The sequence below is a fragment of the Sinohyriopsis cumingii genome, chromosome 12 (assembly GCF_028554795.1).
Source record: "Sinohyriopsis cumingii isolate HCF-2022 chromosome 12, ASM2855479v2, whole genome shotgun sequence".
In the NCBI taxonomy this organism is placed as follows: domain Eukaryota; kingdom Metazoa; phylum Mollusca; class Bivalvia; order Unionida; family Unionidae; genus Sinohyriopsis; species Sinohyriopsis cumingii.
The window spans coordinates 60,238,165-60,367,931 of NC_142972.1; the positions used below are offsets into that span (position 1 = coordinate 60,238,165).

A 129,767-nucleotide genomic window follows, 5' to 3' on the forward strand; every position below is an offset into this window, starting at 1 on the left:
AATGGCTACAATAAATAAAATAGATCCAATAGTTTCAGAAAGTTCGATTAAATTTCGAAATCCATATATTGAAAACAAACCTTTAAATCTGGGATAGCGTGGGCCCTATAATTAAACTCATTGATCAGTGAATGTTCTACTACAAACAAAATACGACCGTCTCCTTCTGGTATGTGACTCTTTGTTTTATCCCTTTTAGGTAATTCGCAAATAAAACGTTTGTACACATCAGTAAAAACGATGTTCATTCTTATGTTCTCAAAAAGAAAAGAAAAAGGATAAAACAAAAGCAAAGAAAATTTGAAAAATGATATCGTGTTTAAAAATGTCAAAATGTTCGGAAATTTCTACCGGGTACCCGTCAGTGTTAACGGTCAGTTACCCAATCAGAGGGAAATTGTATTAAATGTGAACCTGAACTGCTTTGTTGTAGGTTCAAACATGCCAACCCCCAAGAAAGGTATAAGCGTATGTGATTACTTATAGAAGTGGCAAAAAGCATAATCTGATCATAAAATAGCAGTCGATATATTACATGTCATAATTACGAAAACTTTGAAAAACATACATATTTTATTTAACGTATTTATATTTGCTATTACCTATCTGCAGTTAAATTTTTTGTCACAAATCAGCTAAATCCATGTGGATTAGTAGCTAATATACCTCTATGCTACTTTCAAGTACTTTGGCTAAATTTCTTTGGATACTGTACTTGTGGAAACTGTACATGATCTAAGCCCATAGCAAAATAAAATGACTGCTCCTTGATCTAGCAAAAACTCAGCCACAAATAGTCCTCTATATTTAGCAGTTATTCAGATATGGCAAAATAATTTTGTCCGACTAGACAATACCAGCTTCTGAAGTGCAATGAATGAATTACCAGATATATAAAATGTAAAAATGTTATGTGGTCTTTTTTTTTACAATTTATATTAAGTCCAGGAAGTGAAAATGACCAAGCGGAACTAGCAGTTTTTAAAAAAAACATATGCACATCTGAAAGAAGGCCAAACTATATATTCCAGAACTCATATTACACACATCAGTCATACAATAAAAAAGGGAATTAAACATTCTTTGAATGGTACCTAAGATGTACAAGGTCTTTTTTCAAATAACCAGTATAACCAGTAATGAAAACCGGGGAAATTATTTTTCTTTGTCCTGTCCATCACTCCACTTTGTCTATACTATAATATTAACTACATGGTATGTCTCTCCACTCTACTGAGTTCTTTCATATCTCCATTTATTCTCTCTCATGCCATCTACATTGCTGGATTAAGGCATTCCAGGGCCCTAAGCACTCAAAATAGTATGGTGCCCGCCCCCCCCCCCCAAAATGTGAAACTCAAACCAATATTGAAAGCTAAAAAGGCGTGAAAATATAAGTGCTGACATCGTTTCAGATCAAAATATAATATTTGCAGACTAAATAATCATTTATAATTACTTTTAATTATATCATCAACAATTAATTTGACTTTGTTCTGGTGACCCTGTTGGACTGGTGTCCTAAGCACGTGCTTAGTGTGCTTTATGGGCAATCCGGCATTGATCACATACCAACACCCATTTCCCTTGGATACAGAATATGGTTGGTTAACCATTACTAAATGAAGGACGGACCCCACATACTGTACTACTATACACTAAATGATGATGTTCAGCATTTATTAAGAATATGACCCAGTTACAAAGATTTGTCGCTGATTTGCTCCCTGATGTTATGTTTTCCAAATGTCTTCTCCTCACTTGTTGCTAATTTGAAACATGGTAATGGTTACTACTGATTCTATTATTTCCTACCTGTTCAACCTTACATGACTTTCACCTTTTTCTCGCACACAATCCCTTTGGTCATATGTGCCCCTCCTTCATCTTTGCAAACTTCCTATTAATGCCACTATAGTACAGACATACATTCTACTGTTATATGCGTTAGAAGTTCTTAAATGTAAGATTAACTTTTTGGGAATTAAAATGTAAGCCTTCTTATATGGAAGTAATATTGTCCTATATAATTACTACATACATGCATGTTAGAGTAACTAGTTAACATTACTGCATTTTGCCACTCCATTATCCAACTTCAGTTTTAACACAATATATAATCTCTGTTTCCAACCACCATGAAAATAACAAGGTAATGGGGAACATGATAATTCAATTTTGCATCAATATAGCAATATCACACTAATTGTGTCCATCTTTAATTTTTGCCATCACAAGATGTGTCTATATTTCCCTTCAGATCAATTTAGTTGAGTACCACCATATACACATACTTGACTAGATTTCTTTGTGCACTAGAAAGCAAGCCAGGTATTCCCTACATGACAGAGACAATATGGTCATTTCTAAAATTGTGACAATTGGAAACAACAAGGACCTTTTTAAACAATTTTGTCTTGTCTGGTCACATGAATACTTCATGTGTCACATCTACTTCCATACACCAGACCTTTATTTTTGTAAACGGGGCCCAGAGTGGCCGAGTGGTCTAAAGCGCTGTCCGTTACGGATCACTGCCATCTCACCTCTGTCTGATTGGGTTCGAGTCTAGGATTTGGCCAATGTGGGTATGTGAGAAAGCTTGCCAGTAGCTTCTCATGGGTTGGTGGTTCTTCCCGGGTTCTTCCTCCACCATTAATACTGGCTGCCATGCATAGCCTATCGTGTGCTGAAAAATGGCGTTAAACCCCACAAACAACAATTTTTTTAAACCTTCTGAATTTTCAGATCATCACCATATAACAATCCATTCTCTTCTATTTGGCCATTCTACCATGAACTTAGTGAAGATGAACACCCTTCCACAGAAAGTGTGTACACACTTAGTACTTGTGTCATTGTCTGCAATTTCTGTTCCCTGGGTTAGAAATTATTTAAAATTTAGTTAATCCAACTAGTGACAAGCACTGCATGTTCAAAGATACAAAGGGCCATCCATTTAGTATGTACATGAAAATCTGGCAGAGCTTAACCCCTCACCCTCTCTGTACACATCATACTTTTTTACACCCCCCACCTGCATATGTATGTTTGATGCACCCACCCCAATTCTATATAGAACAAACTATATTTAATCCATGCAGAAACGATCAAGGATTAATAATATTAATGTGTTTAATAACACAGATAGTCCACCGATGTTGAATGTCTGGCTGCATAAAAGAAATGTTGCATAACTTTAAAAAGTTTGTCTAGTGTCCGCTAAAACTCAAATACCGACTGAACAGAGTCAAACAGTTACTTATTAGACAAATTATTATCAAGGTTTCACCCCTACCCACCTCGTTTCCAATGCATACGTACATTATCAGTAGACCCCACACACACACAAGCATATGAATTTGGGTTAAGCCCCCACCCTATGTGTACGTTCTCAGTGGACAGACCCTAACTGTAAATTATTCCATAGGAGTGAAAACCAAGCAGTACAAACCCAAACCAATCTTATAAATGAAATAAAAGCTTAAAAACCCCAAAGGTCCTAATGAATGGGCCCAATTTTCACAATTTTGACAACAAGAATTGTGCTTTTGGTTTGAACTAAGTTGGCCTTACAAATGCAAGAACGTGGACTTAGAAAGCCAAATGGAGAACAGTGTGGGTCCCTTGTGGACTTAGAAAGCCAAATGGAGAACAGTGCAGGTCCCTTGTGGACTTAGAAAGCCAAATGGAGAACAGTGTGGGTCCCTTGTGGACTTAGAAAGCCAAATGGAGAACAGTGTGGGTCTCATTGTCATTAATATTTGTTTTATGTCGTTTGTTTTCTCATCTCATTAATGTAATTAGGTGGCATTTCACTTTGTTAAACTTATTATGTAATTTGAATTTGCGTTATCTTTTTCCTCCGAAGAGGTTTTTGTACATGAAACCCCTAATTAAATAAGGGCATAAATCCATCTCCTGTACCCAAGTAGTTTTTTGTTTTCCTTCGCATTTACAACAGTACCACATTATACCTCTACTAGGTTTGGGGCACAAAATCTTGTCCAGTTTGCCAGGTTGTACGAATGTGACCCACTTGGAAACTCAGTCTGTTGCCCCAACTTTGGATATGTAGTGGAGTCAGAATTTTGATTACCTGGTTGCATAGCAGAGTCTGTTTCAGTATCTGTATGAGCCACTGATTAACTAGAGAATGAACTCTCTTTCTCCTTTTATCGACCGGCCTGGTGGATTGATGGGTCTTAGATCAGGAAAAAATATATTCCTTAAACCTGTTGGCATAGATTAAAGATTTTACAAGCTTATTTCTTGCAATCCCTGAAATTAAAATCTATGATTATCTTGAACCTGGGTGAGATAGCATGGAAAAAAAACATTTATGACACAATTTGGAAGACATGGCTACCGGAACTTAAGAACAGTGTGACCAACATCTGTGCCACAAATGAAATTGAGCCAATTGGACTTGTATCATGTTGCTGCTTGTTCATGTACTTAGTTCCAGAACCTGCTGGATGTTTTTTCCCTAACCATTTCTCGAAACAACTCATGACTTTCAAGGATTTTAGCCAAATATGATTCAGCTGATTTGCCCATTGTTGAAAAAGGTATTAATACTGTGTCAATGGGAATGCGACATTCTTGCCCAAATTGAAGAAGATAAGGTGAAAACTGTGTTGACTGAGTTGAAGGAGTGGACATAGAGCTAAGAATACACTTTGCAATAGACTTGGCCAGATTGAATGTGTTTCACTGCATAAAGCTTATGATACGCTGTCATTCATGTGCTCACAAGCTGCATTTCCCTCTGGGCACAGGTAGCTTCTTGTTTGAATTTTTTATATCTGGAAAATGTTGCAGAACTTGTTCATTAGGCAGGATACTAAATTTTGACCTCGGCTGGTAATAATGGACTCCAGTGCCCCATACCAATAAATTGTAAAGAATTCTGGCTATTCTCCTGTCAGTTGTGGCCTCTGGCCATTTGTTGGATGCACCCAAAATACATGAACAAATCTTTCACCATTGTCACTTTTTGGAAGGGTACCAAGATGTCCATATGAATTTGGATAAATAAATCTTCTACCAGCAGTAGCTTTATAGATGCATATCTGATGCTTATCTCATTTTACTCTCTGAGAAATCTTGCATGATTTAATATAATACTGAATATCCCTATACATGTGTGGCAAACAATATTTTAACTGGATTGCATGGCGTGTTTGTTTGATATGCTGGTGACCTGCAGTGAGAGCATCCTGATATGATAACAAGATTTCATTACAGAGTGATTGAAGTACTGCAAATAGTTTCCCTTTTCTATCATCTTTTTGTCCATTTCCCCTTGGAAAATACAAATACTGGCATGCAAAATATTCTGAATGTTTCCATGATAAATTGCTTCAGAATAAATTTCTGCTGCTAGGAGATGAAAATTAGTTTCTGTCCATTCTTTATAGTTAGGCCCCTGAATAAGCAAGCTATAAAGAGGTCACTGTAACTTTGTAGGACTACAGAATTCAGAATTTTGATTACTCTGTGTGTGTGTGTGTGTGTGTGTGTGTGTGTGTATACAGATAGATGGATAGTGAGATAGAAAGAAAGGATATTATCCCTGTAAACAGCAGGAGCAGATTGATCAGATGGAGAGAAAGAAAATACAATGTTTGTAATAGAAAATACAGATTGCTACAAATAAATATAATCTATTAAAAAATATATAAATAAATATTCAGGTGGTCTCTAAAATGATATATAAGCGAGACGGTCATACACATGCAAAAGCACTTGCAGATAAAAATTCCTGCCGATAAGGATAAAAGTACAATGTTTAAATATTATCAACCTCATCCATTTATATTGTGTAAGCTGACCATTTCTTAAATCTCCTCATTTAAGCTTAATCTGACATTATATGAGATTAATGTAATGATGTACAGACTACGTGTCTTATTGATGTACAGACTACATGTCTTATTGATGTAGAGACTACATGTCTTATTGATGTACAGACTACATGTCTTATTGATGTACAGACTACATGTCTTATTGATGTACAAACTATATCTCTTATTGATGTACAGACTACATGTCTTATTGATGTACAAACTACATCTCTTATTGATGTAGACTACATGTCTTATTGATGTACAGACTACGTCTTATTGATGTACAGACTACATGTATTATTGATGTACAGACTACATGTCTTATTGATGTACAGACTACATGTCTTATTGATGTACAGACTACATCTCTTATTGATGTAGACTACGTGTCTTATTGATGTACAGACTACATCTCTTATTGATGTAGACTACATGTCTTATTGATGTACAGACTACATGTCTTATTGATGTACAGACTACATGTCTTATTGATGTACAGACTACATCTCTTATTGATGTAGACTACGTGTCTTATTGATGTACAAACTATATCTCTTATTGATGTACAGACTACATCTCTTATTGATGTACAGACTATGTGTCTTATTGATGTACAGACTACGTGTCTTATTGATGTACAGACCACATCTCTTATTGATGTACAGACTACATGTCTTATTGATTTACAGACTACATCTCTTATTGATGTACAGACTATGTGTCTTATTGATGTACAGACTACGTGTCTTATTGATGTACAGACCACATCTCTTATTGATGTACAGACTACATGTCTTATTGATTTACAGACTACATGTCTTATTGATGTACAGACTACGTGTCTTATTGATGTACAGACCACATCTCTTATTGATGTACAGACTACGTGTCTTATTGATGTACAGACCACATCTCTTATCGATGTACAGACTACGTGTCTTATTGATGTACAGACTACGTGTCTTATTGATGTACAGACTACATTTCTTATTGATGTACAGACTACGTGTATTATTGATGTACAGACTACATCTCTTATTGATGTACAGACCACATCTCTTACTGATGTACAGACTACATGTCTTATTGATTTACAGACTACATGTCTTATTGATGTACAGACTACGTGTATTATTGATGTACAGACTACATCTCTTATTGATGTACAGACTGTGTGTCTTATTGATGTACAGACTATGTGTCTTATTGATGTACAGACCACATCTCTTATTGATGTACAGACTACATGTCTTATTGATGTACAGACTTCGTGTCTTATTGATGTACAGACTACGTGTCTTAATGATGTACAGACTACATGTCTTATTGATGTACAGACTACATCTCTTATTGATGTACAGACTATGTGTCTTATTGATGTACAGACTACGTGTCTTATTGATGTACAGACTACATCTCTTATTGATGTACAGACTACATCTCTTATTGATGTACAGACTACATGTCTTACACATGACATCATACACAATCTGTCAAAGCTCTTGCATAATGCAAACTAAAAAGAAAAAGAAAAATAAGTTAAGAAAAATTGGTCACAGATACCTATTTATGGTGTAAAGGTAAGGCATTCATATTCGAATCAGGCCTAGGCCTCTGACATAAAACTAGTTCCATTTATATATATATAAAAAAACACCAATTCACCACACATTTATAAAAACCAGAGGCTTATATTTGGTAAGGTCAGCTGACTCAAAAAAAGTCGTGTGTTTGAGTCCTATCAAGGCCATTGCTCTCGTAATTGTGAGAAGAGCACTAATTTACCTGGCATGCTTCAGTTAACCTAGCTCTGAAATGAGTCACAAAATACCAGCAGCAGCACCATATTGTGTTAGATATTTGAACAGTTGAGGTCAAATTCCACCCAAACATAGCTGTCTAAACATCTAACGTGAGGTAGGAAAGATCAGCGGTAACTCAGACCTGGGATCATCCAATGCTGAAAGTAATCCCCAATTCCAGTGGGTAAAAAAATAATAACTAAAATGGATTTCTTTTTGAAAGCAAAGTCATATGTCCTTCTCCTTCCATCATCCCAATTAATGTTGTTCTGTGACACTGGTACTTGGCAGTGGGAGATGAAAAATCTAGCAAGCTGAATGAAATTAAACCATGTTTTTACTGTCATTTCCAATGTCTGCTTATATTTTGTGCAAAGAGCTGGATATTCATGCAAAGTGTACAACATCACGGAAACCATTTTTAAAAATATATTTCAGTGACATAGTAAACAAAGTTCTGGCCCTTGATGGACTCAACTCATAAACCTAATATTAATATTTTTTTCATATTTTCAACCATATTAGCTTTGAAGCAAGACCCTGGATGGCCACATATAACTGACTCAGTAATACACCCACTTTCCAGAACATCCAGTTTTTTTATTACGAGGCAGTGGGGAACAATGGCCATGATATTGTGATCCTCTTACCAACACTGTTGATGAAAAGGTCAGTTACTCTTTTTCTCCATGATGGTACAATTCCTGAGAAGCAACTAACTTCAGTACACAAGTCACACTCTTTTGAATAATCTCTTATGTGCTGGGTGAAAGAATGTCCAGGTATTCATGATAAGACCAAGTCCAGGTATTCATGATAAGACTATGTCCAGGTATTCATGATAAGACCAAGTCCAGGTATTCATGATAAGACTATGTCCAGGTATTCATGATAAGACTATGTCCAGGTATTCATGATAAGACCATGTCCAGATATTCATGATAAGACCATGTCCAGGTATTCATGATAAGACTATGTCCAGGTATTCATGATAAGACTATGTCCAGGTATTCATGATAAGACTATGTCCAGGTATTCATGATAAGACCAAGTCCAGGTATTCATGATAAGACTATGTCAGGTATTCATGATAAGACCAAGTCCAGGTATTCATGATAAGACTATGTCCAGGTATTCATGATAAGACTATGTCCAGGTATTCATGATAAGACTATGTCAGGTATTCATGATAAGACTATGTCCAGGTATTCATGATAAGACTATGTCCAGGTATTCATGATAAGACTATGTCCAGGTATTCATGATAAGACCATGTCCAGGTATTCATGATAAGACCATGTCCAGGTATTCATGATAAGACTATGTCCCGGTATTCATGATAAGACCATTTCTGCCTTTAAAATGTGAAGTGTGGAAACCAGCTATGATATCCTTCAGTGATAACAAGGTTGTCAGGTTGTCATATGAGCGGTTGTGGTGTAAACATTGGATTTAAACAAAGCAGACATCATTAGAAGCCATCTGGTGAAAAACCCATACCATAATGATCATCAATTTAGGGGGAGTAATGACAACAAAAGTTTTAAGATGGTATTTGATGTACAACTGACACCATTTTCATTTAGGACTCGGTGAAAACCCCATGTCATAATCATTAAAGTTCATCTGTTGAAGGGAAATGGTGATAACAATATTTTTAAGACAGTCTCATAGCATCCACATTGGCTGTACAACTGGCACCATTTTCATTTAGAACCAACTATGTATAGAGGTCTATTGGTGAAAACCCCATGCTGATATAGAAATCCATTCAGAAAGGAGAAGAGATAACCTTCAGAAGTAGCAATGACAAGCTCTTCAAAATGGTTGCCATGGTATATCTATTTCAGTTAAGACCAACTAGACATCATAAGTATTAATCTAGTGAAAACCCCTTGTCAATGTGACTTTTTGTTCCAGTAGATATCCCATAGCAAAGATTTTTAAGATGAATGCCTTGGTAACCATATTAGTTGTCCGATTGGCACTATTTTTATTTAGGACCAGTTAGATATCATATAAAATCTATTAGTGAAAACCCCATGCTGACCATTCAAGTAGAGTTGCAGCAATAACAAGATTCTGAATCTGGTCACTGTGGCAACCATACAGGAAGTCAGACTGGTACCATTTAAGACTAACTACACATGATAAAAGGTCTTTTTTGAAAACCCCATTCTAAAATGACCATGCATTCAGGGGGAGTAGCAAAAACAAGATTTTCAAGATGGCTGTCATGATGGCCATGTTGGACATCAAATCAGTGCCATTTTTATTTAGGACCAACTAGACATCATAAAAAGTCTTTTAACAAAATTCCCATTTTGATATGACCATCCATTCAGGACAAGTAATAATAACAAGATTTTCAAGCTGGATGCCACAATGGCCATAGTGGAACTCAGCCTGGCACCATTTTTATTAATATCAACTAGAAATAACAAGTCTTTTAGTGAAAACCCCATGTTGATATGACCATCCATGCAGATGTAATAGTAATAAAAGAATTTCAAGATGGCTACCGTGGTAACCATACTGGACCTCACATCTGCACCATTTTCACTTACACCAACCAGACACCACAAGATGTCTTTTAGTGGAAACCCCATGTTGATATGACCATCGTTTCAGAAGGATTAGTGATGATATGATTTTCAAGATGGCCACTGTGGTGGAAGTCCAAGCAGCTTTGTCATTTAGAACCAACTATACCATGGGATGAATGTGTGTGTAAAGTTTCATGGCAATCCTCCAAGTAGTTTAGATGAAGTGGCAAACTTGTGTTAGCGGACAGATGGATTACTGACAACAGATAATTCCATAAGGTCTTCTGGTCTATTTAGAAATAGTTTCATTCCTTTACTGAAAGAAGTAACATTTGAGCAGACCTTTTTGTAAAGCAAATATTTTCTTTTCACCACCATGGTGGAGAAAAAATCAGAACCTTTCATATATGTCATTATAATGCAAAGTACTGAAAAAATTTAACGTGTCAAATGATAATTATTATCTCTATATTCAACACTGTATATTTTTAAGCTCGTCAACTGATCATCCAAATACCATAATACCATGGCAGCCATGATGGATAAAGAGTGATAACAAGATTTTCAAGCTAGCCATGGTAGGAGCCATATTAGACCCCACATCAGCACCATTTTAATTTAGAACTAAGTATGCATCATAAGAAATCTTTTGGTGAAAATCCCATGTCATTATGACTTTCCAGTCCCATCAAGATTTTTAGTAATACTGACCACATTTAATGGCAGATCAGCATCGTTTGTAAGGCTGGTTTCCTGATGGCTGTAACTACTTTAGTAATGGTGGCCACATTTGATGGTGGATTGGCACAATTTTGAACAAGTCTGAAAGCACTTTGTGCCACATTTTGATCACAACTGATCTGGTGGTTCCTAAGGATAAATTTAAACTACAATCGTTAATGGACATACCACACACAATGCAAGATGGATGCATGGCCATACCATAAGGACAGTTGGGACAGGTGAGCTAAAACCCTCTTGAAAGAATTTTACCAACTGATAGAAAGCATCCTAGCTTCAAGATTTTTTTCAAATCTGTTATCAAACATGCCTGTTATTGACTATAACAAACTAAAAGAAAAACGATAGACTGCTTTACCTTTAAATAATGCACTCAACAGAACTCATCAACACTGACAGATAGCATCAAAAATCAAATGTTTTCTTAACTTCTGCAATCAACAGAACTGAAAGTACGGTAATCTCTATATCCAGTGTATCTGGCTAACTGTTCATGCCTTTTGGGTGGGGTATTTAGGTCATTTTTCAGTGCATGTAAATCATGGGAGTGATTTCATACCCACCTGGGCCTATTGTTAATTACAGAAAATAATTTTTTGTCAAACAGTTTTCTTCTTGGAAGAAACAAGTATAAATATTCACTTAAACTGGTGATAAGTACATCACTTGTCATTGACATTCACTTTATATATTATTTGTGTGATTTCATCACAAAAAAGGCAGAAGGGCACGCAATTTGCTCACATGAATATAGTCCAAATCTTCAGAATGCCACCATTCCCCCATGATCAAGATGAGTCTACACTTTATTTGGCTGCAGGCCATAAAGGGATGTGACTCTAACAAACATTGTGACAGCAATCTGTTGGTATGTACATCTTCAAATGATGACGAGAACATTTACTAAGTTTCAAAAAGATCAATTTTAAACTAAAACTAGTTGTGTTTAAAAATAATTTGCCACATTTTACACGAAGACTGAAGTCAAAATGACAATAACTTGATATGTGCATCTTTAGAAGATGATTACAACACTTTACACGAAGACTGAAGTCAAAATGACAATAACTTGATATGTGCATCTTTAGAAGATGATTACAACATTTTCCAAGTTTAATGGTGATGCACTAAAATTTGCAGACCAGCTGAAGATTTTGTTGTGCAATGCATTCAGCTGCAACTAAACAAGGGCAATAACTCTTTTTGCCACATTTTACAGTAATCCATCAAAAACTACAAGACTAGTTGTACATACTAATGAAATTATATCAGACACTGCATTAAGATAAATGACAAAATGTGCAATAACTTTATAAAAAGAATTATTGGTGTAAAGTTATTTGTCAACACACCCATCATCAGGTACCTACCGTAGTATTTACCATGTTCCATGGCAATCCATCAAACACTTTCAGAGTAGTTGTGCTATTGACATTGTCAGACAGATACACATAAACTGGGCAATAAAGATGTATTCCTGGTGATCCATTAAAATATGTGAGTTGCTTTCACAAAATTCACTAAATCCTACTGCAAATTAAAAATGGCAATAACTGACAAAAATCCTTAGAGCAGTGATTTGTCTGTATGTACATCTTCAGGTGATGAATTCAGTCTACAGCACTTGCTGTTACTGATCACTGACATCTCGCCTCTGTCCACATGAATTCTAGTCTCAGGTTCAGCCAAAATGGGTACGTGGGAAAGCTCAGCTAATACCTTTCTGCAGGTCAGTGATGCTTCTCAGGTATAGCCTATCATTTGCTGAAAAATGGTGTTAAACCCACAACAGCAACATCACGTGATGAACATAATATTTACCAAGTCTTAGGGTAATGCAACAAAACTTTGGGACCATGTGTGCTAATGAGATTGTGTACCAGATGGAAGGAGGGATGGAGTGATGGATATAAGGATTATTATATAGAAGCTCGGGTAGAAAAATTTAATTTGCATACAATTTTAGCAAAGATTAGCTTCCTTGTTATATTTTCTAAAATTATATGGTCTCCAAGGTTGTTTGATTTGTAGAAGTATCCATGTATATCTTCAGTATTACCATGAGTCACTTTAACATAGACAACATTGACAACAACATCTTTTACCAGACTTAAACCCAACTTCATTACTTTTGTCAAACTGCTCTAACATGTACTGCCGATCATCATTTTCCCTACTCCAGAAATATCCTGGCCTTTCCTTATTCTTAGCATAAATGTCCTCTGCAAGGGAATGGAACACTTCATGAATGTTTGTTCCATCTTTTGCAGATGTTTCAAAATACTTTGACTGATGTTTTTCAGCCCAGTCTTTCCCTTCAAATTCAGATATGCGTGGGACATTTTTGTCAATCATGTTTCCTACAATGTAGATAATACTTTTTTTAGGCATGTAAATGTTTGCATCTCCTAACCATTTTGATATACTATCAAAGCTCTTTCTATCTGTTACATTGTAGACAATTAGTGCGCCGTCTTTATCTCTGCAGGTGGACCTAGTTAAATTCCTGAAAAATAAAATTGTTTTGTATAAAATATCAAAATTTGTTAGGTATTACTGAATTTACAATAGAATATAGGATTCAGATTATCTCAATCAAAACCTAGACAAGTTGTCAATGAAATTAAAATATGTCATAACTGAATTCACACTTTAGAAATGCATATAATAGTTTAAAAACCTTACTATGCAAAAAAAAAATTTTTGTAAAATCTGCTTTAGAAAATAACAGCTGTTCATTTCTTTGCTGTTTGATAACAAATATACAAAGTCAAAGCTAGTAGAAGTGTGTTTTCCCAACAACTAAAATGTGAACCCATAAAATCAATACTATTAAATAAAAGCATAGACAATCAAAAGACAGCCATTAAAATTCCATTGTCCTTCTACAGAGAAATTTGGAAAAGAATGGACAATTTAGACACAAGTATGGTAGATAATTTACAGATTTAAAAAATAAATGAATGGATTTATTCAGTTAAAAAAAATAATTGCTGCAATGATTGAAATTTACATGCAAGAGAATCTTGTAAAAACCAAAATATCCTGATTAATGTCGAAAAGGACACTGTATTACTTTTGTTAACCACATGAAAGATCACAGGAATTACAAACTAACACTGTAGACCATTGTCAGGCATGTCAACTTTTGCTTCTTGTGACCATTACATTCTTCAGTTCTTTTGCATATTGCCATTTGCTAATGACTTGTTTACATAGTAGAGTATGACCCAGATCTGTATATTTGTATTAATGTTTATTTATCTTCATACCTACAGGTAGGGGTGAAACGATACATCTGTGCAATGTATCAATATGATTCATGATATGCAGTCTGTGATGTGATACCTTATCAAGACACATATCAACTTAATGATCTTTTCATCTTTAGATGGTCTGTCAGTGGTAGGGTGGTGATATTTTATTTTTGTATTAGTTGAAAAAACATCTTGGGGTAAGAGTAAAAATACGGTCTTGGTAAACACTGCTATGAAGCACTAAGAACTACTAAGAAGCACTAAGAACTACTAACAGCATTAAGAACTACTAAGGAGCACTAAGAACTAGTAAGAAGCACTAAGAACTACTAAGGAGCACTAAGAACTAGTAAGGAGCACTAAGAACTACTAAGAAGCACTAAGAACTAATAAGAAGCACTAAGAACTAGTAAGGAGCACTAAGAACTACTAAGGAGCACTAAGAACTACTAAGGAGCTCTAAGAACTACTAAGAAGCACTAAGAACTAGTAAGGAGCACTAAGAACTACTAAGAAGCACTAAGAACTAGTAAGGAACACTAAGAACTAGTAAGAAGCACTAAGAAGCACCAAGAATTACTATGAAGCACTAAGAACTAGTAAGGAGCACTAAGAACTACTACGAAGTACTTAGAGACTGTAAGTGCTTAAAACTAGGCAATAAGAACACTGTGTGGTTCTGTCCTCAGTTTACTGTTTTGCAGTATATGTTCTGCCTAGTTTCACCTGTGTCTTCTGGTTTGGCTTTTTGGCAAATCCTTGCATTCTTCTAACAGTGTATGTGTCATCGGAGGAGACAACAATCTTTGGTTTCTGTTCTGTTCTCTTGTTTTAGAAGTCAGGAATTTCTTAGAGTAAACCCTCAGACTCATTGTACCATTCAGCTGGTGCAATTTTATGTTTACTAAATCTTAGAACCAAACTTTTTTCAGTACCGTAGAGAGCCTGTCACATATTTGTCTTACAACTTTGTGCAGCTGTAGAATAAGATCATTCGTTTTCCTTGGGGTCCATTCTACAACAAGCTTCAGTTTGTGGTTCATGAATTCTTTATTTTTATTTGTCCACAGTCCGTCTTTTTTGCTGATGAAGTGGTCTGCAATTTTTATTTCTATAGGGCGTTTATACATCAAATGTATAGTAAAACCTCTTAATGCCCAAAATTTGTTAAAATAAAGATGTCCCCATGTTCGAGGTTTTACAAGAATCTGTGTGCGTGTGTGTGTGTGTGTGTAAGGGTGCAAATTTCTGTCGATCTATAAAGAGCACATTAATTTGGGCCAGAGAACAACTAATTAGATTTATGGGGACTGATGCTTGTTAAATCGCTATACTGCAATGATTTATAATGTATGTGTCGGGAGAGGAAGGGATTCTTAATTAAACCTTCATTTATTTAACCATCAGACACACTGGAAGGAAGAGGTTTACTTCGATCTTTGTATCGAAAATGTCAGATTTGAAATTGACAAGAATCAGTTGTTTGGAAATCTAGAAGTCAGACTGACCGCAATTTTGGTGTCTAATTATGTGATGTGATGTGATTAGGATTTTTAATGTAGCTTTAACAATTTTTCAGTCATATCGCTACGATGTCTGCAGTGTGGCAGTTTATAGTGATCTCTAGCACTGGGGCATCATGCCGCAGACATGTAGCATGACATCCCACCCAGTCACATTATCCTCACACCAGGCCGACCAGTCCTAACACTAACCTCTTAAAGCTGAATACCCAGCGAGGCAGGTGTTAGTACCATTTTTGTAAGTCTTTGGTATGACTCAGCCAGGGATTGAACCCATGACCACCAGCATCCTAGTTATAAAAGGTGGTAGATATATTTAGTCCAGATTGGTTACGCTAAATAAGAGGCATGGTTCTCACACGAAATTTCTTGGGTTTAAATTGCCCCCATCGAAAATCTAGTCAGTTGACGTTTTCCTGCAAGAGTGAAAATATAAGGGACTCTGAGATTGAATTTGGGAGACATTCTCTTGTAAAACATTTGTCAAACGGACCGAATGTCTGGAAAGCCAACGGACACAATTATGGCGGTAGAAGCAAACAAAGCTTGAAAGCAAAAGGTATCTGTGTCAATCTCATGTAATTCATTGATGCCAATATAATGATTTGCTTGAATTTATTTGCTTATATTTGCATGAATTGATTTGTTTAAATCCATAGATCAATTCTCTTGATATGAGTATAACTGTGGTTGAGTTCATCTATCTGAATTTGTACAATGCTCTTCTTTATATAACTTTGCCGAATTGTTTGAATTTGTCATCTTGATTGTGATAGGAATCAAAGAATTTCATACATTACTTTAGTTGATATGAGTTATGAGAATCCATTTGAATTCACCGATCTTAGATGATTTCATGTATGCTAAAGACTCGAACGTGTGTATTCGCTAAAAATAATGTAGTTAAGCCATGTAATGAATTTCATGCATTCATTTGTGTAATTGAGACAAGAACGGAACTGTTATGTCTCATGTGATGTTAATGGGAGTCAGGATGGAATAGCTTGTTTATGGTCTGCCATGTTTAGCTTGACCAGATAGCCTTTGTTATCTGTTTGAATTCAAATAGAACGATATCTGACATAACAAGAAGGGAGCAATGACCTATTCCCAGTAGGACAACTGACAAAAGATTTAGTTTGCTTCTCTGTTTATTTTGAAAGGGGAAATAGTTCCACTGCCATATCCACATACCTACTGATCCAATTATCTATGTATCTATGTACTTGCGTATCCACCTACCCACACAAAGTTTGAGGATCAAAGGAGGCAAGACAGTAAGGAGGTTGGGGAAGGGAAAAAGTGAAAGGACCTAGAGGAACAACCACACTGCACAGTGATGTTGGAGTAGATTGGAAATCAGCAGGTTATAAAGTTGTACAAGGCAATGACTTTGACTGTTCACTCAATTCTATGATGAACTAATGCTATCATTTAAAACAGACTGGCTATTTATATAAATATATTTGTGTTTGAAATTAGGTGAACGATTTATTTAAAAAAGAAGTGTATCTTCCTAATGTAATGCTTTATCACAGTTGTTTGTGTAACTGATTGAACTGTTGTGGGTTTTTTTCATTGTCATTCTGTTCTATAATATCTCCTCAGATCTCTATTTCTTCCACCTATAAGTTTCACACTTTATATAAATATTTACTCGATCCGGGCAATAACACCAAGGGCGATCATCTCCTAGATAACAAGAACCGAATAAAGTGGACACCCTGTTTGAAGGTACAATCCACCAATCAACCTCACCGACACCCAGCAACACCACTACAGTGTGTGTGAATTGGATGTTTAACGTAGCTTTAACAATTATTTAGTCAAATCACTGCAATGTCTGCAAAGATGCAGTTTAATGTAATGTCTAGTACTGGGGTATCATACCACAGACTAAGCATCATGTCCTACCCAGTCACATTATCCTGACACCAGGCTGACCAGTTCTAATACTAGCCTCTTAATCCTGAGTGCCAAGTGAGGCAGCTGTTAGTACTGTTCAAACCTGCAACCTCCTGCGTGCGAGATGGATACACTAACCACTTAGCTTTCTGTAGCAAATTTGGAAACCAATCTTCTTATTAAGCATTCTCAAATAAAGGAAATAAAGCCAACTTAAAGACAAATTCTAGATGTTATGAGTAAACTAGTTTAATTTTTCAAACCAATTTAGGCATGAGAAGATGACAAATTTTGTCAATGTCAGCAATAACAAAAAATCCATTACTGAGTTATTTCAATCTGGAACATATTTCTCTTTTCTTTTCGCTTATAGTAATAGAATTGCATTTTACGTCTTTTATTTTGAGAACATGGATGCTATTAATAATAAGATCTGTCAATAGATAACCAATATGGGCCATTTCTCTTTTCCTCGAAAGACAGTGCAATATATTGGATCACATAATGAATGGGTTTTTAATGACCATCCTTTCAAGCAGTAAACAACTCTCACCTCAGGAGCGAAACGACCATTACAAATACAGTTACATGATGAAACGTGATTCACGGTTTTGCAGCTGCTGAAATTAATATCATGGTTAATCATGAAACAGTATATTGTTACATTCCATAATCTGACAACAATAGTTAATCATTGATTGCAATTACTATGCATGGTTTTAAGTTCTCTAAAGTGTGTTAAGATCATAGTACCAAATTATACTATTTTTTAGAGCTTCTTATTGACTCTTGAAAATATATATTAAAGAAAACGTAGGCTTCATTTTCTCCTTGTGTGTGTTGTTAAATAGTAGAGTTAATGATGGTGGATAACTTTTTACTCGGAAAATGATGTGGGGTAACAGATTTACAGTAGGCTCTTATGAGAGTTATTTACAACATTTTAACACAATTCATGTTCTGTTCTACTTCTGCTGCTCCTGAATGTGGTGATGATGTTGTTGATGATAATGATGATGATTATGGTGATTTATTGTCTTATTTCACAGAATAGTAAGCATACATTTACTCCTAGAGCATAGACATGATTGAGTTGTCTTTCCTGATACTCAAAATATAAAGTATCTGTTACTACCCTTGTTAACAATATTTAATGATTTTTTTGTAGTACCATTTATGTTTTGGGGTAATTTAATGCTTTACTATGTTCTTAGTGTCCAGTTTCTTGTACTTAGAGTCTCTAAGCACTTCTTAGTAGTTCTTTGTGTTTCTTAATCTTAGTAGTTGTGTTTACAAGAAAAAATATCCTGGCTGGGAAGGAAAGAAATCCATGACACACACCCCTCCCCCTTGCCCTTCCCTACATGAAATGGTCGGTCCCTATGGGTCTATCATAGTTATTCATGCTTGCTTCACAAGATGAATTACATGATATACAACTGGGAATTAATTAGGGATTTTATTTGAAACTGAAAATTCGATATTAAAATATGACGAAACCCTAGTCCTACAATGTAAGACATAGTACATGTTTTGGGGGTTCTTTTTGCTGACGCCCAAAATATAAATATCAGTGTCGAGGTCCTACATGTAGGACTAGACGACACCCATCTATTACCCATAATCTTTTTCTTGTCCAGCTGCATCGAAGATTTGGAGTTGGACCTTGCCTTTATTCTTCAATTCAACATCTTTACGGGCAAGATCAGGCTGCAGTGTGGTCGGAATATCTTTAATGAATTTTCCTTCAGTGAAATATTTCACTATTGAAGACTTTCCTACACCTGAATCTCCTATGACAATGATGGTAAATGTGTCTGACATGTTTAGCTAACGATTACAAAAAAGAAAAACTTTGTTATTTTCAGCGTCTTTTCTCTTCCATCGTATTAGTTTTCTCCTCTGTGAGACTAATTATTAGGATTGTACTCAAGTGGATGCAGTTGATCCTTCCGGGTAAAAATACAACACTAACTAGAAAGACGTCAAAAGATTGTGCGGCTTGTAAGTCCATTGTGATTAACGATGCGTCTTGCTATATAAAGTGTGTACCAGTATTTTCTAGTCAGTTTTTCCAACATCTTGGATCAATCTGCCTTGTTTACAAAATAGTAAAGATATGTTTATGCTGTTACATCTGTTGATCACCGTGCGTGTATCTTTCTTGAACAGTGCCTAGTTTCGTTTTATACTTTTGGTTCACGCGGAATATTTCATGGTTGGTTCTAAACCATGAATGCGGACTCGATATACGGTCTCGGACTAAGGCTGGAAAATGCGGGTTGATTAGGACTGTGGCTGTTTTGAACCAGATTACGGGTTAATTCAGACCAAATGCCAGGTTGATTCGGACCATATGAAATAGCGTAAGAAAAATAACTGAAAACATTACTGTTTTTGCAAACATAGAGAATATCCAGGGTTGATATAGTTCCTCATACTTTTCTAGTCGAAGTAAGAACAAAATAGATGTCAGTTATCACATTTAGATTCTTGTAACAAAATAACTTTTCAATATTTAAAATAAAGAAACTTTAAAGTTATTCTTTGAATAAATATCTTTTTTAAAATATTTTGAAACTTTTCATAAATAAGGCCATTATGGCCGACTTTGAACACTCCCAAATAGTAATTATGTATATTAATTTGGTTAGTTAATGGCTTTTATTGATTCTTTTGTGCAACTCGTATTTTATTTTATTATATTTAACAAACAAGTATTGATTAGCGAGTTACTGACGAGCAACACAATATTAAAACTTTTACTGCACTGTAGCAGCAGAGGGGGCGAATCGGACATTTTGTCCAATCGTTATTTTGCTTAATTATTACTTTCTGCACTCAACGATCTAGTGTCGTCAGCGCCTGGTAAAAAAAAAACGACGACGACGCTGGGGGATCGTCCAATCGTCATTTGGTTTAATTAACACCTTCTGCGCGCCGACCCCCAGCGTCGTCAGCGTCCGGTAAGCACATCGACGACCGCGTCGATGTCATCGCCCCCTCTGCTGCTAAGTGGTTATTTACAATGATCTTACAAACAGAGTGATCACTAACTCCTCCTCCTGCAGATCAATTAGGTTATTTGACTGATCGGTGAGTTTAAAATTAATTCTCGTTAAAAACCGATCATGGCATCGCATATAGACCGGATTAATCGGATTCTCAACGATTAAAAATCCCGGAGGGGCTGTTGGTGAAAATGAATAAAGGATATATCCCTGTTGAGCTTGATTTGATTGATTGGTATCTACCTGGTAACTCCCTTCGATAACATCACACACTAGATTGATTGCTATCACCGATGCGATATTTACGTTGTATGGAGCAATATGCCTACCATCATCCCCGTTATCGTGTCTGAGGATATAAGTTGATGGACTGATAAAATCATTAAGAGACTTTCTTAGTTCTGGCGCGTTGTATCTTGGAAAATTAAAATCGGGTAAATCGGCTTCTGCGATATTATACTCGGTTAGGAATTTTTGTTTATCATTAGTTCTGCTAGCGGATATTATTACCCCGACGATTCGTTCATTGATATATTCCATGTCTGATATAAGTTGATTTAACACCTCAACGTGTTTTTGTGCTTTTGTTTCCCGTAGCTGTTCTAGTTGTGATTGGTAAATATGATTAATCTCGATAAAAAACCTATCGATATCATTTAAATTAATTTCGGCCGTCGAGACCGATCCAGGAGTTTTCTCGTCCCTAAAATACCAATACATGGTATTCCTGTCTTGAAATGTAAACCAGTCGGGGGGTGACGCGTTTTTCATAATAAACAAAACATCTCGATAACTGGGATTAATCTCATGATACGATTGCTTGTCCGCGGGGTTTTCATGAGGTGGATTCTTAGGCCAACCTAGTATGGTTCTTATTGAACTGTTATAGATATCAACCATATACCCCGGTGTGCTTATTTCAATCGTCGACGATAACGTCGGTTCATGAACCGTAATAGCGATTTTTGATTCTTTTCCTGTGATCGATTTTATCCTGCGTTGAAATTCTTTATTGATTTGTTCTATTTGGTATGACCCAGTTGGTATTGTAACCTCCTTCCAGTCTGGGGTTTCATCGGGTTTATTTGTCCGTGCAAAAACCAGCGAGTTATTAGGTTGTTGTCCGTTAAATGCGTCCGCTCGAATATTAGGCCAACTGTGATATATTTGCAATTTTGCCAGCGCTATTTCCTTCACTGGAACCGGCGATGGGAAGTTCACACTAAATTCGGGTTTCGTTGATGTTATCGATATCATATTTGTTTGTACCGGAGTGGTGTTCTCCACGATCCGCTGAAGTAATTGAAACCCTTCGGGGTTCAGCGACATTATTATTATTTGTTGTCTTTAGTGTTTAATATTAATAACCAGAGCCCATTGAGGTGGTTCCGGCTTCCAGTTGAAAATCCTCGATTTTTGACATCGCGGAGCTATACAACTGGACCATCGTGGAGAATTCAACATCGGATACGAACAAATTATCAATCGATAACGAGATCAACCCGGATAATTTCGAGTACGCGTCGGATACTATTTGATGTTTTACTGTGTACTCGTCGAGTTTTTTCTGAAAACACGATGATATCTTCCTAGTGATTGCGTTGGCGACTCCAGCAATTGTTGTCATTGCGGAGACAGCGATTGGAACAGCGATCGGGGCTATCGTGGTTACCGTGGATAAAATAACACCGGCGCCGGCTACTATGCCCGACACTGAGTACACGACCGCGTCGATGGCGGTTATTTTACGACGGTATTTTTTTATTTTTGCACGGTATTGTTCGGAAAGCGTTTTTAAGTTCGCGGAGAATTCTTTTGCGGTATCGAATCGATATTGATGTGACGTCGGTGATACCTCTGATTCAATTTCCTTGGTGGTCATTTTTATTTTAAAAGAGCTAGTGTTTTTAATTACTTAGATTCGCTGCAAATTCCACATACCATGTAATGTTTGCCCCGGCTAGATTTCTATCAACGGCATAAATTGTAAACAGTTCAGTTGCGTTCTTGTCTATAATTGTTGATATTGTATTGTTAAACCCGGATGAACTCGACGATAATATATTAAACTGCATCATTGAAACCAGTGTCAATCGATAAATACCCTTAACAGTTGCGGTAATATTTACTGTATTCTGTGTAGGAGTCCAATCGAATGATCCATGCCGAATTGTGTATACTGTGTTGATGATGTTCTCATGAGGGGTTTTTATTTTTTCGAATTGCTCTGCTACTCTCGGTAGTCCGTCTTTAATCGTTTCAACATCAGTTCTGATTATTCCTACTTCCCGCCAATGCGCGTCTATATTATTCTTGTTCGCTGCAACATTAGTTTTGATTGTTTCTATTTCCCGTGTATTCTCGGTCATACTTTTTTTGTTTGCTGCAACATCAAGTTTGATTGTTCCTATTTCATATGTATGCACGTCTATACCTTTTTTGTTCGCTGCAACATCAGTTTTGATTAATCCTATTCCCCGCCAATACGCGTCTATATTTTTTTTGTTCGCTTCAATATCAGTTTTGATTGTTCCTATTTCCTGTGTATGCGTGTCCATATTATTTATGATCGTTGTAACATCAGTTTTGATTGTTTCTATTTTCCGTCCATGCGAGTCTACATTATTTATGATCGTTGCAACATTAGCGCCGATTATTTCTATTTCCCGTTCATGCGCGTCTACACTCCTTTTGTTCGTTGCAACATCAGTTTTGATTGTTTCTATTTCCTGTCCATACGCAGTGATATCATTTATAGTTATTGTGATTTCATCCGGTTTGGCATTTTTTTTACCAAGGAATTTATCAAAGTTGTCATCGATCCTGTTAACATTTTTTCGTAACGAGGTAAATTGGCCCGACAGCGTCGTAAACTCCAAAATAGTATTTTTTATTGTTGCAAGATTCGGTTCGGTTACCGTCGGGGTTCCAAAAAAACTAGCGGTAGTGAGTTGTATATCGGTGACAGATTTTTTCACCTCGGCGACAGATTTTTTCACCTCGGTGGCAGATTTTTTCACCTGCGCGTCAAGTTCGGTCACCGATCTATCTAACCTTGTAAAACCGTCCTGGACTAATGTTATCCTATCCGTCACCGCTGATATATGTCCACCCGGTTTGAGTCGTCCGTCGACGGTATACAACGCGATATCGCCCTCGTCGGTATCACGCTGTCGTGTTAAAACATCATTCAGTGACACATTACCGGATTTCAATTTACCCTGGCGGTCTTGAAATACAACTATTTCGCCCGGGTCAACACTTGTTAGATTCAATATATCAGTGATTTCATCCTCAATTAGTTTTTTTTATGTCATCGGTGGCGGGCGTTTCCGTGGGCTTTTTCAGCGCCGAAACCGGTCGCCCCCAGATATCAATCATTATTATTGTAAATGTTATTCTCTAAAATCCGTTGAGCTTCTACGACCCCACTAGTGTATTCGTTTACAACCATATGAGGTGGTTTTCGCGATGATGAAATCTCCACAAGCACGTTCAATACCTCGCGGCCACATATCGGTGGGTCACTTAATTGCTGTGTTGGCAGCGTGGAATAAAAAACCCGGGCTGAACACGCCCGGATTGAACACGCCCGGATATACCGCATGAACTCTTTCGGCGGGGCTAACCCGTATGAATCAAAATAGACGATCGCACGCGGATCAATCGCGTATGCAACCCAATGAGTTCCCGCTCCGGAGGACCCATCGAGGTTAATTATGCCGGTTTCAGTATTCCTTGGGGCCGCCGGTAATTGATCCCTCATAAAAACACCTCTGAAGTTTTTTATCGCTAACGCGTTTGCGGCGTCTATTAAATCAAAATTAGACATTGGAGTCATTAACTCCCGAGTCAATAAACGGTTCCCGGTAGTCTTAGACCCTTTCCCGAGTACCATGAATACGGGGTTCCCGGTAGTCTTAGACCCTTTCCGGCCACGGGTCGTTTTTTTTTTGTAGCCTTTCCCGGTTGCCTTCTTCAATGCCATCCCCGCCGCGGTACCAACGGCTCCTAACGCCGCCGCCTTAGCCACTGCTGGTGCGGCCGCGGCAATCAACGCTGGAATCGCAGCTAACAGCGGAAATATTCCACCGGTCTTTTCCATGTTTTTAATTGCTGCGGCTGAAAAATCTATTTGAACACCCTTTTTATTCTTCATCGCATTATTGAAATGTTTTATTTGACGCGCCGTCAACGATATCTTATGATTACCACCCGCCATCTGCGACGGCTTCAGCGTTATTGTGGTCCCGCATTGTTTAGCCGACTTTGATCGTAATTTCTTGACTTGACCATCAGTCAACTCTACACTGACGACACTATACGACATTTTATTGTAAACGCGTTTTGTGCTTTCAATTACATGTTTTCCACTGGCGCATCAACGATTCTCATTCGTCCACCAACACCTTCTAGCAGCATTGATTTATCGCTGAGAATGACAGCAACCGCTCTATAATTAACATTACCCGGGGCTATATGAGCTCGGAAGTGTATATCAACGACGGATTGTCTCGTTAAATCAAGATGTTCCAGCGAAAAATAATAAATCGGATACAGGTTTTTAAAATCAAGTTGTGATATTTGCAAACCAGTGTCGACGTTTTGATCACGACCCATATACGACAGCAATCGATGATACACACGTGCGATATGGTTGTCGCCGTAATTAAGCTGTATGTCCTCGGATGGTTCCTGTTGTCCGTTTATTCTCAGCGAAACATCCCTGACTCCTAATTGATCAAATATCATATGGCTGCGTTCTTGACTGCCCAATCGTCCCCTATTCTGCAGCGCTATGAATATATGACGCGGGGCTGAAACACCCTGTTTTGATGCCAAGTGCCATGTAAACGTATCAGCGACGTTATCCTCTTTAGCATCAGTTGTTACCGCTAGCCAACTCAACAACGATTTCCCTCCCTGTTCCATAAATGCTAACAATCGTGCTTCCGTGGTAACTGATGGAGTCAGCACCGGCATCCACAATGCCATTTTAGTTAAAACGACTTTACCGGCAGCGACGCCAGTAGCACGCCATATTGCATTGTTATCATCGCCCCTTCGCGTCAGCGCGATTGTATGCTTAGCCCCATAGATAACCTTCCTGACATTTCTGCAGAATCCAAATATGTGATGGAGTGGAATCGCGCATGAAAACTTTCGGCGTGGTCCTTGCAACATCCCTACTCGTGTTGCGAATCCTAGATTAAAATTATCGTTAGTACTTTTTATAATATTGAAATTAGCGCCTGGTCTTGCTCTGCGGTCTGGGTTAGCTGCTTCAGCCTGTGGGTCAGTTGCGGTATCTCTTTCCGCCAGCACGTTGATGTACTGAATATGGTCAGCGTTATCGTCGGTGTCCTTCGCAAACATCATAGATGGGCCCGCCGATCTTGTATAATCATCCGAGTATCTCGCCAACCCAATTATCGTTGTTGCAACATCAACCTCGCGTTCTATTGATTCAATTTCTCGCCCGTCAATAAGATATCTGGCGCTCTCAAATAACGCCATGATACCGTTGTTGACGAAACCAACTCGAACACGAGGGTCATCTGCGTATGGTGCATTATCGGCGGCATTTGTCACGAGTTCTCCCTCGATTTCGATAAACGCTTCACACGGCAGAAAGTATTTACTGGTATCTTGGACCTGAAGTTCAATTCGCGATCGTAGGTCGGGTTGCGCTGCATAATAAGAATAATATTGATAATCACGGACAGAATCATCCCTGTGCACTGGGGCATCCATATCAAACGCGGGATCAGCGGTACGCGCAAACATTCTATTATTTATCATGTTGATGTTTTCAATTGCGATTTTTTCGTCGTAAATTCTTTGAATTTAAACCACTCCCCGCTATCGCGTTCATGAGCGCGTTGGTTGCCGCATCGGCGGATGGCGAAGTCGCCAACGACTCTAATTTTTCTTCCACGGCGTTATTTATTACTTTACTGACATTTGCAGGCATCACTGTCGTTGATGGCATTACCGGTGGTTTCTGTTTTTTTCTCCTGGATTTCACCAACGACATTAGTTTGTTCCGCGCGGCTGAAAGCGCCTTTCCGGCAACATCTCCAATAGCGCTGATTCCCTTATCACGAATAACATCAATAGCCTTCATTCCTAATTGTTTGGCTAACGGCGCCACTTTTGGAGCCATTCTTGTAAATAACCCCGCAATGGTGCTACCGAGACCATCTCCATAGTACGCGCGGTAAACAGGCAATCGCGAGTTTACCACGTAGACGAGTACTGGTTTATCATGGTTGTAATGTATGATCATCTTTATTATAAAAACACCAGTTTTCCAATTAATCATCCACGAGTTCGTCTATGAGCGTTCGATATGCATTAATGTCCATGATACCGCCTGCAAATAACCGCTTGCAAATATCAGCGGCCTCATTGATTATTTCCGGAGAGTTATTTCCGGCTCGTTTTCCTCCGATTAGTACTTCCAGCCGTGATATATCACTGAGAACACTATTAGGGCAGGTAACGCCGTAGGATTCTTTACCAACAGAGTATCCTTTTCCTTTTTTTGGTGTTATACTCTTAACTTCCTTGTGGAATGCGTCGTAATCGGATTTACTACGATGTGGTAATGCATCTTTATGTTTACTTGCTAAATACACTATTCTTGCCCAGTCTTTTAACGACTTTATATTTTTCTCGTAACCGCTATTGATATGCTTCTTATCTCGTATGCTCTTAGCAAAATTGTTGGCAGCAAAATTAATTAATTCTTCCCTGTTGCTGAAGCCTCTAATTTGATCTATTGTGCTCTTCTTGAGTACAATACGGGGTATATTCCCTTCTTTTTCTTCCGGTATTTCTTCTTCTGGTATTTCTTCTTCTGGTTCTTTCGCAGTAGCGCCTAGTTCTTCCTCGTCGGCCATTGTAACATAGGGTTCTTGTGGTTCGGTTATAGCGAGTGGTGGTGACCTCCGTGTTGTAGCAGCCGCTATTTTTGCAGGGAGTGTTTCTAAAGACCTTTTTGTTTGTTTTGTCTCTGCCGCTATCTTTTCAAGCGCACCAAGAACGGGTACAGTTACCGCCGTAACATCCTTAGTCGCTTTAGTTACCGGGGCAAATAACTGTTCACTTCCAACGGCAAAATCAGTTTGCATTTGTTGTCGCGTTTGAAGTTTCTCTCTCACTCTGTCTCGTAACGGTATAAACTTTCTAAGCGCTGCTAGTCGCTCTCTGGCTAGCCGAGTAGTAAGTGATTCACCTACCATTATTGCAAATTGCTCCGCAAATTTCTAATTTTCCGCCGAGTGTACCATCGGGGGTTCCACGGAGTTTTCGTCTATAATCCTTCTAATGTTTTTGATCTTACTAGAAATCTCCCGGCGTCGTTCATAAACACGTCCGAGTTTTTTTCGTATTATTTCAACGGCAGTGAATAGTCCAATGAATGCATTTGCGTCATTGTGGTACAAGTTTTCATTGATCGTATGTTGTAATCGTTTTATAAAAAAGTACTCGCGGGCCAGGGTAAAACGTCCCCGTTTCGACTGTTCGTTAATAATCTCATAATCGGATAATATTTTTTCACTGTCGAGACCATCAGATAATTCAATTCCTTGATTTTTTAATTTTGAAATCTCGGTTAATATATTATTGATGTCTTCGATATTCATTATTCTTATAAAACATCTTGTTTCTAATATCAAAAATGTTAATAAAATTTAAGTTAAAATTTAATAAAATTTAAGTTTAATAAAATTATTGGGGGTCATTTTTGACCCCGTTTTTTGTATGGACAGTACAATGCCGTAAATCTCCACTCGAGTGTTGTGGCAGATTGCAGGCATACATGGACAGTACAATGCCGTAAATCTCCACTCGAGTGTTGTGGCAGATTGCAGGCATACATGGACAGTACAATGCCGTAAATCTCCACTCGAGTGTTGTGGCAGATTGCAGGCATATACATATACTTAATTAAGGACATTCACATCTTGGAACCCCAAAGCATACATCTCCGGGAGGGAGGCCTAGGGTGACAAACGTCATCGTAGACCGCCCAGAAGATATGCTTGGGGACATCACTACATGTACTTAATTAAGGATAAATATATTTACAATGAAATGATTGATGGATGATGGGACGACACAAGACAGCACAAACATAAAACGGCGGGGCGGAACTCTACGGCCAATTCAACCAATCAAAAGCAACCCAATTAAATTAACCCGGTTGCATGATTGTGAACAAAAGACAACCACACGCCCGGGTCAAGAGCGTGGGTTAGTTTTGATTAGTTGAATTGGCTTTCGAAAGCCCCAGGCTTATAACGAGTCATCTTATATATAAAGTGACTAATACAGCGGCGTCAGTCACAAGGTGTGTGTTAATTTGAATTCCCTTGAATCGTTAAACCCTTAAATACTTATTAATGGTGTTTCACGGCATTTAAATGAAACCAAATACTCAAATAAAACATTAAAAAAAAGAATACAGCTGTTAGATAACAGCGTGTATTTCATTAGTTTTCATCGTAAAATGATTAATTAATCGCAACATTAATTGGACTTCAAGGGACATAACTCTTGTCATGCGACGCTATCACAAAACTAGTTATCTCCCTTTGATGTTATATATGAAAATCGAATTCTGTGTCCGGTCCTTTTTGAGATCGCTGTTTGATATACTCGTTCTGCTACTCTTCGTATTGAGGCGATACAAATGTCAAAATATTTTCCTGCCTCATTCATCGACTGAAATATTTTTTCCTCGTGAGTTGTTGTATCAAATGACTTTACGGGTTTTGCTTTCTTTGAGTATTTACCAGTTTCCCCTTTTTTGGTATTTTGACTTTGCGAGATAGCTTGCAAGTTTGTAAGAGAATTATCAGTCTTATTATTATTAATATGATCAATAACAAGCCCATTCTCGATTAATCCGTTAAATGCTTCAAATACCGCCCTATGAACAAAATACTTCTTTTTTCCGGCACCAAACATCAAATACCCCTGATTATTTTTCCATCCAACCGGCTTCTTCAGTCTACGATTCCTAACAATGCCGTCGCGAGATGCCTCGTAATTAACAAACACAGGGTGAGGTCTGAACTCTTGGTCCATTTGTATAATAATACTACTTGTCTAATTCATTATTTGGTTTAATTATAAACCTTTCAATGTAGTCTTGAGGAGTTTTGATGATTTTGTCTTTGACGGAGTCGGCGGTGGGGTCGATGACGGCGTTTTTTATTCGTTTATCGTAATAGCGTTTTAGTTCCCTGTATCGCTTTCCGCCACAATTGATACACAACTGCGATTTTCCTCTTACACCGACGTGACAAACCAAGCACGGGAGGGGGCCAAGAGAACCATTACGAACGCTTTGTAAATGATACCCGCATGATTTATTGCACGGGGTTGTCGACCCAATCATCAACCATTTGCATTTATTCATTATACTATATTCTTTCATTTAAATACTTGTTTTAATTATATGGATGAGTTTGAGAGATTAGCAGTAATTAAGCCCTGGAAAAATATTAAGTTCAATCTCGATAGAGTCCTGAAGGACACACCAAAAGCGTTAATAAACGATAAAACCCTGTTGAATAAAATACGCGATTGTATCAATGAATTCAAACGTGATGGTGCATCTCATAGTTGGTCAACATTTCGAATTGATGGTGTTGTTGATGCTACCATGAACGACAACCGCGCAGCAACGATAATATCACAACTTGACGGTAAAATGTATTTCTTCAGAGTAAAATTCATTGTCCGGGTGGAATCAGGCGATTGGATCATACGTGATAAATTTGCACCAGTTTTCAGCGACAAGAAAACAGTCACTGTCAGCCGCGACTCCAAGCCGGGGTTGTTAACCGGAATTGACAGACCATACTATGAACGAGCGTATCCTGAAACAGCAGTTGTTTATGGAATATACCCGTTAAATAAGAAACCTGATATCGGAAAACTGAAACCGATGAAACAGTCAACGGGGATAAATTGTGTAGCAGAACGAATAATAGAGCATTTTACAAATGCATGTCGAGGAAACAAATTGACTGATTTACGACGTAGCAAAATCAACCAGTGGGAACTAACCGTAAAAGAGCGTGGAGCAACCATCAGCGACATAGCGAGATTAGAAACATCGCTGAGATTTCCAATAACCGTTACAACGATAACCGGTGAAGTATTATACGAATCGAAGTATAAATCGAAGGGAGCCCCAATCAAAATTATTGATCATAACGAACACGCATGGACGCCCGTGATCACAATATTTCCACGGGATAGAACAGTAAAGTATATACCCGAAGAATTTTTAGGAGAAGAATTCTCCAAGGACAGTTTTCTCGCGGAGAGGAAACTATTTGATGCTATTGCCTACTTGTGTAAAAACGACCCTGTATCAATGTGGTTACTTCGCAGCGCTGAAAACGATGCGGATACCTTTGATCAGTTTGTAAGACCAAACGGCGAATTATATCGCACTGAAGCATTTCACAACAGGATGAAAAAAACCGCCATAGAATTTGAGGAGCATGATGAACAACTGCTAACAAATTGTTTTACGATTCCATCGGTTGTAGCTCATGTTGCAGCAAGGAAAAATGCGTGGAGACCAACGCGCAGGGAATTTCTACCGGATGTACAATCCAGTTGTTTGGAATACTATCACGGTGGACTATGGAACACTGAATACAACCGCGACGCTATGATCGCGGTTGATATGGTTGCCTGTTATCCAGCGAGTTTTCTCGGGTATGGATCCGCCGCCGAGTACTTTAGACGATTTGGACACCCCAGTCATGAAATGACTCGTGTTGCTATTAATGGACCACTGCCTGATTTTGATTTAACCGGATTCGCTCGCATAGTATCATTTGAATTCGCGGCAGGGCTCCATCGCTGTTGCTATATTTGGATCGGTAGACACATGGCTGAAAAGAAGTGGCTGCCAATAGCGCTGCTACGGTATATGATTGATTGTAGCATGCTAGTTTCGTTGATTGTCAGTGACGCGATTATATCATACCGGGCACAGACTGAAGTCTGGTTACCAGAACCGGAGCGTCTAGATAGCATAATTGACGAGTCCAGAAAAAACATTGATGCCGACGAGGAATATATCATCGAATGGTCCAGGAGGATATTTAACCAACGAAACCGCGAGGCAAAAGATCTCGGTAGAAGAATAATCGGTAAGTTCACACAAGGTGGAAAAAACTGCGACTACAAACGATATTGCTCACGGCTGATTATAGATGACGCAGAATATGATTTCGTAATCAAGGACGCAGTGGCAAAAAATAGATACGTGAACTGCAAAACAGCTTTCTTGTCCAATGGAACGAGGTTGGGTACAGTTGTTACCTACAGCGATGGAGACAGCCCGGCGTATCCACATTTGAGGGCGTCTATGCTGGGTTATGCCGCTATCAATTTATTCTCGATGATAAATAGATTTCCCGATACCGCGGTTAGAGTAGCCGTTGATTCGTTTTATATTGACGTAGCGTACAAGGAAAACGTGGCCGAGTTTACTAGTCCGGACGAGAGTTGGGGTACATGGAGAATTAAAAATGAAATACGACGCGGTTATTCCCCGTCAGCAGATGTCACCGTTGAGAACAACTACTTACGCGGTGATAAATTGTCAGAATGGTCTAATGCACCATCGTGTTCTGATCCAATTTGTAGACACAAGACGGTTTATTTAAGCGGCTGTGGCGGGTCAGGAAAGACGACTCGGGCAATTGAATTATTTCGAACGCGGGCAAGTATAATCGTGCTTACACCGACCCATAGACTAGCGCGAGAGATAAAACAACGAAATGTTGACGCCGTTACTTATCACAGCTTTTTTCGATACAGCGGCGGTGAGTGGACTCCTGATCGAATGGGTGAAAAATTTATTCCCGACATTATCATCTGGGATGAGATATGTACTGTTTCGTTAGATACTTTACAAATGTTTCTTGAGTGGTTGCTGCGCGCGAATACAGCGGTAATCATGTGTGGCGACCATGGCCAACCACCACCATTTGTCGGCGAGGGTCCACATGATTGGTTAAGGGGTTTTGTGGACTATTATGAAGAAACCGATACTGATTACCGAGCACTTGATGAACAACTGCGCGAGGTTAAGAAATTAATCAGATTACAGCCGGATAGAATTCAATGTGAAATAATCCGCGAGGTGATTCCGGAAACGCCGTTGAATGAATTCTGGGAAACATGGAGACCAAACGATTTGATTGTAGCGAGTAGAAAGATAGTCAGAGACACACTTCAGCGGAAGTTGTTTACGTTGCATAAGGAAAAGTTTCCAACGCGCCCAGTGCCGTTATGTTATAGACCCGCGGACACACGGCGGCAGAACATTGAAGTTGAAATTCCAGGCCGGACAGAAAAACAAATTCTCGTGCTGAATGATATCGTGCTCGTTGATATCGGTGTCGTCGAGGACGCGCTACGTACTGATAAATCCCCGTGGACGCTAGGATACGCAACAACAATACATTCCTCGCAGGGACTAACTATCATGGACACAATTGTTTGGATAGTTGATAATCGCATCGAATGGTCGAATCTAGTCTATCTTGCAGTGTCCAGAGTACGAAGGATAAATCAGCTTCGAAGAATTGTTATTGACGAAGCCACCGACGAAGCCGGCGACAAAGTCACCATCGATGCAAGCGTCATTGATAGAAAACTCTCGGGTTACCGCCAACAGGATAAAAAAAAACAGCGGCGTTTTGATATTGATGCCGAATTAATAATCTCGCTACGACAACAACAGAATAATCACTGCGCGAGTTGCAATTGTATAATGAGTTGGCGTTATTCGGATAAAGACACTCGCCAATTTACCGTGGATAGGATCGATAACAGTCTCGGTCATGTCAAAAACAATGTGAGGTTGACCTGTCTTGAATGCAATAGACGCAACGGCGCTAGTTAAGACCACGTGGGGGTAATTGAGTATCGTTAGGTATCACTTGTAGTTGCTCGCGTGTAAATCCGCGCTGAGGAGCAGTTGAATCCAGTCTGTAGATCGGTGGTCTACCAGTTGATCGTGTTATCGTTGATATGTTATGTGTGGTAACACTCCAAATAGGATCGGTAGCCCTTTTTTTACCGCCTTCAAGCTCTCCTGGTTCATATAGATATCTAACAGTGACATCGCCAAGAATCGGCTTGGAAACGCTATTTATTTTTGATTTTCCGGGTATATACTCGTATTTAATCGCGTCGCTGGGCTTTATGTTGATTGCTCGGGTAATCTCGTTATTTAACGCTGCAATTACACCTGGCAACCTTTTAACCCATTCACGAGATCGTTTTTCTTGGATGAATTCCTTCGCGTATTGATATCCAAATAACCGTTCAGCGAGAGTCCGATTGAATCGTTCAACAATTGCCTGATCACGATGTAGCGCAGTATGACCTCGTCGTATCGCGACGCTATGATGTTTCAGCGTTGATAAAACAGCGCCGCGAAATTCACTACCAGGATCAACTTGTAATAGATTTGGCCAGCGCAGAGGGCCTCTTCGATAAATTCTTTCAAACGCAGCGGCTACTTCAGTTGCCGACTTTGTTTTTAACGGCTCCGCTTGTTTGTATCGACTCGCAACATCAACTACGGTTAGCGCGTATTTGTAACCGTTGTCATGCGGCAAAAATAGTATATCAGCCTGATGAACTTCATTAGGTACGCTGACATCAAAGCGCGAAAAGTTGATTTGTTTAGGCGGTGGTAGATAAATTTGCCATATAGCCTGTTTGGATAACCAATTAGCCGCAGTGGTCTTTGTTACCTTTGCAGCGCTTGCAAGCTTACCAATTGCGGCCTTCCCCTTCCAGTATCCTCTCGGAGAATAATAGATGGATTCCATGTTGTTATTATAAACGCTATCGTTTTCAATTACCAGCGCGAGAAGCTCCGCTTCCAATCATTAATTTACCTTTCATAGCCGATTTTACCAACCATGAGGCCAATTTTTCTTTGACGGATTTATCAGGAATAGCATTTAATGCGTGAATTAATTTTACATCCGCGATATGACGCTGTTGCAGATCGCTACTTTTGTAAGCAACATCATGAGCATGACACGCCTTATCGATAGAGTTTATTGGATACTCACCGGGTTTGGGCTGATTTTGATCATCGAGTCTAATATCTAATCGTGTTCCGGGGCCACAGTAGTTATATCCTGGGAGGTGTTTTTCTCCTGGATACTTTGCCCACGGTGTTCCGGGGAGTTTTGCCAATTTGGCTGCGATGTCACCTCCTCGCTTTTTTTTAAAACATCTCCGGGTCTAATAGAAATAAATCTAAATTTCTTTGTACCGCATTGTACACACTTGCCAGTAAGGGCCGATCTGTTATTTCTTGTTGTAGCGGTTGTCATATCATTTGTGCCAGTACGTACTCTACACTTCACACAATATAGATCCATAATTTATGTATAGAGATATGAATATAATTGATTTTTCGGCGACTAAAACAAGAGAACCAGTTAAGCATGTTGCAGCGTTACCAAACTCGATCCGGATGATTATCATCGGACCATCTGGATCCGGCAAGACGCAATTGTTACTCAATTTAATAATGAGATGGATGAAGTGGGATAAGTTGTATTTGGTTGCTCCTAGCGTAGATGATCAACGATGCTACGAGGTGTTGAAAGATTTCAACGAGAATGCATCAGCGATCGCTAAAAAAAATGTTATTGAGTTTATTACGGATATCAATGATGCACCGGGTATTGATGATATTGATGGCGACGTTAACAATCTAGTCGTGTACGATGATGTTATGTTAGACAATCAAAAAAACCCAGCTAGGATATTTTCCAGAGGCAGGCATAAAAACACTGACGTGATATATGTCACTCAACGATACACTCAGATTCCAAAAGTAATTAGAGACAACTGTAATATTCTTGCTGTGTTCAACGGCGTTGATACACACACGCTACGAAATATTTGGCAGACATGGTGCGGCGGTGACATGGACTTTAATGTTTTTCGAAACTTTTTTAGTCATGCTCAGTCGACCCCACATGGATTCGTAACGATAAATTTACATGATCCTCGGACACGATATCGTATCGGACTTGACCAAATATTCGGTTAGTTGTAAATAATTTTCATTGTAAATAACCACTTAGCAGCAGAGGGGGCGATGACATCGACGCGGTCGTCGATGTGCTTACCGGACGCTGACGACGCTGGGGGTCGGCGCGCAGAAGGTGTTAATTAAACCAAATGACGATTGGACGATCCCCCAGCGTCGTCGTCGTTTTTTTTTTACCAGGCGCTGACGACACTAGATCGTTGAGTGCAGAAAGTAATAATTAAGCAAAATAACGATTGGACAAAATGTCCGATTCGCCCCCTCTGCTGCTACTGTTATTGTTTCATATTTATTTTGCAAGTTAAATCTCGAACCAGAAAACCAACTTATTGTATTTTTCTTATTGTCTTGATAATTTAGTAAAGGTTAATAAACATACAATATTTCATTTAAATCTGTTAAAAAACTGAATTCCTGAACAATTATTTTATCTTTACATATTTATAATATAGTATCACATTTCAATGAGGCGAAAGATCGAACTGCTATTTAAAGTGAGCATTATATGTTGTGTTTTAGAACTACTTCCGCCATTGGTTGGTCAATGAGACATAATCTAAGAACCATTCATACCTTGATGCAAATGAACTCTACAAAATATGTAAACTCTATCTTCTATATTTCGAATAATCTCCCCAATTCAATAATTGAAGAATCAAACTGAACAATATTTAAAAGTAAAATTCAGGTGAAGACCATACACGTGCCGTCCAATTGTGGAGATTGGGATAGAAACTTGAATATCATACATGTCCTAATTAGCAATAAATGACCTATATATGAACCATGTAAGAGATAACCCTCGATGTGCATGTGGTGAAAATATTTAAGACGCCTCTCATTATGTATATATTTGTACGAATTTTGGGTGAACAACTTCTTAAACTGACGTTTTCACTAACGCTGACCATATATACTCTGTTAAATTGGTCATTGGATTTTTCTGTAAATGAAAAATCGTGTTCATTACGTATAATTCAAACTTATGTAAAAAAGAACCAAACTGTTCAGGTACAGAACAACATATTTTGTTGTTTTTACCTTTCCCCTTTTTAATCCTTTAAGGCCCCTCTAGCCCTATAGAACTGAGACACAATACTGTTACTGTATATTACTTGTTCCTGACAATCTCTCTCTCTCTCTCTCTCTCTCTCTCTCTCTCTCCTTTTGTTTCTTCCAGTAATATCATATTGAAATATTCGTTTGAAGATATCCATTTATAATGAACAACTTTCTGTAGGAAACGGCTTTTTATAAGTGGTGAGAACTTGTAGCCCAATCCCATTGTAACACTTAGTGAAAAAATATATTTTTGAACTGAAATGGCATTAAATTCAGTAAATTGGATAATGACAACAAATGTGCGTAAATTATAATGGAATTGATCAACAGGTTTTGTTAATGAGCAGTTAGACAACCTCACTGTTGTAGTTTTCAGAATTAAGGGAGCACCGATCAAAGTATTAAACAAACGGTGGGTGATTGTATGATGTTTAATTATAGCGACATTAATCAAACATTTTTTTTTTTTTTTGCAAATTGATGGTCAGATGATCTCATTAGTATTTTTTTTGCAATTTAATTGAGGGAGTAACAATTTTCGTTACGCTGTCATTTTCTTTAATATAATACGAGGTCCAATACAATCGCAGAATATAGACGTCTTATGACGAGTTTTTTTATCATAACCTTCTTCTCATATCTTCCTATGAGAAGAAAATACTCATAACTTAATAAATGTCTTTGTCCATGGAGAGAGAGAGAGAGTGTGTGTGTGTGTGTGTGTGTGTGTGTGTGTGTGTGTGTGTGTGATGGAAGGAAAATAGTACAGGCTCTGTTAAAATAGGTGTCACTCATAACGGTGTAGATGCGTCTACATCTTGGAGAAAATGGCGATAAGGAAAGACAGAGTTTTCTGATTTTCGGTGAACGAACTGATTTTGCGCAAGCTTTCTCTCAATTTATACGCAGTTTTGAACGTAAACTCGCCACCAAATATGAACATTCGTCTAGATACTTGTGTTGGTCCATTTCGAATCAGAACGAGGCTTTCGTCTTTTCCCACGGGAAATTCTGCTGCATCGGCTTATTCGTTTTAAAAATAATATTAAAAAAAGCAGTGTAAAACATCTTTAAAAAAAAATTCTTTCCTAGTAATACCCTCCGGGTCATTTGAGCCGAGTCCTCGAGGCTCGATAGAGAAAAAAAAATTACATTTATAAAAAGGTAAAAGGTGAAAGATAAAAAATACAATGATAATAACAATGTTAAGACAGTCGATACAATTCAAAAATACAATGAAAAGAACATTGTCAGACATTCAGTATATTTTTAAAAAAATACAATGAAAAGAATATTGCAAGACATCCAGTCAAATTTAAAATATACAATGATCAAAAGGTTTTAAGATTACAATAAAATTCTACGTAATCTACTTCTACGACTAGTCTTGTCAAATAATTATAACAACTATTATTAGCATGCAGTTCTTGTTTTGTTTTTGTTTTTAGTTTTCTTTCTGTATGTTAGTTTACTCTTTTTTTTAAAAAAAAAATTGTGTAACATCAGCAGAACATATTTATGGGTGGCTACGGTTATTATTTTGCTTCAGCCAAGTGTGATGAAATGAATGCTCATTCCTATAGATAGTACTAGTAAGCCGATATTGAGTTTATCTTCCTATTGCATACATAATATCAACAAATAAATACCAGCGACATTGAAGTAAAAATGTTTACGAAGAGAATGGCGTCAGAATTTGGTATTAATTAAGAGTAAGGAAAGTGAAAATATTAGTGTTGTGTTAGTCCTACCCTAATAACCATGACGTATGTTCACTTGCAATCAAACTTTGACATACGCATTTATGACATAGACAACGCATTTAAACTAACCTAGGAGCAATAAGTGAAAATATCATTATAATCGTAGAACTGGTTCGGTGGGGTCTAGTGCAACCGTGAAATCGGCGTGTATTACTGACGTTACATGTGACGTTAGTCCTACATGTAAGACCTGACGCTGATATTTATGTTTTGGGCGTCAACAAAAACAAAACAAAATCAACATGTGCTATGTCTTACATGTAGGACTACGTGTGACGTATGAAAGAGAATGCATCGCCGTTATCGTTTCAAACAAATTTGGCTCAAAAGTTGGCCGTATGAAGGCCAATAGCTGCTCATGTCTTATGAGAGCCATGCAACACCCAGAAACTCGATGTCGAGCAATTGCTTCGACACTATGACTATTTTATCATTTCAACACACACACACACACACACACACACACACACACATATATATATATATATATGTATATATAATGAACAACACGAAAACATCGATTGATGTTGCCAAACCAGGGATGGAAGCACCTCTTCTGACTGGTTTGAAGGCATTAGATCCGTTTTTATGGCGTTACCGCCGAGAGACAATACCGTAAGGAACACATTCATATGATTCGTATGAGAAAAACCTCACCTTAGCATTATTTTATTAAAAACATTCTATCCTAATAGACATATGATACTGTATTGAATAATGATCATACATTTGACAATACCCAAGTTGCATTTTTAATTGCATATATTTTAAAGCTATATTTACTCCGATTAATCTATATTTAAAGCCAATTTATATGCTTAAAATATATAAACACATTCAATATTTAGCTGTTACTGTCGACTATTTAAACCCATAATTAACGTAAATATACATGCAGTTCATGTAACAGTATATATCGTAACACAGATGTAGGATACGCCACTGGAAATGATTGAATTCAGTACGGATCGAAGGGTCGCACTCGTGAGGAATTTGAAATCCGTATGGCTATTTATATAGGTCGCTATCTTTGCACGTCGCAATAAATAAACTACTTTGATAATTGTTAAAAGCATCTAGAGAATGGCACGGATATTCCTTCGATACAATTGTTCAGTTTCACTTTTATGACCAGCGACATGTAATAAAAGGTTGTCGTTTCTGTATCATGAACATCTCTTGCCACTACGAAGGTACTACATCCATGACATATCATGGACGCGACACAACTTGTTCCCACAATATAACAGAAGTTGCACAACTTCGGCCGATTAACATGGCACTTTTACAGCAATTGTTAAATTATGTGACAGAATCGGTATGACAGATAACATCCCTGCTGTTGGGTATTGCATGAAAGCATCGCGATAAAAATATTGCGCGTCAAGCATGACGGTCAAAATATCGACGGTAAATAATATCGCACAATTATAACAGCAGGCCTATAATATAAATATAATACGATGTTCTATAGAAGCCCTGGTCTCCCTTTTATACCTGTAAACATTTTGATAATTAAGCCTAACAATTTCTGTCAAATCAGACATCTTGTCTTTTTAAATCGTCAGCATGGAACGAAGTAAAGCCAAATATAGAAGCCTGCGATAATCGACATTCCAAAGAACTGTCGATCAATTGTTTTTTTTTTTTATAGCTAAACTACTTAGTGTCAATGCATTATTGCTCGATATAAACTAGATTCTATAGAAGATGTGTTTGGTCAGGAATCCTACTAACACGAACGGCAAGAGATGAAATGCTATTCAGTTGCGCTGTTGAATTGCGAGCTAAACCCATTGAAATATGCATCGAACTATTTATTATTGTGTTGTCTTGCAAAGAAAGTGTTTGTGTTAGGTCTAAGGTTGTTTTGTACCTATTCGAATTATCATAGATTGATGCAAGGCCGGTACTTAATAGAATGAATAGGACAAGCTAACACATCCTGTGGCGTTCTGACGTATTGGGGTGGGGTTCTTCCAATATATAATTTAATTAAATTATGATGAAAGTTCCACCCTGGCTCGTTAGGTTAGAAAGTTAAATTAGTGACGATGTAGATTTACAGCTCTGAGCCCCCAGTCAGCAATGCCGACGGTTAAATTATAGAGAACACGAAGATGAAATTCAATCAATAACAATTTAATAAATGTGATAATTTAAAACGATAACTTCCAATCACTCGTCTTTCCCTCGACCAAGTGACAGCCTAATTCATCCCGTGATTTACAGTGTGAGTTCGATTTTCCCCCTGTCCTTGCATCTACTCATCTATTTCTTCCCGCTGAGTCTTCCTTCTTTCCGTTCCTCTAACTCCTTCTTTGTCTCTGTTTCCCTCTCTACTATCTCCTCCTCCAACTTCGCTCCCAGACTTCAACTTCTCCTTTCTTCTCCTTTCCCTCTCTATTATCTCCTCCTCCAATTTCGCTCCCAGACTTCAACTTCACCTTCTTCTCCTTTCCTCCGTCTCTCTATCTCCTCCAATTCGCTCCTAGACTTCAATTTGTCCTGAGTTCTCTTTCCCTCCTTTCCTCCGTCTCTCTATCTGAGACTACGGGACCAAACTTTAACTGGTCTGTCCCTCAAAGCTTCCTGTGAAAAACCACAAGGCGTTAACATATGTTTTATCGAATCTCACCTCACACTATATCGACAATTAATCATCAGATAGCTGTCACTGTTTCGGCCACGCATGCATACACATCGAAATTCCCACACACTTCTTGCAGGGTAAACAATGGCGTAATAACACGGTATCAGCGAATTGTTATACAGACATCAATACATTGCGTCACGTCAGTATATACATATATATATTTAATCTCATCGTACTACAATCTGACAACAATCAGACGCATGTCTGTATATTACAAATATTCAACAATGGCAAAATCTATAATCATATGAACATATGTGTTAGTCTACTATAAAATACCCACATAGCAAAGTACAATATTAACTCTTACGACGGCTAGCAAGCTATATAATTCTTTACAAATATCAACTCATTTCTTCAAAATATGCAAACATATTAACAAAACAAAGTAATTCTTCGTACTACGATTCTAGTAATAATAAAGTATACATACGACCTACAATTAAAATGCAGTCGTATTCCACAAAGACCGAACAAATATCTACTGACCTTTTGAAGCTTTCTGTACTTAGAATTTCCCGCTCTAAGATTTTCCCGCCAATAACGAATGGCTATTCGGAGTTACGCTAACCTCTACTCTGGGTAATTTCTCTCAGCGAACTAACTTTTGCCGGAAAACGCGGGGATATCATTCTACCCAAATCAAGGTCTCCCCCCATCTCGATTCTGATTGGGTGGCGCTGTGCCCCTGTCCAATCGTCTTAGCGGCCAGTTCAACCTGTCTGTCTGTTTGCAGGGGAAAGAAGTTAGGACACTCCCACTTCTTCAGGCAATTTCTTTTGATCTTGGAAACATTTCGACACCTAGGTGATAATTGGCTGTCTGTGACTTTGCAACTCCGATGTCCGGTTCTTCCCGTCTAGCTACAACAATCTTACGTAAGGGATTAGTGCTAGCCTTCGGCAATGTTTAACATCAAACAATGGCCCGTCAGAATTACCTTGATTATACATGTTTCAAACTGGGCTACTCTGGGTTGGGCTAAACATGACACATCCTATACGGAAAAAAAAGTTCAGCAAGATCTCAAATATTGCGATGTTCACTCCAGCATCCATAATTTTGGGGATATTTGATAGCGCCAAATGATCAAAGTAAAGCCTTGCTGTGTTGCAAGATTTAGAAATCGAAAATTGTATCGTGCTTACGACTGAATTTTAAGGCTGCCATCAAATTAGACCAGTCATTCTTAAAGATGTCCTAAGTGTATCATACCATTTTTTTTACCATGCCCTTGGAAAAGCATTACAAACTTTGCATCAGATAATTCACAGAATTTAGTTCATTGTACAAAATGATCTAACCAAGTATTTTTATATAATTTTTATAGCAGAAGATAACGTTTTTTGCAAGAATCAACCGTTTGGTAAAGAATTTGCACTGTGTAATAAATTCGGTGTGAGATTAATAGTCGCACTGGCTGAATTAGGCGGTTGAACCCATCAAGTTCTTTCTTGGCACCGCCACTGTGATTTTCTTATCTCGGTGCAAACCCCAACGTAGAATGTTTTTCTCAGCCAATAATTTCCTTTAAAGTGAAAAGAATTCTTCACTTTTACAGTATCATATACGCGCAAATGTTTACATGCGGCGCATTCATACAAATACGTTAATGAGGGTTGTGGTTTGACAGTTCCATCCGATGTACACAATTTTTACATAAAACGTTTGATAGTATTGAGGTATCCCATTTAATACATGGATGCTATATGGAATTAACAATAAATAATTCATATTTATTACAAGAAAATGTTTCATTTTCATCAGTTCCAATTTAAAAAGGTAATATTGTAAATAATGAAACGATACTGTGTTCACAGCTCTATATACCAGTTACATGTAGCACGAGTGACCGTGATTTTGATTCTTCATGGGTAATTAGAGGTCTGTGTCACTATTGTATATAACTCCAAAACTGTTTGTTACGTACTGGTGTTGTAATTAATGTTGATTGTAATATTACCCACGTGTATGAAACACCCTTCAAATTCAGACCCTAGCGGATAACCATGGCAAGTGTTGCTATTAGTAGTGGAAGTAGATACTACAGGGAAATCTGCTTGTGGAATAACGTGTGGACGGATACATGTTCATTGTGACTGGTAAGTGCATTATTTGTCATTAATGGTTGTAGGTACATGTTTGGTTTAACTGGAGCACAATGGATTAAACATTTACGATTTTTTTTCTCTCCAACCTTTAAGAGTCAACATGTTCCCAAGTCTGTAGCCCATTTTCATTTTGTTTTATTTTTATCGTTTTTTTTTTTTTAAATCATATTTTTGTTAGTTTTTTTTTTGTTTTTCTCCTCCAAAAACTGTTTTGGTAAATTTCCCCAAGTGTCGGCGTTTGTTTGATCGAAAAACAACTCCATCAAGTCAACCAGAAAACAACAATGCTTGCGTCCCTTGATAAAGTAGTCTCTATAGCGTAGACACCATGACTGAGATGACTCCCCGAGTAGCCGAGTGGTCTAAAGCGCTATCCGTTACGGATCACTGCCATCTCACCTCTGTCTGCGTGGGTTCGAGTCTAGGATTCGGCTAATGTGGGTATGTGAGAATGCTTGCCAGTAGCTTTTCGTGGGTCGGTGGTTCTTCCCGGGGTTTTCCTGGGTTCTTCCTCCACCGTTAATACTGGCCGCCATGCATAGCCTATCGTGTGCTGAAAAATGGCGTTAAACCCCACAACAACAACAACAACTGAGACGACTGATCTCGGATAACCAGACTGAGAGGAAAATTAAGGTTGGCAACAGAGGTAAATTTCTCTGGGCATGGGCGAGAATAATAAATCAAAAGCTCTGGAGTCTACTAGATGAGCGTACAGTTTGTTTACAACCAAAATTAGTTCCTAATGTAGACACACGTGTCGTGTAGTATGAAGCAGTGCAGTAAGGAGAAATACTGCATAATTCTGACAATGCAAGTTAATGGAGAGAAAAAAAATGAGCATACAATAAAAGACATTTCCTACTATGGACGAGTGGGTGCGAATTACATTGAACGCTATAACTTTATATGATAATAACCACCTCAAGCACATATGCTGTAATAACCATCTTGATCATCATCACGAGTCCCGTAGTCTGGTAGACCATTGGGGCACCACACAAGACCGAACAGCCAGCTTCCTCCATTCCTCTCGATCTTCCGCCTTTCTCAGTGAGTCGCTCAATGTTAAGCCTGTCCACTTTCTAAAGTTATCTTCCCACCTCTTTCTCTGCCTGCCTCTCTTTATTCTTCCTTGTACAGTGCCTTGCAGGATTGTCTTGGCAAGTCCTGATGATCGTGAGACATGCCCATACCACTGCATTTACGTTTTGTCACTGTGATCAGGAGATCATCGTGAGGCCCAATGGCTTGTATGATCCTTTGCCGTATTTCTTCATTGGTGACACGGTTTTTGTATGTGATGCCGAGGATCTTTCGGAAACATCCCATCTCTGTGGCCTGTATCATTTTCTCTAAGTCAGCTTCTCATGGTCCATGATTCACAGGCGTAGAGAAATAAGGAGATCACCAGTGAGTGCATCAATCTGACCTTTGAACTGAGTGCGATGTTCTTGCCGTTCCAGACGGGCTTCAGTATTGTCAGCGCTGGTGTTGTCTGTGCAATCTTGGAGAGTACTTCAGGTTTTGATCCTTCATCTGTTTCCATTGACCTCAAATATTTGAAGCTGTGGACTTTTTCTAGCTTCGTACCTTGGACCCTGATGCCAGTGCTGATGCCCTTGGTGTTGTTGTCATCATTTTGGACTTCTCTGCACTGATTTCCATGCCGTAGGCTGCAGACGTTTTGTAGAGGCTCTCTACTAAGCTAGCTAGTTCTTGCGCATTTCCTGCTAATCCATCAATGACGTCGGCAAAACGTAACTTAGTGACTGTTTTGCCTCCAATACTGACTGTCCCTTCATGCTTTTCAAGCGTGTCAGCAATGATTCTCTCCAGAAAGAGGTTGACTAGTGTTGGAGAGAGCAGACAGCATTGTATGACTGTCGTTATGAACCAGTCCCCTGTAATAATACTTCCTCTCAAATTCTCAAAAAGGTACATCATTATATTAAACTCCATTTTGTGGCAAATACCACCATCAAAAGGAGAGCTTAAACTGGTAAAATGTTTAGCCAGGTTTCTGGTTACTCCATGCAGTATCATACTTAATAAATAACACCATTGCAATATTCCTTACACTTATGCTATTGCATATATACTGATGTTATGTTTAAAAACAAAAAGTATGAGGGGTCAGTTTTGGTCTTTTATTATCAATAACATTTATATTCTTGTTAAGCTTATCGTCATATCTGATGAAGAATTTGTTCTGCATTTTCGTGGAAGGGATTTCCCTCACGCATATGGATTAAAATGACCCCGATTGAAGTCGGTTTTCATCATTTTCTTCCATAACTATACTCGAACCTTGCAACTAATTTCAAGAGGAATCAGAAGTTTTCTTTTTTAAAGTGTTCCGTAATTTCACTTTTTCCCCACTCTTTTGTTAAATCTTAGAAAAAGCGAACTAAAAAGAATGACGGATGAATGAATAAATTCAACACTAGTCCATTTAATTTATGACACCAGGCCAACCAGTCCTAACAACTAACCTCTTAATACTGAGCGCCAAGCGAGGAAGCTGTTAGTAATATTTTTGTAAGTCTTTGGTATGACTCGGCCGGGGATCGAACCATGACTTACCACACCCAAGGCGGACGCTCTAACCACTAGACCACCGGAGTGGTCTAATTTATACACAGATATGATGTCTTGGTATTATGTCATTAAATAACTATTCCATACTTCTAGTGTAATATTTAGCTAATTTATCTACAATGGAAGTTGTATCTTATATTTGATGAGACAAATAAATGAATGAACGAGTCCTCTATAGATGATGCTATCATGATTTGGATAATATTTATGGTTAAAAATGAAATAAAATTTTTAAATTTGAAGGTTTTTGTGACTTTTTCAACGTTTTAATTTTTTTTTTGGAGGTTCAAGACACAAAGCAATTATAAAATTATCTCCACGGTGAGTATACCATTTATTATTATTAAAATTGTGATATTCTATGATGTTTAAATATGGGTGGGACATCATGCTACATGTCTGCGACATGATGCCTCAGTACTAGACATCACTCTTAACTGCCACACTGCAGACACTGCTAAAGCTACGCTAAAAATCCAAGTCACACGTACACGTCACACCCATTCACATTATCCCGACACCAGACCGACCAGTCCTAACACTAACTTCTTAGTTCTGAGTGCCAAGCGAGGCAGCTGCTAGTATCATTTTTAAGAAAGTCGTTGGTGTGATTCGGCCGGGGTTTCAACCCGTATCCAAGGCAGACGCTCTACCACTTAGGCCGGGGCCCCGAGAGTGGTCTAAAGCGCTCTCCGTTACGGATCACTGCCATCTCACCTCCGTCTACGTGGGTTCGAGTCTCGGATTCAGCCAATGTGGGTATGCGAGAAAGCTTGCCAGTAGCTTCCCGTGGGTCGGTGGTTCTTTCTGGGGATTTTCCGGGTTCTTCCTCCACCATTAATACTAGCCGCCATGTATAGCATATCTTGTGAGGAAAAATGGCGTTAAACCCCACAACAACAACCACCACTTAGGCCACCGGAGCAGTCGTTCTAGTTGGTAGACGACTAGCAAGTATCAACATCCAGATAGCAGCCCTGACTGAATTTCGCCTAGCTAGTGAAGGACAACTCACCGAAGTAGGAACCAGCAACATCTTCTTCTGGATTTGCTTAAGTAAAGAAGAACGACCTGAAGATTGTCTTGCGTTTGCAATAGATAATGTCACATATAGTCAGCAAGCTCACAAATTTCCTCCCTTGGAACGACTGACTAATGCAAATGAGACCACCACTTTTTGGAAAAAGACATGAAATGAGTATTAACACCTATGCACCCACAATAATCATCCCAGATTACAAGAAAATTTGTCCTGTACCGGAGATCTGATATGGCCCTCACTCACTTAAAATTACTAGTAACATCGTTCACGTTTTCAGGTGATCTTAACTTTTGAAATTCTAGTCGTACAATATCTGTCTCACTTTTCAGCAAGCTATGTCCTGCTTGGATAATCTTATCACTACTTCTGTAGCAATATCGTTATAAAATCTTCTACTTTTTTAACTCCTAGAAATAACCACTTTCAGTTCAGGCATAAAAAGTAACAATTGGTAAAGAAATAATCACTAAAACCATCAAAATACGAGCCGTAAGAATTGAAACGTCTCTTCCAAATTCGCTGGTCTTTAAAAATACACTTTTTTTTCTTTTACGTTTATCATGCAGTATCTGCTACCTTTCGTGACTTCTTATATATACTATCGATTAGAACTTTGCTGGATTAATTTCTGTGGCATGTCATATAGTCATATACCAGATTTACTCAATGATTTGGGTGATACAAAATGTCACAAATGTTGCCAAGTTCATCCTCTCATATGACTTTCAGTGCTGCATTTTTGAATACCACAGTTTAAGAACCGGGTTGATCGGTCCTAGGAACCTTAGTCAACACATGTAGTGATTAATGTTACTCAAAACCTGGAGTCGTTAAAAGACTGATGGCAGTGGAGCCAAGCAAAATAAATAATGACCAATTCCAGTTCTGCTGAGTGCCTGTAATGCTTCATTTTCGTTACAATTGACATTTCACAAAACAAAAGTAACCACGCTTTCAAATTACCATAGCCACTCAAATATAATCCAAGTATTTTATGTTTATACTTACCCCATGTGATTGAGAATTATTTCAGTATACCCTGCAAAGTTCAGGAAAATGGTTGAAAATTGCTCAAGTTATGATTTGAATTCAACTATAAACATACACACACACATTGATGCCTTTTAACTGATGGATATCAGGCATGAAAATCAAACAAGGTTCCATCCCCCCTTTTAATCACATTATGCCCAATACACCTTTGCGAGTGATATTACTGGTTGGAGCTTCACAGGTATTGACACTAGGGCTGCAATAAATATAACATTTTGATCTCGAGGACTCTAGATGGCAGATCTGACTTGGCCTCGAGTGTTCTGGTTATAATGGTCTGTCTCCAGTCAGATAAGAAAGGTGTCGACACAACCCAGCCCCTTTCCCTGAGTGTATTGAAAATTTGAACACAGAACAAACACTGTTAGATCATACATGAAGTATATTGTGACTTTAAAGTTGCACATCGTTTAGAAAATCTACCATAAAATGATTACTCTGCACTTAATTTCTGGCAGACTAATCAGAATGTATATTCCAATTAGCACATTGTACCATCACAGCTAGCCATGGCAGCCACGACCGTCTGTTTGTTAAATGCCACAAAGTACTATAAATATAAGTAGACTAAACTTTTATGCATGAAAAGTCCAATAGTTAATCTCACACATTAGTATGGATTTCATTAGGTTAGAAGGAGACTCGGCCACAAAGAACTTCTCTACTTTTAGATTACAAAATACTAACTGGAGGAACATTTGCCCTGAACTGGGGACTTGGTGTCACAGAACAGGAAAGCAATGCAATAGTAGCAGGTGGTGTATTACTGTTAATAAATGCAAGATTACAAATAGTTACGGACTCGCACCAAGCAATGGTATTTGCCAATAGGATTTGCAAGTATTAACATTTGACAGACAGGTGGTTGGCAATTTGTCAAATATTCATTACAATCTACAACTTAACAGTAGCATCACAAAGAACACTTGTAAATGTGTGATAATAGGAGTGTTATTACATTTTAAGATAACTTATATACTGCAAGAAAGAGGTTAGGTATTTTGTCTTTTTTAAATGTTGGAAAGGAAAGCCATTCTGGAGAAGCAGCTCTTATTATATCTGTCCACTTTTCATAAGTCATAATGGCATCAATTCCATTTTCATTTTGATTCAATCATGATGATGATTCTGCACGTCTGATCATCACACTTTTTTTAAAAGTACAGCAAACCACATACATGAAGTCTTCATGCCTATGTAACCATCTTTACTTTAGCAGCTAATCAAGATTTTCAAGATGGCTACCATGGAAGATAGGCTGGATGTTTGACTGGCACCATTTTCACTTTGGAACCTATCAAAACACATTAAGTCTTTCAGTGAAAATCTCATGTCCCAGTGACTACCCATTTTGTAAAATGTAGCAATAACAAGGTTTTCAAGATAGACTCCACAGTAACTGAGGCCTGATCAGCACATATTTCATGTAAGAGCAACAACATATTACAAGGTCTTCCTGTGAAAAGCTGATGTCTATCCATTCTGGGAAAACAGTGAAACAAAGACTTTTATGATGGCTTCCATTAAAACTATGTCAAGGTCTGATTGGCACCATGTTCACTAATTATCATCAACACAAGACTTTAATTTAAAAAAAAAAAAAACACTGCTTGAAATGACCATCTTGGCCAAAGTTGCAGCAAAAACAAGATTTTTACAGAGGGCCACCATAGTAACTATTTTATTCGACCATGTCAGATTAGCCCCATTTTATGAGGGTGAAACAATTCACCAGTGTATTGACAATTTTGTTCTTTTGATAAACACACTGATAAACAGGTGCAGAATAAACAAGATTTTCAAGATGGCTACTATGCTGCACCAAATTTCATATAGGACTAACCAGACATATCAGACATTTTTTGGTTAAAACCGCATATAACTCTGATCATCTGTGTTATATATAGCATTCAACAAATCAACTAAATCCTGTCTGAGCACTGTAAGCATCAAAGTAACTTGCTTAAGGGTCTGACACTTCTAAACAAGAATGTACTCGAACCCTCTAACTCCCTGTCCATTTTATCAATGCATAATAATACTATCATTTTTTCAATAGAAAATTTTAATAGGCTACTGCTCTTGCACATTTAGTTTAGTGCCTTGAATCACAGGAATTATTTAGAGAAATATCCCCAGAGCATATGTAAAAAAACGTTTCTCAAGAATTAAACATCATGAATCGTGTAAAAACTAAAATGAATTTAAAGTGTTAAATAACAGAACAATATTTTAACCATTGTTTACAAACATGGTCAATGCACACAAGATCACATGGGTACAGAATTGCTTTCTGGCATTATGAACTAATAACTTCAAATTTCCATGTCACATGATGCAATGCTAAATACTTGTTACAAATGCTTCATAAAAATGTGTTAACTACTACTGCATTACCTATAATGTCATGCTATAAGGCAAAGACATAACATACAAAGGCATCTGAAGGTCAATAAACTGTCTGGCAGTTTCAATGAATCTGTATTTTTCATCATGTAATAAACAGTCCTCAACTGCACTTAAATTTATGGAACTTTTCTTTTGCTTGCCAAGACTCAAAATGAGTATTCACATTACTTCCTCTGTGTATTAATTCTGAGCCTCAACACCAATAAATGAACATCAAACACAAAAACCAAGTTAATTTTAAATTTTTTAATCAAAATACTTTCTGATCTGATGGTATGTTTTTTTAACACATCTAAAAGTAGCAGTCAAAACTTTACTTTGCATTAATCATCGCGACAGATGTGTTCTTTTGAGCAAAAGATACATAAGACAAGTCAGGGATCGTTTCAAATTTATTCCGTCCTGTTAAAGAATACATGAAAACACGACATTGCTATTGATGGTCAACAACTGAAAAGCCAGAAATGTGCAACCAAATGGCAGACTGTCAAGAGAAACAGCAAAATTCATAAATCATTTAAAACATATTCCAAATTCTGTTTGTGCAGCAGCTGCTTGTAAGATGAAGGGAAGTTCATATGGCATATTTACTTTAAAACCTTTCAAAAGTGTAATAATGATTAAAATACACAAAAAGATAACCTGATATTCACTGCAGAACCTGCACATTTCATCCAACTGAAATGAACACAAATTAAGCTATTTTATAATTTCATTTTTGGAGCTTCATTTTAAAAGTAAAATATATAGAAAAGTTCAAAACTCTTCAAATAACAGATTTTTAAAAAAAACATGCACTGCATCTGTAATCTTTAATCCTGAACAGTTTATATACCATTATTTTCTCTCATAAGCCTATTGCCACCGTCCACATAAGTTTGCAAATTTTAAGTTTTATTTTTTAAAAAAAAGTCAAGAAGTTCATGTCCTACTTGTACTAATATTACAAGGCTATCCCACTAAACTTATCATATAAGAAATACTGTATTTGTGGAAAGCTATGTTTAGATCACAAATATTCTGATGAAAAAGTAATTCAGCATTAAGTTATGTAAAATGTGTAAAAATTCACTAATTCAACATTCAACAAAACTTGTATTTCTCTCAGCTATGTACAACATCATAACATATTAAACAAGAGTTTTACACTTTACAGAGTTCTATACAAAACAGCCAAGAACAAAACATGGAAATAAATTGTGCACAAATATGATGTAATTTATACAGCACACAACAATATCTTAAGCTGCTCTGTGGAAAATCAGGGTGCCATTGTATTGTTTAAATCATTACATCTAAATATATGACAAAACTCAATGATAGACATGATTTGATCAGAAAGGAATTTTTTTAAGATTCACTAATAAATATATATATCTGCAAACAAGACAAGCATTCTGCCTACATCAAAAACACAAGTGCTCACCTAGAGTAAAAAAAATTCTAATGACCACTTTCATTCTACTATTACAAAAAAAGTGATCCCTCTTATATTTTTGGAAAAGACTAGTCTGAATATGGGACATGTATATATAAAAATGTCAGTATTTCAATGGTGGTACATTTCAATTTCTAAAACAACTAAAACATTCTATTGCATAGTGGTAAATGTTCAATCTATGGGATACAAATTTTCAAACTTCAACCTTTCCCTCTAAAATGATGCAACAACCCACCCACCCCTGCCAAACTTGACAATAGCTACCAAAACAAAGTCTGGGCCAGATCTGCAGTGTTTCAGCCAGGTCTGGCACAAAAATATAGACCTTTTGGCCATATTCCCTGAACAATGGTGCCAATGATCAGAGGCCAACCTCATAACAGTGAGACATCATCTATTTAGCAGGTTTGCATGAAACACCAGATAGATAACCATCTTTACTGTTGATTCTCCTCTTTGAAGCTCCAGCCATACTATGACAGCTGGGACAAGCCAAAGTCTACAACTGTATGCCACTCCAACATTACAGTCAGAATTTTTTGCAAAGATTCAGCTTTCAGCTGACTTGTTGAGGGTACAATTTTCTTTTTTTTTCTTCCTGACACCAATGTAGAACCTAATTCTATCTTACAAGTTTCACTTTCTGTTTGACTGTCATCTGTTGTGTGGGTTTTATCCAGCGTGTTCAATAGTCATTATGTCTGCAATAACTTTATCCTTTTGACAATTTGCACATGACGACAGGACAAAGAAATCAGTTATCCTCATTCAATACCTGAACCATAGCAAAAATTTGCCAAGTTTACAAACAATAAATGGTGCATATCATGTGACTGGAAGCCTGTGCTTACAAGAATCTCTGATAGTACACATATCTTTTGCAGTTAAAAATGTTAATAAAACAGAAGTGGAAGTTACTTTATTTCATAGTGTTTTCATTGAGATTACTGCACTTTGTTCACGTGCTAATCTTATTCTAAACTAAGGAATATCATGGGATGTACCAAGTTGATGATTATTTATAAATGATCCCTCCCTTTACCACATATGGGATTAGGAAAATGGGGGGAAAATAGTCCTAGCAGTGCAATAAAAAAAGATCACTTGATAGATTTTGTTTATTTACCTAAATACATTAGACAATCAATTTGGAGATTTTTTAATGACTGGTTGATATATTGGATAAATACACGATGTCAATTGTTTTTGAGCCACTCTTGGGTACAATAAATCTTTTTCCGGTGCAGGATCTGGGGTCTAATTTGCAGCAATCCAGCAGGAGTGCATCCTAGTTGAAACACTTGGTCTGTGATGCAGAACTACTGTTGTTGTGGAGAAGACATTCTTATCTTTTTCAGTGATCTTGACCTTTGGACCATAAAAACTATTGCCTTCTTCCTCATCCCAAGTAGAAGTCATCCACAAATTTTGGTTAAGGTATGACAAATAGAACTGATGTCATTGTGTGGAAAAAATGTTTATCCAATATTTCAGTTAGTGACATTGACCTTACTCCAAGATCAATACAGTTCTTCATTACTACAATTGCAAGACATCTACAAAGTTTGGAAATAATCAATGATGGAGAATTTTAGTTATTGTGTAGATGCGAATTTTCTTCATCTGTCAGTGATCTTGACCTTTCAAGCCTGAAATTAATGTTTTTCCTTGCCACATGTCATACCTTTTACAAAGTTTGGTAAATAAGTAGTGAATTCAAGTTGTTGTGTGGAAACAATTTTTCTCCTCACATAGTGATCTTTAACCCTTGGATCCTGAAACTGACTAGGTTCTTTCCAACTCCAAGTGCATTCTATCCACAAAATTTGGTAGATTAGATGGTGGCCAACCAAAGTTATTGTGTGGAGACCAAACTGGTAACAAATGGATGGGTTATCATATCAATCTGCTGTATGGCAGGTGTGTAAACATTTTTTATATCTTAGTGATTATGATGATATTTTGCTTTCACAATTCAACGACTTGTTAGAAAATAACCAATGAAGTAAAATCTAGCTAGAAATTTTCACAGTATGGATGTCTCTGCAAAACAATATGCAGGGACCAAGCTAAAAGTGAACTCGGAGCCCCAAAAAGTGACCCTTTGTTGAGCCTGCCTTTTATTTAGCCAAGTAAAGAACTTTAACATCAAAGTAAATATATTGGGCCAGGATAGACATACAGATGGATGAAGACACACCAATTTTAATACCAGGTCAAGCTTCTGAAAAAGCAAGCTCAACACAAATGGTGGAAGTCCACTTGACCTAGATCTAAATGAAAAGCACCAAATACGGTTTCAAACCATCAGGTCCTGAAAACATTACTGAGAGGAAAAGAAATCTGACAGTCAAATTGACAGGGTGGGATGGGACAGACAAACATGGATAAATGTTATATGTCTCATCCAAAGAGATGGTGAAACATATTTTAAAAATTGAATAAAAGTACTAAGAAAGTAGAAGAAACAAAATTAATTTTTCACAGCATTTTATGGAATCATAGACAAGACTTGTGTTAAAAAAAACTTTTAAAAATAATATCTTAAATTCTATTATGGGGTATTCCGTTTAAATCTATATGAAGATTGGGGGGGGGGGGCATATTTTATCTTCAGTGTAGTTTTAATTCTTTTGTACAGGTTGAACCCCTATAACAAAGTGGCATTTCACCCACCCACAACACAGTAATTATAAATGGAATAGTCCTTATTTTAATATCTTTTCCTTTGTAAGAATATGTCACATTTTCTGATGACACTAATTTTTCATCAATCACAAGTCTGACTTACAAGCAAGTATATACAGCAATTACTCATCATCTTGAGAAACTTTAAAGTAAAATATGAGTTCCTTTCAACACACCATCCCACATCACATTTAACATAGCTGAATTTTGCTTTTAGCCAATGCTTTCATACTTATGTATCAAACTTCAATTTTCTACATTCAAATCAACAATTATTCTTGCAAGCTAAATCGGATGAGACACGATGCTTTATTAGTTGCCTGTTTAGTACTAACAGATCCATACTCATTTATTCAAATCAACAATTTCTTTTGAGAACTGAAACATACAAGCTATTTCAGTAATGGTTGATGTGAGTGCCTATAGCACTAAGATTATTCTTTTTTTTACACTCCAGTAAAATCCTGCCAGTCACAAATGTTATTTTATCTCTGCAAACAAGGTACATTCCACTTGAAGACAAAAATAAGGGCAACTCAGTCTGAATCCTGGTCAGTACTGTTGGGAATGACTTTGCCTTTGTTTTTCATGGACTCGAGGGCTTTCAGCCGCAAGGTTTTCTCCAGCTCTTCCAGGTTTTCCCCTTCATCTTCATCCCCACCACCTTCATTATCTTCACTCTCGGAATTCTGAAATGCAGGAAAAAAAATATGTGACAAACTCTTTAAAGTGTGTAACACAAGCTGGAAGTATAGTGTGACCCCACTATAGCACACTCCATTATAACGCGAATTTGGAGATAAAATGGTTGCGGAGTGGCTCCCAAAATTTAATATATGTGTATTTTTCTCGCACACGAAAAAACTTTCTTTCTGAAAAGTACGAAGAAACAAACAGTAAAAAGTTTATTATCGCTTTGGGGAAGAGATTATGCATGAATAATATAAGATGATTGTGGAATGGCTCCTGAAATTTTATAAGTATTTTTTCGTACACAAAAAAGTTTTTCCTTCTTAAAAGTACGAAAAATAAAGTGTAAAATATTTATTCTAGGACTGCCTAGGGCTTCGCTAATGTTGCAAACTGCAATTTTATTTTCCTAATTGGCAACGAAATATAACATCTGGTGATTATTTTTTATTGCCGACATTGTTGGCTGTTTAAACTTGTATATATAACCATTGGTTTCGAGTGGAGAAATGCAGAGGCCCCATGAAATGAAGCCACAAACCTCATATAAAATGCACTGAAATTTATCTATTGTTACATAAACAATTTCTTTGTCCATATCGACAAACCATCTTAACAGTGCATTGTTATATCATAATCCGCTTATGTTGATATCGATCATGAGTACTTTAAGTTGTGAGATATCCTCTTTATTTGGTTGTTGTTAACATTTCTGGTAGCGGAGATCAACCGGACAAGGCATTATCTCGTAATTTATCTGTCGTCAGATTTTCGGCCGCTTGCTAGTAATTAACATATTTACATAGACTGACATTTGTGTGTGGATGGTATGTAAAATTCCTCTTCTTTCCACTCAGAATTAAATCCTTCAGAACACCCACATGTTCTGCACTAATCCTTGTCATCAGACCAGAACACCTGCATCTTTATAGTCCATTGACCCTTTGTTAAAATGAGTGGAAGGCAGCATCACTCCGCAACCACAAATGTAAAAAAAATCTTACTTGGTTTATTCAATAGGCAGGGAGGAACAATAACTACGATCGACCAAACGATAGCCAATTCCTTTTTAAAAATGTACCTTGATAAAATAGTTTGCTGAAATTTCAAAGATAACCTTTGAATCACAGACATATGAAAACCTACTAAGCAAATGGGAAAAAAGTTAGTCTCAATCATGCAATACAATTATTTGATGTTGCCACCACAATAAGTAACGGGCATTTGTTTGGTTCTCTAAAGCTGGCCTTTAGCGGTGACTTCAATAACACATGCACATTTCATCAAGGAAAGCTGACTACAATGTTAAATAAAAACAAAGAACTTTTCTTCAAAGAAGTCAGTACCAAAACTTAAATAAAAGCAATGGAATCTGATAGATTTTTGCATTTTCCAATGTGACTGGAACGAGTAAATGTGCTTCATCATTTGTTACGTGATAGTCCTATGTTTATCCACTGAATTCAGACCCATATAACCTGTGACAAAATTATTGAATATTTTAAATCTGTGTGGATTTTTGCGATGGAATTACTTGTATCATGGGGGCCCCGAGTGGCCGAGTGGTCTAAAGCCCTCTCCGTTACGGATCACTGCCATCTCACCTCTGCGTAGGTTCGAGTCTCAGATTCAGCCAATGTGGGTATGTGAGAAAGCTTGCCAGTAGCTTCTTGTCGGTCAGTGGTTCTTTCTGGGTTCTTTCTCCACCATTAATACTGGCCGCCATGTATAGCCTATCATGTGCTGAAAAATGGCATTAAACCTTACAACAACTTGTATTGTGGATGCAGTGTATGTGATGAGATTTGCGGGTGAGTACACAGCGTTGATACTCTATTCATGCTATACATAAGACATGTATATATAAACAGTATACAGGTATATGTACCAATCCATGGTTCTCTAAATAAAGTAAAATATTATATATGCCTTACCTGTTTTCACTACAGGTGTATTTCCCATTTAATGTGCATCGATTTAAGATGGTAACTGTACCAATGAAGCTCGTATTTTACCCCCCGCATTTATTACTACCTACCCCCCCCTTGCAAACTTGTTGGGGTACATGCATCATTTTCTTCAGCTGACTGACATGGTTGCTGATAACACGGTTCCATTCTATGGCTCCCAACTACTGTGTTATAGCGGGATCACAATGTACTGAATTAAACAAAACAATTATTCAGGTTACTAAAACAAAGGTCAATTCAAGTGAAAATTGAAAGAATATAAGCACTATGAAAAAGGCCGGACTACTTGACAGAGCACGAGCTTGCCACATAATCAGGATTCCAGTATACTTTTACAAGGTAGATATTGGCTTTATTTCTTTACAAGCAGAGTAAGCACTTGCTCAATCTCAAGCGATAACTAGCTTATCTGTGAGCAGCTTTATCTGCTCACCTTTTTGCTTTCTTCTTGATCTTTTCCATCCTTTGCCTTGTGTTTGTGTTTCTTGTGTTTCTTATGTTTCTTGTGCTTCTTGTCCTTTTTCTTCTTCTTTTTCTTGGCCACTGAATCCGACTCTGATTCCTACATAAAAAAATGTCATTAAATTCTAATTTCAAGATTAGGTTTTAATAATCTATTAGTAGTTCACCAACGGCAACATTTACCTCGTTTTCAAAATCAAGGACCATAACTACCCATAAATATAATGCCAGTCCATTAAATGTTAATCCTCTGTGGTTGCAGACATTCCATTTTCAGTTTCCTTGACTGATTTAATTATGGCAGGTGGTAGATCACTAAGGATTTCCAAAGGTTTTGTTACTTTTTGCTGACTCTCACAATACCGCTTTTTAAAACTAGTACAAATGTATAACCATTTTTGCAGCATTATTTAAAAGAACATCAAACCTGTCATGTCATTTTACATGCAATATCCATGGAGTTCAAAAAAGCCACAAAACAGAATACCGTAACATTATGTGTTTCAACCTAATTTGGGGGGAAAAAATTGGCCCTTCATCTGAAAAGGTGGACCAATGGAGTATAAAAATCGGCGAACCTTACAACAAAATATCATTTACATTGTCAATTTTGCCTAAATTACACTAGTCAATATTTCATTATCTGCATGGAAAACAAAATAAATAACCTTATGCACTCAAGATTCTCCTCTATGATGCCACCAACCATATTCTAAAATCATGGAAGAAGTATATAATTTTATAATTTTATGCCCCTTCAATATTATAATCAGTCTTTGCCAAATTCAAGCAAATTCTTGAGGGTGTGATGCTGTTTTTCATCTTAGGTTCTGCCATTATGGAATAAATTTTTTTGTCGAGATTCATTTCTGTTTGATTTTCAAATCTCTTTTTTGTCGGTTGTTCAACAGAGTCATCATTTCTACATTTTTGTACCACTTTCACAATCCAGAGTTTTGCAACTTATGGAACGAGGAGATGGTGGGGGGCATGGAACAGTCTGCTGGAAAATACTGCCTGATGGATTTTGTTCATATTCATAAAGTAAAAAAATGATCACTGAACAATTTGGTCATTTATTTATTGGTTGGTGCATCTGTATCAGACTGAACGTAAAATAAGAGTTTACTATTGCTTGATTGTCCAAAAAGATTTTCCCAGCATTCAAGAGGGTTGAAACCATCTCTGACATTCTTCAGCGACAAGAATTTAAAATTAGCTATTGTGGCAGCCATACTGTATGTAACGTCAGCACCATTTTCATTCAGAACAAAGCAAACATCATTAAAAAGACGTTTGGATGAGAACCAAATGATGAGACAACTTTCTGTTGATGAGTAACAGCAGTAAGATTTTTGATGATGGCTAAAAATGTAGTCATATTGGCACCACTTTAATTTAGGACCAAGTAGACATCAAAAGCAGTATTTCAGCGAAAACCTCCATGTTGAATCAACCTTCCATACAGCTGGAGTAGCAGTAAAAAGTTTGTAATCAAGGTCACAGTATATACAGACCTGCCACACTAATAAGATTGTCTCTGAAAGGCAGTTGATTCCCACCTCAGTTTGACCAGTTTTTAGTTATGCATACAAATTATCATGTACTGCTATTGTAAAGATGAAAAACACAAAATTTAAAATGTTTGGTATTCGAACTGATGCAGTGATGGCAAACATGTTCAAGTGAAAAGTCTGTATAGTACATGTAGACCACATTTACCTCTAGTACAGTTGCAAAAACTTCACTTTCAAACCCTATGCAGTACAATGGCTTGTTCACATATCTGAACTTGACTAATTCTTGGAATTTTTTTTCTTGATTTCACATGACAGCAATCAATTCTCATGCCACCAGATATACTCAAATCGACACATTATGTCCATTAACTTAATTGTGTCCCTACCTGATTTTATTAACAAGAAAATGAATATTCCTTTTTTTTTATTTTGCACTGACAATTAACCCATTTTAGGAGGCTTATTTTCCCTTTCGTCTACAATGTATATCCCTTGTTAGATCCCATTTTAAAAAATTCTATTATGAACAGTTTGATCATGAATATACTTTACAGAAATAATGTGTACTGAAGTACTGCTGTAAAGTTAATCTAATTCCCTGATTAACTCCACTACATCTAATATGAAAATCAGATCAAAATCAAACACAGATGAGCCAATTATCTGTATTTTACCAATCATATTTCCATAGTTCTTTAATTTTATTCCATCTGTATTTTAAGGGTTATTTTCATAAGACTTATGGCAAATCATAAGGGTAGGCAGGTCTGTAGTGGTGGCCATGCTATATGTCCAGGTGGCAACATTTTCATCAGGCCCAACTGGACCTCATAAGAGGTCTTCTGATAAAAATCCCATGATTTTAAGATTTTCAGTTCAGGAGTAGTAAAAAGTTTTTCAGCAAGACTGTCATAGCTTTCATATTGGCACCATTTTCATTTGAGACAAAAAAAATCAGAAAAAAGTCTTTTAGTGCAAATCCAATGTTAACATGACCAATAGTAGCAATATCATGATTTCAAGATGGCTGCTGTGGTGGCATATTTGAGCAGGACCATTTTCATTCAGGACCAATTAGACCATGGGATGAATGTGTGTTAAGTTTCTTGTAAATCCTCTAATCTTTCTGACCTATAAGCAGTAAAACTAACAACATGTCTCGATCATCTCTTTCCCCAACATTCTGAGTACTCTGTCGCTTTTTATTTGCTGGAATTGGTGTCTATTTTACACAAATCCCAGAAGGGCACTTCCTGTCTGGAACACTGGTTATGTATATTTTTTTATTAGTCAACTTGTTTATTTTTTTGCTTATCATATTAAAGGCTTATCCAAAAAGTGTCATTTTGTTGGTACTCAAATTCGTGAATCAAAGAAGGGGTACTATTGACTTGATAGATGGATTATTACTAAACGAGTCTTCATTGTCTACGAAATTCAGTACTCCATAAAGATTTTTTAAAATAAAATTCACAGTATACAAATTGTAGTTAAAAACATGAAAATTAATTTGAATGCTACAGGAAATATGCACTTATTTTTTTTTTAATATAAAATATGATGGAATCTTTAGAGAAAATAGACTAACTAAAATGTAATCAATAAGTACAAAGCAAATAGCTAAAATCTTTGTAGTTGTCTCAAATAACCACTATGAATATTATCAACAGGGTTCCCCCACTTTTTTAAAACAATAAGGTCTTTTCCTGGGTGAAAACGACTTTTTCGAAGGTTACTTATGACCCTTACTAAATGAAATTGAAAAAAACATTGTGTTTAAAAACACGTTTTAGTTTTTATTTTGAGACTCGCCCGTAAAATCTGACACGTGACCATGTGCGAACTACAGAAGTTTCACTAGAAATGAATGTAACTAATGAAATGTCACAAGTGACAATTAATGGAGGCAGGGGTTATACCGGTTCAGTGGTTAGTATTCCAGACTTGCAACTGAAAGGGCATAAATTTAAATCACTGAATCAGTCTGGGTTAGCTACCATCACATTGGCAATGGACTTTAGTTCACATCTTGGCATTAAACAATCTACCTGTATTGATGTGTTGTAAAACACCAACCAAACCATTTATTTCTACAACATCAAAGTAAATTTACCATAACAAGTTGATTAAAATATATTTTAAAAAAAACAACAATATTACTGTATTTATTAACCACACTATTATCAACATTTACATAGCTCACCTCTACTTTTACTAGGTACCAACAGCTACTGTAAATTGTAAACATTATCATGTAGAAACTAAAGATTTTTCTAATCTTTTACCTTTATATCAGAACTTTTAATCATTTTAAAATGCAAAATTGGAACTTTGACTGGTAACTGGCACTATATAGCCACTACTGTGCTGACATACTGTGCGACCACCTCCCTATATATCCAATGACACACCTACCTAATTAGCTACTATGAAAGAGAAAAACAAGAAAGAAAATAATATTTAAAAAAAACAACTTTTATTATCGTATCAAAGTAGAGGTAATTTTTTAAGTTGAAAAAAAAAATGTCCTTTATCAAATTACAATATATAATGAATGCTTGTTAATACAGCAAGTTTACAAATTAATAAACATATTTATTCCTATTTCCAACTACAATTGCTAGAAATGCCTTTTGAGCAGACTACAATGACTATAGGTCAAGCATAGCTGAATCAATGTCATCATTAAGGCAAATACTTAACACAAGTTACTGGGCACAAAATGAGGTCATGATAGCCTTTGGTTTTAAATGAGTATGAGCAATGGAGATGTGTTCAATTATCAAATTTTGTGACTGGAACATAAACAGCAGCCAAAAAACTTGAACTCCGACCAAAGTCGAATACCTGCCCATCGTAATGAGACTTTCCCAATATGGCAGTCAATTTGTTATCAAAAACTGGACCAGTTTTCAGTAAGTATATCATGTACTGCTATTATCAAGCTGGAAAACATGCATTTAGAAGTCTAGAAATTTGTGTTCTATGTTGTATTTTTTTATATGTCATGTATGACTGACACATAAACACAATTATCTGCAGCCTGTGGCAATGGTGTAATCTTTCCAGTCATGTGACATATTCAAATCAAAACATGGATGTCCACCAAATGTCACTGTTGCCCTTATGTTTTCCCCAAGGCTCTAGTACTGAGCTAAATGCAAAACCTAAGCCAGTAAAATGTGCATCACAGTGACCTTTTTTCTGTGGTATTAATAGATATGTATACACTCATCTAATCTAATGATTCCAGCATAAAACCTGAAACACAAAATTTTACTCAAGTCAGTGATGTGTGAAATATAGGTTGCAGTGCCCAACATTTGTGATACTGTAGTACCATTCATGTACAGTGTGTAAAGAAAAACAGCCAACACAACTTGAGTACTATGAACAGCACAATATATGCCCAGCCCAAGTTTATTGTAGATTACTAAAATTTTGGTGCATAAACCATGTTTTCTTTGCAACTGGCCTTCACCTTTGACTTTTAGACAGCAAAAATCAATAAACTTCTTCCTGACTTAAAGTGCAAGCCATTCAAAAAGGTTGGTTAAAATTTGTTTGTTGTTGGTGGCTTTACTGCCAAGTTTTTCAGCACATGACAGGCTATACTTGGCAGCCAGTTAAATGGTGGAGGAAGAACCTAGGAAAACCCCTGGAAGAACCCATGGGAGCACCTGGTAAGCTTTCTTACATACCCACACTGGTTGAGTTCAAAATGAACCCATGCAGGCAAAGGTGAGATGGTAGTGATTGGTACAGGCAATGCCTTAGACCACTTGGTCACTTGGTCCCCCTGATCCAAGTCTGTAAGGTTGAAATGTTATTGTACAGAAAGCATTTTCCTTCTTTCAGACACCTGACCTTTTGGTCCTGAAATCAAGCCTTTCTTTATCCCACGTGCAAGCATTCCACATGAATCTGACTGCTGTACATGGTGGAGATTTCTAGTTACTGTGTATAAACCATTTTTCTTATTCCAGTCACAGTGACTTTAACCTACAAGGTTTCATCCCCAAAATCAACTGGTTTTTTCCTTAATTAAGTACAAGCCATCTATAGAGTTTGATTATTCTAGATTCATAATCAAGTTATTATGCAGAAATTTAACAGGTAACAAACTGACATTATGCAGGTAGATAAAAACATTACCAACAATACATAACTAATGTTTATGTGCAATAATGTTAGCCACTGCTATGAAACCCACCACAAAACTGTTGCCTAGGACCTAGGAAGAAAAATGCAGATGAAGATGTACATATGTATATGCTTTTGTCTGTGCAGATGCCAATACTGATGCCATGGGTAGTACAATAATTCTCCGCTACTTTGTTGAGAGAAGCTAGAAATGAGAGGTTAAGTTGCTAGTGTATGATTCTCCAAGACTATCACTGCAATTGGTCTGGACTATTTTTATGTACCCTTAATCATAACATATCATTTTAAAGTAATATAAAACACACTATAAACTCCTCTTTCAGTTGAGCACTTCAGGATTATAATGAAAGACTGAAAAGACAGTGCATGCATTCAATAAAGATAACAATGCTTTACCTCTGACTCAGTACCAGACTTTGCTTCCTTCATCTTTTTCTTAGGCACCTGTTCCTCTACCTGCCTAGGACTCTGTGTTGACTGTTCCTTTCTTTTGACTGCACCTCCTTTATCCTGCTTGATCATCACTACTCTGTGGTAGGTTTCATCTCCTGGAGGTGGAGGGGTTCGTTTGGCATCAGGCATCTCTCTTTTCAGTTCCCTTTCCCTTTCCTCTCTTACATCTCTGCTCCCTCTATCTCTATTGCCCCTGTCTGCATCACGTTCAGAATGCACTGCACGAGGAGCTGGTTCTGGACTGGCTACATCAAAGCTGTTCCTCTCCATGTCTCTTTCAGTTTGCCGAAGTCGTGGCTCACGATTACCTCGTTCTGTGCTATCCTTTTCAATATCCCGTTCTGGACGTCTTTGTCGTGCAGATTCCCGATTGCCAAGATCAGGACTAAACCCATCTGAGCCTCGCTCGGACATTCGTAGTCTTGGAGGTGGCTCTGGGCTACTTGAATCAGACCTTGGCCTCTTTCCTACCATTGGGTCTGGACTTCCAGATAAATCAGATTTTCTTTTTCTAGATATCTCATACTCACTGGATTTTCTCTGTGCACTGTAGTCACCAGATTCCAAGCGATTCCTCGCGTGCCTCTCATCTTCTCCTTCCCGACTTTGCTGCATTCTTGGAGGGGGAGAGGGAGTGGGGGACTCTGACTCTGATGACTCACTTCTTGCTACTTCTTTCTTTGCTACTGGTGGCGATTCTGACCACCTGCTTCTTTGTGACTGGACAGGGGGTGAGACTCTTGGTCTTCTCTCCGCTGTTTCTGACCAACCTTTTCCTGTAGACCGTCTTTCCTCTGGAGACACTGATGTCCTACTCCTGTGATCAGGTGACCGAGCTGGCCTCTCCAGGTGAGGAGGTGATGCTGGTGAACGAACTGATCGTGACAGAGATTTCACCTCTCTGTGGTCTGGTGAAACATGCCGTCCTTTCTGACTCTTCCTTTCTTTTTTAGGAGATGGTGAATATTCACGTTTCAGTTTTGGTGGTGGAGGGGATGGTGATCCCCTACTCTTTTCTGTCCTCATGCTTCGCCTTAGTTCTTCCAAAGGAGAGTAGGGCTTTTCTTTAGATCCAGCTATTTTCAGACTTGGAGGAGATCGTTCTCGATCTGATTTTCTTGACTTTTCTGAACCTTTTTTGCTAGGTGGCAAAGGAGAAACACTTCTGCCCTTTTTACTTGGGGGCAAAGGAGAAATACTTCTGTTCTTTATTGATTCAAGCTTTGGTTTCTCCTCTGCCTCAGAGGAGGAAGAACTTGAGGACTCCTCCCTTGCCCTCCCTTTGCTCTTCAGTCCAGGTGGTGGTGTAGGTGGTGATCTCCTCCTTGTTCTTAATGGTTCAGGCGGTCTCTCAGGTGATGACTCAGAAGAGGACTCAGATGATGAGGATGATGAAGACGGCACCCTTTTTCGAGGCACTGGCGACTCTTTCTTTCTACGAGGTGGTGAAGACTTGTCTATTCTTCTAGGTGGTGGAGGTGAAGCTGACCCTCCTTGTCTTCTATGTGGTGAGAAGGACTCTGACTCCCTATTTTTCCTAAGCACACGTGGATGTTCTACTGGAGATGAAGATGATGCAGTACGTCTCCGAGGCCTTCTTGGAGAAGTGCCAGACACACTTCTGAGTCTAGGAGATGTCACAAACGGTCTATGCTGCCTTGGAGGAGACTGGGATGGAGATCTTACTGATGCTCTTCGCACGGGTGACCTTGTGCTTCGTCCTGCATCTCTTGATCGCCGAGGTGATCCAACATCTCTGAATCGCCGAGGGGCAGATCGTCTAGCTTCCTCATATCTCCTTGGTGATCTGAATCTGGGAGGGCTCCTGAAATGAAAATGGAATCTTTGTCACTTTTCCCAACCCACACACAATTCAATGTTTCATTCTACTGCTCCTCCCCCAATGGAATGTGGAGTGGTAAATAACAAACAGCTATATTGGCAGTACATTTTGGAAATTTCAAAGCACTGGAAAACAATAGTCCCTGGATGGGTCTGACACTCTACTCGCACCAAGACAAATTAGGTCTCAGTCACAAAACTACTTCACAAATGTGTGGATAAGCTGGTGGTCAGATCTACACTATTTTCTTACAAAAGCATTTAAATACTGCAAAAGGTGTGTAGTCAAAATCTTTTATCAATGTCAATATTCATGATAGTGCAGACCTGCCAAGCCTGATGAGACTGTCTCAGTAAGGCAGTTGATTTTTTTCATAAGTGTGACCAGTTTTCAGTAAGGTCTAATAAAATACCATAAAACTGTAAAATTGGGAAACATAAAGTTCGGTATTCAAAAAATATAGCAATGGTAAACATTATGTTCAACGGAAAAGTTTGTAAAGTACACATACACCTTATTTACCACAAGTACTGTTGTACAAATTTCAGTTCCAAACCATATGCAGCTCAATCGATTGTTGCTATTTTTCAACTTGATGCAAGTCTTGGAGGTATTTTTCCATTGCATGACGATGACAATATCTCCCACCAAGAGACATACTCAAATTTACATGTGATGTTCAGTAAACGTAGTTGTGTCCTTTCCTTTATATTCTTCTTGATTATTAACCCTTTTTGCGAGGCTTAATTTTCGTTTCGTCTTCAACATGCACTGCTTCCTGTACAACCTTTTAAAAGATTCTATAATCAACCAAGTAATCATGCAAATGTTTCACATGAAAAAATATGTGCAGTTTAAAGCATCTGAGGTACTGCTGTAAAGTTAGTCTGGTTCCCTGACTAATTTTACTAATTCTATTAAGAAACCCATATCAAAATCAAAGGTACAAGAGCGGCGCCCAGCCTTCTTTATAAAGGAAGCCATATAAAACTTTAATGCACTAACTGGGCAAGTGAGCATATCCTTATCATCCCCAGTACAGATATGATTGAGACCAGGGATAACAATTAGAAGTGGAACAACTGAAAAGTAACTGGTTCTTAACATGAAACCCAGGTTTGCAAAGAACACAAACTGAATCCATCTTCTATAGCCATGATAACCTGATCTACACCACGGTGGAACAAACAGATATTTTAGTGCTCTGGCCTAGTGACATCTACTGGATTTCATGAGATGCCTCCCTTAGTATGTAATGCCAATTAACCAATAGCATGAAGCAGTGATGCATTGTACATCGGCCACAAAATGGTGGAGGCAATTTACCTAAAAAGGACACATTTTAAGTTTTACATTGAAAGTATTACTATATACCAGAGGAAGCCATTACAGGTGTATTTGAGTGAAAGGTATTTGTACAAACATAGACCAGCTGTGGAACATTGCTTATTTTTATCAGTCCATTCAAGTTGTTTGCTCCCCTTGTCTCGATCACATAGGAACTGTGTTTAAATTCTTCAATGATGCTAAGGAGAACAGGAAAACAGTCTTATGGGTATTGTTCTTCACTCGAATGTTCAAAAGGTGGTTCTAACAATGCCCAAAGAATGCATGGAAGATTCCTTCTAGGTATTAATAAACATTGGTTTTTGAAACTCCAAATACTTGATGAGATCAGAAAGATAAGAGAGAACTTGCAAGCATCAGAAAGGGCTGCCCAACTGATCTTAACGGCAGACACAGAAAATTTTCTTTTCTTGAAAAGGATAAGAAAAAAATCTGCAACTGCTTTTAAAGGGGGACATCTAGGTTCAAGTTTCCTATTGCACCAATTACAGAAAGGCATACACATTGAGCCCAACTCGTTTTGAAAGTGGCAGCTGCTCAGGCACTCCAATCGATATTAAAGACAAAAAAGGGAGAGCTTTTGTAGTCTTGTAGTAACCAGCCAACCAAGAGTCTACCCACAGTTGGAAAAGTTACTCAACTACCAACTGGTAGAGACCATTCCATTATGACAACATCAACTTCTGTAGACAGACTGTCACACTATTGCTATTCCAATTTAGCCATTATTACAGGTGGTAGTGAATGTCAGATCCAGGGGAGAAAAAGTACTGACAAGCAACAGTGGGATGGATACTTCAAACGAAGATCTCGGAGGATGATGAGCAATCAACCAGTAATCAAAATACTACATAGTTGGGATCCCTAAAGAACTCAAGTGGACTGCAACTAACGCAATCATCTTGGTAAAGATTCAGGGAGAGGGGGGTAATGAGTGGAAGAGCTTGAAAATGAAATACCTCCTGGTCAATACAAAGCCAAGAGGTATTTTCTGTGTGCCAGGAAGACAGGGATATGAAGGGATGCATCTTAACTATTACTGGAGACCATTTAGTTGCAGGGCCTTAAGGTGTTCCTAACTGAGGCAGGTCTCCACTTCAAAGTATCCATCCAAAAGAAATCTGTTTCAAGCAGAAAAGTTGATGAGGAGCTGAAACATTCCACCTTTCTGACATCAGAAAGATCTGGGAATAAAAAGTTAGAGTCAGGTCATTTGTCTACCATCCAGACTTCTGCAAAAGGTTGTAATTCTTCCTTTAATTGAACCAATTGGGATTGGTCCAATATAGGCATCATGAAGGGGAGGATGTACCTGGAAATGAAGCAGGTAAACATCCTTTAAAGTGGAATAGACAAGCACATCATCTGTTATGCCCATCCAAACCCTTGGAAAAAGGGCTAGACATGTACTGGCATGCTCAAAGGAGAACAATGCTGCAACTTCCTAGGGTTGATTCCTCCCCCTTGGGGAAGGGGGAGGAATCTAAAGACTTTCTTCCTTGGCCTCTCTGATTCCTTCTGTCAAATGGTATGCAGGAGGTTACTTAGAAATGAGGCTGCTTGTGAGACTGAAGATGCTGCCCCTATTTCAAAACATGGTAGAAGGTCCCATTGGACAGCTAGGGTGAGCACACTTTTTGGCCTGTTTCAAAGAGCCCATGGCTGCTGCCTTGGACTTCTGTAGATGGTCCTTGAGGCATGATTCCTGGTAACATTATCTCTGCCTCAAGAGGTACATACATTAATAGACCTTTGATGCATCCAAGACAGCATCTCTGTGGAAGCAAAAAAGCTCCACTGACTATCATGGACAGAGAGAACACATAACGTGATATATATGCCAAAGCCTCCAGCAAGCACAATAGATTCTTCATTCAAAAGATTTGAGGAGGCTACTTAAAAGAGATTGGCATGCAAGGTGATTCTCACTAGAGTGTGGGCCTTAAACTCCATTATTTGCAAAGTCTTAAGTGGGAGGTGAGCCCAGGCCCCAGCTGATATCCACTTAAGATGCCCAAGAATCTAGTGAGGAGGGCAGTGGTACCAGAGTATTAACTCAATAGCTGGAAGCAGAAAACAAAAGGTGAAACATAGAAAAAGGGACAGACCACCTCTTCTGCAGTCTGGTGAACTCTTTGTCCTAGGAAGACTTCCATGTAAGCTCATAAACCATCACCGGGTGCAGGAGCAATAGAAGGTCTACACCAGACGAGGCTTCAGAAACCCTCTCCAGACCAGAACAATCTCAACAAGGCAGCTTTGGACACAAGTCAAGGGGAAGTAGGCAGTAAAATTTGTTTACTTTTAACATCCTCCTCCTCACCAATACCTGAACTAACAGGTAGGAAGTAGTAGGGGACCTCAAAGTATGGGTGAAGAACTGTTGCCACAGGTTCCTCTGAAAACTCATTAGAATCAACTAAGATGAAAATGAATTCATGGTCCTGAGTCTCCTGAAGTGAGAAAAGACCGTCCTTTCCAGTATCTCTCTCCAGAAAGGAAGACATTGAAATACGAATGATGTCATCCTGAAGCCGAATTTACAGAAACAATGCTTGCTAAGTAAGGTGCAAAAAATGCCTGAACAAAAACAAAAGGAACACAGATACCATTAAAATAAAGCAAGGACTGGAATATAAACACTTAACTCATACAAAAATGTGACTGATATACAAAAAAAAGATGTGAAGATGAAAATGAAAGTAAATTTCATTGAGCAATATAGCACATGATTACTGCACACGTCATCCCAGGAAAATGAGAAAGGTATTTGATGTGGTTATGGAGTTAGACTGGGGTCATGTTCTTTTCAATTCTGGCCCTCCAATACTACCTGGAGGAGAGAATAATTAGCTTGGACTGGGAACTAAGGGTCCTGGAAAAGGAAACCATCATGATAGTCAAAGACTTTCAAGATGGCTGCCAACATTTCCGTACTGAATGTCAGATCAGCACAAATTTCATCTAAGATCATCTAGACATCAGGAGAAGGAATTTTGTAAAATGAAAATGTTGTAAATACAATCATCTGTTCACTAATTTTGAGGATTGATAAAAAATAGATTTTCAAGACGGTTGATATGGCAACTATACTGAATAACAGATTGGCACCATTTTCATTTAGTAAGAGCAAGACATCACAGGTCTTGTAATGAAAACCACAACCTGACATGACTTTCCATTTAGGAGGAGTAGCAACAAGATTTTTACAATGACTAAATAGTGACAGACTGGATATCCAGGCTGCATCATTTTCATTTTGGAGAAACTGGATGGAGACAAATGTATGCAAAGCTTCATGGTAATCCTTCCTTATTTATGGTGGAGTATCAACAGAAATCTGTAATAAGACAGATGGATGACAGGACGTCACATAAACTCTTTTCATCCACAGCAACTAGAAGACATTTGTTTCTTTAAAATCCAAAGCATGATTTCTCCAACTACCACCCACCTCGGGCAATGTCACTGTGACACCAGGATTTTGAAAGAAGGAAAGCTAAGATATAGCAAGGACAGCAGAATGAAACTTTGTTAGGAATGTGATTGCTTTGTACAAATACAAGATGGCCACTATCGCTTAACCAGCTTGAAGCAGCTGTTCTGTTTTGTGTGCCATTTTTCATGATATATGTGCTTATTGCCTGTCTTTGTCTACGTTATTGTGTTCATCAAGCATTGGCTGTTCAGTTCGTATGTGTTTCTTCATCTCCTTGTTTTGGAAACGAGAACAATTAGACTTTTGCTCAGCTGTCTTGCTCCACTGCTACAACTTCCTTTGTTGTTGAACAAATCGGCATCATGTGATACTCGCCAGTCAACCCGTTTAGGCTATGATGGACCCTCATTAATTGCTTTAAATGACCACTCCTTGGCTCTCCACACTACATTGTGATCTAGATTAAACGAACTGTGGAAAAATGGCTACAGGCACAACTTGAAGAAAACACTGATTTTAGTCTTTCTCTCTTAGACCAAAACAGTCTGGCAAGTTTCAGAAGTTGGGGTTCTTACAGGTAGTGGCCTTATAAACTAATATACTGATATAAGTTCATCTTCATTTACCTTGAGTGGTTTTGGGCTTAATCATGTTCAGGTCTATTTTTTATTTAAAAAATTCAAGCTCGTTCCAAATTTGTAAAAACGAGAAATCCTTCAAGGCAATGAAGCACTAGTAGGAATCCAAGATAAGATACATATCTATTTTAACTACCAGTGTTGAAACGTCTATTAGAAGATTTTAAATATGGTTGCTGTAGTGGCCATAACAGAGTAAGATCTGTGCTACTTTTATTTAGGACTGTCTAGATATCATAATAATTCTCTTTTTACAACTCGTATCAATATGACCATTCAATCTGGAGGAGTAGTGATGTGAAGATTTTCAGGATGGTCATATTTGATGCAAGACTGGTACAGTTTTCATTTTGGACATGACATGTATCATAAGATATCTATTTATGTTATGCCATGCCAAAATAACCATCGAGTAGGAGTAATGTTAAAAAAAATTTCAATATGGCTGCGATGTTGGAAATATTGGATTTAAGATAAGCACCATTTTCACCTAAGATCAACCAAAGATCACAAGAAGTCTTTTAATGAAACTTCCATGTTGATATCCCTTTCTGCTGAGGAGAAACACTAACAAGATTTTTAACATGGCCACTGTAGTCACCATGTTAATTAACACCCATCATATCAACAAAAGTTTTTTTAAAACCCTTTTATTGTTGCAATAAATATAATGAATAAAATATATGAACCGTTACCTGTATTTACTCTATGAATCTCATTCAACAGGGTATGAAAATATTAGTAATTAAAATAACAAAAGTGATATTAACTTTTGGTACAGCAAATACCTGTAAGGAGGCAGTGATGGCGATCGTCTTCGCATGTAGGGTGATGGACTATGCCCTCTACGTTGTGGGGGTGAGGAATACCGATTTCTGTCCTCCCTGAAGCGAGGTGGGCTTCGTCTGGGAGGTGACATGTATCTGTGGAGAAAAATAAGATGCCTAGACAAGATGTCATTTACATGAGAAGACCGTCATCAGACAAATTAAGAAGTGTATTAACGGACCCATTAATGGTTAACATTGTGTCAAAACATTACAGGTTATATCAGGAAGAGGAAATTGAGTAGTGGTAACCCCAAGACAGACCACTTAGGTGGATCTAGTCAGGATTCAAGCCTGCACCTTTCTATTCACAAGTCTCACTCACAATAACCAATATAAGCCACATCAGCTCCAAATCAACAACCATAATAAAAATTTTAATTACAAAAAGAGGCAAATCATGTAGCACCCTGAACAAGGATATATCTTTGCTTGAAGCACATTTTCAATTGCAATAAAATAAAAAAAATTTGTTCCCAATGTGATACGTATACATATTCTAATAATTACATATCTTTATTCTAATAATTAAACATCTGTATTCAAACAATATCACAAACTTTATAGAGGGACAAACAGTTTTTAATAAGTTTGATTATGTTACGTGTTTAAAGATATGTGTTATTCATACAATGGGAAATGTACTGTATGAACCATTACATTCTAGTAGTATATTTTTATAAATTTAGTACACAAGGCAGATTCACAACATACTTTTCTAAAAACAAATCATTAGTTTCATTTGTGCTAGAGCCTGACTATACCTCCCCATTTGTACCCTCCCCCCAACAATTTCAATAATGGTAATCTGTAATGTGATAAAAAATGCACAGAACTTAGTCAATTCATTCACTGATTTACAATTTCTAACCTGAATGTGACCAGAGTGGCTATAAAACGCATTCTCTTCGCCTGTCATGCTTAATGAACTTTCCATACTAATGTGGCGCCATGTTGCGTGCACTATGGAAAAGTTCCTCAGACAACATTGTGACATAATTTATCGTATTCAGTAACTGCTGGATAATTCAGTAAATTACCTTAATGTCGAGAGTTTTGAGTTATATCCTTTACACACATGTATACAGAAATTATACCGCTTGTTAATTCCATGTGAAAGGCAAATTTGTAATTGTCATTCTTTGCCTTTGCTTCACTGAACATCATAACTATCAGAAGCAGACATTATTTTCCTTCTATGTTCATGCTGAAAATGGACTTGTCCAGGAACTGGAAATGACTGGCGAACAGGTAGTCTTTTACACTGAAAACTTCCATTTTGAATGAAATGCACAAAAAATAGCGGTCTTAGGATCTCACGTGGATAATCTGGTTTGAAACTAATAAACTAAGTTCTGTGCATCTTTTATCTCCGTTATGCTTTTCGTCTTTTAAATTGGTAGGGGGTTCCAAACAGGGAGGTTTATTCAGACTATAACTTGCATCAGAGTGTTTACACACCAAGATACATTTATGAATCCAGCCTCTTAATGCTTATAAGAATTATATGATCAACCTTTAAAAAAAAAAAGATGAGTACCTTCTCTGATCAGGTGACCCAAATCGGTCTCTTCTCCTTGGAGACAGCCTGCTATCCATTCTTCTTCTATCAATAAAGCTTGGTATATCTCTGCCTCTCCGACCTAAAAATGAAAAAAAAATATTTATATCAATTCTATGTAATCAAATCGATCAACCAATCTGTACTTTTTGGACCAACTTGAAAAATGCATGAATTAAAAATTTCTCTTCCTATAAACTTTTCAAAGTGACCACCAAATCCTTTAAATTTGTCGAAGTGACCAAAAACCTCTATAAACTTGTCAAGAGACCATCAAAACTTTTGAACTTCTCAAGGGAGCCATCAAAACATTTGATTTACAACAATAATCAGACAATTATTCACAAAAGAGCAAATCCTGACCAATCAAGCCTTCAATAGGCCAAACAATTCTGTCTAGATTGTATCATGAACCTAGGCAATCAAGCCTTCACTAGGACAAACAATTGTCTAGACTGTATCATGAACCCAGGCAATCAAGCCTTCAATAGGACAAACAATTCTGTCTAGACTGTATCATGAACCTAGGCAATCAAGCCTTCAATAGGACAAACAATTCTGTCTAAATTGTATCATGAACCTAGGCAATCAAGCCTTCAATAGGACAAACAATTTTGTTTAGACTGTGTCATGAACCTAGGCAATCAAGCCTTCAATAGGACAATTTTGTTTAGACTGTATCATGAACTGGAGTACACTAATCCAACATAATACTCCTACAACGGACTAAATAGATTTTTAAAAGTAGGCCAACATCTGAAATAATCCATGACCAGATAAGATTGGTTTCTTGTTTTAAAATACAAAAGTAACAACGTCCCTCAAAAGGGCTGATGTTCTACTGGATAATGTGACTCAGAGGACCGTTTCTTCTATTTCTGCAGTGTTGAGCCATCGTGATATTCTTCAGCTAAGACAAGATTTGTCAAATAAGTTTCTGTGGTGGACATATTGGTTGTTATCTTGGCCCCATTTTCAATGAATAGCGAGAATGTATCGTAAGAAGTATTCTAGTAGAGACCCCATACTTTCTGTTTGAAAAAGCAATGATAATAAGATTTCAAGATGGATTTTGTGGTGACCATATTCAATAACAGATTGGTACCATTTCTATTTAGTACCAACTAGACACAAGATTTTCTTGGTGAAAGCACAATGTGTATAGAACCAGCCATCAAGGACAATTACTGATAACAGGATTTGCAAAATGTCATTGTGACAAATACATTAGAAGTTCAACTGGTACCATTTCTTTTAACAATCAAGTCAACATCATAAGAAAATTTTATGCTGATATAACCATTCATTCAAGAGAAATAATGTCAACAAGATTTTCAAGAAGACCACTGTGGCAGGCATACTGGATATCTGTTTTGGGGCCAACTAGACATCATCAGATGTCAAGTAAGAACACCATGTTCAATGACCTGTTCAGAAGGAGTAATGATAACAATATTTTTAAGTTGACTGCTCTTGTGGCCATATTAGGCATTAGAATTTGACCATCATTTTAGACTAATCCCTTGACCCGGAGGTGAAAATCCCACAGCAATATTGCATTTAATTCAGGTGAAGTAATGACAAGATGGTGGCCATACTGGACATCATATTGGCCCCATCTTTATAAAGATGTATAGTTGGTCTTTTAGTGAAAGCCCCAAGATGGTGACAGCAATCTTATTTGGGGTAATGACAGCAAGAATTTCAAAATGGCTGCTCCAATGTTCATACTACATACATGCCAACCCCACGAGAAGTATAAGCGTAATTATTGCTGTTGTAAGTGGCAAGAAAAAGCATAATTTAGGCATAAAAATTGTAATCTATATATATTAGCAAGTATGAAAAAGGTACATTTTTACAACTAACCTGTTTCTGCAGCTGGTCAAAATTCTTGTCACAAAGGGGCAAATCCATATGGATTTGAACCAGAATAATAACAAAATAAAATATACAGAAAAATTATTTATATACAGCACTCCACCTGTGTAATGTTCGCTGAATGATCATGAACTGGAATTCTGCAATGATCATGGTTTGGTGCTCAGAGTACTGTATTACATTACACTCATATTCTTCTTTTAAAGTTTGCAAAGCAGCCATGATTTGTCCTTTTTTCTTAAGTTTGAAAAGAGCCATCTGCTCTAACATTTTCCATTATATAAAAACCCACAAATTGCACCTAAAAGCATTTCACTTAAAATCTGGTGCAATTTTTATAAAGTCTAGACTGGTTAACTAACTAGCTTATCAAAAATATGAATCTCTTAGTTCACATTTGAAGAAATCCATGCTTCCATGGAAATGGACCATATACAGTTGCTATAAATAGCAAATAAGTACTCTTACACTATTCTTATGTAGCAGTCACCTTTTCAAGAATATTTTCAAATTTATACAAGTGGAATTAAAGGGACAACAATAAATATGACAAAAACATCTTTTTTGCTTTAAAGTAAAATTTTTAATGTCCCCAAAATAGAGTAATCCATATACAGTCTAGCATAAAATGTTATTTGGTGAAAAAAGCGAAATGATTACACCAAAAGTGTAATGGCTGGCATGAATGCATGTTTTAGTGAAAACCCCATTATGATATGACCATCCATTCAGAAGGAGAAGTAACAAGATTTTCAAGATGGCTACCATGGTGGCCAATTCAACATCAGTGTTACCACTTTTATTTAGGGCATTGGTATGAATGTGTGTATAAAGTTTCATGGCAACCCTCCATGTGGTCTAGGAGAAGTAACGAACTTGTACTAATGGACAGTTGACAGGCAAAAGACCATCCCATTCACTGTATGACCAGTAGAGCTAAATATGAAAAGGGCAAGAGCTCATTACATATTGCATAACACAGTTGAAAACTGCTTAAGTTATGAAGCAATTTTTAAAAAAGTAGGTCAATCTTTTGTGATTTTTCTGTAACTAGAATAAAGACTGACATTAGTGGGAATGGCATATCCTTTGAAAGGATTTATTTGCATTTGAAATGGATTAATGCAGTCCTGAGAAAAAAGATGTTGACTCCCCAAACTGAAAAGTATCATAGTCCAAATGGAATAAAATATGAAGCACTAGCTATTCATGAGAAAATCCATTTCAAGCACTGCAATTCTTGAGAAAAACCATTTTGAGTCGTTTGCAATTTTATTAGTATCATCCACCAATTTCATAAATACTGCTTGTTTAGTATAGAGTACAACTGGACTTCTTAAGTTAATAATCACATTGTTTTAAATCAAGCAAGCAGAAATCTGATAACCTCTGCTACAATTCATAAAACTTCTCCAACAAAATACTAAGACATGTTTTTACCTTGATCTAAGGAATCCTTTTTCCAAATATGCTTAAGCCTTCAACTTTATAAGAATTTTCTATATTAGTATTTGATGTTAGTGCTATAAATTTTCATGACACACGAACATCAAAGTTTGTCTCTCATCGAGTTAGGCTGATAAAGTTTAGAGCCTTACGTGGTGACGGGGAGTTTTCATCATCTGAGGATGAGGATGAGGAGGAATCAGAAGAGTTGGAGTCAGCAGTATCATGAGTCCTGTAATTCCGTCGCTTTTGGACGCTGAGTTTCTCCGGTGACTCTGCTGCATCGCTGTCATCATTTCCCTGAAACAAACACATCAGTCATGTCATTAGAAGCTGAGGCTATGGATTTCCTCAACCAGTTTGGATTCCATATTTTAATGGAAGCAATTAAATCTGATAATCAAATCACCTCCCAAGTGAAATATTTAGGACACCCATGAAAATATTCAATGAATATTCAGTCTGTAAATCAGTTTCAAAGTGATATTGTTAAATATAATATCAATGAAAATAGTTTTCCTTCATACTAAATGTAACACAAGATTTTAATGATTTTCCCAACAATCCCCACAAACCAAAAAAATGAGTACTACCACCAGCAATTTTCTCTCTCAAAAAAGCCATTAAAATACTGTGAATATTTATCTATTACTTAAATAAATGAAGAAAAAAAACCATGCAAATTAATTTATTAATTCCGCTTTTTGCATATTTGACTGATATATTTTTTTTTAATCGAGCCCCACTATGCAAATTGTATGTAGGTCACAGCAAGAGATCAATTCATGTGCATAGTTGTGTACACTGAAATGAACACAGTTCCCAAACTAAACCAAAACCAAATCTAGGTTTACTGCAGTCAACTTTTAATATGCAAATTTCTGAGCTTTAAGAGGATATGAAGAGTTTATAACACAATGCAGGTAAAAAAAAAAAGTAAACAAACAAGAATCACACTCCAATGAAAAGAATGGCCAGCTATTCATGATAAAATCATATCGTCTTTTCAACTGTCAAGTGTTGAAAACCATCTCTGATATATCTGCGGAATAAAATTTTCAAATTAGCTGCTGTGGTGGATATACTGAAAATAGAAATGCTATTTTGACCACATATACATCATTACAAGTCTTTTGGTGAAAATCCCTGGTGAAATGACCATACATTCAGGACGAGCATGGACTACCAGACTTTTTCTTAAGATGGCCACCATGGTTGGCATACTACATGAGAGATTAACACCATCGTCATTTAGGACTAAACAGACATAATTGGCAAACTTCCTGTGAAATCTCCATGTTGCTATGACTTTCCATTTAATAGGAGTGGCAATAAGAAAACAAGATATCAACCATGATGGCTATATTGGATGTCAGATTAATACCAATTTCATTTAGAACCAACTAGACATCACAAATCTTTTGGTGAAAACCCAGCGTTGATATGAACATCTATCTTAGAGCAGTGATAACACATTTTTCATGGTGGTCGCAGTGGAGGACTGGTTATCATTTTCATTTAGGACCTACTCAACATCATGTCTCCTGGCAAAAACCCAATGTTTATACGACTTTCTGTTCACTAGAAGTAGACATGTTTATCAGAATGGCTGCTGTGGTGGCCATATTGTGGCAGTATTTAAAGAACAATCTGTTTAGACACAGGCCCTGGGCTGGAGACTTAAAAACAATATCACAAGTCCTGACTGAAATTCCACAAGCCCAGACTACAATTTTCATATGCCCAAAAGTTTCCCTCTGTTTAATATTATTTGTCACACAATTCTGCCCTTGCTACAGTGTAAATTTAATAGGGGCATTTAAAGGTAATGTCAGTGTCATTATTGCCTATCACTGCACTCACAAGAGACTGGAAGTTCCTGGTGTTCGAACTTCTCTGCTGGATTCTCTGAGCGAATACTGGTCAGAACCAAACTGTTATGTTATGCAATATGTGCAAAGAATTAACTGCCTCTCCCCCACCATATTTTATTTTCTTAAAGTAACACTCCATCGACCAGTTCTAAAATTTATTTTTGTTGGGCTTTGCTGATACTATTGATAGCTAATTGCTTCCTAAATTGGCTTAAAAAATTAATCACACTTGAACCCTATTCTGACAAGTGAAATCATCATGCTTTGCATTTTATATATTCAATAAAATCTGACTTCAAAGACATGTTGCAACTGTTCAAAATTTGTCAAAAACCTATAATACATATGGCTTAAACATTTTCGTTCAAAGCAATGAATTGTAATAATTTTTATTTGATCGTCCCTATGCAAATTAGCACAATGGGCTTACCCACTGCAGTCTTCAAACACATCTCACTAGCTATTGGCAGCCAATTAAGTAATATGTATCTTAGTGGTTTATACCTCACCTGTTTGCCTTTTAATTACTGCTACTTAAGCAGCCAAAAGGATAGTTTTACATCAGTTTCAATCAGGACTTCACCATTTATATATGCTACATATATCAGGCATATATTGAAAGTGGTGGGGTTTTGTCTATTTTCGAAGATTACTGACAATTTCTCGAAAGATGACCTTGTAAGGGGTATTTGGGAGTACAAAATCATGTTTTCGTTTTAGGCATGACATGCCATGTTACAATTTGATTAAAATCAGAACTCAACTTCACGCAGGACAGAGGCAATCTGATTTTGATCAGATTGTGCCTTGTTATGGCAGGAATGTAACTTCCTGAAAATACATTTCCCATATTTCATCAGTGTGATCCAAGTTTTCTCTGACAAATTTGATCTTTATTTTACAAGCCCAATGGGCACCTCTTTTAGAATACAAGATAGGCATGACCTGACATTAGAGGATACCCGAGTGTTGGGCTATCAGAGTTTTTGAATATGCATTGTGGGTGAACTTCTGCAAGGCAATAATTGCTACTATATTTTATTTTAACTATGAGGTTATAAAAATGAAAATAACTTTCAAATGATAACATAATTTCAGTCATACCCATAATGCATTGCAGAAATTACCCCGTGATCTGTAAAGAAGGCACAGATCCTTAACATGAATTAGTTTTTTTTAATTTTTACAAATCATACTTCTAACCTTAATTTAAATTCATTTACTTGCCCAAAGCAATTGTTTTTGTGCTGTCAAGGTTTGTTGTTATTTTGTGTTGTTTTTGTTGGTTTTACAACACTTACATTATTGGCTACATCATAGAATAAAACTGAAGACAAGGCAGCTGACTGACAATGACCTGGACTGGTACTGCAACCCATGAGCCTTGAGTTGTTAGTCTTATGCTCATCAACCGTTTTTAATCGCAAAAAGTATTTTTAGAAAATTTGAAGAATGTGCCTACTTGATCCTTTGAAGAACAATTTTAACAATTTTAGAACAAGTATGCAACAGAAAAGGAAAAATGGTTCTGTACCAGAGACAATGAATTTATGATTTTGAAGCTGAAACCATCTTTGTCAACCCACTACAGAGTTGATCAACTACTTGTAGTTGTTCATGCTGAAATAAAATGTTAAACCTTGCTGTTTAAATCAAAACATGCAGCTAAATAAATGGCTAGGTAAAAATATTCAGTCTAAGTGACTTGTAATGATACACAATTAAAAAGCTGGTATTTTATATGTGGAGGCCATTCATTTAGAACGTACACAAAAATCTGGCAAATCTTGACCCTTCCCCCAATCCCTGCACACATGGGCACTTTTTTTTAACACCTCCCCTGTATATGTACGCTTGACACCCACCCTCCAATTCTACAGAACAGCCTATATTTAACCCATGCAGAAACCATAAATAATTAATAATAATAATGCGTTTAATAAAACAGATAGGCCACCTACGTTGAATGTCTGGCTGCATAACTTTAAACAGTTTGTCTAGTGTCCGCTAAAATTCAAATGGTGACTGAACCCAAACAGGTTACACATTAGACAAATTATTATTGAGGTTTCACCCCGCCCGTTTCCTATGCATACGTACATTATCAGTAGACCGTCCCAATGCAAGCATATGCATTTGGGTTACCCCTCCATGTGTACGTACTATATACATGTCCATGCAGCTGTATATATGTATGTACAGATAGATGTAGGTATGTACATATAAACCTACCTTAGATTTGATTGGTCTTTTAGGTTCTGATGAGCCGGAGTCAGAATCTGAACTATCTGAACTGCTACCACTTGAAGATGATGATGCTGTCCTGAAATAGAAATATAAAGCCATGGCATACCAGATCATGGGGTAAATATATCAAGACCATAAAGTATTACATACAATACATTCATATGAACAAGGAGATAGAAAATGATGTAATTGTTTAAACAGGATCCTTATAACTGAGATAATTGCAAGGACATGCAAGTTTTGATAAATATTCTTAACAGGGTCTTTTCTACAATGTTCTACAGTACAGTCCATGTTACTTTCTCAGCACGAGTCCAAGGGACTGACATTCTACTGTTCTAAAAGAATTTACAGGAACTCAAGGCCATTTCTTTGCTTTAACTGCTTAGTGTTGAAACAATCTGTAATACTGACAAGAGTTAAATTAGTTGCTTTGACTAATTACTGTTACTTTTCATTTTAATAACAAGATTTTCAAAATGCCCATCATGGCAACTTGCTGGCTCCAGTGGCCTAGTCGTTCAAGTGTCCGCCTTGGATGCGGGTGGTCATGAGCTCAATCCCCTGCCAAGTCATACCAAAGACTTATAAAAATGGTACTAACAGCTGCCTCACTTGGCACTAAGCATTAAGAGGTTAGTATCAGGACTGGTCAGTCTGGTGCCAGGATAATGCGACTGGGTGGGACATCATGTTGCATGTCTGTGGCATTATGCCCCAGTCCTAGACATCACTATAAACTGCCACAATGCAGACATTGTAGCGATATGACTGAAAAATTGTTAAAGCTATGTTTAAAATCCAAATCACAGACACACACACCTTGCTGGAGGTCATAATTTTCAATTACAAGCAACTAGACATTCCATTAAACAGAAGGAAAACCATGATTTAACAAATTATCCAGGATTAGTACAAAATATCCATCATGGTGGCCATATTAGATGCCTGAGGAGTGCCATTCTCTTTCAACATTTCAAAGACCTCGGGATGAAAATGAATGCCACATTTCAAGTCTTTTCTTTAAGTGCTAACAAACAACTGCTAATGGCCAACAGACACATGCCTATCATGAAAACTCCTCTGGTATCTGACCTGTATGAGCTAAAAATAAACAGGGTTCTCATGAAATGGATGTAGCCTCATGACAAAGTTGACACTTTAATCAAAACAGTATTTGTTGTAGAATTTACAGCACATATATTTAAAACCTATAACCCAGGGCCTATTATTCTGTTGTCTTTTTTTCCCCCACATACCTTCTGGCATCTTTCCTTGCAGGAGGACTCCTATCTCTCCTTGGTGAAGGTCTCCTACGAGGTGAAAGATTCCTGCGTCTTGGTGATGGAGATCGCCTAGACCTGTATCGGTCTGGAGATCTAAATCTGTCTCGGTTGATAACGATAGGTGATCGCCTCCTTTCTCTGTCCCTAGATCGTGAATGCCTATCCCTTTCTCTTGATCTTCTACGCTCTCTAGATCGTCGTCGAGGAAATGATCTTCTTGGGCTTCTCTTCTTTGCTGACCGAGATCTGCAATATTTATCCATCTGTCAAATACTAATATCAAAGTATACAAAGACATGGATAATTCAAGTACATTTCACCTCTTTAAGTAATAGGACAAGGTTCATCTAAATCAAATGTACAATATAATGACTTCTTTGTACTTATTAACTGTATTTAAAAAACCCAACCCAAAACGACAAAATTATCTTGATGTAATAATTCTTTCCTGTTCTTATTACATTAGGATAACTTTTTTTGTGTCCACTAGATATAGCCCTCCTTAAAAATGGAAAAAGATCTGCTCAAGTGTAAAAAGGGAAGCAACTCTTTCTGGTCAACTCCAATCTCTATCCACTAGGTGGCTACCATTATTTTTTTCACTTCAGCAAAACCCTAAAGAATGCTTGCATTGCCATGAAGGGCTGGAGGGATTATTTGTAATGTGATCATGCAACTATTATTGGAGAAACATAATTTGCACCAAAAATTGCTTTCTCTGTCAAATAAATTACCTCATCACATTACATTAAGAGAATAGTTGAGGAGGAATGTTAAGCATCTTACCAGTATATGTATTACCCAGGAGTAGCGTGATCGCTCTACTAATGGATGAAATTCTCCTAGTGTTAGTTTCACAGAAGACCTTTTGTTTATACATGTGTAAGGGAGATCCCAGTGGGATTCTGCACTTATTTATGGTCTCACCCTTCAAATCTAGGCTGATCGCATAGCCATTGTGTCACACTGAAAGATGGATGGCTTATGTCTCCATCTTGAATTCTGGGGCAGAAATAAATTGACTGAGCCTGCAGAACTCAATTAAAAGTTTTAACTGCCGCTGGACTTCATCACCCAAACAGACTAGAGTAGAAGCCATGATTGTAAGGGTTTCTTACAATTTCTAACATCTACTTCTTTAGTAAAAGATATATCTATTTCTATAGTACGTCTGCCTTCATGCAATCACTTGGGGTTCCCAGCATGAAACGGGATGTCAAGAGTGGAGATGGACAGATAAATAATATTCAGAGGCTCTTCAACATGATTTGGATAACCCAATTGTTTTGCAAAAGAGTTTGATCTAAGCCAAACAAAAACAAGGGAATCTCGCACCCCTGGGTTGGTCAACAGTGGTCAGTGGAAGCTAAGTCAAAATGATGGGTGGTGTGTGACTTGGAGGAGGAAAAACCTTTTTGATCTCTTCTCCCTGCCAGCAGGCAAAAAGCAGGTATTAATGACCTCCAATAATTTGCCTGGCCAAAGTTATTCTGTTGTCATTGGTAATTGATTCTACTGTATCCCTGCTGACAATTGTCCCTTCTCTTCATGGAATGATCCCCAATTAGGATGTCAGATATGGATGCTTACACAGACATGAGGGGCAACTCATTTGCTACCTTTTTTCTGACCACCTCAATTCTATCCCTGAACATATGGGATAGCCAAATGGAAGGGAGCACAAGGCCACCACATGGTATGGTTTCGAAGAAGAGTGTATTTCTTCCAGGTTCGTGTTGGTGGAGGTCATCAGGGCATTAGCCAGGGTTTGTGAGAAGCCTATTTATGTCATTGGCAATATGGGTGACCAAATCCCAGGTATGATCGCTTCCAGCCTTCTCAGCCAGGCAAAGACAATCACCAAGGATACTAAGTCAAGTAGTGAAGAAGTGATGTAATGCTCCTCACTAGCTTGGAGGTGGCTCTGAAGACTCGCCAATCCACCTGTGCAGTCATGCCAAAGGCAGAAATATCCATGTTGATATCAGATATTTCTGATTAGTACATGTCAGCATTCAGCTTATAGTGAAATGTGAAGATAGCTGGCAAGTGACTCATGGAAATAAAAGCTTTAGCATTACTGGGGTCACAAATTTGTCTGACAGATGCCTGGTGATTTCTTCAATTTTTGACAACTTATGCAATCTTCTAAATGATGGACTATCATCATCATCGTCTACATCAAGAGGCTTGACCTTGTAGGTAGAGATGTGGGTGGAGGAGGACATCTGGCTGGAGGCAAGATGACAGATTTCTTATATTGCTGCTTTAAAACTGAATTTTGTCCGATTGTCAGATCGGATGATTTAAACATTTCCATTCCATTCCTTTGTCTAGGTGGGGAATATCCTCCTCTTGTATATCTTCAGTCCATGAGGAGAGCACTCCATATGGTAATGATGAAGCCATATCATCAGCATGCATCATTCTCCCCATAGGTTATGCCATTAAGAGTGGTTGTAGAACAATGCTGGTCCAACATAGCTGGTAATGCTATATAAACAAATCCAGTTCGCTATGATGGGGCATAGTAATGTTCAGTCTGGCTGGTCAGTTAGTCAGCAAAATTCTGTACCTGTCAGTATATATGGTTGGATGGCTGGAAAAGCAGATAATAAATGCTATGATCCTCAGTGGAATGGCTGTCCATCAATATGAGTGAAACAGTATACGTTCATGTCAGGACATGCTCTTGCACAGATGTAATATGGATATTGTACATTCATTCCTCACTGGCGAAGAAAAGTACAACTCTACACCCTCATGCCCCATAGGCAGGGTGATATTTGACTTCAGATTTTCATGCCTAATGGTTGCCGCTAAAGGCTTATCCCCAGTATTATCCTGATAAAATTCCTCCGATTCCATCATCATCTCAACAACAAAGCCTTATTAATCAGAGAAAACACGCATGATTCCTATTCTTGGCTGTAATCATCGTTCATTCTGAGTGCATTGCAATCTGGCGCTTTCTTTTATATCTTTCTGTGTGGAGGGGATATCTCAACATACGCTACGAGACTTACTAGTGATTCAAATGTGGGGCATAAACTCTGCACTTCATGTGAAGAAGAACCCACTTAGCGGGTAGAAGGAGTTATCCTGTGAGAGTTACTTCCATTTGTCTAAGTAATATATAGATGTCTTTTATCTTTCTGGGACTGCTGAATTTGGAGGTAGCAGAGAAAGTTATCCGAATGTAATGTAATCAGCTAATGTATTTGATGGAGAAATTCAGAGCTAGGCTATGATAATTTTTACAGCTACTGATAATATGACTTGTTTGCAAATAAGTATGTTCAAGAATTATTTTAAAAGATGCAATCCTATGTCAAGTGTAGTTTTTCGATTTGAAAACATAACCATGAATATGTCTCTGTAAGAACAGTTGCAGATAATATGAAACAAATCAAGCTATAAACATGTAAATCTAAATAATTAATCATATTATCCATCACAGTGACAATACTGTCGACTTCATTTCTTGTACCTTGATCTGCTTCTGGAGTGTTTACGCCGCCTTTCAGATTCTCTTCTTCTGTCTGGTGTTCTTGAATGGCTACGGCGCTTCTTTTCAGCCGAGCGTGACCTCTTTTTCCCCTTGGGATCAGGGGATTTTGATTTGCTTTTTTTCTTCTCTGGTGATTTGGATTTACTCCTGTCCTTCTTCACATCTATATTCTCTTTATTTTCTTCCTTGGGTCCATTTATTACAGCAGTCTTGGTCCTGCAGAGGAAAATTAAATTACTCATTGTGAATAATCTTTCAATTAACAATCATCATACCAAAATACTTTCCAGCATTACTTAACAACAGATCTTGCTAATAAAAAAAGTTTAAAAGTTCCAGGGTATTTTTATACTGTAATCTATCTGTTGTTGTTGTTGTTGTTCTAGGGTTTAACGCCATTTTCAGCACAAGATAGGCTATACATGGCGGCCAGTATTACTGGTGGAGGAAGAACCCTGGAAAACCCAGGGAAGAACCACCGACCCACGAGAAGCTACTGGCAGGCTTTCCCACGTACCCAGGCTAGCCGAGCCTTGGACTCGAACCCACGCAGGCAGAGGTGAGATGGCAGTGATCCGGAACGGTGAGCGCTTTAGACCACTAGGCCACTCGGGGCCCCTAATCTGTCTGTAACGAAAGCCTTATTACATCCCCAGTTATTTTTTTTTTAGGTGTGTGCGTGATTTGGATTTTTAATGTAGCTTTAACAATTTTTTTTAAATCATATCACAATGTCTGCAGAGGGATAGTTTACAGTGATGTCTGCAAAGTGGTAGTTTACAGTGATGTCTAGCACTGGGGCATCATGCTGCAGACATGTAGCATCATGTCCTGCTCAGTCACTTTATCCAGACACCAGGGCAACCAGTCCCAAACACTAACCTCTTAATGCTGAGCACTTAGTGATGCAGCTGTTACAACCCTTTTTATTTTTTATAAGTCTCTGGTATGACTCGGATGGGGTTTGAACCTGCTACCTCCCCAATCTGAGGCTGATGCTCTAACCAATAGGACACCATAGTGGTCCTCAATACATTGTTACAATAGCTTTGAACTAAAGCCTGAAAATGGACACTCTGGGCAACATGTACACCTTTAATTTGAAACAAGATAGATTAATTGTCTAAGTTTAAAACAGATGGCACAGTTTTAACATGAACTAGTTTTCAAACCTATCTTTCCAAATATCTTCAAGCTAAGTTTCTAAATTTTGAGGATAATCTTATTAAACACAATTTAAAGAGTGCCTGAACGAGTTTACCATGTACGGTATATACACGTTTATATCTCAAGTCAAACTGCAAACAACAATGATCCTGATCTGCTGTAGCATAATGTGCCTGCAGATCAGGGTCTATTCTCTTTTGTTCTACTTACTATTCTTAATAAACCGCACAGACCCAAATATGCGATGGCAGATTGGGATCAGTGCAGTTTGCAGCTGGGATTGATTTGCAAGAGACAACATATGGCACACATCTTGTTATGCATACAACTGGCTTAAGTGAGCCCATGATCATGCTCTTTGCTGACATCTAAATGATGCAAGGGCAGTTGGTCAGGAAATTTAGGTTAGTATGATTGTGGCTAATATTTTAAGGCTTTTCTATTTTTAACAACAGCAGCATCACCTGATAGTACGGGTATGCTATCAAAATTGGGAAGATTCTGGTCCTCAGTTTTTAAACAGTCAGTGGAAGATTTTTCTGTATTTAGTAAAGGTTTACCCATGTCTGATGATGCATCACCATCAGTTGTATAACTTTACATGGCCATTATGCCTGGCTGCTTTCTGTAAAATTTTGTTGTATTCAGTTCAGCAGTTAGCTTTTGTTTGTTTCAGCAGCACATTTAACGCAATAGTGGCTACATAATCCTGAGGAAATGATAGCTATGTGCCTTCTCAAGGCCACATAGAGCCAGTTTATGCAGGCCGACCTGATCATGTATCGAACCTGTGACACTTGTATTACCTAAAGCTTCTGCCAAGAGTTTTTTTTTAGAAGATGTTATAAGGTTTTCTGTCTATAGTAATAGCAGCCTTATCTAATGACAGATCATATGGCCTCTATGTGGAACACTTTATAACCAGGAAATTCTTCAAATCTGGTCAAATTCTGTTCAGCAATTGTTGTGCTAGAATCTTATGAAGGTTATTCTAGTTCCACACACAAACTGCAGCCATTTATACAATGGTGGGCCAAATTCATTTGTAACAAAACAGAAGAGCTTGATGCCAGAATGATTTCCATCATACTGGGTCAAATTCTAATTGATGGTTTGTGAGAGGTCATTTTTTTATTATAACAGTGGCCATATTCTATGGCAGACTTTAATCTTGCTTAAAACTGAAAAGCTTTCATGCTACAATTTTTTTCTATCCAATTTGTTAAAATTATGGCAACAGTTTACAGAAAAATTAAATTGTTAGTAATGGTAGCCACATTTGATGGTAGATCAGCATTCTCTGCACAAAACCCTGGAAAGTCTCCATGACAAGATGCTTGTTTAAATTCTGTTCAGCAGCTACTGCAAGTTCATATGGAGATATTACTATTTTTAGCACTGGTGGCCATATTTGATTGTTAATTGTCATCGTTTGAAAAAATTAGTGTAATCAATGATTTCATAGGTCACAGATTCCGTTTCGCAACATGCCCCTGTATTAGAAAAATCTTCAGACTATCAGCATTCTTGTCCAAAAATGTGTTTAAAAAAATACTGACTGCTTATGACAAAAATACTGACTTTCAGGTACACATAGTGATTTTTAAAACTTTAAATCATATTTAACTATTTATAACATCTACAACCATCAGTAAAGTAACTGACCTTAATTATTTAATGTCAAAGATGCATTGTTTCCCTCTTGCACCTTCTGAATGAGCACCCTGTTCCATTCGGGTGCCCATTCAAAAGGTGAAAGAATGCAAAACACACTGAGACACAGGAAAATAAATCGCCAGCAACACTAGTAACTGAGGAAATTCATTTCTAAAAGAAATTAAGACAAAGTAAACCGAACATCAAATGAATTACATCAAGGTTCTCGCTGGCATTTATAAACATCGTAAGTTCAGGCTGAGCTGTTGATGATGAAGCAGCAAGCTCATGTTTATTAGCTTTTTCATGATGTTTTATGTCACTGGCACCTCCATGCCCAACAGTGAAATCACAATTACACAATTCACACAAAAAGGTTTTCTTCTTTACAAGACGGTTTCACAAATCTAATCAGGACAGCACAGTTCTCCTTTCTTTTCTTTGCTGGAGAAAATTCTGAATCTTTTGCTTTGCTTTTCAAATAGATTAGAAGTTGAATACTACAAAGATGAGATACTTCAATAGCAGCAACTGTCTGCGCAATCTAATATGGTAGTTAAAGACTGGCAGGGTAGCCTTGATTTAGAATAAACCAATCACATTTTAGAACTCGATAGGTCTATATCCATGAAATACATTTATTCTCAGACAGGAACTGGGTGCCTGTTATGTGTGAGTGATTTAGATTTTTAACATAGCTTTAACAATTTTCCAGTCGTTTCACTACGATGTTTACAGTGTGGCAGTTTATAGTGATGTCCAGCACTGGGGCATCATGCCGTAGGCATATAGCATGATGTCCCAACTAGTCACATTACCCTAACACCAGGCTGACCAGTCCTTACACTAACCTCTTAATGCTGAGCACCTAGTGAGGCAGCAGTTAGTACCATTTTTAGAAGTCTTTGATATGACTCAGCCAGGGATTGAACCCACAACCTTCCACATCCGGGGTGGACGCTCTAACCAGTAGACCATGGTGCGGTCTAGTGCCCGTTATACATAAAAAATTGCAAGGAAATATTTAATGGAATTTGTTTTAATTTAAAAAATGGACTTTTAACAAGAAAACTGTACTGCCATATTCAGGTCTGAAATCGGGACAAATACAAAAAATATGGGACACTTGACAGTTATGCCACTACTGAAGTCCCAAGCCAGATACATACAATCATCAAATCTGACGATTCTAGCATGGATATAGCTTATGTATAAACATATAGATATAAACCTTAACACTAAATTAATACATGAAATATGGGTGACAATGACCTACTTTATGAAGAGGGTGAAGTCACTGTCAAAATGCATCCCTTCCCCAAGTTTCATTATTCCAAGTGTAACAGTAGGTATACAGGAGTAAAAAAAACCTGTACTGAACATACACCTAAACAGGATACTTATGTACAAAGTTGCCTCCAACCCAGAAGGAATATGTTACAAAACCCACTTCAAACTCCTGCCTTGAGCAAGGAAGAAAAAGTGGTATAGATACACTGAGGGTGTGCTTGCACATATGCTTTTATATGTGTAAATGCATTTGCTGGGCTTAGTACAATCTCTCCCCAGTAATTTGTAGGACAGCTAAAAAGGTCTTAAGCCAGAATGCTTTCCATCAAATTTAGTCAAATTCTGTTCCATAGCTTTTGAGAGGATGTATTTAAAGTTTCCTACTTTAAGTCACAGTGGCCTTATTTAATAGCAAATGAGAATCATTTGTATAAATATTGAATTCATTCATGCCAAAATGCTTTCTGTCAAAATTTTGCTGAATTGTATTAAACAAGTATTTTTATGACTTTTTTAAATGGTTTCCTTTGTTGGTTTAATGCCATATTTCACCACTTGATATGCTATATGACAGCCAGTACATCAGGTCGAGGAAGACCCAGAGAAGAACCACCAACCCATGGGAAGCTACTAGCAATCTTTCTCACATACCCAAACAGGCTGAGCTAATTCTAGAACCTACATGGACAGAGGTGAGATGTGTAAGTGATCTGTAAAGGCGATTACTCTGGACCATTTATACACCTGGGGTCTCAGAAGTTGTTAAGGGATTTTTCTATTTTTAGTACTAGCAGCCATATTTGATATATTATGTAAGAATCATTTGCATAACTTTGAAAGGCCTTCATGCTAGAATGACCCAATCTAAATTTGGTTGGAGTTTGTAAAGTGTAATTTGAGAACCTGAATAGAAGCAAGCTTTGATGAGCAATGATCTTACCATAAGCTTACTTATCTTAAAACTAGGTTAGCTATTAAAAGTATTTATTACAGAATGTTCCAGGTGTTTATTTCTTCCCCATCCTTTACAATTTCAAAGGCAGCAAATGTTAATTTTTCTTCAGATAAATTCCTGAACATTACCTTAATATAGGACTTGGATTTGCAAATACTCACACATCCCAACTCTCCTGTACCCAGATTTATATAAAAAGTATATGCATTAATACAAAGGCAATTACAAGACACACCACATGACCAAAGCTGAGCATAACTGGTGGAGGAAGAACCTGCAAAAACCCTGGTTAGAACCACTGACCCATGAGAAGTACCGGCAAACATCCTCACCAATACTGGCCAAGCTTGAGACCTGGACCAACACAGACAAAGGTGAGGTGGCAGTTATTGGTAAAGGCAAGTGCTTTATACGACTCAACCACTTGTAGCCCCTCTTATTCAGTTGCTCAGCCACTACACATGCAGGAGAATTTGGCAACCCATAGAAGGTTAGTGGTTTCATCCAAGCTTATAAGCCATCTTAGAGTCAAAATATAGAGTAAGAAGTTGTAACCCTAACTGATAGATCAATTTAATGGAGCATATCAATCATGAAAGACATGTGTCAAGGCAATAGCAAAAAGCATATTGTCCAAGGACACCTCAAATAGGCTGGGCTGGGCAGGATTTGAACCCACAACCCACTGAGAGCAATTCCAGAACACTAACAGCAACTCTTGCTAGTTGTAAAAAGATGAATTATGAATTACTACTTACTCATCTGTTTTATCACTTGGCAGTGATGGCACCCCATCCACTGATGCCTGATCTTTATGAGCCGGGGATTTAGACACGCTCTTTTCCTTGTGACTTTTTAACGGCGATTCAGACTTGGGTTTCAATGGAGATCTGCTTGCAGACCGCTTTCTTGGTGTATGGCTTCGAGATTTCTTTCGTGGAGACCGGCTTCTTGAATGTCTACAAAATATTAAATTTCAGTTTTCTAGAGAAGCTAGAATCACAGAAATGCTGCGAAAATGTACATACACTTAAGCTTTTACAGGTGCAAGACGACATCAAAAATCTTCTTTTAAAAGGCAATGAAAAGATCTCAAAATAGGTCATATTTATAAACTAATGTTGGGGCTTGCTCATTTATTCAATATCAATGAAAGGGGATATTCAGAACTTATGGTGATGTTAAATTTTGAATCTCACAATGTTATTCATCCATTTCTAAAATACTGAATTTTTTTACATCAATAAAAGATATATCAGCTAACCAAATCCTGTGCAGTAGCTTCACCTTTCATTGTATGATATCAAACAGGCAGTGTAGCTAGTTTCACAGGATTCAGCACCTGTTCCAATTTTGGAGTACCCTTCCAGTTTTTTGACTGTGCCTAACATGATGATAAGCCTCCAATTTTTCAGAATGTACCCTCTTATTTGGGAGCAATGTTAAATTACATTCCTAATTATGTGAGTGCAATGAACCAGAAATGTGTTTGTACTTCTGCTTACTGTTCATTTGCATTAGAAGCAGTGCACACAAAACTTACTGCTGCCCCCCACTGTACATGAAATCAGAGAACATAACCAAGACATTTTTACATATTTATATTCAAGTTATAAAATGCTTCAAACACAAACAATCAATCATTTTATGATCATCCTTAATGACTGAGACAACATTTACTGTTATATTTAATATTGCTCAACAAAGGAAGATCTAAAAATGTTTATGCATGTGTATTGTTTTAATGTGCCATTAAATGTGCAGATAAATTTGTCTACCATTGCTAAACCAAAGTAAAAACATTTTAATAAAATAGTTAATAGTTTATTTATTTGGTATTATCTTTTTATGATGGGTGCTCTGTAAAAACAAAGTGCAATATGCATTGAAATGGCATACAGCCACTTCTTTATGCCCTACCAAGCACCCATCTATTCTTCTGGACCTACTGAACACTAACAGGAACCTATGACATCAATTAACAAAGCAAGCATGCCAGTAATTTAGCATGTTTAAAATTAAATTTAAAAAATGATTTTCCATGGTACAAAGGGTGAGGACCTATATCCTAAGAAAAAAATTGAGGTTGAGAAATTTAACTCATATGGCCTCAGAGGTTTTTGTCATTTTCGCCTGAAATGTGAGTAGGAAAGACATTTTGGGGGCTATTTCTGAATACATTGGCTTTCAACAGATTTTCCATGAGACGAATGCCTAGTTGTATTAGAAACGTCGTTTTCCATTGGTTATTTTGCTTGCGCATGAGCAAAAGGGTAAAAATTGGAGGTTTTTTTTTTTGCTTAATGGACCCATCGTTTTCGTATGGAGACCACTCTTTATTCCAAATGCCCACCTTATCCTAATTTTTGCAAAGGTTCATCTGTCTGTGTGCAGTTCAGACCAGTTATCCTTAGATCTGAGGCCAAAAGGTCTAAAAATCCAGACACAAAATCGCATTCTGCCCACGAGTGAATTTTAGGTGAAAAAAGGGTCCAAAAAATTAGTTTTTTCCCTCTGTATTTTGTAGTGCAACTAGAACTTCCAGATTGTTTGGTATCATTGTAGAGCTATATCTGCTTTTTTGTAATACCACCCACTTTGGTGTATCTTAAATGACCTTGATGCTGCACAGCTCAAAAATAGGGTACAGCCTCATCACACCTACAGGCAGGATTGGAGCCAAATGAGTTAAACTAGATTTGTTTATAAAACATGGATACAGCCCCCTCCCCTGCCAATTCCAACAAATTCAAAAATGTAACAAATGTTTTTTGCAAAGAGTGCTATAATATGACAAAGAGTACAGCGAAAGGTACATTATATGGCCATCCCATGTTTATTAGTCTTTTATGTCGATAACTGAAATTTGGATCCATATACCAGTTTTTTTTTTCAGAGACCATGAGCTTGGACTTTTTTAAACCCAAATCAATCAACTTTTTCCTTAACATTTGTTAAGCCATCCCAAGTTTGATCTGTCTGTTTACAGAATCAATGTTATTTTGTGGAAACCATTATTCTTTTAGTTGCGGAAACATCACCTTTGACCCCAACATTAATTAGTGCCCTCCCTACCCTCAAATGCTATCAATCCACAAAGTCTGATATGAAATATACTACACTGTGGAAAACATATTTCTTCTTTCAGTACGAGTGACCTTAGTCATCAACCTTTTGACTCCAAAATCAATGAGCATTTTTCTTACCCCAAATGCAAACCATGCACAATGTTTTGTAACTGCAGATGGTGGTTAACTTGAATCATAATGTGGAAACCATACTTCTTCCAAGTCAGTGACCCTTACCTATGACCTTCTGATCAGAAATCAATACAATTCTTCTCTACCCCAAGTATATGCCAACCACAATGCTTGTTAACTTGATGGTGGACAACTCAATTTATTGTGTAGAAACCAAATTGTTAGCTGATGCCCAATATCATTTCATAATATACTCCACCTTATGGCAGGTATGTGTGTGTGATTAGGATTTTTAACGTAGCTTTAACAATTTTTTCAGTCATATTGCTATGATGTCTGCAGTGTGGCAGTTTACTGATGTCTAGCACTGGGGCATCATGGCACAGTCATGTAGCATGATGTTCCACTTAGTTACATTATTCTGACACCAGGCTGACCAGTCCTAACACTAACCTCTTAATGCTGAGCGCCTAGCGAAGCAGCTGTTAGTACCATTTTTGTAAGTCTTTGGCATGACTCGGCCAGGGTTCGAACCCATGACCTCCCACTTCCGAGGCCACCTTAGCGGTCCTATGGCAGGTATGTAAAATCTTTTTAGGTTATCTACATATGTATAAATATATGCCTACTAAATTTCACTTGTCTACCTTGAGTAGTTTTTGCAGGAATTTTATCAAAAAATGTATTTCTATAAAAAATATAAACAGGCGATTCAAAAAGAATGATTCTATACTGGCCGAAAATAACTTCTAAGATTTCAAGGCCAAATCTTCTCTACAATGCAAAGTGTGTAAAATATCTTTGGTATGTTTGTGCAATGACAAGATTTCAAATTAGCAGCTGTGGCTGCCATATTGTATGCAAGATTGGTACCATTTTCATTTAGGGCCAACTAAAATTTGTCAAGTCTTTTGGTAAAAACCCCACATTACCATCCTTATGGCCGTCACAAGATCAGCAACATACTCATCTAGGAACAGCTAAACATCTCAGTAAGTCTTTTGGTGAAAAACCCATGCTGACATCACCATCCATTGAGTAGGGATAAAAAAAAAATTAAACTGCCCTCATTGGAGGTCAGATCAGCACCACTTTAATACTGAACAAACTAGATAAAAAGTCTAGCAGAATGTTATACAAATTTCCATACTGGATGTCAGATAAACACCATTTTCATTTAGGTCCATCTAGACATCGTAAGAAGTCTTTTGGTGAAAACCAGATATCAATATGACCATCCATTTAGGACTAATAGCTACAAGTTGATTTGGGACTAACTAGACTTGATAGGAAGTCTTCCAGTGAAATCCCATAACAATAACACTTCCACTTCAGAAGCAGCTATAAAATGATTTTCAAAATGCCTGCTATGGTGACCATTTTTATGACTAACTAGGCATCATAATAAATCATTTGGTGAAAAACCCATGCTGACATGACCATCCATTCAAAATGAGTAGCGATATAAAGATTTTCAAGATGGTCACTGTGATGACCATACTGGATGTCCAAGCAGCACCATCTTCATTTAAGACCAAATAAACATCACACGAAGTCTTCTAATAAACACCCCATGCTGATATGACCCTCTATTATAAGTAGCAATAACAAGATTTTCAAAATGGCCACCATGGCAGCCTTACTAGATATCAAATCAGCATAATTTTCATTTAGAACCAACTAGACATCGTACAAAGTTTCTAAAAACTCCATGCTGATGTGGCCATCATTACTTTTGTAGTACTGATATCAAGAATTTCAAGATGGATACTATGCAGACCATACTGAAGGTCCAAGTGGATCCATGTTTATTTCTTTATCAATAGGCACCATAAGAAGTCTTCTGATGAAATCCCCATGCCAGTACAAGTTTTTCATTCTGAAGTAGCAGTGATCAGATTTCGGGATGACTGCTGCCATGGTGGGCGTACTAGACATTCGATCAACACCATTTTTATGTTTGACAGGCTAGACATTCTTATGTCTTTTTGTGAACATCCCATGCAGATATAATCAAACTCCAGGAGTAGCGATAACATTTTCATAATGGCAGCCATTGTGGCAATACTGATGTCAGATTGGCACCATTTTCATTTAGAATGAACTTGACAACACAAGAAGTCTTTTAGTGAAAATCTAATGCTGATAAATCCATACATAAAGGAGTAGCAATAACAAGATTTCCAATTGGGTTGCTGTGGCAGCCATATTGAATGTTTGAGAAGCACCATTTTGATACATAACCAAACAGACCTTGGGATGAATGTTTGATAGTTTTATGGCAATCTTCCAGGTAATTTAGGAGAAGTAGCGATAACAAATTTATGTTAATGGATGGACTATGGATGTTGGACAAAATACCATTACATACATTCTCCTGGTGTAGAACCAGAAGAGCCAAGAAAGTGACAAGTACTTTTTAATACATAACATGGAGCTGGCCACAAAATGCATGTCGAACACAACTCTTAAACTTTTGATTAATTGGCGTTGTACACATCAAAATGTATTTCAATTCTAAATAACACATGACTGTTTAGTCAACTGTACTTGAGAAACATGCCATATTACTGAAGTATAAAGATCTAAGCAATGAGGTTAAACCAAAAAGTATAAACCTAGATTTACTGGTGCATAATGCTCTGGCAGATTATGGTCAATGCTCTGGCATGCATTATACACAACCACACAAAAGAGTGGTAATTCATACAGAATAGATCCCAATACCTTTCTTTTTCTTTTTTGTCTGCCTCTTTCCGCTCCTTGGCCAGTGTTGCTCGAATCTGTTCCTCGTGCTGCTTTAAGCTGGCCTGTATACGCTCTTGTTCTGCCTGCAACCAATGAAAAAAGCATGAACTGTTAGATCCTTTCATGTCCTTCCATAGACAAACTACTGTCAATTATAAATTTTTCAAGGGGAAGAAATTCTGATTGACATTAAAATTTAAAAAGCCCAAACTTGCCAACATTAAAAAGACACTGTCAGTCGATTTTTTTTCTACAAGTTGGACCAGTTTCCAGAAAACTGTAACAAAATAAAATATAATGTACTGCTATTGTCAAGCTAGAAAACATGCATTTAAAATTCCAGAGGTGTGATTCAAGACTGATGCAGCAACAGTAAACACCGAATTCAATGTTATAGTTTGTAAAGTTTACTTGAACCATAATTACCTCCTGTACAGTTTCAAAAAGTGCAATTCCAAAACCGTACAGACTTCAGTGGTTTCTTGAGAACTCTTGACATGTTAGCAAAAAAAATTCACATGAGCTGTGGCAACGGCAACCATCTTCCTGCCATACTCAAATCCACACGATGGTCCACTAAATTTAACTGTTGCCTACATGACTATTCCCTTCAAGAATCTGAATATTCCCTTTTATTCTTCTGTACTTTTAAAACTTTTTAAGATATTTGCTGTCCCTTTTGTCCTGACAAGTTGCTTGTTGAATACAATTTAAAATATAATAACAGACTGATCATACATTCTGAATAACAAAATACATGCTGTTTAAAACCTCTGAGGTAGTTTGATTTCCTGGTCAATTCCACTAAACCTAATATGAAACCCAGATCCAAATCAAACATGGACAAGCCAGTATCCAGATTTTACCACAAAACAATCATATTTCTGTAATTTTTGTTTTTATTCCGTAAGTCTGTATTTTAAGGGTCTTTTTCGTTAAACTTGTGGCAAAATCATAAAATATGGCAGGACTGAAGAAACAATGAACATGATTCCTTTGAGGGAAAATACAAGACTATTTCCAAAATCCATAAATTTAAGCAATGAAAAAAACATATTTTTTAACAACAGCATAAAATTAAATAAATTCTAAACTTTAACAACTTCTTATATGACAAAAAAGTAAACAATTTAAGTCATGGAACACAAATGGCATGGGGAAGTGAGCTCAAAGTAAACTTTACCAATTATACATACAGATAAACAGGGGTAGTTATCAAGATCCAATATATTGTAAGTAAACTACACAGCACAGGCACATGTCTGTACATAATGCACCAGCTGTGAATTCAATAAAATAACTACCCTTCAACTCGAAAGAAAATCATGTTCCGACATGATTTTTTAGCTCATAATTATGTTTCAACTGAACGGATCTGGTCTTATCACAGGGAACAAGTATGATCATTTCAAACATGCTGGGAACATATGGCACTAATCCAAACAGCATAGTACATATAGTAATCAATACGCCATCATAAAACAAGGGTGGCATTCATGGCATATGGAATACGCCGACATATATTATTTTACATCGTTTGAAAGCATTTAAACATTTATACACTTTTAGTTGATTTGTTTGCATAAAATATTTAACTTATTTAAAACTCTGAATTAGAGCACAAATTTGGAAAATAAAGCAGATACCTGTCTTTTCTTAATTTCTTCTTTCTTCTGTTCCACAAACTTAGCAGGAATTCCACCTATATTTTCTTGTGCACTGCACAGCAACTCCCATAACTCGGAAAGGAAAGCTCTTGCATTCTTTGGGTTTAGAAAACCAGTAAGATTTATCTGCATTGACTTGGGATCCGGAAACTGTGGAAAGAAAGCATAGGGGAAGTGTCCCAGATTAGCCCTGATAAGACCTTTGTAAATTTATATCAAATTAACAACTAGCAGGGTAAAGGAGAATAATATCAATATATATGTTGCACATTATACTTCTAAATTATTCTTCAAATGACAAAAAACACAACTGTAAAATGTGTACACACAATTTTTATTAGTTATGTGTCTTCCAAAAGAGAAACATGTCAACAGGAATCCATCTACAACCTATAGGTTGCAATGAGCCATCATGCTAGAACCAGTTTTGCAAAATATCTGGACCAAACCCACAATCCTGCAAGATTTTGCTTTAACAAACTAAAATGTTAACCTATCAAGGGTTTATGACTTGTAGAAGAAGAGATTTAAAAGCTGCAAGCATGCAATAAATACTGCATCAATAAAACAACAAAATATGTTTGCCAGACATCAGCCTACTCTTGTCAGGCAGATCCTAAAGTCTGTGATTAAGAAAGATGGATAACCAGTCAGTTACACAGAGAGTAGGGACAAAGAAAAGCGAGAGAAATAGTGCTGGTTACAACAGCAAGGTTAACCAAAACCTAGCTGGGAACAATCTCAGTCCCTGGTTTCTAATGATACCCTTGATTAAATGCTTTTGAACTTGGCAGTTCTTAGAAACTGAATCACCATATCAGAGAATTGTGTGAGAATCAAGAGCTCCAATTACAGTAGTTTGGGTTGTCCCAAAAGTATGAGAACAATCACAGCAATTGGTCTTGAATGATAACCTTGATGAACTACTCTGAAACTTGAACAGTCTTAAAAACTATCATTACACCACTCAATAATGTGATGTGACTTGGATTTTAACGTAGCTTTAACAATTTTTCAGTCATATCGCTACATATCTGCAGTGTGGCAGTTTATAGTGATGTCTAGCATTGGGGCATCATGCTGCAGACATGTAGCATGAGGTCTCACCCAGTCACATTATCCTGACACCAGACCGACCAGTCTTAACACTAACCTCTTAATGCTGAATGTCAAGTGAGGTAGCTGTTAGTACCATTTTATAAGTCTCTGGTATGACTCAGCCGGGGATCGAACCCATGACCTCCCACATCTGAGACAGACGCTCTACTAGGCCACTAGACCAGTATACCACTGTATAAAAGTGACTGTTCAATAAACGAAGTCAGATGAAGCCATCTGGGCTGTACAGTGAGTATTAATTCTATTAGACAACAGAATCTTGAATGAACTCTAGTTTATTCATTCCATTAACAAATGACAAAACAGGTTTATAATTATTAAACTGAAAGATTCTACAGCAAGCTTCATTCTGATAATGATATTGCACACAATAATATTGATTTTCAAAATGTCTTTTCAATTTTTAATATTGATCTATTGTTCCATAATTTAATTTTATGAGCTCCTTCAGTATCATTAAACCAGTGTTGAGTGGACTGATTAAAAAAAAATGTCCATACTACACAAGGGTACATGTTAAACTGATTGATGTTAAGAAGAGTTTGTCTGCACAAGCAGTTTAACAGCAAAGTGTTGCAAGCAACTAGGTACATTACACATTCCACAGTGACTTTAATTTGGTTCTGAAATGTTTTTTGTGTACTACTTATGTGAACATAGCTGAGACATTATGTGTTCACTATATAAAATGAACAGTCAAGAAATGTCAAGTCTATTGCTGACCTTAGGGCTGTTCCATTTAAACACCAATGGTACCCAGGGGCAGGTATTTTTTTTAAAACTATATCCCAAGGTAATTTGATTTCACAGAATTCATTTTAAAATAAGAAAATTCTAAATTGCATCTATGGCTGATTACCCCATTTTAAAAGTGACTTTCCTGTGTCCCATGTATGTTTTAATGGAATGGCCCTTAGTAACCTTTGGTCTAAAAGGTCTTGCCATTGATTGGTTGCTATATGCTAGCTTGCATAATATTCATTTCCATAAAAACATGATCCCAAAACCAAAACATAAACACTGTGTACTGAGATTGTTAATGCACTAGAACTGTACACTTTTACCATCAAAGGGCACTGTTACATCCAAATATTATTTTTTTGTTGTGTAAAATACTTTTATATACATCTGGTGATATCTATATCTTTTGGCATAAGAAACCATATGTAGTCAAGGAAACAAACAATAGAATATAAACATTTTTAGCATTGTTATTATTTTTGGTTTTTATTTTTTTAAATAATACTTTTGCAGCAAAACAAAAATACTTGGACACATTCTTTTATTGTGCAGTATTAAAATGTAGTAAAGTAAAACATTCTGGGTCAGCTATTGTTTGATCTGAAATTATTTGATGACAAAAGGAATTTTTCTATATTCTCTTCAGATCATAGTGTATTGTATCTAAGGTCTTTGTCAAGCATACCAGTTTTAAACAAAGTAGCTGAAACTATACGCCGTTACAAACTGTGCAGTAACTTGCCAAGTGATGCTGCAAAGATGCTACAAAATCAATGATAAAAATTCATGGATATTCAAATAATGTACACAATGTCATTTGCACAGGCAATTATGCATACCCAAATGCAAACTGCACAGATCTAGGTCTGCTGGTACATCATGAAACAACATTCAACTATACGATGTTTGCTTGAAATCAAAAGCTCAGCAAAGAACAACGACCCTGATCTGTCACAGCATCAAGCAACCACAGATCAAGGTCTACATTATTCACAACTGGTCCCATCATATACTAAGTAAGTGTAGTAGTTCTAGCAAATCTCATGCAAATAACTGTACAAGGCTTCTAAAATTTTCTCCCACCCAAAAAACGTCTGCTACAGATGTGTATTTCTTGGTCCATGTAATACTACACTAAAGAAACACACCCAATTCTGAAGGACTTAATCATCACATTATTTTCAACTCTTCCTAATTCTAAAGGATCTAATTACAAATATATAAATTATGGCTTAAAGTGTCATTTTGAAGGAAAGTTTTTAAAAATGTGAATGTACAGTTCACCTGTGGCGAACAAGACCCCAAAACTCCATTCCTTCAAACCTTGCCATTAAAATTTTGTCCAAAAAGAACCCTTCTATAATCTTCCAAGTAAACAGAGAACCTTTAAGCTAAATCTTAGGATGTTCACAAAAACACATTCATCGAACAGTGTTCCACAGAACCCAGTGTCTCAGTGTCCAGATGATGTATTCCCTAAAGCTGAACTAACTGGACACAAAATTTCAACATCAACAGAACTGACGATGTCTGAAAGTGATACATGTGTCTTACTGTGCTTATGCATGCCAGACAAATCTTGGAATCTGAGTAACTGTGGACACAGCTATAAAAGAAATGGCAACCACTATGTCTCTCTTAGTTGCATTTTACAAGGACAAGACAAAATCGGGAAGTAAAGAACAGCACATTAAAGGTCTTGATATGGTCCTAGAAGAACCCATCTTCGGAGTTTAAATGATGAATCTGAACGAACAATTTAGACCATCCTACAATATTATGAGAACACAATGAATAGTTATTTACAGCTGAAAAACTACGACATTTTATGACATGTACAGTGTTTATAACCTGTTTCCCACAGGGTCACTTGATTCCAACACATAACCAATAACTATTCCTTGAGTACTCCACCATACATGTAGAAATTCTCTAAAATGGCCATACTTAACTTTAGATAGGTGTACAAACCACCGATGAATTGTCATCTTTCAAGTGTCCGTGTGAGCGAGCGATCCGTTGACATTATATGATAGCAAAGACCTGTACCCTGCAACTTGCCTTGCTTGACTGCTATTTCAGGGAGGCGATCGAATATTTTAAGATCATCGCTGATTAGGAAAACAGTTCAAGCATCAGTTAAACTTGCTTACAAAAAATTCTAATAACAGGCAATGAACAATTAATACAACTATTTACATGCATATTTGAATCCTCAAAATCTTCTTTGTAATTTTGTAATTTAAAAAAAAAAATTGTTCTATAAAGCTGACATGGATAATTTCAAATGTTACATGGTAATAGATGTGCTTTATTCATGAGAAACAATAGTCTTTACTCGAGTCTTAACAGTTTTTGGGTCATGTGTGCTCATTATAACAGATACTTCACTTTCTGCTGCACAATCAATGTATAGAAAACTACTAGAATGTAACAAAGTGCAAGTCTTAGTGAGTGCTGCCTTTGAAATGTAATGTACCATATCATTATATTCACTATAAAGTGAACATTTTCAAAAAGACTTGAAAATGAACATATAATACATAATTAGCATTTTCATTATTCATGTTGCTCCAGCATCCTATTCATTTTGATGTTGAGCTACATGTATCTATATCTAATGGAAAATTCAAGGTTATACATTTATAACAGCAAGAAGGATGATTCCTGATCAGAGAAAGACAAAGATCTAAGAAACTTGCAAACATTAAACACTTTAAACAATGCTTAAATGGGAATTAATTTACCCTTTCTTCCAGTTGATTATATACAAACTCAACGATGACATCATCTTCTGTGCCAAGAAGTTCTGTAACCCTGGTTGCAATCCATGGTTTTAAGATGTCCACATTGACTTTTGACATATCAACCTGTAAATAAATTTAAGGTTGTGTGGGGTAAGTACAAGATTTACTGAATAAACATATTTTATTTTGAAGGAATCATGAAATCACACACGCTGACAACATCTCTAAGTATTTTACATATCAAATAAAGACTTTTGTGTAAAATTTATGTTGCTTTGCCAATACATCCTGTTTATCTTTATCATACAGGAAATAAGCTACATTAATTTCTGATTTGTGCTTATTGTTTAACTTAAACAGAACAAGCAATAACCATCAATGAGATTTCAATGTAATATATTTCACTATGTGACACTGGCAGTGTAGCTTTCAAATCGACCAAAGTAAACAAGATACAATTCAGCATGGAAACTTCACGTAAAAGTGGTTATTAAATGATGATTAAAGTACTTTATGATACATATGGAACACAGCTGGAATGTATCCTATATGCTAAACATGCTGCTGGGTTAAGATAATTACTTTTATTTAGGGGGGGGGGCACGATTAAGAGCCATGTCTCTTTGTGTTAATTTGAAGACAGCAAGTGAGTATTCTAAAGTCTTTTTCATTTTTACTAAGAAAAATGAGTGCAGGTGACTGAAAACGCTGTTGCTGATGAATTCTAAATTTAAAGAATAACATGGCTAACTAATACTGATTATTCGTGATTGATGAAGACTACAATAAATTTCTTATGGTAACATTTTGTATAGATTCTCCATCTCTTCTATCACTAAATCATTTCAACCCTACAATCCATGTCCAAGCAGCAACATTTTCATCAATGACCATCTAGACCATGGGATGAATGTGGGAAAAGGAATAACAAACTTGTGCCAGAAGATGACAACACGTCATCACATAAACTCTTCCAGTCCATTACTTGCAGTGCTAAAAAATCCATAAACTAAGGTCATCTTGTTTTTTTTTAAAAACTAAACATTTTACATCAAATCTGCTTAACAAAGTATTATAATTGTCCACCCATAGAAGCCAGACTTTACTGGGTGAAACTCACAGGCTTCAAGTAACTTTAGAGAGACAGCCAACAGTACAAGCTAGGACAGATGTGGTCTGACATAAAAAGCAGCACCCAATCCGCTTATTTAATTTCTATACTCGTTCACGGGAACAATATAGATTTAAGGTTTCTGCATCATTTTGGTCATTTCAACATACATTTTGGCTATATGACCTAAAAAATGAGCACAATAGAAACTGAAAATCATTCACTGCGCTCACAGAGAACAGCTAGGATTAAATGTTTCCTACTTTACCAGTCTCAAAAGATTCCACACTTGGCATAAGAGACCTTGGACATCAAGTGTACATTGGCTTGAAGAAAGCATTTAGCAACTTAGCTAGAGAACATGTCCTGGCTGATAGATTGCCTGATATGAACCAAGCGTGAAAGTGGAGAATCTGTGTACTTTTTGTGCAGATGAGAGTCGAAGTGCTACAAAACAAGATCCCTTTTCTAAGACAATGTCCTGGGCTGGTCTACAAAGACCACTGAACCATGATCATTGGGGCAACAGAGGCGCTATCAAAATGAGCTGATCAGTGGAGATCCTGACTTGGTAGATCACTTGCAAAATCATACTTAACTGGAGGAAGGTGTAAGCTAACAGATGATCCCACTTAAGGCTAAAGGAATCCCCTACTCAGGTCCTATTATGGAATTGGGAAAACAAAAATGGGGAGTTACAAGCAAGTCTACTAAAGGTTTTTCTCCCCCCCCCCAACTCCCTCATCTGAACAGTAACTCTGCTACAGACTGATTGAGAGACCATTTGTGAGGACTATCTTGCCTTTCCTGGTCAATCTGCCAAAATTTTCTTTTTGCTGGAAATATTAAAAACTTATGAGTGTAATCCCTTCTAAGGTTGCCCCTCAAAGGAGGTTCCAAACCTCCACATAAACATAAAGTGCACATGTGCATTCCCTGTCACCTGAGGTACACTACCACTGATATGCTGTCATCAGAGACCATCACAAAGCGACTCTTCACTTGGTTAATGCACCCTTGTAGAGCTATTTAAAAAAATGCACTCATTTTGTGAATTATTTATTTGTTGGGTAGATACTTCCCTGGGCAACTAGCCCTCAAAGCTGCAAGCAATTACCACATGCTGAATCTGAGTGAGGTCAGGGAGCATTCATGGGGATTCCTAAAACTGGTTCCAATTTTATTACCAGCTCAAGTGGTGGTGAAAATCTTGATACTCTGTCCTGCCATATTTATGGAATGGTGGGAGATCAGTTAATTGCTATGAGAAAAGTGTCACTGCCATTTTGCCTCCGGCAATTCTGGCCTTCACTAGTGCCAATATAGGATATTTACCTCCTCAAAATATAAGGGAGAGGGGAGAAACACAAGAATCATTTAATAGTGGTAATTTTACAATTGAACAATAGGAATGATTTGGCCCAGGTTCCGCTATAAGCTAGTTAATTACTATAGATGAGCGTATTTAGAAGATCAGGTGGGCTGTTTCTTTTTTTAATCAGTTCCTGAAAAACTATGTCACAAAATTTCTTTTGTCTTCATAGGGAAACTCTGACTCTGTAAAATATATGATAATCAGGTTAGGATTCACTATTTGTCCAGAAGTGTTGTATAAATAGCAATGGGATTCTCAATGCTAAAATCCTAAGAAAAACATCTGCTAGAAACATGTTTCAACATAACAACTTTTGCCATATATTCGATCATGAATTCTGTTGGCATAAACTATAAATCAACTCACCTTTGTTTCCAGGCCATCACCAAATTTCATTGACTTCATCAATTTCTTCCGCTTGTCTGAGAATCGGTTGTCCTGGTCAGCACTAGTTCCCTGTAATGCAGTATGTCAAGTTTAAATTAAGTACAAACTACATTTATTGCATATAAACCTTTGGAATCATTACAGAATGACATTCACCAACCACTACCTCTTTGTTGAAAAAAACAAAAACTACCTGAACAGTGCTAACAAAACCTGTTAGCATAACACCTCAAGCTCGTCTAATTTCAGACTGGACCCCACCTGTATTCAAGTGAGATGTCAGTAGAAATTGTCAATGAAAAAATCTAATTGCCCAAGAAAACTTAAATCACTGTGATGAAATTTGGTAATTTATTTTTAATATGTTGAAAGACTAGTAAATTATTAATATTCATCCTGTATGCCCCCCAACCCTTATGTAGATCACAGACATACTTCTACACAACTTTTACATACATGTGATTCTACAGTTAGTACCGCCTAGTGGGTAGGGTACCAGAACTGTTTCAGCGGTCATTGGAACCAGTGCAATGATGTGTGGCACAGTAATGACTAGCATGTAAGCATGAAAAGCTGTTCATTGATTATTGTTGTAATCTGGAGAGTTTAGGCCAAATGTCATATGTTTTTTTGAGGTTTTATAAGTAATAAAGGGATCAAATGTAGTTCATCATGGCTTTGGGGTACGATTAAAATCTGCTGTCCATAGAAAGGAATGCAGAAATACTTCTTTTGATTCTTTTTAACGGTCTCCTTTAATACCTATTGCATTACTCAAGATATTTTAAGTTTATTTAATAATAATTGAGCTGTCCCTTACTCATGCTCACTCTAGTGTAATGCAACACTGGTTATACATAATAAGCAGCACCTATGAACAACACTAAAAGGATAAAGAGAAACTGTATAAAGCAAGACAAGCTTCAGATGCTATCGAACAAAAGCACTGCTAATCCAACAAGTATGGAGGACACTGATAGAGCAATCAGACAATGGTTGACCTCAGGACCTGGAGGAGATCATTAAGGGGGCACTCACCAATTAATATGTACTTTAGAGAGAGTGACATATGTAAGGTGAAGTAGTTTGCATTTAAAACATGCACAATGGAGAGAATGTTGGCATACCTATATGCTACAGTAATGTAATGTGGATGATATTTCTTTGGATATTGTACTTTTGGAAATTTTACATGATTTAAGCACACTGCTAACTAAATAAGCACAACAGTCAATTTTAATATGATTTTGTTTAATCTCTTCTTATTTGAAGTACAGTTATTAAATCATTGAGTAACAATATTTATTTTAAAAAATCAATGGGGGGCGGATATGGAAATTGGAGTCAGGGCTTGTGGGGTTTGAGTCAGAACTGGCTATTTTTTGTAATGTCACCAGCCATGGACTTGGATCTAAAAAACGTAATTCTCTGAACAATGCTGAAATCTGAACCAAAGGTAAAACTTTTAAATATCATTAGAAACTTCTAAACAGGGAAGTTAATTTACATACAGTTCTATCAAAACTGAAGCAAATGTCATCTTTTGGCAAGAAGTGACTTGCAAGTCAATGAAGTGAAACAATATCAATCTCTTGTTAGCAATGTTTGAAATAGGAGACAATGTCTGTCCAATACCGATGAGCAAAACTTTTAACCGTATATGACCTAGATATTAATAAATGTTTTGCAGAATTTCACCAAATATTTCAAAATTTATTTAGGACCACATAAATAGAGAAAGATGGACATGGTTATACCTTAGTGGCTGATGGCATATATGTTTACATTATCTACTAACCATCTTGTTTAAAAACGACACTTACTACCTTGCTTAAAACAACTTTTTAAAGTAACAGTGTTTAGAGGTTCATGTCTCATACCAATTTTGAGGTTTTCTCCATAACATTCATTAGCATACCTGCTCTTCATATTCAATGACCAAGAATGTATCATATTCTTCATTCCACCTCCTCTCCTACCATACATTTCACTATTTGGCATGAGTTATTGTAAGCTATGTATCTAACTTCAATGGACTCGTTGTAACAAAAAGCACATCTGACCTGATTCCATACATATTACTGACTTCACAGATGGAAAAAAAATCAGACTGTTTTGGGATATCACATGCAAAATGAGTTTGATGTAGCCTGTAAATTAAAGAAATTTGTCTACCATGGGATTTTATTTATTTTAACCAGTTACAAGTATTTTCTGTGCTAATCCAGTACTCCAGATTTTGCAGTTTTGACTGTATGTCATATTGACAAGGAAGCCAGGCCTTGCCGAAAGACTATAGCTAAATTTAGCTTCAAGGCTTGGATATGTACATTCCTGGAGCTGGAACATGCTTGGCACTGAGAAAGCTGGAAAACCTGCACTTATTTGCAAACTGTTAAACACAAAGCACCCATCCTAAATCTGAAATATGCATTGAAAATGCAGTATTTTGATGTAACAATTTCAAATGTTTTAACTTAATTGTACTGTCTTAATAGTCCTTTATGATTACTTCAAACAATGTATATATTCAGCAAATAAACTGAAAACCTAAATCTCTATTTTGAATTCACTAAATTCACTAAAATAAATTTACATTTGAAGATCACATGTACATGTATTAGCACATGAAATTGTTTCTGATTTATCCCATTTCCTTTATAAAACCCAAATTTTGCTTTACCGATGTTTTAACCCGCTATTGTATGAGTGGTCTGCTCTTTTTCTCTTCTTTAAGTCACAATAACTATTTTCTCCAGAGTTAAAATTGGTCTCTTTTTTTGGGGTTGGAGATGTTTCATTGTTATTAAGGTATCAGGTGTCAACAATTATTAGTGCTCACTTATAATATCCAATGGGTTCCAAGGGTTGTCATTGCCGGGGGCAGACGTGGGAGATAACTACCCACTTCCCTGGAAATCTTCCAATGGCTTGTGTCTGATAGAGCCTCTGACAACCAAATCCAGCTCCAGGCCTTCACAAGTGGCGGAACCTGTTTAAACTGACTAGAGAAGGGATGACAGGTGAGTTTCTGGCACCTCTAAACTTTGAACAGATGGGGCTCGTTAACCTTGGGTCATCGCCCATCTAGAAGGTAAACTCCAATCTCAAACCTTCACTGCCTTGCGACTATACCCTCTCATGGGAAAGGCTAAGGGAGTAAACCCCAACAGAAAATCCAGAGACCCTAAGGCGACATGGCATTGATTTCAGTGTCATTTTGGCAACTTCTGCGACGCAGCTGGTGCCATGACGTATTGGCATGTCCTTTCCCTTGGATCCTTCATCTGCATGGAGAGGTGGGGATCAGCTGCACGGGCAACAGTTGATTCTCCATATCACCCCACCCAGGCTTACGCACTGGACAGGACACTCCAGCTTCGCTCCACAGGTTTGACACAACACGGGAAGCAAGAGTTTACTGGTTATAAGTCACTGCTCGATTGGCGTAGAGCCAGACGCCAGGGGTTGCTTTTGACAGTAGGAGAGACCAACAGGTTTTACTGGACAGCCCCCAGCCAATAAGGTGCAGTCCCGCCAGAGTTTGCCTGCCTTGCTGGGTGCTTAACACATTAACCCCTAGCGACGACTTTACAGGGCAGCAGGTAGTAGCCTAATGCCGAGCTCTGTAGCATCATGGTCATGCATGATACACTAACGTGGATGGTATTATAGAAAGGTAGACAGATGTAGCTCTACAATGATACCAAATAATCTGGAATATCTAGTTGCACTACAAAATACAGATAGAAAAACCTCATTTTTTTGGACCAGACTTTTTTTTATGCAAAATTCGCCCATGGTCGGAATCCCATTTTGTGTCCGGATTTTAGACTTTTTGGTCTCAGATCTAAGGCAAACCGGTATGAACTGCAAGCAGACAGATGAGCCTTTGCAAAAAGTAGGATAACATGGGCATTTGGAATAAAGAGTGGTCTCCATACGAAAATAATGGCTCTGTTTAGCAACAAAAAAAAAAAAAGCAAACAAAAATCAAGTCCAACTTTAACCCTTCTGCTTATGCACGAGTCAAATAGCCAATGAAAAATGACGTTTCTAACACAACTAGGCAGTATGTTATTGAAAGATGACCGGGGATTTGGTGTTTTCAAATCTATTCAGAAATAGCTTTCAAAATGTGTTTCCTACTCGATTTTCAGGCAAAAATGGCAAAAACCTCCAGGGCTTAAACAGTCCATTTTGATCAAGTCACAAAATTTGAATATTCCTTGCGTACTTAATCACTTGTGCATCAACATTGCACATAAATTACAAATTTAGCAATTCCCAAACAAATTGTAAAAAAAAAAAAAAAAATCCTGTTAACACATTAACCCCTAGCAACAACTTTATGGGGCAGGAGGTAGTAGCCTACTGCCGAGCTCTGTAGCATCATGGTCATGCATGATACACTAACGTGGATGGTATTACAGAAAGGTACACAGATGTAGCTCTACAATGATACCAAATAATCTGGAATATTTAGTTGCACTACAAAATACAGACAGAAAAACCTCATTTTTTTGGACCAGACTTTTTTTTAATGCAAAATTCGCCCGTGGTCAGAATCCCATTTTGTGTCCGGATTTTAGCCTTTTTGGTCTCAAATCTAAGGCAAACCGGTATGAACTGCAAGCAGACAGATAAGCCTTTGCAAAAAGCAGAATAAGATGGGCATTTGGAATAAAGAGTGGTCTCCATAAGAAAATAATTGCTCCGTTTAGCAACAAAAAAAAAACAAACGAAAAACAAGTCCAACTTTTACCCTTCTGCTCATGCACGAGTCAAATAGCCAACGAAAAATGACGTTTCTAACACAACTAGGCAGTATGTTATTGAAAGATGACCGGGGATTTGGTGTTTTCGAGTCTATTCAGAAATAGCTTTCAAAATGTGTTTCCTACTCGATTTTCAGGCAAAAATGGCAAAAACCTACAGGGGTTAAACAGTCCATTTTGATGATGTCACAAAATTTGAATATTCCTTGTGTATTTAATCACTTGTGCATCGACATTGCACATAAATTACAAATTTAGCAATTCCCAGATGAATTGTAAAAAAAAAAAAAAAAAATCTTGTTAACACATTAACCCCTAGCGACGACTTTTTGGGGCAGCAGGTAGTAGCCTACTGCCGAGCTCTGTAGCATCATGGTCATGCATGATACACTAACGTGGATGGTATTATAGAAAGGTAGACAGATGTAGCTCTACAATGATACCAAATAGTCTGGAATATTTAAGTTGCACTACAAAATACAGACAGAAAAACCACATTTTTTTGGACCAGACTTTTTTATGCAAAATTCGCCCATGGTCGGAATCCCATTTTGTGTCCGGATTTTAGACTTTTTGGTCTCAGATCTAAGGCAAACCGGTATGAACTGCAAGCACACAGATGAGCCTTTGCAAAAAGTAGGATAAGATGGGCATTTGGAATAAAGAGTGATCTCCATACGAAAATAATGGCTCCATTTAGCAACAAAAAACCCCCAAAAAACAAACAAAAAACAAGTCCAACTTTTATCCTTCTGCTCATGCACGAGTCAAATAGCCAACGAAAAATCATGTTTCTAACACAATTATGCGGTATGGTATTGAAAGGTGACCGGGGATTTTGTGTTTTCGAGTCTATTCAGAAAGAGCTTTCAAAATGTGTTTCCTACTTGATTTTCAGGCAAAAATGGCAAAAACCTCCAGGGGTTAAACAATCCATTTTGATGACGTCACAAAATCTGAATATTTCTTGCGTATTTAATCACTTGTGCATCGACACTGCACATAAATTACAAATTTAGCAATTACCAGACGAATTGTAAAAAAAAAAAAAAAATCTTGTTAACACATTAACCCCTAGCGACGACTTTACGGGGCAGGAGGTCGTAGCCTACTGCCGAGCTCTGTAGCATCATGGTCATGCATGATACACTAACGTGGATGGTATTATAGAAAGGTAGACAGATGTAGCTCTACAACGATACCAAATAATCTGCAATATCTAGTTGCACTACAAAATACAGACAGAAAAACCTCATTTTTTTTTGGACCAGACTATTTTTTACAAAATTCGCCCGTGGTCGGAATCCCATTTTGTGTCAGGATTTTAGACTTTTTGGTCTCAGATCTAAGGCAAACCGGTGAGAACAGCAAGCAGACAGATGAGCCTTTGCAAAAAGTAGCATAAGATGGGCATTTGGAATGAAGAGTGGTCTCCATATGAAAATAATGGCTCCGTTTAGCAAAAAAAAAATAAAAAAAATAAAAAAAATAAACGTCCAACTTTTACCCTTCTGCTCATTGGCTTCTAACACAACTAGGCAGTATGTTGTTGAAAGATGACCGGGGATTTGGTGTTTTCGAGTCTATTCAGAAATAGCTTTCAAAATGTGTTTCCTACTCGATTTTCAGGAAAAAATGGCAAAAACCTCCAGGAGTTAATGTGTTAAGGCTTAAGGTACACGAGTACCTGACAAACGGACTGCAACTACTGCACCAAGAAATAACATGAAAACCAACAAGGAAACTTTCAATCCTCAAGCTAGGTACCTGGAATGTCTGGACCATGCTGAATGGGCTTTCATATGATCTCCAGACAATCAGCGATGTTCGAAAGACTCCAGTCATCAACGACGAACTTGCAAAACTCCAGGTCGACATCACCTCACTACAGGAGACACGACTACCAGATTCTGGGTCCCTCAGAGAAAAGGAAAGAGCGCAGACGAAGCCAGAGGGTTTGGTGTTGGATTTGCTATCAGGAATACTTTGTTGGGGATGACAGAACCCTGCCAACAAGGAAATGGAAGACTACTCCACACCACAAACGGGCCTGTCAACCTGATCAGTATTTATGCTCCCACACTAAGTGCCTCCACAGAAAACAAGGATGAATTTTACAATGAGTTAAACTCGCTCATCGACAAAATTCCCAAGAAAGAGAACTTGATTTTGCTGGACGACTTCAATGCTAGGGTGAGTGCAGACCATGACTCTTGGCAAGTTTGGCATTGGGAAGACGAATGAGAATGGGCAGAGGCTTCTAGAAACGTGCTCGTACCACGACCTCAGCATCACTAATTCATTCTTTCAGACAAAGCCACAGTACAAAGTGTCTTGGATGCATCCCTGTTCTAAACACTGGCACCAGCTGAACTTGATCATTACAAAACGGTCAGCATAAAGTGTGTGTTTCTTACCCGTACCTTCCACAGTGCTGACTGCGACACTTACCACTTGCTTGTGTGCTGCAAAATGAAGCTTCAGCCGAAGAAGATCCACTGCTCTAGGCAAGAGGACAAACCACACATTGATGTGAGCAAAACACCATATCCAAACAAGGCTGAGGAATTCACCTATGCTCTTTCCAAGACATTTTATTCAGAACTCCCTAATAGCAGCGCCAAAGAAAGATGGGATCACATCAGAGTGACTACGTACAGCACAGCCACAAGGATCTTTGGTAAGAAGCAATCAAAGAACAATGACTGGTTTGAGGCTAACTCTGCCACACTCATGCCATCCATAGAAGAGTGTCGCAGTGCTCACTGCAAATACAAATGATCCCCCTGCCAGAAGACACTACAGGCATACAGGTCTACCAGAAGCAAAGTGCAGAGAATAGCATGGCAGTGTGCCAATGAATACTGGCTTCAGCTCTGTCAGAGCATCCAGTCAGCAGCAGATATCAGAAACATCAGAGGCATGTATGATGGCATAAAGAAAGCAATGAGTCCCATGAAGAAAGTGACAGCACCACTGAAGTCTGCAACAGGCGATACCATCCACAAGGGCAACCAGATGGAGCGTTGGGTGGAATACTACTATGAACTGTACTCCAAAGAGAACCACGTGACCAATGATGCCCTCAACGCCATTGAAAACCTCCCTCTAATGGCCGAACTGGACGAGAAACCTACTGTAGCCAAACTAAAGAAGGCCGTAGGTAAAATCCCAGGGAAGGATGTCATCCCAGTAGAAATCATCAAGTAAAATGGATGTAGTGTGCTGGTCACACACCTGCATGACCTCCTCTGTCAGTGCTGGGACGAGGGTGCAGTGCCTCAGGACATGAGAGACGCTAACATCACAATCCTGTACAAGAACAAGGGCGACAGGGTTCTGCGCAGAGAGGTCCACACTCAACATTATTTTCTCAATCAGGCATCTGCAGGAAAAATGCAGAGAATAACACAGACCCCTCTTCCTGGCCTTTATAGACCTCACCAAGGCATTCGATCTGGTCAGCAGAAACAGACTCTTCACAATCCTGGTGAAAATTGGTTGCCCTCCAAAGCTGCTAAGCATTGTCCATTCCATCTACAATGACATGGAAGGCACAGTGCAGTACGATGGCTCAACATCCAACCCCTTTGATGTCCGCAGTGGAGTTAAACAGGACTGCGTCCCTGCCCCCACGTTCTTTGGCATCTTCTTTGCAGTCCTGCTTAAGCATGCCTTTGGGACGTCCACAGAAGGGATTTACTTGCACACGCAATCAGACGACAGACTGTTCAACCTGGCACGACTGAAGACAAAGAGCAAAGTGTGTGAAATCACCATCAGGGACATGCTCTTCGCAGACGATGCTGCTCTAGCCACCCACACAGAAGCTGAGTTTCAGCACCTGATGGACTGCTTTGCTAAAGCATGAGATGAGTCTGGGTTAACCATAAGCCTAAAGAAAACAAATATTATGATTTAAGATGCGGACCCACCAAGCATCATCAACAACTATGAACTTGAGGTGGTCAGTCAGATCGCAGAGAAAGAAGCAGCTCCAACCAACACCACACGCAACCATCAAGTGCAGCATGGACTGCCAGTCCCGTGTTGGACTACAGTCACAGCAGACGCTGCACAACCACCAACCGGGACATATCTCATGGGTGCAGTTCCATCGTCTCTCAAGACTAACGGATGCCAACAACAAAGAATATTGAATGTATAGTTTTGACTAGGCTTTGGGAAAATATGAAAAAATCCATACATATGCATATCCAACAATGAAATAAAAAGAAACAGTTATCTCACCACGAAAGAGAATCATTTACTCTGACAAAAGTCAATGGCTTAATTCAAAGAAGACATACAGCAACTGTAGAAATAAAGTGTGTAATTTGGTCCCACAGACTTAAATAGATGACACCCTGGTGACTGGGATGTAATCACTGTAACATTGTGGAAAAAACAACAAACAACACAAACCTGTAATGCTATCAATCGAATTCCACAAAAATTATCACTTGCCAGTTTAACAGACAAAGACTTTATTCACCCCAGGAAATACAGATTAACTCTTAAAAACAAACCAATATGCACAACCACTGTTTGAATTTTGGCACTGCAATGTCAATTCGCAACATGTACATTAGCCTGGTTCATGGACTGTATCATATGTCACTATATACAAACTGGTAGCTATACTACTTTTTTTATCTTCTTTTTGATCAGAACAATCTTACCTATTCACGCAGTTCTTGTTACAAATGATTACATTAAGGTCAGTGATGTCTGTTCTTGCGATACAGACGTTCACAGAGCTGGATACTGGGTCATACTCATATGTACATATGGGCTACGATAAGGCTGGGAAGCAGGCTAAGTGCTGGAATAATCGACATCTACTCGAGTCTGGTTTACGATAGAAAAAAAAAATGCTATAAACATACCTACAACTTTTTATTATTATCCCCGTTTTTGCAACACATTTGTTCATAGCAGTGTTAAAAAGAATATTTTGCCAAGACATCGTGGTCGCTGGTCACATTCAGCAGGTGTCGCTCACAACAGAGCATTTATATATAAAATTGACCCATGCTATGATTGCGGCCAGAAATGACAGGTGGTCACCCACAATAGGTTTTGTTGTTGTTGTGGGGTTTAACGCCATTTTTCAGCACATGATAGACTATGTATGGCGGCCAGTATTAATTGCAGAGGAAGAACCCTGGAAACCCCTGGGAAGAACCACCGACCCACGAGAAGCTACTGGCAAGCTTTCTCACATACCCACATTGGCCGAATCCTAGACTCGAACCCACGCAGACAGAGGTGAGATGGCAGTGATCCGTAACGGAGAGCGCTTTAGACCACTCGGGGCCAGGTTTTACTGTATTGTTAAAAATGTATCAAATGAAATCTTAACTTCAATTTAATATTTCTTGCATCTCATTAACACTACTTTTATTGGCAAAAACATGTTAACAAGCTGTAATGTTTTCAATTTCCATGATGTCACACATAACAGCTAGTCCTACGTGTAAGACCCAACGCTGATATTTATGTTTTGGGCATCAGGGTCTTACAGCCTAACTAACGGCGCTGTGTAGTGTGTCTTGACGTCAACTAACATCGTTACGAAAGTAAAATTTTCACGAATATTTCACAGAATTGACAAGTAAAATAATGACGCTTTTCTACAAAGTAAAGTTATAATGTCAGGGCTGAGCAAATCCCATAGCCCGACGTCCCGGACTAGTCATTTTTGAAGTCGGGCAAGTAAAATTTTCCAAGCTGCTAGTCCGGGACAAGTGCTTTTAAAAAAAGTCTGACTAGTCCTTATTTTTGTGCTTTAATCACTATATCTACCTTTATTTGGCCAATCACGCCCTCCAGGCTTACTGAATACTTGATTCTACTCCTCTTTGTGTATACATTTACATCCTGTTACCACTTGACTGCATATTGGGCTAAGCGACCAAATTATCGGCAAATAAAAACACATCAAACAAAAGAAAACCAGTATGATCAATTAGCAGTGTTGTAAGCGGTTTTGTTGCAATGAGTTTACTCAATCTAGATCACAACCAGTGGCTCACTATGATTTTAATCCAGCGAGTCAGTGTAATTAAATTAATGAAAGGTACTTTACCGACATCAGTGTTGGTTTCCTTTATGAAGTGATTAAATAACAGTAATGATTCTTTAATTTATAATTGACTATACAAATGTGCGATATTGTTTTAAGCGAAACAATTACGCTAATTAATGAGCTGTTTCAGTTCGTATTTAAAAGATAAATTTGATCTTATGCACTGTATCTCCCAGGGGTGTAAAACTGAGGGTAAAAAAAACCCCTTGGTGTCAGAACTGGGGGTCAAATAAAAAATGGGGGGGGGGGGTCAAAAATATACTGACAAATTTTCATCCGACTCATACTTTTTCAGCTTGAAATAGGATATTGCAACTTGCACAACATACTCTCTCTCTCTCTCTCTCTCTCTAAATATACAAATAAACCAACATGCACAATTAACAAACAAATGCATTGGCCATTGAAAGAATAATTTTATTAGTTCATTTTTCTTTTAAAATCATACTTTTAACAGTCTCCTTATATTTTTGAAGTAATATTATACACAACATATTACATACAAGCCAATACAAAACGCCTAATAAATATTTTTTACTGAATGGCAGTCACTTTACTGCCTGTCATAAAATGTGTACTATCATCGGTTTCATTGCACTTCGTCCTAGAACAAATTTATCAAAAAATCAAGGAGGCTAATGATTCATCTTGTTTCTAATAAGTTACACTTGAACTTTACGTTCTTTCTTTCATTGCAGCAAAGTTAAAAACCAACAAAATCTGCAATGACCCCCTGATTCTGTAATCGAAATAAACGCATTTGTCTTGGCAAGTTTACTGATTTCTTTGTTGTGAAAGAATGTCTTGGGTTATAATGTGTTCTCCAGATATCTTGTGGCGACCGAGGGCAGATTTGTTAAAATTTTTAAACTCTGTAATGAAAGGATTATTCACTTTTGCCGCCTTCGCAATCACGCTATCAGAAGTCACATAGTTATGCTAATGGATGTGCCGTATTCCAGTCAAGGGAATTATTTTCTCCATTTTTCATTAAAGTTAGATCCACTGTTACTTTTGTGTTCTGCTTCCTTCACTTTCTTCGCTAATGATTTTTAGTGCAACAAGCATCGAGGTACAACATCAAGATGACATCTTGCTGAGCTCAATGGAAATCGCATGTGAACTCGCGAGATTAGGGGAAGCTACTCTGTCATAACATTGCCTATGCTAGTTTGGTTCCTTATTTCGTACGTTCCCTGCGTTTCACTCCGCTACAGGAATAGAGGAGCCCAACAAAGGGAGTAAACAAAGCGGGGAACCAGTCAATCCCTATGCTTGAAGTATACACGATGCCACCCTTCGTACAACACATTGGATATTAATCTCATTATGCGAATCCCTTGCGTCAAAAAATGCACGGCAACAAAATGTGTGCATCAATTTTCTCCAGCGTGCGTCCCTGACGCACAAATGTGCGTAAAGGGAAACACTGTCTTATGATCACTTTAGAAGTAGTTGTCAAGCAAGCTGATAGTTATTCTGCGGATAAAATGAGTTTGCTAAATTATTTTTGCAAGGAAGGTAATAACAGCAATTTGGAGAAGGTAAATTTGTTTGAAAATGGAGGGATAAAACCTAAGACAGATACTGAGTGTGCTTGTTATCCCTGTCTTGAAGGTGCAATACATATACATGGACATATTTTAAAATCCACGAGCTAAAACAAATACATGAACCTGAAGAAGCCAAATGTATAACAACCAATGTCTTTAAAAATTCTATTCTTTTAAGAAATAATTATGTTGTATATTATTTTGTTTGTGTTTTTCTATGGATTAAGTAAATACGTCTCATCAAATCTCTGCAAGTGATTACCATTTTGGGACCAGTCAAAAGTAAGGTGGGACTAGTGAAGAGTAAGGTGGGACTAGTGAAGAGAAAGGTGGAACTAGTGAATGTTCTGAAACCACTTGTTCTGGACTAGTGGTTAAAAAAACAAATTTGCTCAGCCCTGAATGTCTTAGTCAGACTTTACTTACTCTGATGCCTTTTCTCTAATAAATTCAAATTCTCACAGAAGAAATGGACCCATTTTCAAGTTTCTTTGGCCTACACTTCAGTTGGCTGGAAAGCAATGAAAGCAGAGAATGCCAAAATCGGGTCAAGCTGAAATATTACTTTTTAACGAAACGAATACAAAATATATTATGCCTATTGGAACTGTAAGCAACGGATCGTTTCGTTCAAGAAACACATCCCCAACATGAACCTACTTCAGCATACCTTGACTACCGTCGCATTGCAACAAATTCAAATGTATGTCAACAGAATGTGAAAATGCATCCATTTGCTAGTGTTATATTTTCATTCCACCAGGATAAAGACAACACAGTAAGTATATTAATTACACAAAAATTAGTGGACAAATGTTGATATAGGCTAACAAGTGAGATCTTCCTGAAACTTTGATTATTCATTCCGATGTCAATGATATCGGAACACACTATACAAGGCCGTTATTTAGATAGTAAGACATAACACCTAAACAAAATCAACATGTGCTATGTCTTACATGTAGGACTAACATAACAGCCTGTTCACACATCACCAGCTTCTAGACTCAAGACATTTCAGATTATTGTCAATAAACGTACATGGTATCAATGTAAGGAGATAACAGCCAAATTGGTGCAAAACCAACTTTTATATGCTGTATCATGAAATGGTAACAACCAGGAAGTTAACGAAAATTGGGTGGATATCGAGTCATTCGGTAAAACGTACAGGACACCTGCTACAACCTAATTAAAAAAATACGCGTTATATTTCTAGAAAACAAACGATCGTGACTGCATTTTATACACGGAAGGCCACGAATACAAGACATCGTCTCCTGTAAGCAAATTCATCAAATTTTTAGTACAGAATCGACTCCACTCTCTCACCCCCACAAATTTCGACTTTCAACATCTGCGAGGTGTGGATATCTGATAAAAACATATAAATATGCATTGTGCACGAAAGGTTTTTTCCTGAATGTAATATATAAACTTCTTGTGTAGTAAAGAAGCGTTATAACCTTGAAAAATCCTGCATCGGTCATTTTTCTTCGTAAGTTATATGTTGCACCGCCGCTTCCAAAATGGCGACTATTCTTTTCCCACAATTCCCTGTGTTAAACGTACACGTGCTTCCGGAACAGCTGGTATTTCACACAGATACCTTCTTTAAACAGGACAAGAGAAATATTTTTAATTTTTTTAAAAATCACGTATAATTGGATCTTTAAAGCGGTTGTGATACAGACCAAATTCTCTTTTAGTTTCACTGGATACTTTTTAAGCATTTTGTGATTGAACTTCGTGAATGACAGACTAGTTGGAAGGTGGAAAAAATATACATCAGAAAAATCTTTTTTTCTTTGGCTGTACTGGAGAATTATGTATATTATGTAACATACATCATAATCGTAGTGTCGCCTGATGACAAAATATGATATTCAATGACTTCCTTTTTATTCCATCTTAAAACCTAGACTATTTGGATTACAGGTGATATGCATTTACTAAACAGACGGATTATGGCGACGCTGAAGACAGTTGTTCTGCACGTGTAACAAACAAAAAGAAAGAAAGAAAGAAAATAAAAATAAAAAAGAAGCTAAATACGCACCACTTTTCATGCACATACTGACCTGTACATCACAACTCTGACACGCAGTTATACCAGTATATTATAATATCAATGGCGTACTTCAAATTTAGCACGCACCCTCCCCCAAAGTAACAAGCATGCTGATCCCCCCACCCCGGATAAAAACTTAGGATCTAGAATTGGACCCACCCCCAGCATTGCAGGGTCCTCGGGGCCGTATTTGAGCGGCTACTTGTATACTTATTTACTGTTCAACTTGTCAAGAAATGTGAGAAGATTATTCGCAAGCTGCTTTCAGTTTCAACACCCTTCGGACAACATCCTCGCATATTTTTATAATTTCAGCTTGGTTTATCAGATCTGTGTTCAGGAAGTTTGCACATTTAACAAAATGTTACTAGCATGTAAACTAAATTTTCAAATGGACCGCAGCCCAATTTAGTGCTAGATCTGACCAACATAGTTATACACCCGGACGGTTTGTACAATGACCCACATAAAAATTCCCATTTTTATTCTTCCGTAAAATTCATTTATTACATTTCCCTATTCACTTTTAGCGAAATACCAGTATTTAATCTGAGTTGATTTGCTTGGAAATAATTGTAAGAATTGTAAGATAAAAGACAACATACTGTTCGGAAGGCTTTGCTTATATAGTTTTTTATGGGCAACCGTCGCCGCCAAAATTACATTAATCAAATGATCTAGTATGAAATCAAATGATTTAACCAAGCAAATGAAATGATCAATCCAGATTCCAAATGATGTGGTGTCACATGAAATGATTTAACGAACAAAACCGAATGATGCATTTAGATTTCAGATGACGTGGTATTAAATGAAATAATGTAAGTAGTTAAGTGGGCCACTATACGTACAATGGAAATTAGCATTACGGAGACCCCTGGGCGAATATACGTACAATGGAAATTTAACATGGCGAAAAATCGTGGGTTAATATACGTACAAGGGGAATTAACATGGGAAAAAATTGTGGGCCGATATACGTACAAGGGGAATTTAACATGGGGAATAGAGTTTGGGGGTTGTTTAGGGACAAAAGGGAATTGAATATGGGATTTTTTTTTTAAAAAACCTTTTTTTTTAAAAAGGGGTAGGCAATGGAAAGGCTATCTCTTTTCGAGAAATATGGCTGGCCCTGAAAAGGGCCTTTGGGTTTTCTTCTTCTTCTTCTGCTTCTAGTTTCTTCTTTTTCTCCACCAAGTTCTTATTTTATCTCCAACACTCATTCTCTTCTTTTCTTTCTTTTTTTTCTCCTGCTCATCTTTCTTCTTCTCTTCCTCCTCTTCTTTCTTCCTCTTTTCATTTTCTTCTTCTTTTTCAATTTTTTCATTCCATGCTCTCATCCTTATCCTTTCCTCTTCATCCTCCTTCTCCTCCTTTATTTCTTTCAACAGATCACTGATGATTACCTTCATTTTTCGTAAATTGTTTATCTCCATCTTCACTCGATGGGGACTATAAGAATAGTGATCCTCGTTTAGGTTAACCAACATTTGCTCTATCATTCCTAAATTGTCGAGGACGTTTTGCAATTTTTCCATTTTGTCCATTTGGTTAGAAGCCATCTTCTTTTTTTATTCTTTGCAAAATGGTTTGAACGACGAATACTGTGGGTTCTTATACGAAAAGCGCGGACGTGAAGGAAAACATCCCCCTACTTTTTCATTTCATATAATAAAACCCTAACTATACTCTCCACATTCGCTAAGAAACAATAAACAAAATCCATAATCTACTATCCACACAATCGTACGTGAACGGTTACAAAACCCAAACTATACTCTCCACATACGCTTAGAAACAATAAACAAAATCCATAATCTACTATCCACACAATCTTACGTGAGCGGTTACAAAACCCAAACTATACTCTCCACATACGCTAAGAAACAATAAACAAAATCCATAATCTACTATCCACACAATCGTACGTGAGCAGTTACAAACACAAACACACAAACACATACCCTCGCACTATGAAAAAAGAGTTAGTGTTTATAATCACACTACTCTACCTACACACACACACACACACACACACACACACACACACACACATTGGCAAATCGATAGTTATTTCTTTTCTAGAGTATTGGGTAGCATTTAAAAGGGCTGTTTTTTTTTTTAACTCCAGATGCACCTATCTAATGGTTGCACCTTCCTGGCCTGGCGCCACACACGCATCTTCTTCCCCAGTCTCCTTTCACCTTTCTTCTGGGGAGCGCAGAGGGAGGATGATTCGCTTCAACACCCCAATCCTCTGTCTCGGGAATATTGTACGACATCCTCTCTTCTAGTTTCTTTTCCTCCTCTTCCCTCTGTCTTCTCTCCTCCTCTTCGTTCTTCATTCTTTCCTCTTCTACTATAGCCTCCGCGGCCAGTTCATTTAACAGGCGCCTGACATATTCCAGATGTATCTGGAGTTCAAGAAGTTTGCTTATTCTGCTATTCATTCTTGTGTTGAACAATCAACAAGGGTAGCTAGACTGCCCAGCGAGTTTCAATTTATAGTGAAAGCGCGGACGTGATGGAAAACAGCCCCCTAAAAACATAAAATTGATCTTACCTACATCATGACCAAAAAACAACAACGCGCGGACCTAAAAGAAACACTCACTCACTTTTTATGCTACCCATCACTATTTTAAAATTTTTTTATAAATCACTTCAATAGACTATCCACATACTCAAAGCAATCCAATCTAACCCCAAATTTACACCTCAAACACCAAAAAAAGACATCATTTTAATCTACTATCCATACCAACTTACCTAACCACTTACAAACACAAACACACAAACACATACCCTCACATTTTTTTATAAAAGAGTTAGTGTTTATTTTCACACTACTCTACCTACACACATTGGCAAATGGATTGTTATTTCTTTTCTAGAGTATTGGGTAGCCCTGAAAAGGGCTGTTTTTTTGTTTGCTATGGCATTCTTTTTTAGTTTCTAAGAATGCGATGTCCTCTGAGGATAGACTTTCTGTCGATAGGTCTGCTTCTTCGAAAAGAGAAGAAGAACTCTTTGGTGTCGATACGACAATCGACAAAGCCTCTGTCAGCTTCAGGTTGCTGCTGTTGTTGTTGTTGTTGCTGCTGTTGCTGCTGTCTCTGAAGTCTGTACTTCTCCGTCCATTCTTCTTTCTCCCTGTTCATTTCTTCTCTGAAGAGCTCTTCTATCAGGTCTTCAGTGATTTTTAACATTCTCACATTCTCTATTTCTTCTGGCTTCGGTATCAGACTGTGTCTGACCCTATGCAAATTCACGTAGGCTTCGTTGAGTTTAGCTAGTTTGGAACACATCTTCTTAGGAGGATGAGTCGACAATGGATGGTTAGACTGGAAACAACCCCGGTTCTTAAAGTCAAGGCGCGGACGTGAAGGAAAACATCCCCCACACGGTTTTCGAGCCGCAACGTTCAGTGAGTGTCATGCGAGGGATAGTAAGAAATGAAAGAGCATCAATCCAACATTCTTATAGCTAAACAAACCACAAAGGCATTTTTTTTCAAAACACAACATTTTTTATTCAAAAATCACTTAACACTAAACAACAACTCTAACATTTTTAACAATAATCCAACATGATAACATCAAACAATTTTTTTCAAAACACAACATTTTTTATTCAAAAATCACTTAACACTAAACAACAACTCTAACATTTTTAACAATAATCCAACATCATAACATCAAACAATTTTTTTTTCAAAACACAACATTTTTTCCACAGTCTCCTCACATTCCATCTTTAAAGTTTCTCCACTAGGTAAAGAGGGATAACAGTCTTCCATGGTTTCTAGTAATCTAGGATGACTTCTCTCAAACTGTTGATTTCTATGGTATTATCGAATTCTGCATACAGGATGACGTTCACCGTTTCATCAGGGTCTCGGTCTTTAAACTGAATTTCCACACGAATCTGGCCGGATTTTATAGGGTGGAAATGTCCCTCGTCGCTGCCTTGGTCTGGAGTGAAATCGAAAGCCCACAAAGCGTAGCCTCCTGCATAATCCTCGTACGTAATACCGTGACTGGTATTGGTTCCTAACTGTCCGGTGGCTTCGTACAGGGACAAGTACGATCTCAAGTAATTCTTCTTGGTAAAGTCAGGTTCGAAAGGTCGGGTACACAAGGTCTTGCCAACGCGACTGACTTCGATTTTGGACACGCCAAAGTGTTGAAAGTAGAAAGGATTTTTTTCGGCAGCTCCGTTGAAGGCTGTATTCTGGACGATACCAACGATCAAACGTTTGGGTAACTGTCCTTGGAACAGATGATCTTCGATCATGGATCGCTGTCCCTTGGGAATGGTGAAGGTTTTCACTTCCACGCGTCGTATGGGAAACTTGCCAGTCGTTCTGCTCAACGTCTGACTGATGTCGTTTCCCACTTTAGGTAACACTTCCACACGGCGTACGTAGAGTCTGGCTTCTAGGATTTTGGTTTTGTAACCGTCACTATCAGCCATCAAATGGAAAGCGGCACTGCTACGATTCAGTCTCAGGCGGACATCCACCCCGTTCAGCAAATACTTTTCTTGCAACCACATGTCCAAATGCAAACGATCCATCAGTTCTAAACTTGTGTCGGCTCCCGTGATTCTCTTTCTTCGTTCTACAAATCCATCATTGTTGTCTTTCTTTTCATCAGTTTCCAATATTTCAAACTTGGTAGGTTCGTCAGCTTCCCATACCACACAGGCATTGAGATGAGTGTTCTTGGCATCTATTCCGTACGTCAAGAGATTTTCCAGGTAGGCACGATAAGGGTAAGTATCCATGCTGCTACTGACCAGTTTGTTATTCAAGGACAAGTCCACTCCACTGAACAAGGAATGCATGAAATTGTTGACGGGAGCTACTGCTTCATCGTCTATAGCACCTCCAGTCTTATCTAGAATTTTGACTTTCAGGTACAAGTAACTGCTATTCAGATCGATGTAATCTTCGGGCTGTCCTTTGATTTCAAACTCGATGGGAGCGGAATCGGTCAGTGAGGAAACGGGGTGAAATTCCACCCACTGGGATTCTTGCATCGTCATCATCGTGGGGGGCATGGCAAACAGATCCAGTTCCGTCTTGGAACAAGCGCAAGATTCTCGGTGCATCATTTTTTTTGTCTCTTTTCTCAATAATCGAAAACGTCTAAGTCTCGAACGGTTCTTCTTTTCTTGGCCTTTCTCGCTTGAAGTCTGGTGAAAGGGTGTTTTCTTCGTCGTCTCTTTCTGCCTTGTCCTTGCTGAATGCCTGACTCGGTAGCGCGCAGGGCATTTATAGGTGTTTCTCGTTGGCCTAAAATGTCTTTGCCCGTTTGCAGCAAGACATTTTTGCCTGCCCTCATGAAGGCTTCTTTAGGGTTTTGTTTGTCGATGATGACATTTTGGAGAAATTCTTTGCCTTGCGTCAGTGCCGCATCTTTCAAGGCGTGCAATCCGCGTGTCACCATCGGTTTCAACACCGGGGCCACCGAACGAAAGGCCGATTTTAACATATCTCCTAAGCCGTGTCCTCGCTGTCGAGCAACCCCTCGGTACACTGGATACATGACTTACGAATCGTGAGAAAACCGTTTTCGAAAATGGAGTTTCACCGTGACTTTTCCTTTGGTGAATGGAATATTTTGTCCCAAATCTCCTTTTATAGCAATGTTGACCGTGTCCAAATACGACTTACTGACAGGCAAATAGTGAGGATGGACAAATTCGCGGTGGACGTGGTAAGTGTTTCCACCTTCCTCGTCAGTGTTCGTGGCAGAATCCACTTTGAAAGGAATGACACGCAGTAACGGTACGGAGGTGTGTCCCACCACGTTATACTCCACCACATCGGAGTACACAAACATCAAATTCAGTCCTTGGTTCAGTTCTACCGGGGCACGAAAAACTTGCTAAAAGACTCGTTGTCGTAAACGATGGGTAATTCGCTTTTCTTCATCATGCTCATTCTCAGGTTCATGTCTCCGCCCAACATGTCATACAATTCAGGACAAAATAAAATGGACAGGATTTTACTCCGTTCAAATTTCATTAAGAAGCGACGAGCTGTTTTGTGGTACTCCATGGTGACACTTTTGTTAACATCCTCCAAAGCTTTCAGAAACACGGCATTAAACCTGGAGGTTATGGTGCTGACCAAATGTTGACCACTAAAATAATAGCCTGGGGAAATGAACAAGTGATAGGTGGTGTACTTTTGTGTACGGGTTTTCTTGTCATATTTGACATTGCTATCCATCCACTGTTGCAATTGTTCGTCATGAACTTCCACATCAAAAAAATTTTGATTGGGAAGGACATTGAGGACTTGGGTCGGGTGAATCATTTCTACTAAAGCCACTTCCCAATGGGCTTCGTGATCTTAGGGGATGGCTTGAGGTAATTTGGCCGTGTAACAGCACAACGTGTTCTTGGGAAACACCTCCATGGAACTGTCACTGAGTAAGGTTAAGTAAAACTGGTTTTGGTGACTCATAATTCCAGAGTTCTGTGGCTGTCCGAGGGGTTAGTGGACGTCAGAGGCGTGTCTCCGTCTAAAATGGGGTTCTGGTTGTGATTGAAGTGGTGACTGGCACTGGCACTGGACACAAGGTTCCCGTGGTTCCCGTTTGAGGTGAATTTCAGGGAGGGATTAGGAAGCAGGTAACCGATGCAACTGCTCAATAAAATGGTCCACAATTGTTTGTCTCCTTGTTGCAAACTCAAATTGGCGATGGCTGCCCCGATGACACAATACACCACGAATATTTGGCAGAAAAAGACGACTTGCGTTTTAGGCACACGTTCTCCACACCACACCCACAAGGGTTGTTTTTGTAAATCTTGCACAGAAGAACTAGGGGAAGGAGGAGTGGTCGACGTAGCTGCGTCTGTGTGAAAAGGCATGATGATCACTTCTTTTTATAGTCGATGACTTGCGAAGCGTCGATCCAAGAATCAAAACTGGGTGGATATCCTTTCCAACGTACTTTGACTTCTTTGACACGTCGTTTGCCCACTTTACGGGTTCTGCGTTCGAGAATGCTTTCGATGTCGTACAGGTCGTCTTCTTTTTTGGTGACACGTTGTAACTCGGGCAAATAAAACGTTCCTTTGAGCACTTCTCCGTTCATGTCTTCCAATTTATAGACGGCAGGATGACGGCCATGCACTCGTCCAGTGACGCGAAACAATTCGGTCGTCCAGTTAGGTAAGTAACCTTTGTCAAAAGTGCGTTTGGTTTTGCCAATGCGCACCCAATCTCATACGGCCAACTCTCCACTTTTCTTGGGGACAGCCCTCGTCGGGGACGTACCAAACAGGCGCTCAAACACCAACACTTCGTTGTCGGGAGTCACGTCTTGCGGGGCACGTCCAATGCTTCGATGGTAAGATTGGTTGTACGCTTGCACCAGGTGCGGTAAGATGTCGATGTACTTCAGAGTGTGGTGATACGTAAAATATTTCCACATGCGTTCTTTCAAAGTGCGTTGAAAACGTTCCACGATGTTGGCTTTGGTTTCGGGATTCTCGGTGGTAAAAAAATGAATGTCACGTTTCTTTAATTCTTTTTGGAAAGCTTGGTTCAGAAATTCGGTGCCTTTGTCCGTTTGCCATCGAAGAGGGTGACGACCGCTTTGTTTCAGCACTCGTTGCAGGGCTCGCACTAACTCGCTGCTCGATTTGGAAGTCACGGGTACGACACATGCAAATTTGGAAAAGACGTCGATGACACAAAACAAATATTTGTAGCCACGATTGTAGCTGGCCAAATGAGAGACATCGGCTAAATCGGCTTGCCATTGATGATCGATGCCTTCCACTCGGGTGCGACTTCTGGCAAACTTGCGTCGAATGGGTTTGTGTAAAGTGTAGGTAGCTTGTTCTTGTAACCATCGTTGCACTTGAGGTAAACGGAGACTTTTCAATCGAGTTTTGGCAGCACGATACAATTTTTGAACTCCTGCGTAACCTGCAGGATGCGAGGGATCGTAGTAAATGCTGGCTAAGACTTTTTCCATTTTTTGTGTTGGTTGGTGTGTTAATAAGGCACCCACTCTTGGAGGATGCTACTCTTTTTCTCTTGGGGTATTTTCTTGGATTGCAATGCTTTGCGTGTGCGACCGGCAATAGGTGTTGAAGAGGAGGAGGATGTCTGAGCGGGGGATATCGGTTCTTGTTTCACTTCTGTCTTCACTTCTGTCTTCACTTTCTTTTTCTCTTGTGATGAAGAAGGGGTGGTCATCATCTTTTTAATCCATCCAATTCTGGAGGTAGGTGATGTTGTTAACTTGCGTACTTTTTCTGGTGGAGTTTGAAACCCTTCTTCTTCTTCTTTTCCTTTTTCTGTCTTGGTCACTGGTACTGGTACTGGTACTGGTGATGGTGCTGGACTTTTCATCAAGGTCTTAAAATCTTTCAGAGTGGGTAGAGCTGTTTCGTCTAAAGCTTTCTGGTGAAAGAGTTGCAGTCGTTGCAAGAGTTGACCGTACTTTTGCGATTTTTCTGTTTCGGACAAATCTTGGCGATCCATCAAGGATTGCAGTTCGTGTTGTAACTGGGACATCTCGCTCAAATGGGGATTGGGAGGTAAATGCGGGGTGTGTTGTTCTTGCCACCGATGGTATTCCATCCATCGTTTGTAAGGCACTAAAGCTAGTTTTCGTCCTTCCATGGGGTTGTCAGCGGTCGATTCTGAGATCTTGGAACTTCCGAGGCCTTTTTATCTTGCTCCCACCAGTCCTCCCAACATGGTTCCCAAGACTCCTTTCAGTATGGGGCCTAACAAGAGAGGTAAAATACCTCCACGTTGCACTAACATCTTCTTTTTTTGACGAATGGGAATTTTCTTTTGAACCATTTGGCGAAGAACGTGACGATGTTTTCCTAAGCATTGTTTCTGGTGTTTGGACAAAGGGATCGTGCCTTTCAAAACGTTCAAACAACATTCGCACACGGTATCGATGACCTCTTTGGAGGCTGTTTGAATGAGTTTTTTTCGTAGGGGTGGAGAAGCTTTGGACAGGACAGATAACATGTCCCCATGTTTGGCTAAACGTGGTGGCAGTCCTTTCCTTTTCTTTCCTTGGGGTTTTCTGGAGGGTGACATCTTTGACTCTTCAGGAGCACCAAAAAACACTGATACCCGACTTGGTCACAGGCCTTTTTTATACTGGAACGCGTCGCCACTGATTGTCTTTACGTCGTATCAGTTTGAGGACAGGCATGACACGTCGTGCAGGGGTACGTAACGGACTAAATCGAGCCAGTTCTTGCTTGGACAAATCCAGTAAACTTTGTAACATGCCCGATCTTTCTTGAACTTTGATTTTGGGAGAAGGTACTTTGTGAGCAGCAGCCACTGCCACTAAATT

The 129,767-nt window shown here is 37.8% G+C and overlaps 2 protein-coding genes across 3 annotated transcripts; both read right to left on the bottom strand.

Annotated features, from left to right (window-relative positions):
• Positions 1–5,649: 5,649 nt before the first annotated feature.
• LOC149786562 (ras-related protein RabC-like) lies at positions 5,650–19,818 on the bottom strand. 2 transcript variants are annotated; one of them, XM_089977068.1, is made up of 2 exons: positions 19,245–19,818; positions 5,650–13,447 (listed from the first exon to the last, which is right to left on the bottom strand). In XM_089977068.1, the coding sequence occupies exon 2, from the start codon at positions 7,333–7,335 to the stop codon at positions 6,268–6,270; it is 1,068 nt and encodes a 355-aa protein (XP_089833194.1). In that variant the 5' UTR covers positions 7,336–13,447; positions 19,245–19,818; the 3' UTR covers positions 5,650–6,267. Both variants share the same exon structure in this region, with proteins under 2 accessions (XP_089833194.1, XP_089833195.1).
• Positions 19,819–50,841: 31,023 nt separating this feature from the next.
• LOC149786563 (uncharacterized) lies at positions 50,842–119,885 on the bottom strand. Its single transcript, XM_089977070.1, has 15 exons — positions 119,807–119,885; positions 105,898–105,987; positions 103,046–103,168; positions 98,418–98,588; positions 96,751–96,854; positions 91,582–91,782; positions 85,735–85,971; positions 82,218–82,490; positions 80,944–81,034; positions 76,990–77,137; positions 73,490–73,592; positions 71,911–72,045; positions 63,799–65,680; positions 57,690–57,818; positions 50,842–55,285 (listed from the first exon to the last, which is right to left on the bottom strand). Exons 1-15 carry the CDS (start codon positions 119,828–119,830, stop codon positions 55,133–55,135), a joined length of 3,864 nt encoding a protein of 1,287 aa, XP_089833196.1. The 5' UTR covers positions 119,831–119,885; the 3' UTR covers positions 50,842–55,132.
• Positions 119,886–129,767: the final 9,882 nt, after the last annotated feature.

Coding starts and splice junctions, on each gene's coding strand:
- LOC149786562 (XM_089977068.1), bottom strand. CDS start 7,335: ATGATGTCATGTGTAAGACATGTAGTCTGTACATCAATAAGAGATGTA.
- LOC149786563 (XM_089977070.1), bottom strand. CDS start 119,830: ATGACCGATGCAGGATTTTTCAAG. Junction 105,988..119,806: donor CCGATGCAGGATTTTTCAAG/GTTATAACGCTT, acceptor ACTGCATTACAG/GGAACTAGTGCTGACCAGGA. Junction 72,046..73,489: donor GGGTCACCTGATCAGAGAAG/GTACTCATCTTT, acceptor TTTTCTCCACAG/ATACATGTCACCTCCCAGAC.